General features: G+C 44.4%; 10 protein-coding genes, 1 long non-coding RNA gene and 1 pseudogene across 20 annotated transcripts; 7 read left to right on the plus strand and 5 right to left on the minus strand.

Moving 5' to 3' along the window:
• Positions 3,738-5,669, plus strand: LOC8067456 (60S ribosomal protein L13a-4). Its single transcript, XM_002439138.2, has 4 exons — positions 3,738-4,066; positions 4,143-4,259; positions 4,366-4,453; positions 5,256-5,669. The coding sequence occupies exons 1-4, from the start codon at positions 3,795-3,797 to the stop codon at positions 5,397-5,399; spliced, it is 621 nt and encodes a 206-aa protein (XP_002439183.1). The 5' UTR covers positions 3,738-3,794; the 3' UTR covers positions 5,400-5,669.
• LOC8071233 (ABC transporter G family member 16) lies at positions 5,817-8,800 on the plus strand. The gene has a single exon (XM_002439139.2). It carries the CDS (start codon positions 6,507-6,509, stop codon positions 8,637-8,639), a length of 2,133 nt encoding a protein of 710 aa, XP_002439184.1. The 5' UTR covers positions 5,817-6,506; the 3' UTR covers positions 8,640-8,800.
• On the minus strand, positions 11,213-15,641 carry LOC110430132. Its single transcript, XR_002447378.1, has 2 exons — positions 15,328-15,641; positions 11,213-11,621 (listed from the first exon to the last, which is right to left on the minus strand). It is a non-coding gene; the product is annotated as an uncharacterized LOC110430132 (long non-coding RNA).
• On the plus strand, positions 16,553-18,602 carry LOC8071234 (F-box/FBD/LRR-repeat protein At4g00160). 3 transcript variants are annotated; one of them, XM_021447116.1, is made up of 3 exons: positions 16,553-17,719; positions 17,824-17,958; positions 18,070-18,314. In XM_021447116.1, the coding sequence occupies exons 1-3, from the start codon at positions 16,625-16,627 to the stop codon at positions 18,184-18,186; spliced, it is 1,347 nt and encodes a 448-aa protein (XP_021302791.1). In that variant the 5' UTR covers positions 16,553-16,624; the 3' UTR covers positions 18,187-18,314. The 3 variants fall into 3 exon arrangements, with proteins under 3 accessions (XP_021302791.1, XP_021302790.1, XP_021302789.1); XM_021447115.1 differs by having other exon boundaries at positions 16,570-17,719; positions 17,827-17,958; positions 18,146-18,602; XM_021447114.1 differs by having other exon boundaries at positions 16,574-17,719; positions 18,146-18,602.
• LOC8071235 (protein NETWORKED 2A) lies at positions 21,153-26,420 on the plus strand. 3 transcript variants are annotated; one of them, XM_002439141.2, is made up of 3 exons: positions 21,153-21,774; positions 22,709-22,822; positions 22,955-26,420. In XM_002439141.2, exon 3 carries the CDS (start codon positions 22,957-22,959, stop codon positions 26,092-26,094), a length of 3,138 nt encoding a protein of 1,045 aa, XP_002439186.2. In that variant the 5' UTR covers positions 21,153-21,774; positions 22,709-22,822; positions 22,955-22,956; the 3' UTR covers positions 26,095-26,420. The 3 variants fall into 3 exon arrangements, with proteins under 3 accessions (XP_002439186.2, XP_021302699.1, XP_021302700.1); XM_021447024.1 differs by lacking the exon at positions 22,709-22,822 and having other exon boundaries at positions 21,154-21,526; positions 21,596-21,774; XM_021447025.1 differs by lacking the exon at positions 22,709-22,822 and having other exon boundaries at positions 21,154-21,526; positions 21,601-21,774.
• On the minus strand, positions 55,655-56,551 carry LOC110430241 (annotated as a pseudogene).
• On the plus strand, positions 57,805-60,554 carry LOC8071238 (glycine-rich protein A3). The gene is made up of 3 exons (XM_002439144.2): positions 57,805-58,154; positions 59,241-59,548; positions 60,045-60,554. Exons 2-3 carry the CDS (start codon positions 59,257-59,259, stop codon positions 60,344-60,346), a joined length of 594 nt encoding a protein of 197 aa, XP_002439189.1. The 5' UTR covers positions 57,805-58,154; positions 59,241-59,256; the 3' UTR covers positions 60,347-60,554.
• LOC8068144 (probable calcium-binding protein CML50) lies at positions 80,560-81,321 on the plus strand. Its single transcript, XM_021447549.1, has one exon. It carries the CDS (start codon positions 80,560-80,562, stop codon positions 81,319-81,321), a length of 762 nt encoding a protein of 253 aa, XP_021303224.1.
• On the plus strand, positions 102,406-104,278 carry LOC8071240 (translation initiation factor IF-2). The gene is made up of 3 exons (XM_002439146.2): positions 102,406-102,516; positions 102,669-103,376; positions 103,504-104,278. Exons 1-3 carry the CDS (start codon positions 102,513-102,515, stop codon positions 103,749-103,751), a joined length of 960 nt encoding a protein of 319 aa, XP_002439191.2. The 5' UTR covers positions 102,406-102,512; the 3' UTR covers positions 103,752-104,278.
• LOC8068145 (UPF0014 membrane protein STAR2) lies at positions 107,957-113,100 on the minus strand. Of its 6 annotated transcripts, none has more exons than XM_021447073.1 (5): positions 112,601-113,100; positions 112,170-112,415; positions 112,028-112,061; positions 111,603-111,878; positions 107,957-108,264 (listed from the first exon to the last, which is right to left on the minus strand). In XM_021447073.1, the coding sequence occupies exons 1-5, from the start codon at positions 112,877-112,879 to the stop codon at positions 108,248-108,250; spliced, it is 852 nt and encodes a 283-aa protein (XP_021302748.1). In that variant the 5' UTR covers positions 112,880-113,100; the 3' UTR covers positions 107,957-108,247. The 6 variants fall into 6 exon arrangements, with proteins under 6 accessions (XP_021302748.1, XP_021302750.1, XP_021302746.1 ...); XM_021447072.1 differs by lacking the exon at positions 107,957-108,264 and adding an exon at positions 111,195-111,484 and having other exon boundaries at positions 111,567-111,878; XM_021447075.1 differs by lacking the exon at positions 112,028-112,061 and having other exon boundaries at positions 112,601-113,096.
• On the minus strand, positions 114,460-117,045 carry LOC8068146. The gene is made up of 2 exons (XM_021447077.1): positions 116,906-117,045; positions 114,460-114,990 (listed from the first exon to the last, which is right to left on the minus strand). The coding sequence occupies exon 2, from the start codon at positions 114,978-114,980 to the stop codon at positions 114,801-114,803; it is 180 nt and encodes a 59-aa protein (XP_021302752.1). The 5' UTR covers positions 114,981-114,990; positions 116,906-117,045; the 3' UTR covers positions 114,460-114,800.
• On the minus strand, positions 121,418-123,371 carry LOC8068147 (putative WUSCHEL-related homeobox 2). Its single transcript, XM_021447076.1, has 2 exons — positions 122,432-123,371; positions 121,418-122,304 (listed from the first exon to the last, which is right to left on the minus strand). The coding sequence occupies exons 1-2, from the start codon at positions 122,993-122,995 to the stop codon at positions 122,050-122,052; spliced, it is 819 nt and encodes a 272-aa protein (XP_021302751.1). The 5' UTR covers positions 122,996-123,371; the 3' UTR covers positions 121,418-122,049.

Below are 143,229 nucleotides of genomic sequence, written 5' to 3' on the forward strand. Positions count from 1 at the left end.
GGCCCCAACACGAGCGGTGCGCTGGTGTAGCCTCTGAGAGTCTCGGTGCACACCAGCGCTGCCTCCATCCACGCCCCCGGCTGCGTCGCGCCGGCAACGTACGTCCAGCGGCTCGGCAGCGACACAAAACCAGGTAATTTCCGCGTCCTTTACATTTGAAGGTCCTAGTGCAGGGCTAGGTTGGTCCACCCTTGAGATGTTGCCCCAGATTTGTGACTTTTGCATTGGCTTCTTGTTGCAGATTAGATTTCCTTGATGAGTTGCTGACCAAACTATGTGTTGCGAGCTGCATACCATGTGTTTGATACAATGCCCGTGTGTGCTTACTGTCCTTTTGCGTTTAAAATGTGGTTTACCATCATGTACAGTACGATGATAACTGGCAACTGAAAGTGGTTTTCTCACATGTGTTCATCCATTTAGATTAGGCTAAAATCTTTACATTCTTATCAGCTAATGCACTCCTTTTCAAATTACTGAGAAGCTAAGAAAAAACTTTGCTTGCAACACTGATTTCTTTGCTTATGGGATTTCATATTTGTATCTTTAATAGTTCAGTAACTTCAGTTGATTACAGAACTGGTCCAGGATCTTGCATTTACTATTTTTGAACTTACAAAACCACGAATCATATTTTTTCGTGCATCCCTTATTCTGTTTGTGATTCTGCATATAAATTATGAATGTTAATTTGTGTCTAGAAGATAAACATCTTGTATATCCTAAGGGGCGTCAAATGACAAAAGTTGTATGTATTGATTTCTTTCAGCTGGAATAGAAGCATGGAACTACTGGCCTGTAGGTAAAAAATTGATTATTTTGCAATACTTTCTCAAAAATAATGTATGCTATGAGACTTAGATATCTTTCTTATATCTTGTGAGCTTTTGAATTTGGAGGACATGACTGCTGACTGTTGCAACGGTCATGCTTTGTTGTGTGGCCTATTGGTAGATATGCAGTCGCTGGAACAACTGCTAAGATAATAAGAAATAGTCATATGTGCTGCCAAGAATTCGTGTCAATCGTTTGCATCATCACAGTGAACACCCAGCTGTTTCATTCATGGGGATGCCCCTCGGCTACCTTGTTGTTTCTTGCAATCCTCATGGCAACAATGCAGGTAGGTTTATTCCCTACTCTGTTATTTCGTTTCTCCTGTTGCTTCTCTAATGGAGCACGCCTTGCTTCTTGTGGTTGGCATGTATGAGAATTCAGTCATAATATGTCTGCCATGGCGTCGCTGATACCCAGCGACAAGTGACCAGTTTGAGAAAGGATATTTGCCAGATTTGCTTTCTTGGTTCACCAGTATTTTGATTGACAGCCCATTTCCAGGTATGGTTGGCTGCTTCTTTATGTCTATGTTCACGATTTCTGTGGCTTTAGGTTGGATTCAATTAAATTGGCCGCATGTGTGCTTCCATGGGTCTGAAGAATACACTTAAATTTTTTTGGGGGGCTCATGTTTTTAAAAGGCGATGAGATTAGCGCTTTAGGCTTGCGCCTTACTGCTCCTATTTTACAAAAAAAATCATGTATTTCATTTCATTCGAACTCAAAGATTAATTGCACGTCTGTTTGTTTTTAACTAGAGCCATTTTGTTCAGTTAGTAAGTATCCATATGCATTTTTTTAGCTACAGGACTTCAAAGTTTTACATTTATTTCTATGTTAAACATGTTTTTGATTGCATCATCTTTGTACAGTGAAACTGACACATGAAGACTAAAACAACAATTTTTGCAAACAGATTTCTTTACAAACGTCACTTTTGTATATTACATACAGATCAAAAGTCTGATGATTCCCGACAGGAGCATAAAGGCAATTCCTTCAGAACAACGCCAGAAGTGATTCAGGTCGAACCAGATTTACATCCTCAATACCGATCGCTCTTAACTCTTACTTCAATACACTGAAATGGTGCCTTTTACTCTGTAATTTTTAAACTCAGTAAACCATCTCGCTGCTCATACACTCCTATACATAGTGCTGTTTGCCATGCCTTCAGCTTCTTGTTCTATGAATGACCTCTACACCTATGTCTTGTATTTATCGAGTTTCTAACTTTTTCACAAATTTTACAGATGCGAAGCAAGATACTTTAGCGCCATGGAATGGGTTAGGCTTTATATGTCAGAAACAATCATCATCCCCTAGCTATCTCAGAACGGCTCGTCAAGGTCTACGATCTTTTTTCCTATAATGCATGTAATATATACCTCTCTATAATCAGCTCCAAAGACATCAAGGTCTATGACCTTTCACCTATGTACTAAGCCATCAACATATGTAATATAATATACACGTACAAATATATACCTGTACATGTATATCTCCATCAATATAACCTTATCATGCATAATCTGCATGTAAACCCAAGTGTGCTTACACGCGCGCGATGGCGCGCGCTGTTGCACTAGTACTGCTATATACTCGGTGGTGAGCTTAACACCCTGTCCCCTCCTGCGGCCACCGAACGGTGCCAATTATACATCTGCTCGGGCGTACATCTCTAGGATTTGGAGACCCCTAAACGAAATACATGATGATGCCTTAAAATTTGAGAAAACTAAAGCATACTTTGACTTAATTATAAAACTTCAAATTTATATGGATCTTACACTATTAAGAATAAACCAAAATTTATCTATACCTCTATCCCTAGTACTAAAGAAGCAAAATTTCAACTTAAATTTTAGGGCAGTCTCGGTGCTCGTATGCTATGAAGCGGTGGCCATCTCACGCATAGCAGCTGGCGCAGAGGGGATAGGACAAGGACAGGCTCACATGCTTTAGATAAGATACAGTAATAGAATGACATGTTTTCTATTATTTTATTTTGTTATTAGATTATTATTAGAACATAATATAGGACTCACTAAAATATAGAACCCTGCTCACTGCCTAAACGAAGGATTTGACTTTAAAAACTTTAGTTCACTTTGGTCCATAAGAATTTTATTCCTTATTAAGAAGTACTTTCCCAAGACTCTTTTTATTAATTGTATACTTACATTGACTTAGGACCTGTTTGATCCCAGGAAGTTAAAAATTAGCACTATGTTTAGATGCTAATTAGAAAACTAAATATAAAAACTAATTACATAAGTATTGACTAATTGATAAAACAAATCTTTAATCCTAATTAGGCTAATGCCTACGGTACCTCCATATATATATAAGCTAATCATATACAGATTAGGACTAATAGATTTGTCTCACCAAATAATCATTGCATATGCAGTTAGTTTTGAAATTAGTTCACAATCTGATCCTTTTAATCAGCATCGTGCTAGCCCATAGTACATCTGCTATGCCAATTAATATTTGTTGGAGTTTGATGTTTGATGACTTTAGAGCATTGTCATATTATTATCAATATCAATTTACATAAAATAAATTATAAAATAGAAATTTATAAATATATATATCTTTTTATAGCTTATTTTTCCGTTGTATCGTACGAACATGTTTTGCTAGTTATACAAAAATAATAAACCAAAACTCAAAAAACTTTTTCGCGATTTCCACGCGTGGCCGCAGGGGTGACAGGGTTTTGTGGGAAATAGGAATAGGCCCGGCCGGGTAGCAGCCACGACTGGGCTAACTGAACATGCGTTTTTGCATGGGCCGGCGAGGTCATCTCCGTGGATCAGGCCACAAACCCGGCCCGGCCCATAAGGGCCCAACCGAACAAAGCCTCAATAAATAAGGAACCCTCTCCACCCGCCTCCACCAGCCGCTCCTAACCCTAGCGCCGCCACCGCCGCCGCCGCAGCCTCGGAGCGATGGTGTCAGGCTCCGGCTTGAGCGCAAAGCGCATCGTGGTGGACGCGCGCCACCACATGCTGGGCCGCCTCTCCTCGATCATCGCGAAGGAGCTGCTCAATGGGCAGAAGGTGGTCGTCGTCCGCTGCGAGGAGATCTGCATGTCCGGCGGCCTCGTCCGCCAGAAGATGAAGTACCTCCGTTTCCTCCGCAAGCGGATGAACACCAAGCCGTCGCACGGGCCCATCCACTTCCGCGCCCCCTCCAAGATCCTCTGGCGTACCATCCGCGGGTATGTGTTTCTCCTTTTTTTTTTCCTTCCCATTTTGCGATGTACGATTAAATTTATGTGTGCGGTTGTTTTGCAGGATGATTCCGCACAAGACCAAGAGGGGAGAGGCGGCGCTGGCGAGGCTCAAGACGTACGAGGGCGTCCCGCCGCCGTACGACAAGACGAAGCGCGTGGTCATCCCTGATGCTCTTAAGTATGTGTTCTTCATTCGTAATTCGAGATTTTTCTGATTTTATCATCATGTGATGTGATGTGATGTTCCTGTCTGATGTAATTCTGTTGTTGTGGTTTGTTTGTAGGGTTCTGAGGCTGCAGCCTGGGCACAAGTACTGCCTCCTCGGTGAGCTCTCTAAGGAGGTCGGATGGAACTACCATGACACCATCAGGGTAAGCGTTCCCCCATCTCATGTTCTTGTTTGTATTTATGTGTCATCGTTTTGGACCAACACTTTAGTAATAAAATGTTATGAATAGCTGTAATTCAGGCATTGCTACTAAAACTAGCTGTGCTGGTCATCTTCTATTATTGTGAATCCTTCACTTTTGTTGTTGAATTCTTATTGCTAGAATAGCCGTTTACATGTTGGGAGACACATTATGCTGAATTGTGCATGATTCTGGATGATGAAGAAAAATCAATTGGATTGATTTTATAATATGATTCAACAACCAGCTACTTCTGACAAAATCATGCACATCAGAACATACTTGCCTATTTGGTCTGAGACAATCGAATGCTTCTGCTGATGTTTGTGCCATTGTAGTTGATTATTTGATACATACTTTTGTTATGATGATATAACATTTTCAGATCATAATGTATACATGATTCTGTATGGAGTTAAATTGTCTCTTTGCTTCTAAAATTTTCAGATCATAATGAATTATTCGTTTATATTGTGATGTGCCTGTGATGTGATCAAAATATTTGCTACTCTTGATGGGTGTTCCCATTTGATGATCTTAACCACCAAGATCTCTGAGGCCCATATTGTGGCTGCTGCTGCTGCAAGCTGCTGTGGCTTCGTTTTACTCTCTGCAGTTTCTGTAGCAGCAGCCACAACAAGCTCTCCTACTGTCACTGAAGTGCTTGCATGAACTGAGTGTTTCTTCTGTTCTTTTTACATTTGAATTTATCGTACTGTGTGTCCTTGTATCTGACTGACTGCCCTTTGTTTTGCCCTTTCAGGAACTTGAGGAGAAGAGGAAAGAGAAGGCCAAGGTTGCCTATGAGAGGAGGAAGCAACTGGCTAAGCTGCGCGTCAAGGCTGAGAAGACAGCCGAGGAGAAGCTGGGATCTCAACTGGAGATTCTTGCCCCGATCAAGTATTGAGAAGCTGTGCTTTTGTGCGGTATCAGTTTTGTGGAACATCTGGCCCTTGTTTAAAGTAGTTTTGTAATAGTTTGTGACAGCTTCAGTGGTAAACTGTTATCCTTCTGTGACTTTTGGTTAATCAGATGTATCGGTTCACATTTGAGAGATTTCAGATCTCATGTCTTGACTGTTGATCTCTATATATGCTTAGGTTGAACTGTTATTCACAGTTCAAACTTATACAACATCTTACACGATTATTGAGAAGAATGGATTATGTAGTTTTTATTATGCACCTATGCTATGGCAAGATACTAATAATTTATATATAGAGTCAAGTCCACTAGTGGTTCTTGAATTTGTTCTATTGTGTCATCCTGCATGTCCCTAAACATGTAAAAATCACCATGTAAAAATCACCTTTTTTTTTTAGATAAGAAACATGTACATCACCTATCTAGGTCCTCGGGACTTGTTCATTTGTGATCCTAGACTAGATGTTGTAAACTTATAAATTCATTATATATTTATAGACTTGTTCAAAAAATATAAATTTAATTCTGTTAGACTTATAGGCATGTACTTTAAATTGGAATAAAAAAATTATCATGTATTTCCTATTTTTTAACTCTAATTTTATACGTTGCTCTTTACGGAACGTTGGTATTTTTGGAGGAGGCATTTTTTTTTTGCCAATAAAGCAAAAGACCCCCACCGGCCAATAAATGCAGCTCCTCCTTTCCCTCCTTGACGGCTCCCGTTTAAATGCGTAATTATAGTCCAGACATAATTCTTCGAGTGTTGGGAATTTTTGAATGCGTAATTAACAGCTACACGCTTTTTTTTTTTTCTCTCAATACAGATGGGTGGGGCGAATAAATGTCCGTGCTCTTTGGACGGCACGACGCGTCCAGGGCCCAACTCCATCGCACGCCCGCCGACTTCGAGCCTATCTCGTCCACACCCGCCCCGCACCACTCCCTATAAGAGAAGTCGGAAACGAGCCCAGCCCACGCTCCACGCGCACCTGCGGCTCGGCTGGCAACCAATCCAAACAACCAGCCCGCCCGCCCTCGCCGCTCGCTGCTCGCCGGCGCTTAGAGCCAAGTAGCCAACACAACACACATGGCAGCCACCGGCCACGCCGTGGTCGACATCGACTTCCCCGACGAGGCGGCCGACGCCGCAAAGCCGCCGGTCGCGCCAGTCCCCTACGTGCTCCACTTCGCCGACCTGTCCTACAGCGTGAGGACCCGCAGCAAGGGCGGCGGCGGCGGCCTGCTGCCGTCGTCGTCGTCGGGGCACCGCCGCCTTGTGGCCTCCGCGGCCACGCCCCCGCCCCCTGCGCCGACGTCGTCCGGATCGTCGTCCAGGCGCACCAAGACGCTGCTCGACGGCGTCTCCGGCGCGGCGCGCGCGGGCGAGCTGCTCGCCGTCATGGGCGCCAGCGGGTCGGGCAAGTCCACGCTCCTGGACGCGCTGGCCGGGCGGATCGCGCGGGACAGCCTCCGCGGCGCCGTCACGCTGAACGGCGAGCCGCTCCAGGGCCGGCGGCTCCGCGCCATCTCCGCGCACGTCATGCAGGACGACCTCCTGTACGCGATGCTCACCGTGCGCGAGACGCTGCGGTTCGCCGCCGAGTTCCGCCTCCCGCGCGCGCTGTCTGCCGAGCGGAAGCGCGCGCGCGTCGACGCGCTCGTCGACCAGCTGGGCCTGTCACGCGCCGCCGACACCATCATCGGCGACGAGGGACACCGCGGGGTGTCCGGTGGGGAGCGACGGCGCGTGTCGATTGGGACCGACATCATCCACGACCCTATCCTGCTCTTCCTCGACGAGCCCACCTCCGGGCTCGACTCCGCCAGCGCGTTCATGGTGGTCCAGGTGCTCCGCCGCGTCGCGCAGAGCGGCAGCGTCGTCGTCATGACCATCCACCAGCCCAGCACCCGCATCCTCGGCATCCTCGACAGCCTCCTCCTGCTCTCGCGCGGACGCACCGTGTACGCCGGCACTCCCGCCGGGCTCAAGCCCTTCTTCGCCGAGTTCGGCGCGCCCGTCCCGGACAACGAGAACCCGGCCGAGTTCGCGCTCGACACCATCCGCGAGTACGAGCACCAGCCCGACGGCGCCGCGCCGATCGCCGACTTCAACGTCAAGTGGCAGCACAGCAGCAGCGCATCGTTCGCCGCCGTGGACAACAACAACAACAACAAGCTGATGCCGCTGGAGCTGGCGATCGCCGAGAGCGTGTCTCGAGGGAAGCTGGTGGCCGGGAGCGGTGGGACGGGCGGCGGGAGCGCGGTGACGGTGCCGACGTTCGCCAACCCGCCATGGACGGAGGTGTGGGTGCTGATCAAGCGTTCCTTCACCAACACGGGGCGGATGCCGGAGCTCTTCGTGATGCGGCTCGGCACCATCATGGTCACCGGCTTCATCCTGGCCACCATCTTCTGGCGGCTGGACGACACACCCAAGGGCGTGCAGGAGCGGCTAGGGTTCTTCGCCATGGCCATGTCCACCATGTTCTACGTGTGCGCCGACGCGCTGCCGGTGTTCGTGCAGGAGCGTCACATCTACCTGCGCGAGACGGCGCACAACGCGTACCGCCGGATCTCGTACGTGCTGGCAAACGCCGTGGTCGCGTTCCCGCCGCTGGTGTTGCTGTCGCTGGCGTTCGCGGTCACCACGTTCTGGGCGGTGGGGCTGGCCGGCGGCGCGTCGTCGTTCCTCTTCTTCGTGCTCATCGTGCTGGCATCCTTGTGGGCGGGCAGCGGCTTCGTCACGTTCCTCTCGGCGGTGGTGCCGCACGTCATGCTGGGCTACACGGTGGTCGTCGCCATCCTCGCCTACTTCCTCCTCTTCTCCGGCTTCTTCATCACCAGGGATCGCATCCCGGACTACTGGATTTGGTTCCACTACCTGTCGCTGGTGAAGTACCCATACCAGGCCGTTCTTCAGAACGAGTTCGGCGCGGCGTCGCGCTGCTTCTCGCGCGGCGTGGAGATGTTCGACGGCACGCCGATCGGGCGCATGCCGGAGGCCATGAAGATGAAGGTGCTCGAGGCCATTAGCGCCACCCTGGGCACCAACGTCACGGCGGATACATGCGTGGTCACCGGCGCAGACGTGCTGGCGCAGCAGGCTGTCATGGACATCAGCAAGTGGAAGTGCCTGCTGGTGACTGTGGCATGGGGGTTCTTTTTCAGGGTTCTCTTTTATGTGGTCTTGCTAGTAGGGAGCAAGAACAAGAGAAAATAAGGTAGCACCCACAACAGAAACATGTAAAGTTATAGCTCGATTTGTGTAACTTGTTAGAACGTTTCCAATGGTTTTTAAATAGCTGGTCTAAAAATAATTCTATTGGCTATTTTCTGTGTTCTCAGTTTTAAATCAAATGGCGGGACATTATTCTTTTTAAACTGAAAGAGATTTTCGAAGGCAGGCGAATAAGAACTGGCTTTCTCCGTTAAAGTGTAACAGAGGCAGACGCCTCAGCGGTGCCACCTTAGTTAATGGATTAACGAGGTAGACAATTTAGGAGGCCCTCCTCCATTAATACACATTAACACAAACGGCCATTCTAATATAACCATTTGCGTTAATGGATTAATGGAGGTGCACGTCTTGCCCACCAAGCCTTTTTTTTTACCCGCCTCAGATAAGAAGTTTTTAGTAGTAACAACTGGTAAAATATCTCAAGCTCTAACCGCAGGTCGTATTTGGATAGCTCTTGATCAGATTTAGTTGGAAGCATGTATATTATGAGTATATGACTCATCAATCATCATGCTCAAGAATCAAGATCCAGATGGAAACATATCAAGATGGTCTTTGATGTAGGCCAATTCACCCATACCGAAAACTGTATCGAGCTATAGTTATGTGTGATGACGACTCTCCTGATGTTTTTGTTTCACAAAAAAAAAAAAGAGACTCTCCTGGTGTGGTGCCGAACAACCTCACGTGCCCTTCAGCCGTATGGAAATTGGGAAGAGGTTGGCTGGCACTGGCCGTGTGTGTGTGATGGCCCTGTTTAGTTTTTCACCCAAAATTTTTTTCATTCATCATATCGAATCTTTGGACACGTGTATGAAACATTAAATATAGATAAAAAATAAACTAATTATACAGTTTGGTTGGAAATCGTGGGACCAATCTTTTAAACCTAGTTAGTCCGTAATTAGGCTTAAGTACACGAAGACGGAGAAGGACTGTGATTTGAGAGGTAGGCAGGCGGGCCCGCAGGTCAGTCGTGACCAAGTCCAAGCTAGTACTTGTGTAGGCTACCTCCATCAGGCATCAGCCACACTTGGCGCCGCCCGGCCTGCCGTCCAAAGTAGCCCATCTCGTGTCTTGTAGCGGCGGACCAATGCCAGTTCCTAAAAATTTTCTAAATTTTTTTAAAGGTTTTCTATCACATCAAATATTTACATGTATATATAAAACATTAAATATAAATAAAAAATAACTAATTATATAGTTTATTTATAATTTATAAGATAAATCTTTTAAACATAGTTAGCTTATAATTAAATAAAAATAGTATAATAATTAAATCTATTTTTTTCACCAACTAAACAAAAGCCCAACTGAAAATATGATCTGAACACAACACTGGAGGAGAAAAGCTGCTGCCTGCCGCACATCAAGGAGGAACTAACGCAGACATTAGGATCCGATTGGCCGGCCGCGACCGTGACGATGATTTTGACATGGATCCGATGTGGCGTTCTTCCACCGCGATTCAATTCAATCACGTGTCATCCCGTTTTCCCCATCCGATTCTGCTCTTTGAGGCAACATCGACCAACAAGGGTGCCCAGTGCCTATATATATTCCCTAAGTCTCACAAAGAATGAAATTCTAGTTTTATTTGAGTTAATTAAATTATCTTAACAATTTGACTAAGAGGGTGTTTGAGACTGCTCTGCTCTACGTTTTTCAGCTTCGCTCCACGTTTTTTAGCCAAACAGTTTCAGCTCCACGCACTCAGTTCGAGAAAAAAAAGGGTGGAGTTGTGAGAGCACCTCAAGAGGTACTCTACGAACTCCAGATTTTTGTGGAGCTGTTTTATGGTGGAGTTTGTAGAGCAGAGTTCGTGGAGCAGTGCCAAACAGCCCTTAAGTTGCATAGGAAATAGCATCTATCACTCCGCTCCAAATGAACGAACATGTTACAACAATATATTCTACAACGAATCATACGTATTAGGCCACAGTCTCAAATCTCAATGGCAGTTTCATAGCTCGGTTTCCAAAACACTTTATTTTGAAAATAGTGCAGAAGAGTTTTATCCCCATGAAACTATCTCTACTCCCATAAAACTCTCATCATCTTTCTCTTCATCAATATAGTGCCACGTCAGCATATTTAATGTGTATAGAACTCTTATAAGCTTACGGAGTATATATTTGGGCTATAATAGTGTGCCAAACATGTGGATGCTATGGTCTGAGAATGCAGACAAAGAAGGAGGAGAAGAGAATTGGAGTACTAGGAAAAAGGAAATGGTGGATTTGGAGTGTGGAGTGGACCTACACGCACAGTTTGAATTGAATGTAAAGAACGAATTCAAGGTTTCACACAAACTCAATCACGTGGCTTTTTATTAATCAGTTTCTACATGACATCTATCTATCTATCTATCTATCTATCTATCTATCTATCTATCTATCTATCTATCTATCTATCTATCTCAACAATTTGGAAATGCTGTTAGTTCCGCTAATATAATATGCTCGCTTGCCACTCGCAAACGAGTGAAAGTAGCGGACCTAACAACATTTTGTAACTTCAAACTCATTTCGTCTTAACGAAACATGGGGTAGCCCTGTTCGCGAAATTTTTTTTGGAAATTAAGTACGCGCGGGAAATAAACGCACGCACGCACGAGCAGATATATATACATAGTACAGAACAGGGAGGAAAAAATTGGCAGTTTGTTGCCTCGAAGCTTTAGTTTGGGCACGTACACATCCGATGATCCGATACGGCAAACCGTGTGCAGTTCGTGTGCATGCATGCATGCCGTTTGCAGCAGCTAGCAGTCCTCCTTGGCTCCTTGGATGCTTCTTGCTTGCTACCTCCTCGGAGAAACGAAACAGCAACAGCATGTGTTTGTCATGCATGCTAGCTAGCTCCTAGATCAATTCATTCGTTCTTTGCTTTGCTTTGCTTCCGTTTTCCATCCTCCTCCTCTTCATCTCGAGCACGTATGTACATCAATCGGAGACCAAGTACCTGAACGAAACCAATCCGATGGTCAAACTGATAGAAGCGCTAGCTGCTACGAGACACACGGGGCCGAATTAAGCAGGAATATATAATTCAGCAGCTGCAAACATCCAATCCAATCCAACAGGAACAAAGGTGGCAAATAAAGACAGCAGCAGCTCCTGATGCCTGGGCCTTGTTTAGTTCCGAAAAGATTTCGGATTTCGCTACTGTAGCACTTTCGTTTTTATTTGATAAATATTGTCCAATCATGAACTAACTAGGATCAAAAGATTTGTCTCACAATTTACAGACAAACTGTGTAATTAGTTTTTATTTTCGTCTATATTTAACGCTTCATGCATGTGCCGCAAGATTCGATGTGACGAGAAATCTTGAAAACTTTTTGAATTTCGGGATGAACTAAACAAGGCCTTTTTTTTAGTAGCGTCACCCGGAAAATCGGAACGGGCGACCGATCGACCAATGTCCAATTCATGCTGATGCATTCAGACTTGACTCACCCCGTAAGAGCAACTCCAAGGGAGTTGGCATTTAGAGTTGGTATTTGTGGTTTTTTGCAAAGCCCCAAATACAAATGCAAAGTCTAAAAATAGGAGTACTTCAAGGGACTTTGCAAATCAAACTTGGCATTTGTCTAGGTGGAACGGCAAACAAATTTTTTTAGCGCGAACGAGTTCCTCGCGCCGCGCACGGTCTTCTTTTTTCCCGCGATCTTGTTTTCCTACGCGCCGATCTCCAGTCCTTCGCCGCCTCCAGTCCTTCGCCGCCGATCTCCAGTCCAGTCCTTCTCCGCCGAAGAACGTCATTGGGGGACCGAGGGCAGCTAGGTGCCGGAGGTGCCTGTTCGTCGTCCTCCCTGTACTTGGTGCCCACGATGCCGCCGACAACTTCGTCAAACAGGATTGTTGTGCGGATTGCCAAGGTTCGTCGTGGAAGGGAAGGAGGGAATGAGGCTGCTTGGTTGTCCATCTATGTAGAGGCCGATGAAGGAGGGAAGGAGGGTGGCCTTGAACAGACAAAGGCCGGCGTGGGAGGGACGGCGGGCTGCCTTGAGTTCATGGCGACGATCGAAGCGATCTGTTTGGCGGCGGCGGCGTGGGAGGGGACGATGCAAGGCGCCGGCGCGATCTGGAGAAGCGAAGGGACCGCGACAACCTATTTGTAGCGCGAAGAAAAGTCCCACCGCGCGGGAGTACGTCGCGGCCACGAGAAACCCGCGGATACGCCGTTTGCCAAGCCAAGGAAAGTTTGGCATTTTTGCCAATTCTCCTCCTCCAAATGCCAACTTGCCCAAAATGCCAAACTCAAATGCCAAACCATTGGACCCCTCTTTTTCAGTTTTTTGGCAAATTCTAAAATGCAAAAGCCATTTGCAAACTCCCTTGGAGCTGCTCTAACTCGTACAGTATTAGCAACGAATTCGGCAGATGCAAATGCACTGATGTTCGGCTGCCGTCCCTGTTTTGCTAGCAACTTTTCTTACATGATGTTGAGATGTTAATGATAATGCTACTCTAAAATCTTACCTACTACTAGCATGCATGCCTAATTAAGAGGATAGGAGGATCGAGTACTGTGCCAGCAAGTAGGACTGGCTACCGACCAGACAGTGTGCAAAAGCAGTCGTTTTTGGTGTGTACTGCTTGCAGATCGAGCATTATTATTGATAATTTGATCATATGGTGTGGCAGCTGCCGCTCAAGAGTCACAACTCAAAGTGCAGCAGATCGACGAACACAAGTACGTATGTAGTCCGGGTTGCACGGCGGCCTGCCCAATTAATTAATTAATTAATAATCACCCCGGCCGGCCGTTAAAACGCATGCATGAAAAGATCATTGCATCTATAGCAGTACCCAACTGCATGCTAACTAACGATCTGCTGCACTTCCACTAGCTAGGTCGTGTTTGGATGTCTCTTGCTCAGATCTAGTTTTGAAAGCATATGAGACATGAATGATGACTCATATACATGCTCAGGATGCATGTAGCCGGAAACATGCATGTCAGGATGATCTTTGATGTAGGCCTTTCACGGTTACGGATGCGCCCGGCAACCAAAATCCAGCTATCAATGAAAACTGTATCGAGCTATACTTATGTGTGTGATGACGACTCTCTGATGTGGTACCATTTTCATTTTGAGGTGCCGAACAACCTCACGGCCGTATGGAAATTGGAAATAGGTTGGCTGGCAGTACTGTGTGCGAGACTAGAGGGCAGGCCGAGTCAGCTAGTGGTGGTCGAGTTAGGCCTTATTTAGTTCCAAAAAATTTGGTAAAATGAACACTGTAATACTTTCATTTGTATTTGACAAATATTGTCCAATTAGACTAACTAGGCTCAAAAGATTCGTATCGTAAATTACAGTTAAACTGTGTAATTTGTTATTTTCTTTTATTTCTATTTAATACACCATGTATGTGTCGTAAAATTTGATGTGTCAGCTGAAAAATTTTGTAAAATTTTTTGAGAACTAAACAAGGCCTTACTTGTGTAGGCTACCTCCACGGACAGAAAATTAAAGTCTAATATGTGTGCTATCTGATTTGATAAATAGCAAGTTTAGTATCCATAAACTTTCGCTTGCTATAAATAGCACGCTGTCCTCACTGACTATCTCATACAAAGGCTGTCGTGGAACTCTACGTTTTGAATGATTTTTTTTATTTTAGATAATAGCTAAATTTAGAATATAATTTTACCTAGTTTCTTGGAGATGCTCTTAGCCTTCCCTAAGAATTGTCATAGATAGATGCCCCTTGAGGAGAGGTTGAAACTATCTAGAGGCTGAACAAGCCCCCCCTAAACAATTGTTTTGGATCCATCCGACCAGATGGCGGCTAAGGGAGAGCGGCGAGATGGTGGCAGTGCACTGTGATGGAAGGATTGGGGTCAGGACTCCTTCGCCATGAGCTTCGCGTGGCTTGCGATGTTCATTCACCGACACTACTCGGTGGTGGCAGGGAGGTCACCACGGTGGAGCCAACCAAAGGCAAGCAACCAGTCACTCAGACTCCATCATTAACCTTGACTAGGGAGTGATTCAGCCCATCTCTTGATATGTTACCTTCTATTTTTGTTTATTCATATTTGTATTGTTATCTCTCACTGCCTGTCTACCAATTGCCCGTATGCCCGGGTATCCATCGGCGTACAAAGCCACAGTCCAAAAGGACTAACAATGTTGTTGTTGTTAGGCCTTGTTTATTAGATCCAAAAAAGTTTTTAGATTTTGATCTTATAACACTTTCGTTTTTATTTAACAAACATTGTCTAATCATAGAGTAACTAGGCTTAAAAGATTCGTCTCGTGATTTACAGGCAAACTGTGTAATTAATTTTTGTTTTCATTTATATTTAATATTTCATACATTTGCCGCAAGATTCGATGTCATGGAGAATCTTGAAAAGTTTTTGGTTTTTTGGGTAAACTAAACAAGGCCTTGTATTTCAAAGCAACTGTTTGAACACTGGTTGACGACCAGTGACTTTGACATGCTAAAATTATACATATACTAGTGTCATACCATGTTTGTATTTTAGACTAGTGTCAAAGTCCATAGATCGTCTAAAATATGTGGCTTGGACATCGGTGGACGCCTGGGCATAAGGGCGATTGATGGACGAACAGTGGGAGATACCAATACGAATATGAATAAACAAAAACAGAAGGTAACGAGATCAAATGATGAATCGAATCACTCACTGATCGAGGTTGACAATAGAGTCTGGAGTGATCGGTGGCTTGCCTTTTGACGGCTCCACCATGGTGACCTCCCCACCACTGCTGTTGCGGCCATCGGATCGACTGCCGCGATGAAATAGCGCAGGAGGATGAACATCACGAGCCACACAAAAGGTTCAGGTGATGGAGGCCACGACCCTAATCCTTCCAACATAGCATTGCCGTCCCGCCGCTCTCCCAAGCCACCATCTTCTCTTCCCAAAGCTCACTGTCTTTTCCATATAAAGACAGAAACAATAGGCAAGGAATGCGAGGCAAGTGAGAGTGTTGTATCTATGTGTATCCCTCTGCAGGGGGACTTGTCGATTTTATAGCGGACATATATGGGTAGCCTGCACGACATCTTTCCACATCGGCCGGTGACATCTAGCGCCCCGCCAGCTCACCTTTCGGCGTGGCGCGATCGACTAGCAATGGCAACAAGAAAGAAAGCCAGGATCTCCGCATAACGCCAAGCGAGGACGTCTAGATGTGGATGTGTGTGGCGGAGGCCTCTAGGTTGTTATTAGATCACCAGTGTGGCGCGGTGCAGAATGATGTGGCCTGGAGCGTCATCTTGCCAAGTCGGCCAGTGGCATCTAGTGCCCGCCAACTCATCTTTTGGTGTGGCTTGTTCAACCTACAATGGTAGTGAGATGGAAAGATCCTGGCTTTCATATGACAAGATCATGACTTTCCATCTCACTGTCATTGCAGGTCAAGTGCGCCACGCCAAAAGATGAGCTGGCAAGTGCTAGAATTAGCACTAGCAAAATAATTATTTACTCATATATATTTGGTTAGAGTTAAAAGTGTTTAACTTCTCGGAAAATAAGAATAACATTTATTTTGGAACGAGAGGAGAGTTTGATGATCAACGTTATGCAACCACAAGCAACAAGTGATTTGCTAAATTTTAAGTGTATGAGAATTTTAGTTTTCTGTGCGACTGTTATCACATACATTTTATAGTAAAATTGTAGTCTTAGTTTGCTATAGTTTCTGTAGAGACACTACAATTTTTAGTTCTGACTATAAAAAACCCGTTAAACAAAATCATAGAGTTGACAAAATCTGATATGTTAACAATTTACAGTTATATTTCTATAAGAACAAAAAATTGATATACGTTATGACACAAAGATAAATAATAAATCATAAAAAAGACAATTTACTTGTATTAATTGGTAGTAAAGGGTGTTGTCTGAAATTATGTTAAAATTCAGGCACCTGAAATATAGAAGAAGTGTTTAATTAATGATAATATATTGTTTCAATCATGGACGTAAATTGCTCTTTCCAATTATGCAAGACCACCCTTTGGCTAGTGCGAACGAAGTCGACGGCGATCGGGAGTAGGGACGACGGGACGACGAGTCCAGCAAGAGTCCAGGAGAGTCGAGGTCCCACCATGGTGGCGGAGGCGAGGGTCAAGAGGATAAGGCTGGAGGAGGAATGCCGCCGACGACAAGAACCGCCGTTCGCAGTCGGACTTGGAATCGGCAAAGGAGAAGATGTCGTCGTCGTTCATCCCGATCTGATCAGCTGCCTCCCCGACGAGATCCTCCATGACATCATCACTCTCCTTCCCACCAGGGACGGCGCCCGCACGCAGGCCATCTCCCGGCGGTGGCGCCCGCTGTGGTGCGCCGCGCCTCTGAATCTTCAGGTGGACCACCGCGGGCTCTGCGGGCAGGACCGCAAGCGCGTGACCTTGGTCGCCAAGATCCTCGCCGACCACCCCGGCCCCGCGCGCCGCCTGGCGATCCCTTGGTTCCGCCTCCGCGACCGCTACGCCAAGATCGACGGCTGGCTCCGCTCGCCGGCGCTCGCCGGCCTCCAGGAGATCCAGATCAGCTACGCGCCCGACGGCGGGCCTCGCCCGCTGCCGCCCTCCGCGCTACGCTTCGCGCTCACCCTCCGCACCGCCGAGTTCTGCTGCTGCGACTTCCCGGCCGCCGACGAGGAGATGGCCGCGCCGCCATCGCTGCACCTGAACTTCCCCCAGCTCAAGAACCTCACCCTGCGCAGCGCCTCCGTATCGGAGGCCACCCTTCACCGCCTGCTGTCTGGTTGCCCGGCTCTGGAGAGCCTACGGCTGGAGACCAATGTCGGCGTTGGTAGCCTACGCGTCAGCTCGGCGACTCTCAAGAGCATAAGCATCAGAGTTTTGTGCTATCCGTACAGAGTGACAGATCCTGTCATGCTCCAAGAGCTCGTCGTCGAAGATGCTCCTCGCCTTGAAAGATTGCTGTTGGTTGATCCGAGAAACGGCCCTCGAACCATCCGTGTGATGAAGGCACCTGCACTCGAGACAATGGGCATGGTTTCAGATGGCATCTCTGAACTAGTGCTTGGGACAACAGTTTTTCGGGTAGCTGGAAGCCTGCAACAATGTTGCAATCTGCTCTCTCTACACCTCTATATATGCTGGTTAATCATTGTGCCTAACTGTCTCTCTTCTTCTTTTTTGGTCAGGAGATGGTTGCCTTAAGTTTGACAACCTTGATGTCCACTGTAAAGGTGTTGGCGCTTGACTCTTTGGGACCTAATCTGGACTCTGTTGTTGATTTCCTCAAGTGTTTCCCTTGTGTGGAGAAGCTATATATCACGGTGAGCATTTGTTTTAATTTGGATAATGCGTTAACATTTGAGACATATATAGTATAATCTAGGAAGCAAAAAGTATTATTACTTATTATTAGGGACTGCATTCACCTTCAGGTTGGGGATCCTCTCCCCCTCCGTGGACTTCTGAAAAAAAGAACTGCATTCATAGTGGTTTCACTTCCTTTTGCAGTCTCGCCTGCAAAAGAGTATGAAAAATGCACGGAGCTATGACCCACTGGATCCAATCGAATGTCTCGAGCTTCATCTCAAGAAAGTTGTCATCAATTATTATCATGGCATGAAGCCTGAGGTCGACTTTGCCAAGTTCTTTGTTTTGAATGCAAAAGTGTTACAGAAAATGAGCTTTGGACTCGCTAACCGCCGCCAGGATAAGTGGATGGCTAATCAACGCAGACGACTTCAGCTGGACAACAAAGCTTCACGAGGCGCTCAATTTGCATTCGAACGTGATGGTAGCAGTTCTATCCCTAATTCTCTGAAGGCTGATCCTTTTGAGTGTATGGAACCAGGAAAGTTTCCTTAGGTCTGTTATCTGCTAGGGGCCAATTAGCATGTACTCAATCCATCCCAAATTGTAAGTCGTTTGACTTTTTTAATATCAAGTTTGACCACTCGTCTTATTCAAAGTTTTGTACAAAATATCAATTTTTTTTGTTGTGTATTGGTTTATTAATAAAAGTTCTTCAAGAATGACTTAAATTTGACTATATTTGCACAAATTTTTTGAATAAAACGAGTGGTCAAACTTGAGGTAAAAAAAGTCAAACGACTTACAATTTGGGATGGAGGGAGTAATATTTTGTGATGAAATAGGGGTGTTCATGGGAGAGTAGAGACCCAACCCTCCACACCTCTTGCCAACATGAAATGTTTTTTCCCCTAAATTTAATACTGTGCTCATTTAGTTTAAGTTAACTTTTGATAGATGTTTTCTTCCAGTACCAACATGCGTACCTTTGTGTGGCAGTTCCTGTGGTGGTTGTGTCATTGTGAGAAGAGAGGTTATAGTGAGAAGAGAGGTGTGGGGGATAGACGGACGGCGGAGTCACGTACTAAAGTTGTATTTAATTTAGTAACGGGTGCATGACAACATTTTCGACTTGCAACAACCATTAGTGGAATAAATACTTTGACAGTTTTTTTTTGGTGTAATGACTTTATTATAGTTCACGTGAGGTGTATTTAACATACCTTTGTGTAATGACACGTTGATATATTATAAAAAGATGTACTCAATCCGTTTCAAATTTAAAACATTTTAGCTCTTCTAGATACATATCTTGTGCTATGTATTTAGGTATACTCTATGTATAGATACATAATAAAAGCAATATATCTAGAAAGACCGTCTTATAATTTGAAATGGAAGGTAATATATGATAGTAAGTTGAATTATACATATGTCACATTTTTTAATGACAAATGTTGTAAGTAAAATTTGTTTTTTTGAAGTACATAACAAACTTTAATAAATTTGATATTCTATTTTTTTCTTAGAAAACTGATAATTGCATTATTACGTGTACACTGACAGCGCCTGCAGACCTTTGTGCATGCCGAACAAGGGAGTTGGGGCTGGTGTAGGGACATGCCATGATTTCAATTTTGTTTTTCTGATTGTAATTATACTTATTTAAAAATATTTTCTTAATCATAAAAATTAATACAGATAGTCAGAGTATCTTAGCAGTGCCCCTATCTATAACTTACTCGTTAGCCTTTTTTAGGGCATGCTAGCTTATTCAAAGAATATCAGTCGAACAGGCAAACGAGACCAGACCTGGAGCAGAAAACAGAGGGTCCCTAGAGAACAAGAGAAGAGGAACCAAGCTGATGGGCAATGTTTTTTATTTCTGGATTGGTTTGGAACCTATTTGAGGAATGAATTGTTTGGTTTTGTAGGAAGAATTAAATTGTTTGACTTATCATATATGGTGTGGCGTTCATCCTAACCATGTTTAGGCCAGATGCCTCAGTCTCCTCGCTAGAGACAGTCACGCGAACTCACCAGCAAGTCACACTTAACTTGTTTGTTAGAGTCATCAGACGCACATTTTAATGCTAGCAATCATAGCAACTTCCTGAAATGATACAACAGCTCACGTATCTTGTACCACTACCATGAAATGGAAATGGCATGTAATACTCACTCAGTCTGTAGTATATATGCATTGTTAGGAGATAAAGAAAGTGGTCTTTTGACGTTACAATCTCATGCATCCGTGCTATTTGATAAATTAACAGTTGGAGCAGAGTATATATATTGTTATTAGTGTTTGTTGCGAGGAGTACCTTTGTAAGTTTAGAAATGAACCTAATCACATTTCTTATCTTAGTTATTTGTGAGATATTGGAGGTTACCAAACATGGAAATAGGCTGATTGACATAACAACCACCAAAAGATAGCCACTACTTTAGTCGGGGACACTCAAGGTCTGTTTGGATGCAACTATAAGAAAAATATGCCTAACCTGTAGACGGCTAGGGATCTGCCTCTACATTGTTTGGTTACGGTGCTAGTGAACTGCAAGTAAGTGTCATCATTCACTATGCTTAGACACAGAGAATGGATCATCTTCAGAATCCACCTGTTGTCCGACCTAAAATATCACCAATCCAATTATGATGTCTACTCTATCACCAATCCAACGCCATGAACCTTCTTGATCGGCCATAGACTCCGTCCATTGTCACGAATTCAATTATGGTTACAACATCTGTTTTATATTTTTTTTATTGCATGCATCACCTATAAAATTAAAAAAATGTTATCCTCTGGTATTGCTTGCTCATGCATTGCAATGGAAAACATCTGTCTAAAATGTGTTTTTATTTTTACTAGAATCATGCTCGTGCATTGCATCGAGAAACAAATAATGATAGAAAAGGGGTTTTCTGCATGAGCCATAAGCTCTCGGTTAAAGGAAGCCGACTATGCAACATTTAGCGCACAATTTAACTGCACTAGATATACCACGAAGCCATTGGCGACATTTATTTTACCGGACATGTGCCACATAGGCATCTACCATTAGATGCACATGGGGCATATACCCTGATTAAGGGCAAAATTTCCACGTCCTGAAGCCATTGGATTCAACGACCATATATATTCTACGGGGATAGCAGCGCTATCTCACGCCGATGCCTCCGCAGTTCAGAATAACCATACATTTGTCTTAATTTTATTAGCCAATCAACACGCCAACGTGCTGCCCAACACCAGCACTAATGACGACTGACGAGCTCACAATGCCAATGGGCCCACACTTCAGTGACTACTACCTCTGAGTCACGCCACCACTTCTCCGCCACTACCACCTACCAACGACTCTCGTGTGCTGACAACTAAGCACAGAATCTGCGTTCCTCCTCGTCTGGTTTAGAGGTGTATCATCATCAACAGCAGCAGATGCAATCACCGGACATTGACCATTATTGATGGCATTCTTTCTAGCCTCACTTTCTTCATGAGTTCTGATATCTCGCCATTTTTTCTTTGTCCTGCAAAGAAGGGCCTAATGATCAAGGACCACCAAGATCACAGAGGTATTCAGATCGATTAGCCTGTGCGCATTTCAGAAAAGTTCAGTGAGACATGCTTGTGCTGTTGTGCAGAGCAGGGTGAGCTTATATACACAGAAGAAGAGCGTGGGTTACCCAGCTGAGGAACTCTTGAGCTGAAGGAGGCAGGAAGAACAGCATGCTGCAGCGCGCGGCCAGCAATGCGTATTCATGGTGGTGGGCTAGCCATGTCCGCACCAAGCAGTCCAAATGGCTTGACAACAACCTCAGAGGTTCGTCTTTCTTGAGAACACATCCCATCCATGTTGATTCAGCCATAACACCTGGGTCCAGCCAGTCTCCCTTTTTGAGCAAGACAATGCTCAAGACCTTGCTTCATGTGCAGCTTTAGTTTCAGCATGTTATATGACATTTTGTTACAATGAGTGATAGGATGATTGCTCTGAACTATTTCTTTTCTTCCTCCAAGCTCTTTGATAATTTCCTGCAAAATTCGCTCAAAAAATAATTTCCTGCAAAAGATCCCAAATATATGAAAAATACATGGTATGTAATCTGTACAGGATTTTACCAGGAACATATGGTTTCTAGCAATAAAAACCTTAGTCGAGGTGATAATCAAAGTTATGTATGGATCATCTAAGCATAGAGATGTACTGTTCACTTTGGAAGTGTCTGGTTACTCAGAGCAAGAAGTACAATGCTTTCAATTCTAGTTCGACTGGTGTTGGCCTAGTAGTGAGACTGTGAGAGATATATACAATACAGTTTGCCATGATTGTAAATCATCTTTGTGCAAATGAATTTCCATAAGTTTCAAGGCACTCAAGTGCATAAAAAGAAAGAACAAACTGAAACCCCATAACCTTTACAGTTGCTTTGGAGTTTACACATTTTTACAGAGTATTGTGGTACACCCTTCAATATGTATTTCCTTCTCTGTTTCTTGATTGACCTCTTTGTTTACACCATCAGTTTTTTTATTATCACCACTCCTGTTTCCTAAAATATAATTTATTTTTCAATATTTCTCAATGCATCTAACTAATGATATTTTATCATTATTTTTCTGAACATCTAATGTCTCAAATTGGTTCGAAATTATGCCTGCTTTTTTAATTGCTCATCACTGGTTTTTAGACATAGTTTTCTACCACACCACACGTCCACACCACCCGCCTAATGCCTGTTACTTTTTAAACACAGTTTTTTCACAATCAAAACGATGCATATCATTCTGCGCAAAAAAAATGACCACGAAATTGAAGACAGTAAAGTAAAGAAACAACAAGCTGAAACCACCTATCAACCAATTAACAGGTAGAATTGCTTCTGAGCATTTTTTTTTTCTTTCTAGATACCCAGTGTCTCCAATTGTACTTGCTTTTTTCATTGTTCACCATTATTGTATTTTGGGTGTTAAAAGATTTCCATGCATGTGCACTTGTGCAGATATGGAAGATCGGGTCAAGTGTATTCTCTTCCTCCTCGGAGAGGAAGCTGATTCTTTCGCTAAGAGGGCGGAAATGTATTACAAGCGACGACCAGAGGTGATCAGTTCAGTGGAAGAAGCATACCGGGCATACAGGGCCCTTGCTGAACGCTACGACCATATGTCAGGGGAGTTACACAAAGCAAACCACACCATTGCAACTGCCTTCCCGGATCAGATTCAGTATTCACTGTTAGAAGAGGACGAAGATAATCCCCCAAAGGCTTTTACCACAGTTGATCGTCAGAAAATCCACAAGTCAACTGTGGAGGGACTCATGAAGAAGAAGCATGGTCAGAAATCAGGACTGAAGGCTTCAGGCAAGAAATCTGCAGCTCCAATCAGCAAGGATAATGTGCAAGCTGAGATTAGCAGGCTGCAGAAAGAGATACTAGTCCTGCAGACGGAGAAAGAATTTATTAAAAGCTCTTATGAGAGTGGAATTGCAAAGTACTGGGATCTTGAAAAGCAAATTAATGAAATGCAGGAAGAAGTTTGCTACTTCCAAGATGAGTTCAATGAAAGTGCAGCAATAGAGGATCATGAGGCCCAGGCTTTGATGACAGCCACAGCTCTTAAATCTTGTGAAGGTGCCATTATCAAAATGCAGGAGCAACAAAAGTCATTTTTCAGGCAAGCAATGATTGAGTCAGAAAGAGTTAAGGTTTCTAGGGATAAACTGAAGGGTATCTTCAGAGCACATGGTAAATCGCTATCCTATTCAGGAAATTCTGCAGATGAGAATGTTAATAATGATGCCAGTGCTAGGAAAGATGAATTGTTCTCTGTGAAGCAGGAGAAAACTGAACTCCAAGAACTGGTAGGTAGGATCAAGGGATACTTCGAGATGAACTCTGACCTTTCTGTGGCAGATATTGCAGAGAAAATTGATGAACTAGTTAACAAAGTTGTGGATTTGGAACTCATGATTTCAACACAGACTGCACAGATAAATAGGCTGTGTCTAGACAACAATGAGCTGGAGAAGTCATTGCAGAAATTGGAGGAAGAGAAGACAGAACAAACCAGTGACCCGGGTGAATTAAATGACAAGCTCAAGCAGGCAGAAGAGGAGCTTATGAGAGTGCATAACCTTGAGGCATCCTATCATGCAGAAGAAAGAATAGTCTATACAAATTTCACGGAAACAATAAATAGTTTCTGTGATATTTCACATATGCTGCAATCATCACTCATTGAGCACCAAGCAGTTTCTAGGTGCATGCTGACTGATGAAGCAACAGCATCCACTGACACTGAACCATCTAGTGTGCATGGCAAAACAAGCCCATCATCAGAAGATCCTGAGATGGATGAAACTGCAAGGAAGCCACATGTGGATGGATGTCCTAATCGTCCAGACACATCAGAGCCAAGTATCTTCCATGGCGATCGTCAGTCATCTAGTTGCCACTATGAGATTAAAGCAGAAAAGCATTCTCATCTAGATAAAACAGAGGATTTGTGGTCTTGTGAGTTTGAAGATAAGTTCAGTATATCTGCATCAGTGGATGTAGGAACAACAGAAAATGCATACCATAGTTTGTCTGCTGATAATAATAATGGAGGAGCAGAACATGTTGATGAAATCACTAGTAACCCTGAAAGCAGTGTGCAACCATATAATGTACACTCCCATGAGAGTGACCTATTAGAACAGCTGCATCACAGCCCAGGAGAAAATGTGAAACAAGAGGATAATGTGATAAATTACTCAACACAGTGTAACAACATGTCTGAGAGCAGGTCAGAACACAATATGGAGATGAACGAAGCAGAAGCTTCATATATCACTAAAAATCCTACTTGTACTAGTGGGGAAGTTGCAAATGTTGGAGATCAAGAGGATGGCATGATTAATCTGCAGCAATTGCTTATGACTGGACTCCAAGATAGGGAAAAGGTACTATTAGATGAGTACACTTCCATCCTCCGAAACTATAAGAATGTAAAGCAAAGGCTTGCAGAAGTGGAAACAAAGAACCAGGAATGCTTGAATGAGATGCGAGCTATGATAAGCGAACTAGAGTGTGCCAACGGAATGAAGGATGCTGAGATTCGGTCACTTCGTGAGTTCTTGGAATCTTTAGCTTACAAAGATGCATCACAAAGAGGTCATAAATTGAATTCAACCATGTCCCTAAGTGAGAAGAATGGAATGGTTAGGGGGCACCGAAGGACTACAAGTATTTTGCAACTTCATCAAAGAGCACAAAGTGTCTCCTCTATTCCTAGGAGAATAGAAAATAATTCTAGCCTGGAAAATAACCTGAGTACCAATTCTTCCATGGAACCTGATGCAGCACACGATGCTGTTACTAATCAAGAAAGCATTATTCTGGAGGATCTCACATCAAAAAATGTAGTTGAGATGGAGAAAGCATCACCACTTGAAGAGAAGTTCAGAAGAAACATTGACACATTTCTGGAGGAGAACCTAGCGTTCTTGATGAAGTTGAGCATGTCTTTCCAACAGATACAAGGATTTCAGACCAAGTATGATCAGCTACAATCTGAGATCAGTAAGCTAACAAATGGCAAGCTAAAGCCAAACAAGGATGACACAAATGATTGCCCTGAAGACTCGGAAATGGAAGCAACAAAAAAGGGGCTAAGAGAACTCAAGATTGAACTGCAAGTATGGTCGGAACAGAATATGATGTTTAAAGGTGAACTCCAGTGTAGGTTTGATTCCCTATGCAACCTACAGGAAGAAATTGAAGGAGCAACGGAAATGGATGAAGACACTGAGCGTGGAGCTAGATTCACTTCGTATCAAGTTGCAAAATTCCAGGGAGAGGTCCTGAACATGAAGCAAGAGAACAACAAAGTCGCTGATGGACTGCAGGCTAGTTTGGATCATGTCAAAGGGCTCCAAACAGAACTTGATAAGATTCTGGCAAAGACTGTCAATAGCACTAGCTTATCTGGGCCTAAAGCTAGCAGCACTTGGAGGAATGCACCCTCTAAATCAAAAGTACCGCTCCGGATGTTCCTCTTTCCAGCCAAGAAAAAGAAGACATCGCTGTTTGCATGTGTAAATCCAGCGTACCTTTCAAAGCAGCACAGTGACATGGCATTCTTCACTAAAATGAGCTAGGTATGCATGATGGTCAGGTTTTCAGGATCGAATCAAGTTCATCATTGAACAAGCAAACAAGCCTAAAGATTTGATGTCAGGTTGTGGCCTTAAGATTTGATGCTCGTGGTATGGGAGCTGTGGAGAGAAAGGAATGGAAGATTATTCCGGAACAAAGCGGCCACCAGCGCAGCAAATCGCCGACCTTTGGATAGAGGCAGGTGCGCGCCACCTAGGAGATTTAGTCCGCGAGTAATTACTATATGTAATCAGGCTAGAAAGACTGCGTCTTTTATATATTTGTTTCATCCCTAGTGTACGTTGTAAAAACATCTCTTCTTCTTAAATACAAAGATACACAAATCTTTTGTGTATTCGAGAAAAAAGAAATAGCATATTTTTACTAACCAGCTGGTTCAATTCAAAAGAGATATATAGTTCAGAAAACAGATCCTTTGAAACGATTATTACATGGTATAAAATTCAGCTTGTGGCGTTTAACATTGAGGCCATAACCAAACGATACATTCATTGCAGGGTTACTGTGTGGGTTACTGAGCTAACAACTCTGCTATCCTTGTGAAGGAAGCTCTTATCTCCTCCCGGTCCTTCGGATCCTCCCAAAGGTTGAAGTACTCCTCGGAGGGGATAGGAAAAGCATAAGGCTCCTCCGCAGCAGCTTCTGCCGCCGTCGCTGTAACACCCTAGGTGTTAAGCATGCACTTAGCCTCACCAAAGCCATGCATAAGCATTCCATCAGGCATAAGCATCATGAGCATGACACTCTTGAGCAAAGTATGATTTTATGTGCTTCATTTCATGTGTTTTAAATATGATAAAAATATGATACTTGCTTCTAAAATTTTGAAAAATTCAAATTAGGTAGATTTATGTGTGAGAAGAATTTAGAATATTTTTGTGCAATTTTTGGAGCTATGGAATTTGAGAAATGGAATTTATACAAAAATATCTAAAAAGAATTTAATTAAAACCTAGAACTGAGTTTTAACTTGTAATTCAAATTCTGTTTGGAATTTGGTTTTGCTTGTTAAAACAAAGTGGTAGAGTTTTTGTGTTGGAACAACTTTGCTTTTGGGTGAAAATGGTGAAAATGATTTGAAAATAGTCAAAATGCTTTTGGAAGGGGATTTGAGAAAAGAAAAATTTAAAAAAAAAATGGAAAAGGGGAAAAGGGGGCGCTAGCAGGCCGCGGCCTCGCTTCTGGCCCACTGGCCGAAGCCGGCTCGGCCCGCCCGCGCTCTCCCCTCCCCCTTCCCCGCGCTCGCGCTCGCGTCCGCGCGCGGACAGCGCTCGCCGCGGCGCCGTGGCACGCCGGCAGGGCTCGGCCGCCGCGTGGCGGGCATGCGACGGCGTGGAGACGCCCTGGTCGGCCACCAGGTGCCCCCGGTCGCGCTCGCCTCCGTCCCCTCTCCCATTTGCGCCCCTCAGCTCTCCCTCTCTCTCGCTCTCTCGCTCTCGCGCAGCGCTCGCCGCTCCGCCGCGCGCCATAGCCGCCGACGGCTCGGAGCTCCTCTCCCGGCCAGCTCCGGCCCTCTTCTTCCCCTTCGCGACCACCACCGGCTCCGCCTCGTCCTTCCGCGTCGCGTGCTCGCGCTCTTCCGCGCTTGGTAAGCCCTGCGTGTCCGCTAGAGCTCACCGGAGTCAGTCGGAGCTCCGGCGACCTCTCGGCTCGCGCGGTTCTCCCTCTCCTCTCTGTCTCTGCTTGCGCTCGTAGGTGCTTTGGGTCCGCCGTGACCTCGCGCACCTTTTCCCGTTAGTGGCTCGCGCTCTACCGCCGTGAAACGGCCGGACCACGGCGAGCAGCGCCGCCGCGTCCGCCATTCACGACGGCGAGGTAGTTCCGGTGCTCGTCCGGTGCCAAAGAGGGTACGGCTGGACTCGTCTCGTTCACGCGAAGCCATAGGTGCTCACGGTGTCGCCGGAAACCTCACCGGCGGCGAGATTCCGGCCAACCTTTGGCCGCGGGGTCCCGGGGTGGATGACAGGTGGGGTCCCCTGACTCGCGTGTCCCGCCTGTCAGTGACTCCGGGGGAACGGATCCGGGTGCGTTTAGCGTTTTAGGTGGTTTTCCGTTTTAAAAGTTTTTCCAGAAAATGATTTAAATGTTCAAAAATCCATATCTTGATGAATATAGCTCCAAAAATGGTGAAACAAATTTTGGTGTGTTCCTTGTTTCCAGATCTATGTCCTAGTATGATTGCATGTCATGTTTGAGTAACTTTTCTGTGTAAGTATAATTAATCCATGTTTTTGTTAAACTTGGAAAATGCATAGTAAATGGAATATGGCTCAGAAAAATGTGAAACTTGTTTTGCTGGCTCTGCATGTGTGTTTACTCACTGAGAAAATATTGTTACATATTATTTGGTGTATAAATGAAATTATGGTAATTTAAATGCTTGCATGGCAGTGGTTTATGATTTTTAATAATTAATTGAGTCATGCAATAAATCTGGAAAATTTTGTGGGTGTTTCTTATGATATTAGACAAATTGTAAAAATATGAAATCTGTTGTTTGACACTTATATCACAGTAGGGTGATTTTAATTGCCTTATTAATTAATCTTGTGAATTTTGTGGCTCAAGATAAGTAACCAAAAATTATGAAAAATTTTCAGTAAACTTTATGTTTAGCTGGAAGTCTCCTGTAATTTTTGTGGAATTTATTGAGGAACAGAATTGCATGTCACTTTTAATGGGCTTAGAAATGAATAAAGAAAACTATGAAGGGTTGTATATATAGGTTGAATGAAATAAGTTGGGTTTGGTGTATCTTTGAAGCATCATGTAGGTTGCTGATGGCAATTGAAAAATAATTATAGAAGAGAATGTAATAGATGTTTGATTCAATTGTTTATTCTTGGATGATGATTGACTACCTTGTAATAGGCATGATCAAGTGCATTACCTATGCATCATAACATGACTCTTTTGGTACTCTCTCATGTAAGCATCCACTCGGGCATCTCGCACTCCACTCATGAGCATATATGCATCATACAGGCTCGCAGGAGAACGGAGTGGGACCCAAGGAACCCGAGGAGCTTCAGGAGCAGGAACCTCCGGAAGCACCAGAGCCCGGAGAGGAACTGCAAGAGTGCCCGGATCACCGACCCAGCACGTTTGAGAAAGGCAAGCCCCGGAGCATTCTAAGTCTCCCTATTCTCGCTAACTTATATAAAGTGCTATACTTATTCTACTATATTGCATATTAAGTGATAGGAGTTGCCTGATACCGTTGCTGCATATGTACTCCTTGTTATCCCTACTCGTTATCTACCTTGTCCTATGTAGATAGGCGCGGAGTCTATGCTTAGCTTGCTTAGTCCGGTAGAAGTCGGGTGATGTCCTGTCACCTGCGAGATATAGGTGGATACCTGCTTGATTAAGCAGTGGTTGCTGGGAAAAGAAATAACCAAGGGTGGAAAGTAATTGGAGACCGGGCAGGGTCTTATGGTGGGTTGCCCATAGTGCCCCTGCCTGTGTCAATTAAGGACCGATCGTTGACGGCCCTCTTGTCATGTTGAACGCATGCCCCACACTTAGCTGGAAGGATAAGTCGTTCCGACCGCGAAGCCTGAACACTATCCGGGCCGGGAATCGAGCCGCCATGCGCTGTATTGGTGATGGATGAGGAGAACGACGAGGGCGCGGCGCGCAACCTTGGTATACCTTGGATACCTCGGTCGCCGGAACGGTCCTCGGGTACTGGCGGTGCCTGCCGAACCCGCGAATTGGTCCTGGATAGTGTAATATGGTGATCTGTAGCTCACTTGATCAGTGAGTGTGGTTTGTGTGGGGAATACCTCGCCAGCTGGTTAGAAATCGATTCGAATCGCCATCGCTCCTGGATAGTGAGCACTTGACATGAGCCCTGTCCTCGTAGTAAGGACTATGGAACACTTGGGTTATAATGAAACGGGTTTATGACTGCTGTGACGAGGTACTATCGTAGTCTCATACTTGCTTGTAATAGCACAGGAGCAAACCTAGATAATAGATAATGATACTTCCAACTTGAGCAGATTAAAAGAAGAAAATATTTATGTAGGTTCGGGTAATAAAATCTTGCGGTCTTTGCAAAATGGTTGTCAGCTACCCCACTAAATAGCCTTCATGATCCTTGATGAGTCTTTATTTTAAGTTTATGACGGGTAAGTCTAGCTGAGTACCTTCTTGTACTCAGGGTTCTATTCCCATGTTGTTTTGCAGATGGTCAAATGTACTATGGTTATTGCATCCTCTGTCTGTACCCAGCTATGGGTGATGACTAGACCAAGGGCGATGGTCACTCCGTCTCTTCTTTTGCTTTTATGGGAATGACCGAACTATGGCACTGTATCAGACTTATCGCGTGTGTTGTATTTTCGAACTATGAAGCTTCCGCTACTTGAAGGACTTGGTTTGTAATAACTTTAAGCACTCCGATGTATTTTATGAATGTTGTAATCTGGATGTGATTGTGGATGGCGACCGCTAAACTTATTACGATCTTGGCTGTTATGCGATGTGTGGTTTGAAATCCTTCGAGATTTCACGGACTACCGGGGTTATATGGGCTTAAGCGTGATGGTTCGACTATGCAAATGGTCACTATTAGGCTTAATCTCTTATAATTTGGTCGGTTCTGTTACAGCTGGCATCGGAGCAAAGTTTAGCGAGTTACTGTTCATAAGCACGTTCTAAACAAAAGTCTAAACCGGTTTAATGAAAGATTTTAGTAATTAATAAAGATCAAGGTGTTAAACTAAGTTTTGGAAAACTATCTAGTGTGCCATGGTCATATCCTTTATGCCCAGTTAAGGACTCTAAGGTGGCTAGCTAAGTACTGACTTGGGGGTTAATGCATCATATTTTTATTTCGTCGCTCATACGGCGTGCAATAGTATGAGTGCCATTCATTTGAATGGTAATGTATGGATCAATTCTTCCTCTACGCCATGGTAAGTGGGAGTTGTGAGAGCATGATCGGATACACTGCCGGTCTAGGGAAGTGTTGTCAGGTACTGTGTCAGGCACACATGTTGGTGTGTCTTGGGAACAGTACCGCATGCTGGGAATTCCGTCCTGAGAGGCGATGCCGTCAATAGGGCGATGATGTGGGTAGTGGCACGTCACCTGCATGGACGGGTGTCTGTGTATGTGAAGTGCATGGTTTTAAATTCTTGCTCTGTATGATCATACTGTGGGTGGGCTGAAATGAGTTTTCTGCAGGTATACTAACCACGTTCTCGCTTAGAACGCTAGTTACGTTATGAGAGAACGCTGTGTGCCACCGCATATACCGCTTAGTATTAACCTTTGTTTTCTAAGTTTGTGAGATCGTAAGTTCGTACATGCATCATGTTCATTTCATATCATTGCTTACTTCCCCCTTAAGTTAATCTGTCCCATTTTATAAATAAAATAATTAAAGGTAATCCTCACTCTTACCCACGGTATTCCATTTGCAGCAGATGGCACGCACTAGGCTCACAGCTCGCAAGTCCACTGGTGGGCGGGCCCCTCGCCGTCCGTTGGCAGCTAGGAGCTCGCGACATAAGAGCAAGTTCCTAGAGGAGTTTGGGATGCCCACTTTGCTTTGGAGGGTGCTCAGTTCGATGGGGTATCCCGAAGGAAGGGAGCCTCGCTACTATTGGGATAAGGAGCCGCTTGGTGACGAGACCCTGGTGGGGATCGAGGCAGTTGTCCCTACCAGTGGAGGAGACCCTGCTTGGGGCGGTTGGGTGTACGAGTCCCGAGGTGTCACGCCTTTCCACGGTGCCAGCAGGGCAGCTTTTGCAGTTTTGAGGGACCTCATGGAGAGGTTTCCACAGGAGCTGGCCCACGCCTTCGCTGGGGTGTTTCCCCGGAGTGACCCTTACACTTCGGTGTGGGATCAGTCCGAGGTGAATGCTCTAGAGAGGAGTGCGGATGAGGACCAGCACAGTGACAGTGCAGCTATGAGTGCCATGTACGCGTTGATGAAGACCTATGGAGGCCTGGAGCGTTGTTTGGGTCGCTTGTCCGGGTCTGTTCTCACCGTCCAGGATGAGAAGCGTCAGTTGCAGCGTGAGTTTGACTCTGAGGTTGAGAGGCTACAGGCAGAGTTGGCTCGTGTGACCAGAGAAAGGGACCAGGCAGTCCAGAAGAACAGTGAGCTGAGTCAGGACCTGCTTGCAGTACGTGAGCAGAAGGACAGGGTGACTACTGCTCACAGGAACTGCGAGCGCATGCTAGTCCATGTGCTTGGACAGAGGAATGAAGCCTGGCACGAGGAGGACACTTTGAGGGCCCGACAGCTGGAGCTAGAGCAGCAGCTAGCTAATGCCGAGGAGTACAATGAGAACTTGCATGAGGAAATCCACCAGCTGCATAACCAGCTTCACCCTCACCACCTGCCTGGAGCAGCTGAGCTGGACTCTGAGGACGAGATGGACGCGGATCCCGAGATAGGAGCAGCTGCTAGTGGTGACGAGGATGGAGATGGCTCTGGCATGGACAGTGACCACAGCGAGTAGATGCTAGGGCTCTAGAGCTAGTCTTCCCTCTTTTGTTGTTGTATGTTGCATGGCATGTCGTGTACTTTTGGATCTGGGCTGTGTAAGACTTTATGAGTTGATACGGAAAGTCCAGTGTATGTATGCTGGCAAGTTGGATGTACGCGAACCTCGTTGCGTAAATGTTAAGTAATCTGTTAGTGATGTTGTGCGTGGATAATGAGTTGTTGTGCCTTTGTTTATTGTGTGAATCTATCCCCTCAGTAAATTCAGTATGGCACGATTTTACACATTTTCTACCGGTCGATGGCAACTCCTAACGATTGCTTAACATTGGCGTATGCAGATGGTGCAAACACGTGGCGGGGGTAGCAGCAATCCAGGCCTTGGAACAGGAACATCCGGAGGTGGGTCTCAACGGATTGAGGACAGAGCACCAACACCGCCACCACCACCGCCTCCCCCGTACACTGCGGATGTGTTTTTCGCGCAGTTTCTGGGAAGCCAACGCAACATGGAACAAATGCAGCGCAACATGGAAGAAGCTTTGCGCAACATAGCTGACAACACCCGTCGTGGAGATAATCCGGGTGGTCGGGAGGTTAACCAGTACAGTTCGTTCAAGGACTTCATGGATACCAAGCCACCGATCTTTAAGGAGGCTTTGGAACCACTCGAAGCAGATGAGTGGATCAACACCATGGAGCAGAAGTTTCGTCTTCTCCGAATGACAGAAGAACTCAAGGCTGAGTATGCGGCACATCAGTTGCAAGGACCCGCTGGGATTTGGTGGTCCCACCACCGTACCACCTACCCAGAGGGGACACCAATCACCTGGAACCGCTTCACCACCGCTTTCCGGGGAAATTACATTCCTCCTGGTGTGGTTGAAATGAAGGTTGGGGAATTCATGAGGCTGTCCCAGGGGACGAAATCTGTGAAAGAATATCTGCATGCCTTCAATAATCTCGCTCGCTATGCCCCTGAGTTTGTAAACACGGAGGCCAAGAAGATTGCCAGTTTCCAGAGGGGCTTGAATCCAAAGATGCTGAAGACCATGGGTACAGGGGCCAGGGCTACCTTCAATGCTTACATCAGTGACTGTCTGACCCAAGAGAACAATAACAACAACTACAGTGCATCCAAGTCACGTAAAAGGGCTTTTGAAGCAGGATCATCCCAGTCCAGGGCACCCGTGACAGGGCGACAGCAGTATCGTCCCCCTGCCCCAGGTGCTAGGTTCCGACCGCCGCAGAGAAGGAACACCGGACATCCGACACAGCAGAAGCCGTACAAGGTGGCGATAGCTCCTGCCAAGCCAAAGGCAATTCAAGCTGCAGCACCTGCCGCCAACAATGCGCCCAAGGGTCCATGCTATAACTGCCACAAGATGGGGCACTTTGCTAAGGAATGTCCCTACCCCAAGAGGCAGCAGCCAACATATCCAGCTCGTGTGCATCATACCTCGATTGAGGAAATCCCGGAAGGAGAACCGGTAACAGCTGGTATGTTTTCTGTCAACCAACATCTTGCAGTTGTTTTGTTTGATTCTGGATCGTCGCATTCATTCATGAGCCAAGCATTTGCACAAAAGCATAATCAACCAGTTACAGATCTGGGCTATGGCTACCGCATCAGCTCAGCAGGGGCAGATGTGTTGACCAATAAAGTGGTCCGAGGGGCAACCCTGGATGTAAGGGGCCGAGTTTTTCGGGTAAATCTAGTGGTCATGCCTGGGTTAGTTTTGGATGTTATCATGGGCATGAACTGGATGAGAGAATGGGATGCGATCATAGATACTGGAAAGAGGATGTTATCCCTCAGAGAACCACAGGGCAGTGACTCTTTTCAAGTACCTCTGCCCCGTCGTCTTGACTTTGCTAACATCTCCTGTGCTACGCACGTGGTCCCTTTACCACAGATCCCAGTAGTCTGTGAGTTTCCCGATGTGTTTCCCGAGGAGTTACCAGGACTTCCCCCGGATAGGGAGGTAGAGTTTACAATCGAGTTGATGCCAGGTACAGCACCAATATCTAGAAGGCCGTACCGGATGCCACCAAACGAACTCGCAGAATTGAAGAAACAACTGAAGGAGTTACTAGAAAAAGGGTTCATCCGGCCCAGCTCGTCGGAATGGGGTTGTCCAGCGTTGTTTGTGAAAAAGAAGGATCAGTCGTTGCGCATGTGCGTGGACTATCGCCCACTCAATGCAGTGACAATCAAAAATAAGTATCCCTTGCCAAGGATTGATATCCTGTTTGATCAGTTGTCCAAGGCAAGAGTGTTCTCTAAGATAGATTTGAGATCCGGGTATCACCAAATCAAGATTCGTCCGCAAGATATCCCGAAGACTGCTTTCTCCACCAGATATGGGTTGTACGAGTATCTTGTCATGTCCTTTGGGTTGACAAATGCTCCTGCATACTTTATGTATCTGATGAATTCAGTCTTTATGCCAGAATTGGACAAGTTTGTTGTGGTGTTTATCGATGATATCCTGGTGTATTCAGAAAATGAGCAAGATCACGCCGAACATCTGAGAATCGTGCTGACACGATTACGAGAGCATCAGTTATATGCCAAGTTCAGCAAGTGTGAGTTCTGGTTGAAGAAAGTTCCGTTCCTAGGGCACATTTTGTCTGAAGAAGGGATTGCCGTGGATCCATCAAAAGTGCAGGAAGTCATGGACTGGAAGGCACCAACTTCAGTCTCGGAGGTTAGAAGTTTTCTTGGTCTAGCCGGGTATTATCGTCGTTTTATACCTGACTTCTCCAAGATTGCTAAGCCAATGACAAGTTTGCTACAAAAGGACCATAAGTTCGTCTGGACGAAGGGGTGTGAGTTAGCCTTCCGCACCTTGCGAAAGTTGCTAACCACTGCTCCCGTTCTGGCACAACCTAATATAGAGAAGCCTTTTGATGTGTTTTGTGACGCATCGAAGAGTGGCCTGGGGTGTGTGTTGATGCAAGATGGCAGGGTGATAGCTTATGCTTCCCGACAGTTAAGGAAACATGAAGTCAACTATCCAACGCACGACCTTGAGTTAGCAGCTGTGGTGCACGCTTTGAAGATCTGGAGACATTATCTGCTAGGAAATAAGTGTCACATTTACACTGATCACAAGAGTTTGAAATACATCTTCACGCAGTCTGAGCTGAATATGAGGCAACGACGGTGGTTAGAGCTAATCAAGGACTATGACCTGGAAGTTCACTATCATCCAGGCAAGGCTAATGTGGTCGCAGATGCTTTGAGTCGCAAACCGCACTATCAAATGGTTCAACCGTTGTTTGAAGATGGGTTCAATCTTATGCATCCTGAGGTCTTATGCCATATACAACTCAGTTGTTCCCTCGAGAGTCAAGTCATTGAAGGTCAGAAAACAGACAAGGGTATTTTCCACATTAAAGAGAAGATCAAAGATGACCCAAAGACTCAATTTCGGGTTGATGAGAAGGGGGTACTATGGTTTCAACAGAGGTTAGTGGTCCCGAAAGATCGGGAGTTGAAGAATCGCATCATGGATGAAGCCCATCTCTCTAAGCTGTCCATTCATCCTGGCAGCAGCAAAATGTATCAAGATCTAAGGCCCCACTTTTGGTGGACCAAGATGAAGAAAGAAATAGTAGCTTATGTGGCCCGTTGTGACACGTGTTGCAGAGTTAAGGCCATCCATATGAAACCTGCAGGTCTGTTGCAACCGTTATCAGTTCCGGAGTGGAAATGGGAAGAGGTCAGTATGGACTTTATCACAGGTTTACCAGCCACAAGGAAGGGGAATGACTCGATTTGGGTAATCATAGATCGATTGACCAAATCGGCCCATTTCATCCCTGTGAAGACTCGTTACCGACCTCCTGAGTATGCCGATATATATATGGCTGAGATCGTCAGATTGCATGGTATTCCCAAAACTATCATATCGGATAGAGGACCGCAGTTCACTGCTCACTTCTGGGAGCGCATGCATAAGAGCTTGGGGACCAGTCTGATAAGAAGTACGGCGTATCATCCCCAAACTTCAGGTCAAACCGAGAGGTTAAATCAAGTGTTAGAAGATATGTTGAGGGCCTGTGTGCTATCATCCAAGGGATCATGGGAATCGTGGTTACCTTTGGCTGAATTCTCCTACAATAATAGTTATCAAGAGAGCATCAAGATGGCCCCGTTTGAAGCTTTGTATGGTCGAAGATGTCGGACTCCGTTAAACTGGGTTGAACCTGGTGAAAGAAGATACTATGGTATCGACTTTGTGAATGATGCCGAGAAAAAGGTGCAGATCATACAACAACATATGCAAGCAGCACAGTCACGACAGAAAAGTTATGCTGATAAGAGAAGAAGGCCACTTGAATTCAACATAGGCAACTATGTGTACCTCAAGGTTACGCCGATGAAGAAAGTTCAACGTTTCCGAGTTCGAAGCAAGCTTGCACCCAGATATGTGGGACCATACCAAGTACTAGAGAGAAAAGGCCCGGTGGCCTATAAGATTCAGCTACCTGAGGAGATGAGCTCGATCTTTCCGGTCTTCCATGTGTCGCAACTACGGAAATGTTTGAAAGTGCCTGAGCAAAGAATTGAACCCCGAGGGATCAAAATAAAAGCAGACTTAGAGTATAAAGAGCAGCCAGTGGGAATCGTGGATACCAAGGAGCGAGTAACCCGAAACAGAATTGTCAGAACATACAAGGTGGTGTGGAGTCATCATGACGATAGGGATGCCACCTGGGAAACAGAGGATTACTTAAAAACAGTTTACCCAAAGTTTCATAAGAAATGGTTAGTAACCCAAAATCTCGGGACGAGATTTCCCTAAGGGGGGGAAGGGCTGTAACACCCTAGGTGTTAAGCATGCACTTAGCCTCACCAAAGCCATGCATAAGCATTCCATCAGGCATAAGCATCATGAGCATGACACTCTTGAGCAAAGTATGATTTTATGTGCTTCATTTCATGTGTTTTAAATATGATAAAAATATGATACTTGCTTCTAAAATTTTGAAAAATTCAAATTAGGTAGATTTATGTGTGAGAAGAATTTAGAATATTTTTGTGCAATTTTTGGAGCTATGGAATTTGAGAAATGGAATTTATACAAAAATATCTAAAAAGAATTTAATTAAAACCTAGAACTGAGTTTTAACTTGTAATTCAAATTCTGTTTGGAATTTGGTTTTGCTTGTTAAAACAAAGTGGTAGAGTTTTTGTGTTGGAACAACTTTGCTTTTGGGTGAAAATGGTGAAAATGATTTGAAAATAGTCAAAATGCTTTTGGAAGGGGATTTGAGAAAAGAAAAATTTAAAAAAAAAATGGAAAAGGGGAAAAGGGGGCGCTAGCAGGCCGCGGCCTCGCTTCTGGCCCACTGGCCGAAGCCGGCTCGGCCCGCCCGCGCTCTCCCCTCCCCCTTCCCCGCGCTCGCGCTCGCGTCCGCGCGCGGACAGCGCTCGCCGCGGCGCCGTGGCACGCCGGCAGGGCTCGGCCGCCGCGTGGCGGGCATGCGACGGCGTGGAGACGCCCTGGTCGGCCACCAGGTGCCCCCGGTCGCGCTCGCCTCCGTCCCCTCTCCCATTTGCGCCCCTCAGCTCTCCCTCTCTCTCGCTCTCTCGCTCTCGCGCAGCGCTCGCCGCTCCGCCGCGCGCCATAGCCGCCGACGGCTCGGAGCTCCTCTCCCGGCCAGCTCCGGCCCTCTTCTTCCCCTTCGCGACCACCACCGGCTCCGCCTCGTCCTTCCGCGTCGCGTGCTCGCGCTCTTCCGCGCTTGGTAAGCCCTGCGTGTCCGCTAGAGCTCACCGGAGTCAGTCGGAGCTCCGGCGACCTCTCGGCTCGCGCGGTTCTCCCTCTCCTCTCTGTCTCTGCTTGCGCTCGTAGGTGCTTTGGGTCCGCCGTGACCTCGCGCACCTTTTCCCGTTAGTGGCTCGCGCTCTACCGCCGTGAAACGGCCGGACCACGGCGAGCAGCGCCGCCGCGTCCGCCATTCACGACGGCGAGGTAGTTCCGGTGCTCGTCCGGTGCCAAAGAGGGTACGGCTGGACTCGTCTCGTTCACGCGAAGCCATAGGTGCTCACGGTGTCGCCGGAAACCTCACCGGCGGCGAGATTCCGGCCAACCTTTGGCCGCGGGGTCCCGGGGTGGATGACAGGTGGGGTCCCCTGACTCGCGTGTCCCGCCTGTCAGTGACTCCGGGGGAACGGATCCGGGTGCGTTTAGCGTTTTAGGTGGTTTTCCGTTTTAAAAGTTTTTCCAGAAAATGATTTAAATGTTCAAAAATCCATATCTTGATGAATATAGCTCCAAAAATGGTGAAACAAATTTTGGTGTGTTCCTTGTTTCTAGATCTATGTCCTAGTATGATTGCATGTCATGTTTGAGTAACTTTTCTGTGTAAGTATAATTAATCCATGTTTTTGTTAAACTTGGAAAATGCATAGTAAATGGAATATGGCTCAGAAAAATGTGAAACTTGTTTTGCTGGCTCTGCATGTGTGTTTACTCACTGAGAAAATATTGTTACATATTATTTGGTGTATAAATGAAATTATGGTAATTTAAATGCTTGCATGACAGTGGTTTATGATTTTTAATAATTAATTGAGTCATGCAATAAATCTGGAAAATTTTGTGGGTGTTTCTTATGATATTAGACAAATTGTAAAAATATGAAATCTGTTGTTTGACACTTATATCACAGTAGGGTGATTTTAATTGCCTTATTAATTAATCTTGTGAATTTTGTGGCTCAAGATAAGTAACCAAAAATTATGAAAAATTTTCAGTAAACTTTATGTTTAGCTGGAAGTCTCCTGTAATTTTTGTGGAATTTATTGAGGAACAGAATTGCATGTCACTTTTAATGGGCTTAGAAATGAATAAAGAAAACTATGAAGGGTTGTATATATAGGTTGAATGAAATAAGTTGGGTTTGGTGTATCTTTGAAGCATCATGTAGGTTGCTGATGGCAATTGAAAAATAATTATAGAAGAGAATGTAATAGATGTTTGATTCAATTGTTTATTCTTGGATGATGATTGACTACCTTGTAATAGGCATGATCAAGTGCATTACCTATGCATCATAACATGACTCTTTTGGTACTCTCTCATGTAAGCATCCACTCGGGCATCTCGCACTCCACTCATGAGCATATATGCATCATACAGGCTCGCAGGAGAACGGAGTGGGACCCGAGGAACCCGAGGAGCTTCAGGAGCAGGAACCTCCGGAAGCACCAGAGCCCGGAGAGGAACTGCAAGAGTGCCCGGATCACCGACCCAGCACGTTTGAGAAAGGCAAGCCCCGGAGCATTCTAAGTCTCCCTATTCTCGCTAACTTATATAAAGTGCTATACTTATTCTACTATATTGCATATTAAGTGATAGGAGTTGCCTGATACCGTTGCTGCATATGTACTCCTTGTTATCCCTACTCGTTATCTACCTTGTCCTATGTAGATAGGCGCGGAGTCTATGCTTAGCTTGCTTAGTCCGGTAGAAGTCGGGTGATGTCCTGTCACCTGCGAGATATAGGTGGATACCTGCTTGATTAAGCAGTGGTTGCTGGGAAAAGAAATAACCAAGGGTGGAAAGTAATTGGAGACCGGGCAGGGTCTTATGGTGGGTTGCCCATAGTGCCCCTGCCTGTGTCAATTAAGGACCGATCGTTGACGGCCCTCTTGTCATGTTGAACGCATGCCCCACACTTAGCTGGAAGGATAAGTCGTTCCGACCGCGAAGCCTGAACACTATCCGGGCCGGGAATCGAGCCGCCATGCGCTGTATTGGTGATGGATGAGGAGAACGACGAGGGCGCGGCGCGCAACCTTGGTATACCTTGGATACCTCGGTCGCCGGAACGGTCCTCGGGTACTGGCGGTGCCTGCCGAACCCGCGAATTGGTCCTGGATAGTGTAATATGGTGATCTGTAGCTCACTTGATCAGTGAGTGTGGTTTGTGTGGGGAATACCTCGCCAGCTGGTTAGAAATCGATTCGAATCGCCATCGCTCCTGGATAGTGAGCACTTGACATGAGCCCTGTCCTCGTAGTAAGGACTATGGAACACTTGGGTTATAATGAAACGGGTTTATGACTGCTGTGACGAGGTACTATCGTAGTCTCATACTTGCTTGTAATAGCACAGGAGCAAACCTAGATAATAGATAATGATACTTCCAACTTGAGCAGATTAAAAGAAGAAAATATTTATGTAGGTTCGGGTAATAAAATCTTGCGGTCTTTGCAAAATGGTTGTCAGCTACCCCACTAAATAGCCTTCATGATCCTTGATGAGTCTTTATTTTAAGTTTATGACGGGTAAGTCTAGCTGAGTACCTTCTTGTACTCAGGGTTCTATTCCCATGTTGTTTTGCAGATGGTCAAATGTACTATGGTTATTGCATCCTCTGTCTGTACCCAGCTATGGGTGATGACTAGACCAAGGGCGATGGTCACTCCGTCTCTTCTTTTGCTTTTATGGGAATGACCGAACTATGGCACTGTATCAGACTTATCGCGTGTGTTGTATTTTCGAACTATGAAGCTTCCGCTACTTGAAGGACTTGGTTTGTAATAACTTTAAGCACTCCGATGTATTTTATGAATGTTGTAATCTGGATGTGATTGTGGATGGCGACCGCTAAACTTATTACGATCTTGGCTGTTATGCGATGTGTGGTTTGAAATCCTTCGAGATTTCACGGACTACCGGGGTTATATGGGCTTAAGCGTGATGGTTCGACTATGCAAATGGTCACTATTAGGCTTAATCTCTTATAATTTGGTCGGTTCTGTTACAGTCGCCGCCGCCTTGTTGGCCTTCTTGGTCGCCTTCTTGTTCGCCCGAGCCTCCGCCGCCGACTTCTTGTTCACCCGAGCCTAAATATGAGCAACGGGCTGGTCCGGCTCGGCCCGACACGGGCCTGTGCTAGGCACAGCCCGATAAGGCACGGGCCCGTATGGCCCGCGTGTCACCAGGCCGTGCCTCCACAGGCCACCATGCCAGCCTGACGACCCAGGCACGGCCCGTGGGCTGATTTTCGGGCCGAGCCAGCCCGAAAAGCACGAGGCCCAATAGTCCTTCGGGCCGGCCCGTGGCCCGCTATATGAAAACACCAAATTTAATACAGAATTCAACAAAGCATAAGTACATTATATTCAAGTCACAGATATTAATACTTCACAATTCACATAACACAATATACTCTCAGATCATATTTCACTTGTCACAAGTCACAGAACCTGATACTTCAAGTTTCACAAATTTCCTGATACCAGGCCATTACCGTGCCTACTGTTAAAAGCGGGCCGTGCCGTGCCGCCCAGCGAGCCGAGGAGTCGGCCCAAGCACGGGCCGCTACGTGCTTTGGGCCGGCCCGGGCCTAGTTAAGATGGGGTCGTGCCGTGCTCGGGCCGGCCCAAATCACCGTGCTTTGGGCCGTGCCTTTGGCCCGCGGGCTCCATGCTCAACTCTACCCGAGCCTCTGTCATCACCGCCTTAGTATTGGCAGAAGCCTCCGCCGCCGATATGTTCCTCGCTCGAGAAGCTTCGGCCTCCGCCACCACCACCAGCTCTGTCGTCACCTTCTTGCTCGTCGCAGAAGCTCCGGCCTCCGACGCCGCCACCTTGCTCGCAGCAGATGAACCCAAGATCTAGTCCAGTCTAGATCGTGAAATCGCGGCGGCTTTGGCGGCTGTTGTTTTGGCGAGGAACCAACCGGGCGTCAAATATATAGGCCCTTGTACTGATGATATCGGGTTTTCCCTCTGACTCCGATCCACGAGCGCGGCGCCCCGATCCATGGATGCTGATGCGGACACAGATCCCATTGCCATCGATATAGATGGCAACGGGTACCCGAAATCCAATGGGTTTTTACCCTATTAGGGCATGGGTTTGGGTCAATTTTTCTACCCACAGGTTTGTTAATGGGTAAAAAGCTAGACCCAGTGGGTTTATGGGCATAGGTCTGGGAATGTAGTATCCAAACCCGTAAGCCCATGGGTTTTGTAAACCCGATCCATGATAGCAAAGTAGTTTATATCTACCCACCTACTCTATATCACATGCGCTTTGTATAAATAAATTTTAGATAATAAGGTATGGAAAACAATTTTGAGTTAGTATTAGAAAAGATAGAGAAAAGAACAAAACACAAGTATCCATACATGACACATTTGCTTGAGGTGTTGTTATCTACCTGGGTCTTAACAAGGAAAACGAGCCCACATGTGTTTGTTTTTAGTTATTACTCACAACATGATGTGTTTAGCCTTATATCACCAACTAGAGGAGAGAGTGGTGGAATCTATACTATTTAGTGATATTTAGATAAACAGTTAAAATCTATAATATTTTTCTCTTCTTAGATCAGAAAGACAAAAAAGTTAAACTATATGAGACATTTAGATCTAATAAATATCTATAAAATAAGTTTAAATTTTATTGATATCATGGGCGACCCGTGGGTACCTATGACCCGAATGGGCATGAGTTTGGACACAAAACTAAACTCATGATGGTTCATGGGTTATTTAACGGGCAGATTTTTTTTTTCGTGGGCATGGGTTTAGAAAGATCATAAAATAGAAATCTAAATTTTTAGACTCTATATAAATAGATCTACATAATCAATATATAATATGGTATGTTTTATTACAAAGTTTATTGTGTAAGATAAAAAAATTAATTATAATATAGTATGTTTTATTACAAAGTTCACGACGAACACTTGGTTATAAATCCAGGGCCATGAGAGCCTGTTAAGATAAAAAAAAAAAGAAGTGGCTGTGGAGTCCAGCCTAATTCAGGCTCCGTTTGGGTCCATTGGGCCAGCTAATACTCCATTCACAAAATGATATATATACGTACGTATATAGGATTTGAACAAGTGAAACTAGTAGAATGTCTCCAGTTAGTTTATATAGTGCATAGTCTTGAAATTTGTGCCCCCAATTAAACTATAACGAAAATATATTTATTAACTAATTTAATATAAAAGAGTACGCTTATGTTCAAGACTTTAATTAATGCCTTAATTAATTAATTAATTAATTAATTAATTAAAAGAGGGGAGAAAAGAAGGACAAGTCATTTTTTTCTACTTTAACAAATTTCCTAAGTTTCATGGGAAAATTATACTAAAGAATTTAGCCTCACATTCTAAAAATAAAATAACCCTTGAAACACTGTTTAGAATCGGTTGTCTCTATTCAATCGAAAGCAACACGTTGTGGCTCGCCAAAACACTGCTTCTTTTTTGAAGTCTATCTTAAAAAAAAACTCTGAGGTAAAACGTGGTTAGCCTAAAATAATTTCGGGATGGATGATCGATCGAAAAGCTCTTTCCAAGTGTGCACGAGTGAGGACAAAGTGTAAAATAACACTGATATTGGTCTATGAGGACGGTCTATGTCCTAGAAAATCTGCCAGATGTAGGTGAGCTCAGCCTTGAAAAGGCATGATGTTACAAAAAGGTTGCGCATAGGCTCTCTAATCGCTTATTGGCCAGAGAGACAGAAAAAATAATTATTAGACATGTTTATTTCTGTCCAAGCATGTTGGAGTTATGCCAAAATAAATGAGCCATAAAGTCCCTGCAGAGAAGCTCTGCCAAACATCTCCTAACAAGTTATGTCACCATTATTCACACCATGAATCTGTTTGTTAGTTCAATTTCATTCAATCCTAGCGTGATGGTGATCATCTCATTTATGCTGGGTAGGAGTCCAGCCGTAAGTATATATACCTTTATTTTTATATATGTTTAAGTTCTCAACTTATTACGAGTGCTCACATTTTCCTAGATTTATTTTGGAATCTAACGGTGCTATGGTTTCAGTGGTAGGCGACATCTGCATCAATAACGAGGCACCTGTGGTGACTTTGTGAGTCTCGAGATATACCGACTCAGTCCGTAGGAGGTACTCATAGAAGTAAATTTTGTGTACGTGTATTCATATAAGTGAGTGTGCATACGTGTAAGTGTCTATGTTGTACTGTATAATTTTCAAAGCAAAATTTCTAATTGTATTCCTCATAATTTCATCCGTCACTTTACCGTGAGTCCGTATATCTTTTCACACCCTTGAACATATGAGTCTTCTCCATTTTTACTACTATAAAAATAATGTATATGAGAGATAAGAGTTCTAATTGATCCAGTGTCCAATGTGTGACTTAAACTCCTGATCATGGTTATACATAGGAGTTAGAATAGTGTGCGTCCATTTATATAGTAGAGTAGACAACTTGTATATTCGGAGAAATAGGTAATTTCCTAACATGGACATTATAATTATATGAGCTAGTGGATTTTAATTGTGTATGATAGTAGATTGTCTAGTTGGATAGCTTGCATATTAAGAGAAATAGATAGTGGGGTGTGATAGTGGATTGTCTAGTTAGATAGCTTGCATGTTGAGAGAAAAATAGGTAGTACAGTTAAGGATGGCAACAGGACGGATTCGGATCGGGTGAAATCTATGTGCACCCGAACCCGAAGCCGCACCAAACAACGATTCGGGTGATAACACCTCCCTAAAATCAAACCTACGGATACCCGAAACCCGAATGGATACCCAAAACCCGCTTTCTATGTCAACATAATAGGCAATAAGGACATATATATATATATATATATATACATGTATAAACAAGAGGCAATAAAAAGATAAATATTTTCATGAGTTAGCTTAAAATAAATTTAATAATCTAAGTAAACAAGTTATTGTTATCATATTATAAAATATAAAAATTAATTCTAATAAATTATTTTGGATATCCTTGGATGGAAAACCAAACCTGAAACCGAACCCAAAAACGGTGGATGAAAAATCATCCCTAAACCGAAAACCGCGAGAACCGAAAAATGTGGATATCCGAACCCGAAACCGAACCCGTTAGTTTTCGAGACCCAAACCCTGAAACCGCCCCGCTACCATCCTTAAGTACAATTTTGTTTTATAAAAATATAAGATAAGATAAAGATGATATAATCCGTACATTTAACTAGCAATGATAAAAAAGAGAAAATTTTCCCCATAACTTTCTCATCAATCAGCCTTTTCCAACAGGGTGTGTGTCTAGCCATTTTTTTGCACCTCACTCCCCTTTTTGCATCTCACCATTTCCATTCATACGTTTGTAATTCAAATTCAATATGGGACCACATTTCTAATCCAAAGACCAAACCACTTTTCCAACAGGGTGTGTGTCTAGCCACACCGTGGAGTCAAACTCTAAGATGTATTAAAATAAATGACGCGATTGATTGATGCATAAATCCCTGAAGGTGTCGTGTGACTGCGCACCACGTTGGCAAGTTGTAACTTAGGGGTGTTGGTTTAGATGGTAAAATTTAACAGGTACTATAATAGTTTCGTCTTATTTGACAATTAGTATCCCATCATAGACTAATTAGGTTTAAACGATTCGTCTCTTAAATTATTCTCCAGCTGTATTTTTAGTTTTGTAAATATCCTATATTTAGTACTCCACACATATGTCCAAATATTCGATGTGATGAGCGGTAAAGTTTAACAGGGCAAACCAAACACCCCCTTAGAGCATCTCCAAGAGAAAGCTAATAATACCCCCAAAACTGAAATTTGCGTACTTGTGAGAAAAAACCACGGTCCAACAGCTCCCCAAACCTTCCCCCAAATTTGCTCGCTCTGAAAAATTCACCCCACGCCCCTCATATGTCAGAAGCAACGGCGCGGCCCCAATGCTCTCCCGCGCTTCCCTTCCCGCGCTCGTGCCCCGTTCTGGTAGTTTCCGCCCTCTGTTCTCGTCTGTATTCTGCTGCAGTTTTGACGCCCTCCATCCTAGCATCGGCATGCAGAGCTGTTGTGTGTCCTGCAATTTGGCCGGAAGCACCTCCAGATGCGGCCGCCACGACCTACTGTCGCGGCCCCGGGGCATGGTGCGCGTGGCAGCATACAGAAGCGGATTGTGGCTCCGTCGGCCGGTGGTCGCAACCGCCAGGCCGGTGGCGGTCGATTTTTGTCGGGATTTGGTTGCAACGTCGATCCGACCGATGGCACCTACGACTGGAGTGAACAGCAACGTCGAGGTCCAGCCCATGATGGCTATTGCGGCACATCCCGTCAGGGCAGCTGCGGTCTTCCTCGGCCTGCGACATATGCCGGCGATGCTTCAGATCCCCAGGCTCCAATGGTGTATTCCTTCCCTGACGACACCTCTGAGGCTATGGAAGATGTGGACGGTGTTGACATATTTTGCAGTGGTAAGAATCTAATCCATTCTGATTGAAATAATAGATGGCACGAGATGCTTGTTCAACTACATGCATTTTTTAACCAAACGCATTATACCTTAGTCTCAAAAAAAATGGAGCGACCAGGTGAGCGAGCGCCCTTCCACTCCCCACCGCCGGCGTCCGCCCGGGCGCCGTCGGCCACCCACCCAGCCCCCTCCACCCAAATCGCAAATCCACTACCCCAAGATGAACCAGCAGCGACTGAGCCAGTTCTGGTGGCCCTCCTCGACGGAAGTGACGAAGAGGTGGTGGACTGGGGCGACGACAGCCCTGACCACACCTTTGCCAAGATGCAAGGCGGAGAGGATGCAGAGCACCCGAGGAGGGGTGCCAGCCCGCCGACCCCCACTGCCCCACTACCAGAGCTTGCGGCCGTCGAAGCCCCTGGCGGATCCGTCGCCACAAATGGAGATTCCGGCGAATCTGCTGCCGGTGCGTCAGAAGAGCCTTCAAGCCGCAAGCTGCTACGCGTGCTCCTGGAGCAGCGCCGCCCAAGCTGAAGTCCATGCTCGTCCAGCTGGCTCCGGCGCCTGTGCCACCACGGCGAGCTCAGAGGAAGGTCTAGAAGCGGATCGACCTTAATGCTCTGTTTTCCGTGGAGGGATCTGGCAAGGAACCTGTGCCCGGTTCCAGGACTCTGGCCTCCCAATCTGGGCTGGACTACTCTGATTCAAGGTGGGAGATGGGCGACTCGGCCGACGTTAATGCTCGGCTGGCGGAGCCCGGCGTTAATGCACGGCAGGAGGAGCCAAAGGAACCACTTTCACCAATGTGGGAGAAGGCCAAGTCCGGACGGCGGAAGCGCCCGACGACCGTACCTCTTCTGGACAAGGGCGCGGCCATGCCGGCGTCCGGGAATGCACCTAGCGCGTCCCTGGCCACCTTTAAAAGCCGCTTCGCCGGAAGATGCTTCCGATGCCTGGCTTCCGACCACCAAGTTGCAAGCTGCCGTGATCCCGTTCGGTGCATCACCTGCAACCGAGTAGGGCACTTCTCTCGCGCCTGTCCATCCCGCCGCCCTCGAATCATCTCCGACAAGCTGCGCGCCCGCCTCATCTTCCCCCCCGACAACATCCACAGCCGCATACGCTTCCCCCCACTAACGTCACGCACCCACGCCATCCGCCGCACCCGAATCATCTCCGACAAGCTGCGCGCCCGCCTCACCTTCCCCCTGAGAACATCCACAGCCGCATACACTTCCCCCTACTACCGTCGCGCGCCCACGCCGTCGGCAATAAGGCCGCGATGGACCACCTCCCCGGCCGTGCCCACCAGCGCCCTGCGCGCCGCTGCATCAACATCATGTGCGACGCGGCCATGGACAGGGACGCAAACCGGCTACGTGCGCTCGCCGTCATCATTGCGCCGCCACCAGAAGATGTGCGCGCCAACGCGCATCAGGTGAAGGAGGCGCTCGTCAGCCAACTGCATCTGCCTAGACACACCATCCGCGTCACCAAATACAACGACTTGGAGCTTCTTGCAGAGTTCGGTTCGCCGCCGGACAAGTCGAGGGCTCTGGGCATGGGATGCCTGGACCTTGGCGGCTTCCTTTTCCCCATCCGCCCTTGGCTCTCTGCTGGCGGTGGGGAAGAGGTCAACTGGTGGTTCCATGTGAAGGTGGTGATGGAGAACGTCCCCTTGGAGGCCTGGAACGAAGAGGGGGTCAGGCTGATCCTTGGCGACTCCTGCGTGTTCGACAGGTTCGACAGCAAGACGGCGGCCAGGGAGAACTCCCAATTCCTGGGATGCTGGGTCTGGGTGCACGACACCTACATACCGTCGGGCAACAGATGTGGACCAGGCTTGGTTGGATCGGGGTCGTCTGGACTCCCGCTCACTGCGAACACTGGTGTGCGGGCGGGATGAACTCCGACACGCATCTGAAGGGTGGGAACGTCGTCGCTCACGCTCTCCAGTACCACGCCATCGGTCGGTAAGCCGTGACCCCCTGCTTGATTCAGTCAGGTACTCCAGCCATGGTGGGCCGGTGCGTGCCCACATGCTCTCTGCTGCTGATGACCCAATGGTGCATGAGCATGGGTGTTCGCAGTTTGGTGTGCCGCTCTGCTTCTCCCCCGACTGCAACGACAGTGTTACCTGTGCGTCGCCGGAGTACAAGCCGGTCAGCACCACCTTCCGCCCAGCCTGCCCAGACCCTCACGCCAACGACAACTTCAGCCAGTACCCCAAGCCTCTTGCGCAGCCTTCAGAGGTTGTGTTCGGGCCTGGGGCACAGCTTGATGGACCGGAACCGAGCGCGGCTGCGATGGACGACATCTTGGACCGCGTCACCAACATGGACATTGATGAGACAGCCCGTGACAGCACTGCTCAGGGCACTGGAGGTCCTGCGAACGACGGCAAGGTAGCCCAAGTCGAGAAGGACATGTATGAGGTGTTGTCTGTACCAGGGGAGCCAAATGATGCAGTGCTGCCTGTTCCAGGGGAGTCGAATGATGCACATCAGGCCGCGACAGATGCGTATGCCTCCTTCGCCGCTGGCATGTTCAGGGCGACCCCGACACCGCTACTCCAGCGGCCGGACCTGTCGGCACCGATCAACTCCCGCACCAAGAAGAAGCTCGTGGCCCCGACCCGCTCAAGTGCGCGTCAGGCAGCCCGCCCATCTGCGGTCCCAGTTGCTGAGCGCGCCAAGCTGAAGCTCATGCGCGAGCTGGAATTCGTCAGCGACAATAGGGCGCCGGCACCAGATGCAGCTGTCACGGCGTACGCTCAGCTGTATGGCCATGGCCTCCCTGATGCAGCAGTCAAGGTCCTCCGTGCGGCAACGAAGATGGGGAACAAGGAACTGACCAAGGTGTTGGAAGCCATTGCCGCAGAGGTAGGGACAGCAGAGCTCGAGGCAGCCTAGTGTACTTGTCCAGTGCATCAGTTTCAGTAGTCTGCAATGTCATCCATGTATCTTAGGTTAGCGCCAGCACCAGCCGGTCTCCAACCGGTCAAGTTAGGATTAATGTTTGATGTTTGTTTCAAGGGCGGAAGGGCTGTGTTTGTATGGTGTGAGCCCAGAATGTTATCCTGGGGCAGTGTGGTCTGTGGCTGCTTGGCAGGTGTTTTGTGCTACTTTTCACAATTAAATTTCAATGGTTTGCTGGTCAACTCCTCTGCCTATGTCTGTAATTTTGATTGTTGCCATTTCTGGTTCAAAAATGAGTGACATCAAGATACTGAACTGGAATGTTCGTGGCCTCAATTGTGGCGCACGGAGAGAAGGGGTCAAAACTCTGATCCAGCAGGCTGCCCCAACCATCATTTGCCTACAGGAGACGAAGCTGGACAGTGTTGACAGATTCCTAGCACTAGAATTTCTGGGTCAGCAATGTATGCAATTTGAGTACTTACCTGCTGAGCATACAAGGGGGGGAGTCCTGGTAGCATGGAACTGGGATCTGATATGTGCCGGGGTGACCTCAAAGAAGAGATTCAGTTTGTCAGTGAACTTGACAATGAGAATGACAAATGCTTCTTTCTTGCTTACATCAGTATATGGACCGAATGAGGACAATCTGAAACTTCAGTTCTTGGATGAGCTGATTGACTGTCAGCCAGTTCATAGGATGCCATGGGTGTGCATGGGTCTATTCCGCCGAAGAACGATGGGTCTATTCCGCCGAAGAACGATGGGTCTATTCCGCCGGGCCCTAGACGCAAGCGAGTTATTTGAGCTCAGATTGCAAAATAGAAGGTATACATGGAGTCGGTCGAGTATTGCCAACCCTCGTCCATCTTGATCGCATTTTCTGCAACAGCGATTGGGATGCGATTTTCCCAGGTGTCTCACTACAGGCAATGTCCAGCTCCCTCTCAGACCACTCACCGCTCCTCCTGTGCAAATACCAACAAGTACCAAGGCCGGCAATTTTCAGATTTGAGCAATTCTGGACCAGAGCGTTGGGTTTTCAGAAAGTTGTGGCCTCAGCATGGAGCATCCCTGCCAGCGGGACGTCACCAATGATGATCTTACATAATCGTTTATCTTGCACAGCAACATCATTACGGCAATGGAGCAGGTCACTTTTTAGTGAAGCCCGAGATAATCCTTAGACTGGACATTGCGCAGGAGTCAAGAACTCTAACCCAGCAGGAACAAGAGCTACATAAGGGACCGAAATCAAGGGTGTTGGGTTGGGCCGTCGTCGAACGATCTCGCCGGAGACAATGTTCACACCTTATACAGCTAAAAGAGGGTGATGCCTGTACGAAGTTCTTTCATCAGAAAGCCACCGGTCGACGGAAAAGAAATCTAATCTGCTACCTCAAATCTGAGACTAGGAGCATTGTCTGGAATCACTCAGAGAAGGAAGATATCCTCTATAGATATTTTAGAGGAATTTTAGGAAGTAAACCAGAAAGACCAGTCTCTTTAGATTGGGAAAGACTTGACCTCAGTCAGATCAATGATCCTTCAATGGACCTGCCTTTCACTGAGGAAGAGATTGCAAACACAATTAGAGAATTGCCTGCGGAAAAGGCCCCTGGACCAGATGGCTTCACGGGGACATTCTACAAGTCTTGCTGGCCAATTATCAAACATGATCTCATGGCTGCTGTGCAGTGCTTCTACCACCTCAGAGCTGGACCGCTTGAGCACCTGAATGGGGCGCTGATTGTCCTCATTCCCAAAACTGAAATCCCAGAGCAAGCAAGCGACTTCAGGCCGATCAGCCTTATTAACTCCTTCGCAAAACTGATCACCAAAACACTGTCCATCAGGCTGTCTGTACACATTGATGACCTCATATCCAACTCCCAGAGTGCATTTATCAAGGGACGTTACATCCAGGACAATTTTATGTATGTGAGGAATCTGGCAAGGGCTTATAATCGGACTAAGACGCCAGCTCTTCTTTTCAAGCTAGACATATCCAAAGCATTTGATACAGTATCATGGGAATACATGCTTGAACTCCTTGAGCACAGAGGGTTCAGCTGTAGATGGAGAAATTGGCTAAGCCTCTTGTTTTGCACCTCCCATTCCTCGGTCTTGCTCAACGGCGTTCAAGGTGAAAAAATTAAACATGCAAGAGGCTTACGCCAAGGTGACCCATTATCGCCATATCTATTCATCTTAGCCATTGATGCCTTGCAAAGGATCTTGGATGTTGCTATAGAGGATGGAGTTCTAAGCCCTCTGAGAGGAAGGTTTGCTAAACTCAGACTATCTCTTTATGCTGATGATGCGGTGATCTTCCTCAATCCTGTACAAAGCGAGGTTTGTGCACTGTTCAAAATTCTAGAGCAGTTCGGGAAGGCTAGCGGACTGAAACTCAATATTGCCAAGTGCCTGGTTGCTCCTATCAGATGTAGCGGACTGGACCTAGACCATGTTCTTGAGCCATTCCAGGGACAGCGGGTATCCTTTCCAATCAAGTATCTAGGACTATCCTTAACACTTGGCCGTTTGAAGCTGGTGCATGTTCAAAGCACCCTTGACAAGGTGAAATCGAAGCTAGAAGGTTGGCAGGGGCGGCTTTTGAATCTTGCTGGACGACGAGAACTAGTGCGTACTGTCCTCAGTGCAGTCCCAACTTACCTGCTCACTGCTCTAAAGGTCCCCAAAAAAACTAGCTCAAGAAATAGACAAGGCTCGGCGCCGCTTTCTTTGGGCTGGTGACAACGAAATCTCGGGCGGGAAATGCAAAGTAGCCCGATCTATGGTAACTAGGCCGACCGAATTTGGAGGATTTGGTATCATCGACCTGGAAAAATTCAGTCGTGCTCTGCGGATGAGATGGTTATGGTGCTCCTGGACAGAACCGCAACGGACATGGGCAGGAACTACTATCCCAGTGGACAGCGTCGACATGGCTCTCTTTGCAGCCGCAACAACAGTAACAGTCCACAATGGCCGTCGAGCGTTGTTCTGGCACTCCTCTTAGGTCCATGGCTGCAACCTGTCATCCTTGTTCCCATTACTCTACAATCACAGTAGGCGAAAGAACAGGACGGTGCAGGAGGCGCTGCACCAGGCGACCTGGGTAAAAGACATCGCCCATGATCTAAGTAATGACCTCATCGACTCTATCACCTGGAACCTGGAAAGCAGTGGCCGATACTCAGCTAAGTCAGCCTATAACATCCAATTTGCCGGCTCCATTCCATCCAATTTCCCGAGGCTAATATGGAGAATCTAGGCTCCTCCAAAATGCAAGTCCTTTCTTTGGCTTTTGCTACAAGACCGTCTGTGGACGGCGTCACGTCTACAAGTGCGCGGTTGGGAAAACAACTATTTTTGTGGCCTATGTATCAGGAACTTGGAAACTGCAGTGCACTTGTTCATCGAGTGCCCCGTTGCTAGAAAGGTAAGGGATCTGGTGGCCACCTGGAGTAACAGCATCAACCTAAAGCCGTCTCTGTGGTCTGAGCAAGGGGAGGTGGAAGATTGGTTCCTATCGATGGTGCAAGGAGGGAACAAAATGGCACATACTCTTGCAATCCTAACCACATGGTGCATCTGGAAGCAAAGAAATGCAGCAGTCTTTAGAAACTCCATATGCTCAGAGATGCAAATCTTCAGCACAATCAAAGATGAATGCTCCATGTGGGCAAATGCGGGCGACATTGCCCTCAGGCCACTCACAGTTGTTTCTAATTTAGGGAGTAATTAACCTTGAATTCTTATCCACCTGTAGCAGTCTCCTATAGGTGGAAGCGCCGCTCGCGCATATGTTGTAAACTCTAGTTCTCCTTATTAATATAATGCCGGGTAACCGGATCTTTCAAAAAAAAAAACTACATGCATTTTCTATGTGGTTTCTGAAATCATCTCAAATGTGGTTTACTTGATGCTAACATAATCTGCACACGTGGCTTCAGAAAGATCCTCTAATTACTCCAGGTGTCACCCATTGCAAACACACATTCAGTTTAGAAATTTTATCTTTGCCAGTCTTAGCGCCCGTGCTTCTATTCATTTTGGAGGAAAGTAGTTCACTGTTTCCTCATGGTCTGTCCCTGTCCCTATTCGTCTCCCTCTCTGACTGCTTGCTTGATGCCTACCCTATGTACGTGTGTGTGGTATTCTGTGAACCATTTGGCTTAAGTTGGCTTAAGTGTAGATTTAAAAGTAATATCTCTAATTCTCTATAAAAGGCTGGTGTTTTAAAATTTTTACTAGGATCTATGGCACTAAAGTTTCAGTTTCCTGTAATTGCTAGAGTGATAGCACAATTTGGCATACAATTTGAGCTCTTTCTTTGCTAGGATCTATGGCTGCAAATGGATATTATAGCAATTTGATGAGAGAAGGGACCAATCCGTTTGAGTTTGAAGATTTCAGCGGCCCATATGCTGAGCAACAATCACAGACAGTGGAAGTCGCTACTTGTAATGAGCAACAATCACAGGAAGTGCTAGTGACTCCATCAGCCTCCTCTGCAAGACCAAATCACAAGAGATCAAAGAATTTCAATGAGAAGGAAGATGAGATTTTGGTTTCTGCCTGGCTAAATGTGAGCTTAGATCCAGTCACTGGAGCAAATCAAACACATAAATCGTATTGGACTAGAATTTATGATTACTTCCATGAAAACTTGCCCTTCCCCTCTGACCGTACGCAAAATTCTCTTATGCACCGTTGGTCTACTATACAAGATAGTGTGAATAAGTTTACAGGATGTCTCTCCAAGATTGCAGGTAGACGACAAAGTGGTGCTACAATGCAAGATAAGGTTCTAGCCAGCTATGTATAAGCATATGTTTATTCTCTCTAACACATAAATTACAATTTAGTGACTTTCCAATACATGGGTGTTGCATGTGTGCAGATTGAGGATGCAAAGGCTCTGTACAAGTCTGAAGACGGGCAAAATAGATCATTTCAGTTTATGGATTGCTGGAAACAATTGAGAGGGCAAGCAAAATGGATGGCTAAACTAGACGAACTGGCTGGGAAGTCATCTAATAAGAAGCAAAAGAAAACCTCCAATTCGAGTATGCCCACACCTTCACTCACTACTGCAGATGGACATGAAGATGCTGCTGCAGAGGACAACACATTGTCAAGACCAAAGGGACACAAGAAGGCCAAAGCAACACTATATCAAAGTGGCAAAAAAGGTTGTACAGAAGCTTTAGAGAATTTGTGGGCAAAGAAGAAAGAATTTGATACTGAGAAGGAGCTAAAGAAAGATGAAAGGTTCAAACAAGCTTTTGCACTTGAACAAGAGCGGGTTGCGAATGAGAAATTAAATCTTGAGTTGAAGAAAAAGGAGTTAGAATTGAAGGCACAGGAGGTAGAATTGAAGAACAAGAAGGAGGAAGAGAGGATTATGACAATGGACCTTAGTGAGTTGCCTGATAATCAGAAGCACTACTACATGTGTTGCCGGTCTAAGATCATGAGCCGTCATCTTAGTACCGAAAAATCTTAAATTCAGTTCCCCTTCATGTTAGAATCAAACCTTGCATTGTATTTCATACATTTGTAGGAGTCAGAACTATGTTGTTTCTATTAGCATACATGTGCAAGTGTCAGAACTATGTGATTTCTATCATCATTCATGTGTAAGTGTCAGTACTATGTGGTTTCTATCAGTATACATGTGTAAGTGTCAGAACTATGTGCAAAAAAATATGATCCAAATATGATTTAGGCTTCTGTGAATCTTAAATATTCTCAATAATATATATGAAGCAAATATGACAAGAATAGATGAAGAAAAAAAAATGACAAAGCATAATTACAAAATTATGTCCATAATAATTTTGTAATTTAAATTATTCTATAAAACTGTAAACTAAAACCATATATAGAAAAACAATTATATTTGTCTCTATAGGTCCGGATGATTTTGCCAAAGGTGCTCAACTAGATCATCTTTTAGCTGCATATGAATTTGTTGATCCTTAATATTCTTGTAGTTTTGAATAAACTCCTCAAGTTCAGGTGTAGAGTCATGAGAAACTTTCACATTTTCTCCCACCACATCATAATTGAAATCATCTTCTTCATCTGGCTCATCCTAAATTATCATGTTGTGCATAATGACACAAGCCCTCATGATTAGGCTAAGCTTATCATCATCCCAAAAACGAGCTGGCCCTCGAACGATAGCAAAACGAGCTTGTAGAACTCCAAAAGCTCGTTCAACGTCCTTTCTACAAGCTTCTTGGGCTAGGGCAAAATATTTTTTCTTATTACCTTGGGGCTCAAGTATGGTCTTTACGAACGTGGCCCATGAAGGGTATATGCTATCTGCAAGATAATAACCCATTGTATAATCATGGCCATTAATGGTATAGTGGACCTCTGGAGCTTGACCTTCTGCTAGCCTTACAAATAGAGGTGATCGTTGCAAAACATTGATGTCATTGTGCGAACCAGACATCCCAAAGAAAGCATACCAAATCCACAGATCTTTTGAAGCAACAGCTTCTAATATAATTGTAGGCTCATGCACATGCCCTTTGTACATACCTTGCCATTCATAAGGACAAATTTTCCACCTCCAGTGCATACAATCTATGGACCCAAGCATACCAGGAAAACCTCTTCTTTCTCCAATTGCAAGTAATCTAGCGGTATCATCTTCATTAGGCGATCTCAAGTACTCGTCTCCAAAAACTTCGACAACAGCGGCAACAGACCTTCTGAGACTTTCAATTGCAGTACTCTCACCAATACGGACATAATCATCCATAGCATCAGCTGCTACTCCATAAGCTAACATCCGAAATGCTGCTGTAATCTTCTGCAAGCTAGATAGACCAAGTGTACCGGCAGCATTCCTTTTTTGCACAAAATATTCATCCCGTTGTTCTACAGCTTGCAGTATGCGTAGAAACAACGTACGACCCATTCGAAACCTGTAGTATAAAATAGTTAGACACATATATATATATAAATATATTTTTTTTAAAAAAAATGTGTTGCATCGCATACCTTCGTCTAAAATAATTTGGCGCATAGGTAGGATTATCGGCGAAATAATCCTGGTATAGCCTTTCATGTCCTGCCTGTCTATCACGCTGAAGCATTCAATGCCCATGAACAGAACCACCATGTTTTGGCTCTTCATCAGACTCGTCCTCAATTACCACATTTACGGCATCAAAAAAGAAATCATCATCATCACCTGACGACGATGAATCATCTAACACTTGGTTCATGAGAAAACTATGTTGATTCATGGCAGATCTTTTTACCTATCTCGAAATAGAATCAAACAATATTACAAAAGATCTTTGTGGTGTGGTAACAAGTCGACAAGAGGAGGAGCACTAGCAGAGAACAAGGTCACGGGTGATGGCGATGGAGAAGCCTGATGGCTGCACTAGCACAGCCTGGTCTCATAGACTTGTACTTGTATTGGACTTGGAGTCACGGACTACGGTACTAGCAGGATGGAATGAGCGGCTGCAAATTGTCAAAGTCCTAGAGCTACGGACAGAATGATGGCTGGCCGGATGAACAGGTCACACGGACGGATCCAACTAATTCTGTTTGTATGCTTATCCTCATCCAACTAACTGATGATGTGGCAATTCAAAATATTTTGGGTGCAAAATATTAGGGAGCTGCTGTGGAGGAAGCTAGTTTTTGGGAAACAATTATTTGAGAGAGCCCCCAATACAGAGTTTTTGGAGTTATATTTTTGGGGAACTCTTGGAGTTGCTCTTAAGTCCTTAACGCCTCTCCTGCTTAATTTTCAACAATACAGGCCCAGCCCAACTCGGCTCACCTGGGCCTGCCCATCAAGTCGGAGAACCCAACGAACGGGTCCAGCCGAGCCGATCCAGTCCGGCCGGCGCGTGGGGCCCCTCGACACGCGTCAGCACGCGTGGATACCACGCAAAATCACGGTCCGTTCGCCTCACCCATGTCACTGCGCGGTGGGGCCCTGCCGGCGGGTGTGGATTCGGTTCCTTCGTCACGTTACTTTTCTTCCTTTCCTTTTCCTCCCTCCCACGCGCTCGCGACGCGCATGTCGCAGGCGGCAACCGCCCCTGCCCCCGGGGCCCGCATGGCAGCGTGCGCGGCGCCTGCAGGTCAAAGCCTATCCACCCGCGACTCCCTCCTCCCCGGACCCACATGTCAGCCTGACTCGCCGCCACGCGTTTGCCTTGCCCCCACCCGAATCCTTCCCTGCCTTCTCTCTCGCCGCGTCGCGTTGCCGGCTCCGTCTCCTCCTCGGGTATATAGCCGCCAGCAGGGGGGAAGGGGATCGGCCAAACCAGCAGCCGTCGTCGTCGCTCTGCCCACAGGAACATCGCCGCCGGAGGATCGGCTACTTCTGCTGTTTCTGGGCGCGCCGGAGCTCGCGTCGTCGTTCGGTATGCCCCCAACTCTTCTCCCACCTTGTTGTCTCTCTAGTCTCTATATATATAATACCTGCGCGTAATTCGGTTAGATTTTTTTTGGTTCGGTTGCATAAGTTTAGGGATACATGTGGTGTGTGTAGATCGATGAATTTTGCTTGTTATCATCATCATCATCATCGTGCTTGAGTTCTGTGGATCAGTGGATAGTGTGTGATCTGCTGATCTGAAGTGCGTGGCGCTGTACTTGTAATAAGGATCCTCCAGATTGACCCTGCCCTGTTTGATCGAGCTGGAGGTGGAGGGGAATTTATTGTGCATAGGGGATTCATTTTATGGATCTAGCAGTGATTAGGGTGGAAGAGTTACTAATAAAATGAAATGTTCTAGGGCTGGAATTTGGGCAACTAGTAGATCCTACTTTTGGTGGCGAAGAAGGCAACGCTTAGGGTCTGTTCTGCGTACTTATTCAGTAGCATGCTGAAGTGATGTGCAGTAGGAAATTGGAATGATAATCGTTTGGCTTGCGTTAACTATTATGTCTTAGACGCATCGTTTTTTTTCCTTTAGCAAGTAAATATATACACAGCAGTCTTTTTTTTTTTTTGTAGCTGCTCTGTTTTAGTACTCTTCTGATACCCCAGTGGAACATCTTAGCTTGGATCACAAGTTGTGTAAGGAGAGGGGAGTAGAACTGTAAAAGCAGAATTTAGAACGAAGCAGCTTTTTTTCTCTCTATGTGTTTCTGTTCATTATATGCAGTGTATGGATCTCAAATGTTCTTATGGAGGGGAAAGGCCAGAACTTCATTAATAAAACTGACTTCATCTAGAAAAAATGTTCTTACAGTATTACTACATTCGTCCTGTTCCGATATACACCGTTCAATTTTATCAGTACACTGCTACATCCAAACCGAAGCTAGTCTACTTCTCTCCCTGCATCACCTGTTCCATTGCTCATTGCTGTGCATTCTGTTGCTGATATTTTGAATTTACTCACTGCATTCTTCCATCTTGTTTCAGTCTGCATTCATCTTGTTTCATAATACACTTCAGCTGGCTCACAATTTGATATATACTCTGCATGTTCTTTCGTCAGGTAACTTGGGGAGACCATGGGAGGAGGGAAGGACAAGCATGATGAGAGCGACAAGGGGCTCTTCTCAAACATGATGCACGGCGTTGCCGGTGGCCATGGGTACCCTCACCAGGGATACCCTCCGCAGGGCTACCCACCACCACAAGGAGCATACCCACCTCCCCCAGGGGCGTATCCTCCTCCTCCACCAGGGGCATACCCACCTCCACCTGGGGCATACCCACCACAACATGGGTACCCTCAGCCAGGTGGCTACCCACCGCAAGGTGGATATCCTCCTGCAGGCTACCCAGGCTCATCTCACCAGGGTATGATACTACAGTTAATATACTACAGAGGAGTTTAGAGATTGTTTTGGTTTGCTCTGTTGTATTGCTTTTTATTGTTCAGATTCAGAACTCGTACACCTTAACTAACATTTGTATCCTGATCATGTTGGAAATTGGTAGTAGTTCTATTTTGTTGATTCAGTCAAATGACAATAGATAGCTAAGCATTCCTTTCACAAAAGAAGTGGTCATGAGAATAGCTAATTCGTCCAACTCTAGCAAATACTCATTTTCTATTTACAAATTATTGAAACACTTTATATACTACACTCAGGTGTTGAGATTGTTTTGGATTGCTTTGTTGTATTGTTATATACATTTTATTTTTCAGATTTAAAACTGTACTACCTCATACAGCTGCACTAACATTTATATATACATTTTATTGTTGTAATGTTGGAAATTGGTATTTCTGTTCTGCTGATCCAGTCAAACGTTGAATCTCAGTTCATGCTAATGTCTCTTGTGATTTCAGGTTATGGGAGCAGCCATGGCGGGAGCCACATGGGGATGGGGACAGTTCTAGCTGGAGGTGCTGCCGCCGCCGCAGCTGCTTATGGAGCACACAAGCTTTCTCATGGCCATAGCGGACACGGTGGACATGGTGTCTTTGGAGGAGGCTATGGTCATGGTGGCTACGGCCACGGCTACGGCGGCCACGGCAAGTTCAAGCATGGTCACGGCGGCCACGGCAAGTTCAAGCACGGTCACGGCAAGTTCAAGCATGGCAAGCACGGGCACGGCATGTTCGGCGGCAAGTTCAAGAAGTGGAAGTGATGCGCTCTCCATGGTTGATCATAACTGAACTTGTATGCAAGCTTCCAGCACATCTGTTGCCTGGAACGCCTTTGCATTGTATCTAGTAGGGTGATCACTTACTCATCCTTGGTCTATATTGCCGTGAGCTTGTGGCGAGTGACATGACTGCTAATAAGTGACATAATAACCATTTACTGTCTTGCTGATACGCTGTGTTGATGCTGTGGATGAAGCGCTCTGAAGATTATTCATGTGCATTGATTCGGTCGTGCCCTGCGTTTACGGTGCTCATGCAGGCACTGAATGTTTCGACTGTATTATCTGACCAATCATTGAAGTTATTATTTTCTGACCAGTAGATTCCGGTACCTTGTTGCTGGTGTCCAAAAAGATGTGATGTCTGAATATTATGCTCTGATAGGGTCAACTGTTTCTTTGCTTGCCTGAAAGGCTGAAATAGTAGGTTGAGTTTTTGTCCCCAAATCTGACAATTCCGAAATCTTGCAGTGGGTAGAGAACTACTTCAGTAGTACTTTTCATTGAAGAAATATTTTTTTTTCTTGCAATAAATCAGTATTAGCATAAGTCAAGATAAATTTCAGCAAAATGAACAGGGACTGAAAGTAGCCATTTTCGACTTGGCACACGAATGGGTAGGCAGTTAGGCACAGCTACCAGGAATGTAGCCTTGGTCTGGTGGGTGTTGCGCGCAAGGTTGTAAAAGAATCTTGATCTGGTCGGATGCCATGCGATCTTACCAAGTCAAAACAATATTGATCCCATAATGTATTTATTCTAATCTAAACTTTTTATAATTTACAAAGCTCGTGCGTGTTAGTTGACGCAGAAACGTGCGACACATTTGTGTTGTTGCACCAAGTCAAAGCCATTATTCTTGCTCAGAGTCTGCATTTCTTCAGGATTCCACGCCCACGTATCGTCTGACTGCCAACAAGGTGAGCTGGATCATGAATCCGACGACGGCCGGAGATAGCTGCAGAAAGGCCGGCGGCTGGCCGGCGCGATGGCCGTAACCGTAACGGCGGTGGCGGTCACCGATGCGGCAATGCCTTTTTTTTTCCCCATTTATTTACAGAGATGGGCCGGATGGCGGCATGGACTTCAGCATGGCCCAAAGCGTCTCTCTCTTTGTTGCTTCTTTAACTGGTGCCATCTAGAACAGGGCACAAGTTCCTGCCGGGCCTAATAATGAAACGTAGGTCCGGCCCAATTCAAGTCTAGTGATATAGAAATTGCTTTTACAGGTTAGGACATCTAACAAGAAATTAACACAGTTTCATAAAAAAACAACGAATTTACACTAGATATAGAAATTGTACGAAACATAATTATGAAAAAATGTACGTTTCAAAATAAGTTGTGATGTGATCCGCAAAAAAAAAAACTTGTGATGTTCGATATCACTTCTCTAATTTCAAAATTAAAACTCGACTTGTGTATGGAGACAGAAACTTTCGCTAATGGGCAAACGGTATTGTGGACCAACTCTAAGAGGTTATTTGGACATTGGCCAAATTAGAGGGATTAATTTAGCCTTTTTCTTTTTGAGTAATGTACCGAAGGTTTTCACACGCAGCATTGCTTCGCCAGGCTTTCGTCCATTGTGAAAAATTCCCCACTACTACCTCTCATAGGAGTCTAGGCTATGTCTCAGTCCCATGTGGCTAATCATTCTCTCGAATCAACTATTAACCATCGTCTTGGTAAAGCTATTGCCTCACCAACTAGCTAATCAGACATAAGCCCCTCCTTGGATGGATTTCTCCTTATGCTCAGTGTGAAAATACACACACATATCGATCCAATCGCGCAAAAATATACACACACGTATCGATATGCCAATCTAAAATTGGAAGGGCGTGAAAGAAATACGGAGTAGGACATAATTCCTAGTGCAAATATACAAGAGAAAAAATATATAAAAAGTGGTCGGAGTGATTTAGTAATGGTTCGAGATTCTTGATGTAAAATTGTTTTCTATATTTTAGGAGTGAGATTTTAAGAATTATTGGAGAAACCCAACAAATATGCTCCTAAATTTTTTAGCTACTTGTAAAACTTATTCACTTACAATTAATTTTTTGGAAACTATTGGATATGCTCTTAGATGGTTAGGTGAGTGGTTATACATGCTATAAACATGGGTCTCTAAATAAATATATCAAGACCGAATTTTTTAGAGGCTTTTGGTGTAGCTTTTAGATGGTTAGCTACCCCTGGCCAGGACGTCATCATTGTTTTCCTGCGCAACATTCTCCCCATGTGTACTCCATATCGTATATTTTGGCATGAACCCCTGGTAATCAAGTGCATTCGTACATACTCAATTATCTCCCATTTCCTTTGATTAATCCAATCTTTGCATGGGTAGAGAAGACGGAGTTTCCATCCTTAACATCGGCTTTGGCATCGGCGATAAAGTTGCTGACGCCAAGTATGTACCGCTTGTCCATTCGGGACAGATGCATCCACTCTCGCTCCATCTCTACACACAAAAAAAAAAATTGAGACTTCATGCCACATAGTGATGCAGAGAGTAATTACAAAGGAATTATATATATATTCTACACTTATTTAATTTAGTCAACCCATTTTAGGAAAAAATAATCTGCACTAAATATTAGAAAATTGAAATTGGTAGCCCCTGCCATATAAATTAAAAATCATATCCTCATAAAAAATAATTGTTACACAATAATGAAGAACAATCATTCTACTCCGTGCCACATAGAAATAGAGATACTAATTTAAAAAATACTAAAATTGGAGACATGCTCATGAACAACAATGTAGCTCCAAACAATGTGTTGGTATCTGACACATGGATTAGCTTGCTCATCAGAATCTACTCTACTCCTAACCAGAACTAATTATAGCATTACATACTAACAGTCATCTTGATGACCATGTAATTAGCTAGGAATTTAAATGGGTTCATAGAAACCAACCTTTGGATGACGGATTCTCCACAATTTGCTTGGATGTCTTGCACAAAGTCCAATTGGAAAGTGCTCTCTAGAATGGAGAAAGAACTAGAATAAGAATCAAGCAATGTAGCCAAGCTAATTATGCAACAAAATCAAAGGAGTGGATGCTTGTTACTAATCTTAAAACAAAAAGATCAAGCCATTTTTCAAAATCCAAGAGCTAGCTTCATGGTGAAGAGCAGCCGCAACAGTGGAGAGAGGGGGCCAAACGCGTGTCTCTGTGCTCGGGATGGAAGAGAGGAGGGAGGAGAGGACAACGGCAACTTTTTTACTGCCATTTTATCACCGTTGGTTCTTGGCTAGAACCGACAATGATTGCACCAAATTACTATTGATTCTTAGCTAAAACCGGTAGTAATATGTGACCGTCCAATTGCTACCGGTTCTAGCCACAAGATCTACAGTGATATGGACCTTCCCCCCGTTTTTGTCACACCCCTAATTATTTTCTGATTTTAAAGCTCAGAACCGATAGTGAAGGGTCATCACTGTCGATTGATCGAAAGGTACAAATGAACATGGGTCAAGCCTAAAAAATTTGACACCATATGTCTCATTATTGTGGGTTATCTGCCCTCGTGATAGTGTGTGTAGTCGTGTCTAGAAAAAATAAGATCTTTATATATACAATTAATACTAATATATGTAAGTCTACACTATTCTAGGTCAAGGTCAAGCATAATAAGAAAACAACCACGGCGTTGCTGTCCCAGTTGCTGTGAGATTCGTTCTCGCATTCTTCTCCAGCGGCGGAGGATAAAAAGGAGATTTTATTTCACTGTGCTGAGATTTGTGTTCTTTAATTAGGGGCTATATTTTAGTTGTCCGATCGAGCTTATCTTTTCTGGCATCTAATGCCATTACCATAGTATGAGCACCAAATTAAATAAAAAAATGCAATAATTATAACTCCACCAGTGATAATCACAACCAACGGAACAGGCAAATTAAACTACCTCGGGTATTGATGCGGCCGATAAAAGTTGTTTCTCTGCTTGTGCATTGACTCTGACACTGAGTTTGATACCGCTGGATATGGTGTAGTATTGGATTGCTGACTAAGCTAAAATCGGCTTACTCTCTCCATATTCTTCAATTCCCCTCGTGCGAGCATTTCTTACCATCCACTACAAAGCTGGAGTGTATTGTTTAATGACAATAGGGAGAATCAAGCAAAGGACTTGGACTGGTCTAGTCTCGACATTCTGTGTCATAAAAATACAGCTGAGATCTTTTTTATGCATCAACGGTGCAGTGGTCACAGATAAGTCTGGACGAAAAACTCGAAGCTCGTTAGCTCACTCGGCTCACGGCTGGCTTGGCTCAGCTCGGCTCGGCTCGTTAGGATAACGAGCCGAGCCGAGCCGAGCGAAGATTTTAGCTCGTTAGCTATAACGAGCCAACTCGAGCCAACTCGCGAGCCGCTCGCGAGCCTAACGAGCTACAGTATTAGAGAAAAAATCATCAGAACTTATACTAGTTTTGTATTACTTCATGTCTTACACTTTATAAATACTTACAAATGAACATGAGTAATATGTTAGCTCATATAAATATTTTGTTGGACTTAAGATAATTGGATATATTATTATTTATTATTACTATTTTTAAGCTTTAGATAAATACAAATATTATATTTTATATACTTTTTATACCTGACTCGCGAGCTTAACGAGCCAGTTCGAGCTTTTAACAAGCCGAGTCGAGTTGGATTTCTAGCTCGTTAAGATAACGAGCCGAGCCGAGCTAGCTCGTTATCCTAATGTGCCAAAACGAGCCGAGCCGAGCCGAGCTGACTCGTTATCCAGCCTTAGTCACAGACAGTTGGAAATGGAGACATGGCAAAATTATGGTTACTGGCTTGGTTAGAAAATCAGCAAGAAATATTGCACCAAATCTATCTACTAAAGCTAATAAGAAAGAACATAACAGTTTAAGAAGCTCTCAATAGCAACAGATGGGTTAGACACGTGCTCTGCCTATAGCGTCGGACAATGAGATTAAAGAATATATAGAATTATGGAAAAGATATTGAACATCCCTTGGAATATTGAAAACGAAGATGAGATTCTTTGGAGTTGGACTTCAGATGGTGATTACACAACCAAGAGTGATTACACAACCAAGAGTGCTTACAAGATTCAATTGATGGGTGACTTATAATAAACTGAAGATCAACCTTATTTTGCCAAAGCTTAACCAAAATGTGTGTTCTTTGCTTGGACTTTGATGCATGGCAAAATTCTCATGGTGGATAATCTACAAAAGAAAGGTGAGGATGACCTAATTTGTAAGTTATGCAACAATGAACAAGAAAACCCAAGGCATCTATATATGCAAAGATTTGCTCCTACACAAAAAGAGTTTGGACAATCCTCAGCGGGTAGTGGAACTCATCATCATAGATTAGTGCGAACTTACAGGATCCAGTCTACATATGTTGGAGAAGACGGAGGAGAAAAATTAAAAAAGCCAAAAGAAAAAAGTTCGACAGTCTAATTTATTTCTTGTTGAACATATGGAAGGAAAAAATCGGAGAACGTTTCAGCAGGAAGATCGGCTATTGGAAGAGGACATTCACTGCCAGACCAAGTCAAGAATAGTCACAAAACCGTGAGGAATATATTTTCTTACGGGCAGTCGTCAGGAATACGCCGTCGGGAACAACGCGATAGGGAAAACAATGAGTTCCTAACGGCTGACCGACATGAAATAATTCCTAACAGCAGTTTCTGACGGCTTCTGACTCCCTAGCGATTCCAATGTACCGATAGCCTGATCGATAGGAATTCTCATCAGGACTTGTAAACCGACATGAATGTCGCAGCGGCCGTCAGGAGAAAACCCGGTAACAGTGCAACTGCTAGGATTCAGGTCCGAATGCGATGCTCTTGGGGCACTCTTGGGGCGGTGGAGTCCGTGTCGACGTGCGGGGCTTGGACGGAGGTGAATGCCACAGCAGCGGCAAGGCACGAGCGGAGCTTGGGCGGATCTTCAACCTGGCCGGCCATAGGGTGCTGCTGCGGGTGCTGCGACGCGGGCGGCGGAGGCGGCTGCGGAGGTCGCGACACGTGTGGAGGAGGGGGACCACAGAGCCCGTGGCGTGTGCGGAGTCTGCAGCGCGTGCGGAGGAGGCCGCTGCAGAGGCCGCGACATGTGCGGAGGAGGGGGTCGCAGCGCATGCGCTCGGAGGCGGCCGTGCGCGGGGGATGCCGTGCGCTCGGAGGCGGGGGGGGGGGGGGGAGGGGTGCCGTGTGGCCAGGCGTACTTGTGAGGGGAAGCGGCGGCCGCACATGGGGAGTGGGAGGCGGCGGATTGGGAGATTTTGTTAGGGTTTAGGTTTCATTTTTATATGTGTCTCAATTTGGTAGTGAGCCCTCGAAAATGAGCGCGAGATATCTCCACACCAGCTCATTTTCTCCCGCGTCTGTTCCAATTTGCAGCGTTGACACAATTCGTATCGCTACGGAAGCCGACGGGAATTAAGTTCCCGTCGGTTTAGAGAGCCCGACAGAAATCCGCATCAGTTCTTGACGGTCATATTATTTTTCTAATGGTTCTTTGAAGCCGACACAAAATATTTGCATGATTCCCGTCGATTTTCGAAGGGCGACAAGAATGATGTCGGATTCCCATCGGTTTTTACAAAACCGTCGGGATTTAATGTGGCCGAGGAATCAGCAACATCGTATAGCGTTTGACAAAGACAGTGACGGATAGAGAAGCTTTGGTTTTAGTCTTAAGGTTTTTTCTTTGTTTTTACCGGTCCACTATTGTTGAGGTGTTGTTCCAGAGCTCTTTTTTCACGCGAAGTCCAGACTTGCGGATTTGTGCAAGGTTTATTGCGAATTGCCTACACTAGGGGAAGGCAGTAGGTTGCTTGAGGCCTTGATAGTGGAATGTTGCAGAAAGTTTGGGTTAATTATGAACTTTGGTCTCGTTCCTTTGTATGTCTTAGCTTTGTCTCACCGTAATGGTGAAGCGTGGTCTAAGGGCAATGAATCTGTTCTAAATCTCTACACTCATTCATATGTGAATGTAGGAGGCCGGTATGTGTAATTCATTTATCTAAAAATATCTGCTTCTGTTCCTCTTTGTGAACAAGCTGATAGCTAGGTAGGTTTTTTTTTTGACAAGTTTTTTTTTTGACAAGTAATAGCTAGGTAGTTGGCACCGAGCAGCCGGTCGGGAGTTCGACTCCCCACCTCGCATGCCCATGTATTGCACGTTGTAAAAAAAAAAATCTATTCATCTATCTCACGCCAAAGCACAGGTTTAAGAACCGGCAATTATACCACTGTATGGGTAGAACCGGGTCAAATCTCTCACATGGACAATGATACCACCATGGGTAGGCTTTCTAAGCACAGGTTTAAGAACCGATTCAAGTCTTATGGGTAGACTTCCTTCTATTTAAGTAGTATATGTCTGGGAGCGCTCGTATATATGCCCCGCGGGGCGAGTTTTTTTTTTTTCTTTTTTTTAGTTTTTTAGATAAAGGATATATAAATATCCGGCCTCTACATCCGAGGATGTACACAGCCAATTATTACAACGTTTGGGATAAAAGAAAGAGAAAGAGCAAGCCATGGTCATTGACCAGGAAATTAAAGCAAACAGTAAACATGTTTCCATCCTTTATTAGAAATCTCCAAAGCAATTGTCTCCAATCTCTTGCTTGTCGATGTGAGGATGTCCTTGGCTTGCTCATCACGCTCTTGCTTGTCGATGTGAGGATGTCCTTGGCTTGCTCATCACGCTGCAGTGGGGCCCAGAAGCGGAGCCAATACGCTCCTCTGAAAATAACCTGCATAATGGAGTTAGTTTTGAGTTTGTTAAATATAACATCATTCCGGCATCGCCAGATGGCCCAACACATGGCAGCCACCCCAACCAAGATCACACCTCTAAGCCTCTTATACTGATTATGAAGCCAAGTGCCAAACATATGGCTGATAGATCTTGGTTGAGTTAAATTTGTAGCAAAGGAGATAATTCTCCAAATTATTTTGGTAAAGGGGCAATCTATGAATAATTGTTGGATAGTCTCATTCATATTACAACAGATACATTTCTGGCTCTCTTTCCAATTCTTCTTAGCGAGGTTGTCTTTGGTTAGGACAACACCCTTTTGTAGGAACCAAAGAAAGATTTTAATCTTGAGGGGAATTTTTATTTTCCAGAGAGTTCTATGACGAAAAGGTGGTTGTGTATCAATGAGATGGAGATACAGCGAACGGACAGAAAATAATCCAGATGAACCACCCACCAATTGAGCATTAGAAATCTGTGCTACTAAATTTAGCCATTGTAAAAGTTTATTGTCCACCAGAGCCCTATGAAAAGAGATGTTTAGGGGACTAGAAGCCAACACCTTCGATACAGTTGCGTGGCGATCACGCACTATATTATAAAGAGAAGGGTATTTAACTTTTAGAGGCTTGTCTCCTACCCATGTATCATCCCAGAACCTCGTCTTGGTCCCATCTTTAATTTCAAAAGAACCTTTAGATAAGACCTCATCTTTGATGCGCATGAGGCCTCTCCAAAAATGTGAATCACTAGGTTTAGCTGTCACTTGGGTGAGGGTTTTCGATGTTAGATATTTATTCGTTAGAAGGGACTGCCACATGCCCTCTGTGTTAAGTAGATTTACCAGCCACTTTGCCAATAAGCATTTATTCTGCAGCTGTAAATCTAGGATTCCTAAACCCCCTTGGTCCTTAGGACGACATAAGATGTCCCATCTGGCAAGTCTATATTTATGTTTGTCACTAGATCCTTGCCAGAAGAATCTTGATCGGACATGATCAAGCTTTTTGAGTACTCCCTTAGGAATCTTGAAGAAGGACATCATAAACATAGGTAGACTGCTTAAGACAGAGTCGAGTAGAACTAATCTTCCCCCATAAGATAAGTATTTTGCTTTCCAGCAAGAGAGTTTCTGTTGGAATCGTTCATCAACCTTTCTCCATTCAGAATTCAGGAGTTGTCTATGGTGCATTGGAATTCCTAGATATCTGAAAGGATATTCCCCTGCATTACATCCAAAGAGAGTAGTATAATAAGGTTCCATCTCTTTGGCTGCCCCATAGCAGAAAATTTCACTCTTGTGGAAATTGATTTTAAACCCAGATAATTGTTCAAAGGCACATAGCAAGAGTTTTAAATTCTTTGCTTGTTCTGGATCGTGGTCCATAAAGATAATGGTGTCATCTGCATATTGTAGGATCGACAGACCATCATCAATAAGGTGGGGGATGACTCCTCTTATTTGACCATCGGCTTTTGCTCTATTGATAAGAAGAGCTAGCATATCAGCGACGATGTTAAATAAGATTGGCGACATAGGATCTCCCTGCCTAAGTCCTCGTTTGGTTTGGAAGTAGGGGCCAATATCGTCATTGACTTTGATCCCCACACTTCCCCCAGTTACCAAACTCTCAACCCACCTACACCACTTGGGGGAGAAGCCTTTCATGCGTAAAGTCTGTTGTAGGAAAGACCATTTCACTTTAACATATGCCTTTTCGAAGTCAATTTTGAAAATGACCCAATCTCTTTTTTTGGTGAGTAACTCATGGACGGTTTCGTGTAAAATAACTACTCCTTCCATGATATTTCTGCCAGGCATGAAGGCAGTCTGTGTTGGGCTTACCACTGTTTTTGCAACCATATTCAGTCTGTTTGTACCCACTTTAGTAAAGATTTTGAAGCTCACATTGAGGACACAAATTGGTCTATATTGCTGAATTTTTGTAGCATTTTGAATTTTTGGGATTAAGGTAATGATTCCAAAATTTAGGCTGAAGAGATCAAGTGCCTCCCTATGGAGATCTGCAAAGAGGCTTAAAAGATCCTCTTTAATAATTCCCCAAAACACCTGATAGAATTCCGCAGAAAATCCATCCGGTCCTAGAGCTTTATTATGTTCCATTTGGAAGATTGCATCTCTCACCTCAGATTCGGTGAACGGACTAATTAGAATATCATTTTGTTCCGGAGAAACTTGGGGAATATCGAGATTATGATCTTCCACAAGTGTGATCTCAGAGCTTTCAGGTGGCCCAAAGAGGTTCTTGTAATATCTTGTAATATGGCTTTTAAGGGACTCATCTCCAACTACAGTCCCTTGATTATTTTCAAGTTTGTAGATATGTTGTCTACGGTGTTTTCCATTAGCCACGAGATGGAAGAACCGAGTGTTAGCATCCCCCTCCAAGAGAGTTTTAACTTTGGCACGCTCATACCATTTCAGTTCCTCCTCTCTCAGAAGACTAACTAATCGCTCTTTTAGATAGTGTTTAAAATTGATTTCTTGATCAGATAGTTGAGTACACTCAGCTTTCTTATCAAGAGCCTCTAAACGAGCTAGCAGTGTCTTTTTTTCTTTCTTGTAGGACCCTGTAGTGTGTTTAGCCCAGCCTCTAAGATGTTGCCTGAGCCTGCGGATTTTGAACTGCCAACGTTCAAGCGATGTCGACCCCAAGCATGGAGATTGCCAGATATTTGTAACCATGTCATAAAATCCATCCCACAACAACCATCCCCTTTCAAATTTAAAAGGACGAGTATTGGTCTGGTGAGTCGAAGCTCCAGTGTTAAGCACAAGGGGAGTATGGTCGGAAATATTTCTATCTCTAGGTTCGACTGTCGACAACGGGAACTGATTTTCCCATTCAGTGCTGACAAGGACTCTATCTAACTTTTCGAAAGTTGGATTATCCCCTGGCGCCGCCCAAGTATACTGGCGGCCTGACATCACGATCTCTTTTATATCTAGAGATTCGATGACAGCATTGAAAAGATTAGACCATTTTGAGTCGAAATCCCCTGAACTCTTGTCCTCTGGAGCTCGCATTATATTGAAATCCCCCCTATTATATACAGAAGAGTTTGTTTAGAGCAAGTGTTGGCGAGTTCGACCAGAAAGGCATCTTTGTTTTGGAGTTGAGCAGGCCCATATATTGTGTATAATATAAACTTGAAGTCATTTGATTTGTATCTTAGGGTGAATTTTATATAAAAATCACCCTCATCAATGGCTCTAATGTCGAAAATATTAAGGTCCACACCTAGAAGCATGCCTCCTGATCTACCATGGGGCGCCATGGTGTGCCAAAGAAAATCATGTCCACCACAAAGATTTTTGAGGATATGATCTGGAAAAGAATCCCTCCCCGTCTCGGAGAGAGCAATAAAATTAATTTGCTCTTCCTTAACTAACTCCGCCAAGAACCTATGTTTAGCCAAGTCTGCAAGACCTCTGCTATTCCAGAAGACACCCTTCATTTTAGAATAATTTTAGAAGGGGTCTTTGGCTTTTTAGGCAGTTTGCCCTTGCCAATTTTTTTGGCATTATTATATTTTTTCTTCCGACGGAGAGGAGAAAGATCTATGATTTGATCGTTCTCCGTGTCTAGCATATTCTCATTTAGATTACCACAAGCGTGGCTGAGAACTGCCTCAAGTCTATCTTCCCTCTCAACATCACTGTCTATGCTGGAGCACCTAGGTTTAGGACAACTCTTCTTTTGATTAGCACAAAGAACTAACCTGTCTACCTCAAGATTTTTAATGACTACAACATCTGAGGAGCCTAGGTTGATGCCTACCCTACCAAGGTTTGAAATAATTTTTGAAGCTGGGAAGGTAGTAAAAGAATTACCTGGGTATTCGAGGTTCTTCTTCGCCGTCAACCCTTCTGCCTTGTGTAGGGTGTGGATGTCCGCCAGCGCTGCGATCCTGGCACTTCGACGTAGCTCTTTGATAGGAGCTACAGCAAGTGCAGGCTTAAATAGCCCCGCATTCAGCGGTGAGGTAGCGCCAATGTCCAGCGGCGAGGTAGTCCCGTTAGCAGGCTGAGCTGCACCACTAGCGGCCTGTGACTTGGGCGTTGGTCCGGTACCTTCCCCCTCTGGCTGCGCGTTAGAGAGCTCAGCGTCCCTAGCCGCAGGGTATGGTTCCCCTTCGGCCATGTACATCGCCACTGCCCGTGGCGAGGCCGAGTGTCCTTCCTGTGCAACAGGAGGGTCATGTGGCACAATACACCCTTCGCTGCTCCCGGTGGACGACGTGATGAAGACCTCCTCCATGAGGTCGTGCGCCGTGTGGTGGGGGGCGAGGGGTGAGGTGGATCCCCCCACCATCGGCGAAGTCTCGGACGGGGCAATGCCTCCCGTGGGCAAGACCAGTGCCGAAGCACTGTCCATGTCCGCCAGAGGATCAGCCAGCGTCGGGAGGGGGGGCGAAGGCGGTGTAGAGCCCCCCATGTCTTTGTCCACCGCGCCGAAAAAAGTGCCAGTGCCGGGGGAAGCCTCCCTGGCCAAGATCTCCACCGTTGGTGCCATCAACAAAGAAGAAGAGTGAATTTTGTTAGGAGAATCCACTAATATATTATAGGTTGCCAGTTCTTCTTCTGTCAGTGGAGAATAAGGCCTCCTTTGAGATCCAACATCTGACTCAAGCATTACTTTAATACTAAGCTCAGTGAGAAGTTGTTCACAGGCCAGGTCTACACTTTTGTTCACCAAGGAGCGAGGCTTGCTTGTGAGGGGGGCAATTCTGAGAAGTTTCAGGAGCCTTATTAGAAGTGCCATTATTATCTTGAGAAGGGTTAGGATCCTCCGCATCCTTCATTGCACGGTCTCCATCAGCCTGTTTATCATCGTCCCCTAATAAGTCATCATCCTCTGGATCAGAAACATCAACCTGTGGAGCTTCATCAGGCTTAAAATAAAGGCGGTAGATACCACAACCGGCACAAACATCGGCCATCTTAGGAATTTTCTTAGCATCCATTACCGCCACTAGGATCCGTACCTGACCAGTTGCCCGAAGATGTATCATATCCACCTTTTGAGTGGCCCCGACGATGGAACCAACTGCCCACAGAGGAAGAAAAGCTCGGAGTACCCTGGGCACTCTTGTGACTGTCACCCAGATTTGTTCCAGTATCCTAATGGGCTGCACATCATCTACAAATTTATCAAAAACAATTGTACCTTCTTTGTTCTTCGTGGTGATAGTACGGATAGCAACCATGCGTTCCAGCTCCTCCATGCTAGGGAACGGTACAACAAAAGAATTATCCCCTTGTCATTGGACGTCCCACTCCCAGCGTACTGGAATAATCCTTGCTAGCTCCGCCTGCAATAACTGAGCAGAAACCTCACCCGCTTCCACTGTGATGAGAGCTGTGACTGTCGACTGAATATTGTGCACTATCTGATTGTTTCTTGCGGTCTGAATCTGAAAGAAACCCAGCCCATCCTCAGCGGCGCCACAGTAAGCGACCGTTGGTTTGGGACCTCGCAGCAGTGGGCATTGGTTGGTGTAGTGCTCTTCTGTGCATATAGAGCACTCCAACTTCACAGGCAGGTCTTTACGCTTCCTCTTATTGACTTGCATGTCTTCTGCATCGGCCTTGTTGCCGCCGCGGACACGGCCCGCTCCCATGGGGTCGGCAGCAGGATAGATGTGTGTGTCCTCGACAACCTCAATATCGCCCGTGCCAGCCTGTTGATCGGTTCCCGAGGACGGCCAAAGGTAACCCCGACCGCGACCCCGGGCTCCTGCGCCGGCACCGACTGGTGGAGGACCATGACTCCCAGCTGGCGGCAGCCCTCCACGTCCACCGCGTCCGCGATCCCGATCACGATCACGATCGCGGCCATGATCCTCGCGACCCCGTCCAATGGCGTCGTTGGCATGGCCCCGTCCGCGACCACGGCGGCGATCCGACGGAGCACTGCGGCTTGGAGCACCTCGGTTTCCTTTCCTCCCCACTTCACCCCCCGCCATGAGAACGTCTCGGTAGGAGGGTCTTTGTGCGGCGGCTGCGATCGCGAGTGTAGGGTTGACCAGGCGTCGAGTAGGTCCTCGCAGACGCTTGGCCGATGATTTGGTCGAAACCGTGATAGGGCCTGATGTTGGTAAATTGGTCCCGGTCCGGTCTAGCCCAGTTCGGTCGCGCCGATCCGATCCGGTCCGGTTGGCCACGGTGACACTCGGTCGACAATTCAAATTTTCGAACCCCGTCCGATGCGGATCGCGGTAGCGCCGATGTTAGAGTCCATGATGCATCGCCGGTCGGAGGTAATCTCCGAGGGTGGTGGACGGTGTGATACGTGGAGGAGGCAGCGGGGCCTTCCAGATGTTTTTCCATGGCGGCTTGAAACTCCGAGGAGCGGGAGGCGGTTCTGTGATGGTCTTGCCGCTGTCGACGCCGGCGTCGGTGTCCATCGCTGCTCGGAGCCTGTCGACGACGTCCTGGTGGCCCTGGCGCGCGCGGTCCGCGGCCGACGCGGCGTGCCTGTCGAACTCCGCATCCACCCCCATGGTTCGGCCAGTGCCGCGGCCTGGCGGCCGGCGGCTGAAGGTCTGGAACCTATTTCAGTGGCGTGGAACACCGAGCTCCTCACCAGCTTGCGTTCGTGGCGGGGAGACGGTGGCCGGCGGCCGGCTAACTGCACGCTACAAATTTCTGATATGATATGATGTTGTTTCTTGAGGAGATCACCGAGAGGGAGAAGTCACGACAGACAGAATCACAGTGCATACAGGATAAATCTTTAGTCAGTTGGAGATTAATTATTATATATGTATATATTAACTAATAATTGCAAGCTCGACGACGTGATTCAGTTTGCTGGTCGGTCTTGATGCCCGGCCCATATATTCGCATTCGGTCTTCGTCATCGTCGTCGCGGCGATGACAAACAGATTCTATCCTATCGACACATCATTGCAAGGTGAAATCTTTGCATACACTTGTCTGAGGCCCGTGAGGCGTCGTTGGGTGCACGCGAACTCCAGTAGCTGATGAGACCATTCCCAAGTGTGTATATATATATATATATATATATATATACAAGTGCTATTCTACACCCTAGGTGTAGAATACTATTCTACACCAAACTGTTATACTGAACAAAATTCAGTATCGTTCAGTACTCGTGTTTAAGTATTGTTCAGTATTTCGTGGTCCTGTTAGACAAGATGATACTGAATGTTGTTTACTGAGCAATACTGGAGAACCTTCAGTATCATCCCGTCCAACACTCAGGACCACGAAATACTGAACAATACTGAATCACGAATACTGAACGATACTAAATTTTGCTCAGTATAACAGTCCGGTGTAGAATAGTATTCTACACCTAGGGTGTAGAATAGTATTCTACACCTAGGGTGTAGAATATATATATATATATATATTGTGTGTGTGTGTGTGTGTGTGTGACATGTGACATTTTGCTGACTTATTGGCATATAGTATGGAAAGAAAGAGAAGTAGAGAGCACAACTTAGGCTCCATATCAAGACTAAAAACCATCCTGACATTTTAGGTTTAGTCTTAGTGTTTTTTTAAAATGAATTCATTTTTTTTGACGCAAACACAAATAAATTATTTGCTCCAAGTGACAAAAAGGAAACAATAAAAAGGATGCAATGAATGTATTCTTCTACGTAGTAGTATACTCCCTCCGTACATGAAAGAATCAATCTCTAGAGTTGTCCTAAGTCAAACTTTTTAAACTTTGAGCACATTTCTAGAAAAAGATGCTAAAATTTATGATATCAAATTAGTACCATTAGATTCATCATAGAATATATTTTCATATGATGTGCATTTTATGTTATAAATGTTGTTACTTTTTTTATAAAGTTAGTCAAACTTAAAAAAAAAGTTTAACTGGCACAGATTCTAGGAATTGATTCTTCCGTGGACGGAGGGAGTATATAAAACATAACAGAATACGTGTGTTCGCCAGTCACCACGCTGAATACTCCACAAACATAATTGGAGGGGCTCGCAGAATTACATACATCAAGTAGTACATACTTAATGCACACAAGCGCCAATAGCAATGTAAATGTAAACATTACAAAACACTAGTACTAAATCTAGAGCAAGTGATAAAGTGGCCTATAACTTATTTAAGAAATAATTCTAGTACTATTACTAATCTCCTAATCTTCTCTTAAGTGCATATGGTGGCTACAAGAGAATGGGATGAGCCTCAACTCAGGTATAGTTTCAGCAAGCTCTAACACCCTTCAAATGGTACATATAACCCCATACCAACGAACTTGTTGTTGGGATCTACAATGAGCATCAGATAGCTCTGGTGACCATACTAGAGAACAATGCTCTGCCACATGGACTAGCTGTTGCTGACTATTGGAAGTGCATCACTTTGGTGGTTTTCGGTGTGCCATCTAAGAATCCTGATGCACTATCAAGAGGACTGGATCTTCTCTAGAATACCGCACCTCAAAACTCTAATAAGCTTCTCCACCGTGCTTCTATATGCCTTTGGAGTATAACTCCAGTGTCCACTCTGGTGACCACACTAGAAGGATGCCTCTGGGCTTCTTCAACTCAGCCTCGAACTGAGTCCACTTGGAATCTTTGGTACTCGATATAGCTTCGATGACATAGGAAAGTTCATGTGCACCTCCCTCAGTGATATTATTATTTCTTCGTGTCCATTTTGTCCAGGCTTTACTTTGATGTCGTGAGCTTCCTGCTTGTCTTCTAGGCTCTTCATGGTTGCTCATCAGTCTTATTTTAAGGTGTACATTGCTTGACCTCCATCTTATCTCAAGTTCATCCTTGCATTCCTAGGATGAAAATATCTTGTATACTAGCAAACATTGTTACTCTTAATTATTGTAACATTGTATACTAGTAAACATTGTTAGTCTTAATGGCTATGTTGTTTTTTTGGAATCATTGGTTATGCTCTTATTTAACCAGAAAAATCACTAAGCCTTTGCTAGAGCAAACATTGTTAGTCTTAATGGCTATGTTGTTTTTTGGAATCATTAGTTATGTTGTTATTTAACCAGAAAAATCACTAAGCCTTTGCTAGAGCACATGGATGTTTCTTACACATTGCCAGTTATTAGCTTGATGCCTTGTTCTTTCCTATTTTGACATTTCCTGCTTAATTTTAGCGGTGACATGGTTTTCAAAATTGGGGGTCTTGATTTAAGCTTAATTAAATCAAGAGATCTCTCTCCATTTCAAATTTACCATTTAGTTTTGTTACTATTATCTTTTGTATTTGATGTTTGACTTGCCTCTACATATTTCAAGTATGTTGTTTCGATAACTCAGTCAAGTTCTCACTTACCCGGATGCAGAGGTGGGTAGAGAAGTCACGCTATATATGTTAATCTTTTCTTACTGGGAGATGTGTGGTTTGTTCTCATGGTCACTAGCTATTTCAATAAGCTCGAGTTGATAGATTCTTCTAGTTGCCAGTGCAGCCTCTTGATGCCCTATTGTTCGTATTAAGTCATAGCATAGCCCAAAAAGTTTGACCTGAACAAATCAAACTAAATTGAGTGTATATTACAAAAATTATATTTCCAGCCTTAATAATATCATTAAAATTATATTGTGCATTGACCAATGAGCACGAACAGTCAGCTGAGTGGCTATACGTGAATTCTCCTCTATAGTCATCGTCGTCGTTAGTATTATATTTTAAGCCTATCCATCCACCAAGGTAGATTCTTTGTACTTATAGTTTATCTATCCATTCCAAGGTGGATTCCTTATACTTCTACCCTATCCATCCATTCCAAGGTGATTCTTTACACTTGTCTAATTGAGGCTCTCAATCCCATTTAAATACTAAGAACCTGTTTGGCAGAGCTCTACTTCTAGCTTCGAGCGGATCATTAGGATTCCTACCAAACTATTAAAGCACAACTACATAGATTTTGATGGAAAGATTGGCAAGAATCACTTCTTCATTTATACTATGAGCGTGGGGCTAAAAAATCACACCCCCACTACTCTACATTCGATCCCTATCAAAATCACTTCAGAATCACTTCTCAACTACTCCCCTACTAGAACCACTCCACTATAGAATCAAGAAGTGGACCTCAAGAATCAAGGAGTGCAACTCACTAGCATAGAAACCTTTTATAGAGGTGGGCATAAATCCTTTCAAGGGGAATCTTGAGCCCCACCTCTATCATATGGCCTGTGTAATTTAAAGAGTGACAAATAAAGGTATCTCAAAAATAGATTTAAAAAGTTCAAAACAAAAGTGCATTAGCTCCATGGGCAGCCGCTTCTACCCCTAGTCGTAGCCGCTTCTACTCTTAGCTCTTGCAACCAACAACATCAACTGCCTCGACTTGAACCTAGCATGTAGACCTCACTGGAGTCATGGTCATGAATCGACACACTTTTGGTGCCAAGTCCATTCTCAAAGCCAGAACAAGGGTAGAGCACGCTTGTGGATCTCATCGAAGTTGCCATAAACCTAGCATTGTGATGTCCTGTCCTTGTCATGGATCCCACATGTCCTGGCATTTGAAGATGACATGATGCGTGGGTTGACAAAGTTGGGGACAAGCTTGCCAAAATCTGTGGCGGCGTGGCTCAGAGCTATAGATCAGCGCAGGGTCAAAAGGGAGACGAGGAAGGGGCTTGGATGGAAAGGGAGATGAACCTAAGAGGGGAGAGGAGGGGGCTAATGGATAGATTGGGTGGAGGGGAGGGAAGGGGAGCAGAGAGAGAAAACTGCAAAGGATGAGGAGTTGAGATGCAAGAGATTAGGGTTCAAATTATGTGTGCCTCTATTTTTAACTAGGCTTGGTGGACCTTTGGTTGTGTGGGGGCCAACCATTTTTAAAGAGGCAGTCGTTGCAATGGACCACCTTTGAAAATTTATTTTTGAGAGGCAGGGATATCATTTGAACGTCTTAGTTCTAAAATATCTTGTCTCCTAAAATCACTTTAAAGAGGCGGTCATACATAAGTGTCACCTCTTAAAATAAAAGTCTATATCTTGATCTACAATCATTTTTTAGTAGTGACTCTACCAAACTGGTCCCAAAGCTAGCTTAAATGCACTTGGATCATAAGTTGTAAGGAAAAAAAGTCATTAAGAAACCAATGTACTTAAAATTGCTTGCTTTTGCGGTAAATAACTGGCAATAACTGAAGCTTCTCAAAATGTCTTCTTTTATTCATTAATCATCTGTTTTAAAATTAAATTAGCACAAAAGCCAGTAGAAGCCAAAACAAAAAGGAGCCTAAACTCTAGTGCCATAAGTAAATTAATCAAACCCGTCCATCCACGTCTGGCATTAAACTAAACGTAGCACAGTTAGTTTGATTAATTCTTTATGATAAAATCTATGCACCCATGATTAAGTTCCTAAACTCAGCATCAGTGGCTATATTGTTTGTATATTTATTACATGATTAAAAGTTTACTTCCTGTGGTTGGTGATGCGGCCGTCCTATGACAGCACAATCTGAAGATTTGTGGATCAAATCTGTCACATATGTGCTCACAGTAGCGGAGTATCGTGCTTGCATTATTCATGTGTGTATATGCGAGCGTACCTGTCTATATATATATACCATGTTTAAAAAAAAAGTGATGATCTATATGCCGGTGAGTCGCTGCATGTGATGGGCCATGCCCAAAAGTCAGTAAGATTACACGTGTGTGGATATAGAGGCTCGATTTCTATCCATTATCTATATATATATATAAAAGTTAGATTACCCTGCTGCCCTCCTCGCCTATATATAGCTCGCCAGTCCGTCTTCCATGGCACACAACAATTAGTATCTGCAGCTCCATCTTCTTCCTGGAAGGTAAGAAAACACCTGTCATCTCTCTCAACCCATCGGTATGCCTCAATCGTCTCTGGCTCACTGGTCTATGGGACTATGGATCAATTTATCTCTCAACGACTCAACATGTAGCAAATATACTATAAATAAAACCATGCATGCACAATAATCCTTAGCTTTCAATATCTTCATCCTCTCGTTCCATGCATGCATGGTTTTATTTATCTATTTTTTTCCTTCTTATTAGATATTTTACTCCTATTATATATCCTATATAATATGATGATCCATATGCATGCATGAAAAGGTGACAGAAGAAATTGAAGCTAAGGATTATAAGGATGGAAATGGTGCTCCAAATGGGAACTCGCAATTCTTCTCTAGTCTAATTTAATGAACTAAACAGATAATTCTTTCTCTTATTTTTTTCATTTAATTTATTTAGCTAAACTAAAGAAGAACCACGGGTATCTATTTGGAGGATCATCACCACGCATGCACATTGATTTAGTTATCATCATTTAATTATCATCATATGCTTTAGTGGTTGGTTGCATCTCTAACTTGGCCAGATAGAGATCCAGATCAGCGGAGAGAGGGAGATGGCTTCGCACAATAACAATAAGGATGCCAACATCTACCACGCACCAGTCGGTGGCAATGGCTATGGTGGCACTGTCAACATGGGCCCTACGGCACCAGCACCGGCCAAGCCGGAATCACCAGTGGTGACGCAGCATGCCGAACAATACACCTCGTCATACACCGCTTACCCTGCACCTCACCGCCGTCCTCCGGCGCCATACATGCGCCCTCAAAAGCCGCCGCCGCCGCCGCCGGCGTACTATGGTGGTGGTTGGTACTGGGGCGAAGCTGTTGGGGAATACGGCGGCGGTGGATACTACGGGTACCGACCTCCACAACCGCTGCCGTACGGTGGTGGTGGGTATGGGTATTGCCCTCCGTCTGAGTTCGGTTGGGGAGCCGGCGGTGGTGGCTACAGCTACTACGATGGCGGTTATGGAGGCGGCGGCGGCTACGGAGGTGGTGGTGGCGGTGGCTATGGAAGGCCACCACCACACATGAGCACGGGGTGGCTAGCGGCCGCCGGAGCTGCTGCTTATGGAGTCTACCAGCACCACATGCGCAAACACCACCAGGGACATGGACATGGACATGGACATGGTGGAGATGGCTGCAGCTGTGGTGCCATGCGCGGGGAGTTCGAGCACGAACACCACACCAAGTTTAAGCATTCTTCCACTGCTGCTCACCACGATGGCAAGTGCTGCAGTGAGAATGATGGGCCGCACGTCACGGTACTGGCGGAGACGAAGCGAGCTACCGAGGTCGTCCAAGCTTAATTAGTGTACTCTCATGTCTCGTCGTCAATGCAAGATCAGATGATGGATGCCCTACTAGCTTGTACGTACGTACGTACTGAATAAACTCTCTCCCATGTTTCAGTTATATGATGATATATGAAATATATTGTATCCGCTGCTTTGCTCTGGTGGTGTATGTAGGCGCCGGCTTCCCTTTCAGGACTAATAACTACACTGGTCCATATCCTAGCTTGTTAATTATGGAATAAAGTTAAAGCTTGTGCCTTCGCCATGTATATGTTTTTTTTTTGTATTCTGATGTACCTCTATATATCTTGCATATTGCATTATATATATATATATATATATATATATATATACAAGTGCTATTCTACACCCTAGGTGTAGAATACTATTCTACACCAAACTGTTATACTGAGTAGAATTCAGCATCATTCAGTATCCGTGTTTCGGTATTGTTCGGTATTTTGTGGTCTTGAGTGTAGTATTAGATGATACTGAACACGTTTCAGTACCGCTCAGTATTTTTTGTACTCAGATTTGGCCTGCGGTGTAGAATAATATTCTACACCTCTCTCTCTCTCTCTCTCTATATATATATATATATATATATATATATAGCTGAAAAAGCAAAAATTGTCTCTGTGTCTGAAAATACATAATGAATTTCGTAGATGGTCGGTCTTTTTAAAGGGATATATGATCCAAGAAAACAATTATATGTGTAATAGATTTACACAGGGGCAAACCTCTTAAAAGACCCACCTTTGGAAATAAGACTAGAAGTCGTCCAACCCATTTCTAAACCATACAAACTCATTGCTATAGATCGAGCGTTGGTGTAACGGATCCATAGGTCGGTGGCTCAAGATGGCAATAGTGGTAGCATAATGGCGGTGTGGCAAGATGGGGAAGTCCCCGTTCTCGCAGGTGAAAGTACCTACATGTGATGTGTGGGCTCTATTTTCCAGATGTCAAGTGATATCAATGTTGTCCTTAATTAGTAACGACACCCGAACGATAAGCTCATCGCCCTTCTGACCCTAGAGCCGGCGAGCTATACGGTGAGGTCAGCTGGGTCCAAAGTGATAAACTTGGCCCCCTTCTCCTAGAAAAGTGAAAACTTTTCGTAGCACTTTCGTTTGTTTGTGACAAATATTATCCAATTATGGACTAACTAGAATTAAAAGATTTATCTCATGATTTACAGCTAAACTGTGTAATTAGTTTTTGTTTTTATCTATATTTAATGTTTCATGCATGTGCCACAAGATTCGATGTGACGAAGAATCTTTTGAAAACTTTTTGGTTTTCGGAGTAAACTAAACAAGGCCCAGAACAACCCACTGTTGCCAAGGCTTGTCTTGGAGCAGAGCAGATCCAGTGTGGACTGAGGCACTGTACCCCAAGCAACTCCACGAATCAATACTCTCCCATCAATAACCCTACCCTCTGCAGCATCTCGAGACGAGGACTTGACGGTGTTCCTAGAGTAGATGTGGCACGTGTACCGTACAATGGTGCCAATGTGGGGAGAGAAGGCCCTGGAGGGACTTGCGGCTAGCACAATTTTTATGGGCTTTAATTTGAAAAGGTATTTGCAGAGGTGGCGAGTGAATCTATCTCTATTAATATTCGATTAATTAATAATAGTGGCCCTAGGTCAGATGATCCGCACCTCATCCTTTTGTGGTTCATTTTTTACTACCTTTATGACCTTCTTTTAATTTGTAGTAGGGTGAGGCCATTTGCTCTTGATTCTCTCCTCCTCTCTGCTTGCCCTCACTCACTCTCTTCCCTTTGTTGGAGATAACACAATGGATTTCCTTCGAGATTGGAGGCATGGGTTAGCTAGGATGGAGGACTGACTAGAGACTTGGATCCCCGAGGACAAAGGGCTGGAGGCGTAGGGTCTGTGAGCATGGATGTGGGCCTTGGCAATAGGCACAACAGGCACGGTGGCAAGCCTCAACAATAGGCATGAATGTTGGCCTCAACAGCAGGCTGGGTGCCGACACTACATGAAAAACTTACTAAGAGAGCGTCCTCCCACAGTGTAGGGGCGGTTAACATTTGAACCGCCTCTCTGTAGGGGCGGCTGGTGCCCCTACAGTGGTCTGTAGCATAAGTGGTCAGCCCACTCTTCTTCTCCCCAAGCCACTCACTTCCACTCGCAAAAAAAAAAGTTTGGGAGGCCTTGGGCACCTCCCTAAAATCACTCTAGTAAGGGGGGAGGTTTTGAACTTAAATCCTTTGGTGGTGAGCTTGTTTAAGGTAAGAAACTGCTATTCCCACCCTCTAATCCAAATTTTATTGGTTGGTTAGTGAGCAATTTATATTTTGGTTTTCTCTCTCTTCCATGGAGCTTTGTGTTGACCAAATTAGAGCTTATCTATGATGCTATTAGTGTAGAATAGGTAGAGACACCACCTTGCACCATCAATCAGGTGATATAGCTTGTAGTTTCATGTATGGAGAGAAAAGGCATTCTAGATTAATTACGATGATGACTGTTTTTTAATCTATTTTTAAATACAGAGTATTATAACGCACATGTGACCTATCGATGTAGATGTGATTTCTACATACGGGTAGGATGACGTTACGGATTGACCTATGTTGGTCTGATTTTCAGAGGTTGCCTTTTTCTGCTGTCTCTACAAGGCATCTCTACAAATTTCTTTTGCTTGTCTGGGGAAAGTGAAAACATAGTAGTGGGACTATATATATATATATTTTTGTTGGTGTATCCAATGCGGCTACTATATACTATGATATGAGCACCAAAAACTTAAATAAAGAACGCAATAATTAGCTCAAGAAACAATCATACGGGTACTGATGCGGCCGTTAAAAAAATCCCTTGTGCATTATTAACGCTGACATTCAGTACGTATTGATTATTTCTTTTCCTATTTTTTACTACTCTCTCGGTCCTCAAATACAATATATTCAAACAATTTTAAGACAAGTTTGGCAAAAGTCTAATTTTTCCTCATTGATTAGTTAATTTGGTTGTCAAGTTGTTTGATTTTCTAGTAACACATAATTTAAAAAAGACGTGTAGGCATATCATTGATTTCTATTACCAATTATAAGACTCGTTTTGTGTAAGATGACACTTAAAAGGAATGGAGGGATGGGGTTTAAAAGGTCGATAACATTTATCTTGGACAGCATGAGGAGCGAGGGTGAGATGGGAGAGTTTTTTTTTTTGGCTCTTTGATTGATGTTAAGTACACAGTACTCCCCCTCTATCCCAAATTATAAGATATTTCAAGAATCTTGGAAAGTCAAAGCCTCTTATGTTTGACCAAAATTATAGAAAAAATTACAAAAATTTATGACATCAAATAGATATACTATGGAAATATAATTAATGAAGAACCTAATAATACTTAATTGGTATCATAAATGTTGTTATCTTATCATATAAATTTGGTCAAACTTAAGATACTTTGACTCTCCAAGATTCTTGGAATGATTTATAATTTAGAGGAAGTAGATCATAAAAAGGGGCACATCACCAAGTTACAAACAAGTCCGTGGAAGAGAAGAAATGACAAGAAAAATATATTCAGACATAGAGAGCAGCATCGATGTGCTCTCAGGCCAGTCTCAATGCATAGTTCTATGGTACAGTTACCAAGACTATAAACTAGGTAACCGAGCCATATGAGTTTGATAGGGATGAAACTTCTCTCTCATTTGATGAAACTCCTTCATTTAATGAACATATCAAGTCAGCAATTTTGCTTATGTGGCACTCTATTTAATGTGCATGACATTCTCATAAAACACACTACTACAAATAAACTTTACCGTGGCGGGCAAAAACGATTTCCGAGGCAGGCAACTAAAACGCCTCGGATGGAAGGTCACGGTTAATGAGACCTTTTTCGAGGCGGTTTGGTGCCCGCCTCGGTAAATCGAATAAAAAACAAAAAAGCGAAAAAGCCCATAGCCCAACTGGGCCTGGATTTGGGCCTCGCCGCCGATGCTTCTACCCACTGTCGCCGCCAGGGGGAGCTGCTGCCACTGTGGATCCATGCGTCCACCGTGGATCCATGCGTCCACCGTGGATCCGGCCACCGTGGCCATGGATCCGACCACCGCGCCGAGGTGCGGATCCGACCACCACGAGCAGATCTAGTGACCTCCCCCATGGATCCGGCCACCATGGATGCTGATACGCTTGGAGAAGCCGTTGAAGGAGCTCAGATCCGTGACGTTGGAGACGATGGGGCGCTGCATCGTTGCCTGAACGGGGAGAGGGAGAGGCCACGCCGCTGCTGGCCATGGGGTAGAGGGAGGAGCGCCGCTCCGCTGCCTACTCACTGGGAGAGGGAGGGTCTGAGAGGAAGATAGGGGAGGGGGAGGGGGAGGGGAGGGGAGGGGAGGGCGATGGGAAGGGGAGAGGGTGACGAGCTGGGAAGAGAGCGTTGGGCCTGGTGAGAGGGCGTCGAGCCTGGGGAGCGACGGGGGATGGAGACAGGGGCGTCGGGCGAGTGACGGCTGAGTGAGGGAGAGATATATGAATCCAACTCTAATTCCTCGTGCATATATATATATACCCGATAGCATATTTAATATGGGCTTTTGTCTAGGCCTAGATAGTATTAACCAAGACGGGTCTTATAAAAGGGCCCGCCTCCAAAAATAGAGTATTTTTGAAGACGGGCCTTTTATAATGTCCACCTCGGTTAATAGATTTTGCGAGACGTTTATTTTTTAACCGCCACCGTAAATCCATTTTGCGAGGCGGTTTTTGTAACCGTCTCGGTTTATAAAAAATGACCACCTCGATTAATCGCAATTATTAACCGAGGTGGTTAAAGTTTCTGTCCGCCTCGGAGGCCTATCCAAAAGGTCTTGTAAAATCTTTTTTTTAGTAGTGACATGTATTGAGACTAGCCTCAAAAACCACCAGAAGCAACAAGAACCAACGCCACGAAGACCAACGCCACGACACATCTACATACGACTACAGGTGGCCAGGTGGGCCATATAGCCGGCGTAGACGAAACCGGCCGGTGACCTGAAAGCAGGAAGCAGAAAGGGCCGCCGGCGACCAATGCAAGAAACTCACCTCCTAATTAAACGCACATATATATAAAATAATCTCCAAGCAAGACCCGCTGAAGACGATAGAGCTAGGTGAGGTGCAAAGAGCGTCGTCGTCGTCGCCCAAGATGCTGAGGATCGGAGCATGCAAAAGAGCCGGCTCCGGCACTGGCTAAAATCAGTCTTGAAAGTTTTATTTCATAGAGTTATTTTAAACTTCGATCGAATTTCTAAAAAAAATATTAAGGTTTATAGTACCAAATTAGTATTATTACATAAAATATATTTTTATAAGATACTTATTTTATGTTGTAGATACTGATGTTTTTTTCTATAAAGTTGATCAAATTTAAAAAAGTTTGACTGACACGGATTTTAGGAATTAAAGTTTTAGAGAGAGAGTATATAGATTCCTCGCATATCGCAGTCACTATATATATATATATATATATATATGGAACTGTTGTCGTCAATGCAAGTCTAGCTAGGTCATCGATCGGTTATATACTTTAATTTCGTCCCCCCCACCGTCGTTGCAAGATTCGATTCTCGACTTCTAGTTACGTGAAACTAACGTACATGTGTAGTGACGTATCGGAACAAGAGTATGCATGGTCTTATACGCAAAGTCTTGAGCAGTCTGAACATGGACGTGTTGCGCGGTTACTTGTTCGGACGGAACCTTCATCAGATAATCTCTATAGTCAGATGTTCCCATACAGGACCGAGAAACACATTGGCATCGTAAAATCGCTTATTTTGACTGATGGGAGGCAGCACTACTGGCAGGGGGACTTCGAGTTGACGGTGAAAATGTCATTTTGACCAAGACGATTTCTGTAGTAGTGAATGGTTCCTCAGCTCTAAGGAGAAATCCCTAAGTCTAGCCGCCTTAACTGGTTGTACCTAACAATAATGGTGGCAATGTTGTTGCTCAATTTCTTGTTGAAAGGTTATCATACTATCCTATGGAGTTCCAAGAACCTCTGTACAGGGTGAACCCTTGGTCACATCTTTATTGGTTGGATGCATGGTAGCAAGTAGCAATATGAGAGAGCATATATGCATATTATTTCTTTCCTAGAGACATTTTTTTTTGGAGGGCCCTTAATTCCTCTCGTGGTTCAAGTGTTAGAACTGAAGATTATGTTACGTGTTGTAACTCATTGTAACATGATACAAGATATCATATCGTTAGTGTTTAATATATATATATATATAATCATAGGGTATGTGCGTGATCGAGAAACAGATAAAACTATTTTTTTTCGAATCGTGGGATATATCATAGTAAGTTTCTTGCTAAGATGCAACTTTAACTTCCGCTTGAAAAATATGATTATATAGTGACAACTATATATGTATGATCACTAACTTCATATACTCACGTCCAATTAGTTTCTCAAGACTAGTAGTGCCTCGTTCAGGTGGATTCAGGTCACACAGGTCTAACAGCGAGGCTAATCAGGCACTATAGGAAACGCGAGCTTTGCCTAGGGCCTGGCTTTGCCGAGAGCCAGGACACCCTCTCGGCAAAGATCCTTTGCCGACGGCCAGGCTCTCGGCAAAGATGGGCTCTAGGCAAAGGTCAGCTTTGCCTCTCGGCAAAGAAAAGCTCTCGCCAAAGGTACCACGCTACGAACGGCTGCCGTAGTCGTCACCTTTGCCGAAAGTCGCGCCGTTAGGCTCTCGGCAAAGAAGTGGACCTGTCGGAGGGGACTCGGAGCACTTTGGCACAGCGCCACCTCGCCACTGCACCGTCTCGCCACTGCACCGTCTCGCCACTGCGCCAGTAGCCTGTCTTCACCGCCACCTTAGGTATAATTAACCTCCCTCCCTTATCGTTGTCATACGTAGGTCGCGTAACCCAGTTAGGTGTCTCCCGTCCGAAAGAGATACTACCGTTGGTATGCGTGTCTGTGTATATTCGTCGGCCGTATCTGTTTTGGATTGTCCATGTTTTTTGGACAGCCTGTGGATGCGTAGATGGTTAGCTTCCATGTTTCGCTCCCGTCCGAGTCGGAGTTTCGGCAGCACCTCCCCGTTGTTCTCCGGATACACACTCTCCTTGCCAGGACGTGTATCTGGAGGACAGCGGGGAGGTGCTGCTGAAATTCTGACTCGGACGGGAGTAGAACATGGAAGCTAACCCGTCTACACATCCACGGGTGGGATTAGGACATATCTTTCACCTATTAGAAGGGAGGAACGTCATGTAGATGCAATTATTGGTTTTATTACTCGCTTACACATGTATATGACAGAGGATGGCTAACCGTGACTGGATGTACACGGGCTTTGAAAGTAAGAGTGCTGAATGGAAAAGGGGGGTGGAACATTTCGTGAATGAAGCATTTGACCCGGCTGTTGCTAAAGGGTCGAAACGGATATTTTGTCCCTGTAGTGCCTGTAAGAACTCAAAAAGAAAACTGCCTAGAGAGATGTGGAAAGATATTCACAAGAATGGATTTATGTCAAACTATACCCGCTGGACCTTGCATGGTGAGCGTGATCGTATGGCAGCGAAGGATGTGAGAGCACGCCTCGAGTATTTTGATGAAGATGCCGGGGTGACCGACATGATGGTAGACCTCAACGAGGCATGTGACAATGAAGGATCGGTGGAGGAGGATCCAGAGGAAACTGCAAAGGCGTTCTACTTGATGATGGATTCGGCACAAAAGCCCCTTCACGAGAATACAACAATGTCGCAACTCGATGGCATTGGACGCCTTTTAGCGTTGAAGTCACAGTTGCATACACCAACACTGCCGCCTACGAGAAGATGTCCGCGTACGCCACTGTAGCTCGCACGCGCCATGGGGATGACTTCGACCTGACCACCGAGCCACTGGACACGGACCTGCTCATGAGGACGGGAGGAGGGAAGCAGCATGGCCGGTACATGATTGCCCACAGCGCAATCAACCCGGCCACCGTACCCACGCTCCGCGAGGTTCGGCAGGGGAGCAGCTCGACCTCCGACGTCCCCATACGGCCTCGTCAGCCGAGCTCCGTGCAGCAGATGGCTGCGATGCAGACGGCGTTTCAGGTAACTACAGCTTAATCCATCGTCCATTAGTTTTACATATATACATCTTCTTTTGCATTGCTTAACCATTGCGGGTGTAATATTGCAGTCGCAGCTAGAGGAGTTGCGGGCCAGGCAGGTTGAGCTGCAGGAGGCTCATCAGCGAGAGCTGTCGGCCAGAGACGAGGCCCATCGGCGCCACATGGAGGCACAACAGCAGCACACGCAGCGTCAGATCTCGGACCTAGTCGGCTACTTCCAGTCTATCCAGAGCTCTACAGCGCCTCCGCTTCCTGCCTCGCTCTTCGCTCCACCCCCTGTTCCACCCCCTATTCCTGCCCCTGCAGGCAGTCCGGTGAGTATATATATGTTTGTCTATTGCTTTGGCTTGTGCGGCCGTCCTGCAGATACTAATGAGTTCGCTTCTATATTATGCAGCATCTGTCGTGGGGTTCGAACCCGACCCCCTTCTCCAGGCAGTGGGTGGCAGGTTACTCCTTATGGCCACCCAAGTACGCAGCACACGTGGCCTGGTGCCCATCCACAGCACGGCCACCTCGGGTTGTCCGGCATCCCTCCTCCGCGCCCCGGGTACTCGTACCCGTATCAGTCGGTGCCAGGACAGGCCATGTGGGCGCCGTGGGCAGGTGCGAGCTCTCCACACCCTGGGGGGCACTCACCCTGGTCGGCTTGGCCAGATGGGGGTTCAGGACACGACGGAGGCCACGACGACGACGGGTCGGAGTCACAGCACTAGGGGTGAGGCGCTAGCGACTTCGAGCAGTGATATTCATGTGGACTTGTGGTTTATGTTATGAACTTGTGGCTTATGTTATGAACTTATGGTTTATGTTGGACGTAATGTTAGATTTGTCATATCTATGTAGATTTGTGATATCGGTGGACTTCGATATGTTTCATGTGTGATATATATGTGGATTGTGATATAGACATGTGGATTTATGATATATATATATATGCATATGTGGTCGTGCATGTAAAAAACAGAGAAAAAACAAAAAACAAAACAAAATTCCCAGCTTTGCCGAGAGCCTGGATGGCTGGCACTCGGCAAAGATAGAAAGCTAGGGTTCAAAAGAACTACAACTTTGCCGAGAGCCTGGCTGACTGGCTCTCGGCCAAGGGGGTCTTTGCCGAGAGCCGTACAGGCAGGCTGTCGGCAAAGATTTTTAAAAAAAAATAAAAAATATCTTTGTCGAGAGCCTTCCTGCACGGCTCTCGACAAAGACCCCCTTTGCCGAGAGCCAGACAGCCAGGCTCTCGGCAAAAACTTTTTTTAAAAAAAATAAAAAATCTTTGCCGAGAGTCTGCCAGCAGGGCTCTCGGCAAAAACGACGTCAACATTGACGTTCCTCGACGGCGCCGTGGGTTTTGCCGAGGACATTTATGGCCTTCGGCAAAGTTTTTGCCGAGAGTCTACCACCTGGCTCTCGGCAAAAAATTTCTTTGCCGAGAGCTCCTTTGCCGAGAGCCACGTGGCAGGCTCTCGGCAAAGACTTTGCCGAAGGCTTTTAGGCCTTTGCCGAAAGCTGCCGGCTCTCGGCAAAGAAGGTGGGGATAGGCGAGACCGATTTGACGCTCGTTATTCACCTGAAACCCCCACAAACATCTCCTAGCTAGGAAGACCCGTGACCCGTCAGGATGGAGCATAACCATAATGTTCTAGAATCGGCAAAGGCCACATAAAATGTTGGTAAATTAGGGTTTATGGTTTTGGAGAGAATTTAATTACTACACTACTACATCTACCCCAACTTTGCTGTATCAACAGAGACACTCATATGATATCTACACGCTCTAGTGAGCATCTAACCTAATTTCCGCAACAAGCAAGCTGAGTTAGTGGTTATTATATATTCCTGTGTCTAAAATCAAGTCAATACAGCCTCTACTTGTATCATCAATTACTTCTTTAACGCGTTCTCTACGTTGCAAAAAGTTAATGGCAGCTTACATTCTCCCTCTGTCTTTACCCGGAGGTCACCGCACGAGATGCATGCTGCGCTAAAGATATGAAATCCCATTAATTTCGAGGTTGCTTCTTAAGCATGGAATAATTATGCTTGGTTTGTTGTTCACACATGCATATGGTTATGCTCCATCCTAAAGGTCGATCGATCGAGGTGTGTAGCAGTGTAGGTATACGTCTTCCGTTTACCCGTGGTCAGTGTAGGTCTTGATGCTGTATTAATATTTCGTCGTGGTCGGCGTCCTTCGTCGTCGCCGTATCATATTCTATACAGTCCATCCCTCACTTTGTCTACGGTTTGCCGCGTCGTGTCGATACACGCAAAACACAAATAGGGTGTTTGGTTCTACTAGTTCGTTGTCCTTTTCACTCCAGCTTCTTTTGTTTGTCTTAGGGAGTCAATCAACGCATAGGGACCCACAAGGCAGTTGCATTCAGACTAACTTGTCAATGCAATGACTCACCTACACCTGACTTAAAGTTAGAGAGAACAGGATTGTAGTTGCCAGACTCCCCTCGCCTATAAATAGCTAGCTAATTAATCTCCCTCCGCCATTACACTGCATAGTGGTTAATCGATCCCTCTCCTGGCTCGATCGGTATGTGTCTTAATTAATCCCTGTTTAAATAACTAGTAGATATATTTATATCTCTTTGTGCACATAGACTTTGTTCATTCCCTCGTATTTATAAATAGGAGTCATCGGTCTTTTTTTCCTTGTAATGCAATACATTGTATTTAAGCATGAAAAGCAAGTATATTTTTAGTTAATTTTCTTAGTAGTGCATAAAAGTAACTCCAAGAGCTTCTTTAAATCCTTCCTTTTTAATCGGAATAGAGATTTTGGTTCAAAAAATACTCTCCAATGATCTTTCAAGTTTCAGTTATATCTTTAGATATTGCTACTCCCTAGCTATTCCGGATCTCTCGTTGGTTAAAGATGGAGACCGGGTTTGCATTGGATCTCTAGGATGTATGTAAGATATAGAGAAGCTGTTGAGTGAAAATATATAGAGAGAGATGCAGGGGCAAACACTAAATGTTCACTATTTAGCCCCCCTTTTGTCCCCATCCTGGATCCGCCACTAGAGAGATGTGTCCCCATCTTGGATCCGCCACTGGAGAGATGTTTATTCAATTGTCCCTTCAAATAATGATTAAGAGAGTGAATTTAAGAAAAAATCTTGAAGATGCTCTAAGTCATTGTAATTAGGTATAACAATTATGAGTTAATAATGTAATGATAATAATGATGGTTATGATTTATAATTAAATACATATAGGCCTGGGGTATTCTCCTAATGGCAGCCGTGGCACTACTACACAAACAATTTGACATACGATTTTCGAGTATATGATGGTTCAATTAGCAAACCATTTCCTAGGAGCACTATAGCTAAGAACACTCCCAATGCTAGAAACTACATGTAGTTTCTATACATATTAATTTTTATAAACACTATATAGAAACTATGGTCCCAATGGATAGTTTCTATATAGAATATTTTTTTATCCAATCACATTCATATTCTCTCTCCATTCTTAGCCAATCATATCACTTCATGTCTTGAATTTTGTGTAGACATGGTTTCTAACTTAGACCCAGTTTCTATAATTTTTGCTCTCTCTCTTCAATAACTCTCTTGCCACGTCAGCAAAATGCTTAGGTGGCACTGTAATTAATATCTATAGAAATCATAATGATTTCTGCATTGGGAGTGCTCTAACAAATCGCTCCTAGAAGAAACATTCAGCAACATTCCTAGGAGCACTAAAAATAGGTGATTTTCTAGGGATAGTTGACTTAGTCAATTATCTCTAAAAATTGATTTTTATGGACAGTTGACTAAGCCAAATGTTTTAAAAATAGCTTCAGAACTAATGAATTCGTAACTTTTCCAAATAAAGTCGGATGAAGATAATTTTTTTTCTAAAAACATAGAGAATGACAAGGTTTAAAACTTTGTATTTGGAGACATTTTGATTTGAGATGGTTTCAGATTTGATATATTAAATTCTAAAATTCAGATTTTTGAAATTTTCAAATGATCATGGATAAAGCAACACCACTTGTAAAAGTTATTGTGATCATTGAGATCTAAAACTTTATAGTTAAAACTTTGTCTGTTTAATAAGGTTCTTTTGAAGATGAAATATTCAATATAAAATTCATACTGCGAATAGGAAAGGATAGCACCTATATACTTGGCTACATGCATGTGACTCTACGGCCGGCGTGGTGATAGGAGAAGATATGTACGAGGCAAAGGTCCTAGGTTCGGTTTGAATCTCCCATGATGCACTTGTTCAAAATTTGCAATAGATGCATGGCAGCCCTCGGATTCAATAAAATACTTTTGTAACTCTAAAAGATATTTTAGTGGTGGTTGACTAAGTCAACTATGGCTGAAAATCATTTCTAGAGGATGGTTGACTTACAAAACCATCCGGTGAAAATCGACTGTTAGGGGTGGTTTTAAAAATGTCCCTGAAATAAAATACCTAAGTTCTATAATCAATGGCGTACTAATGTTTTGAATATCGGTCCTGAATATCGATTCTTTTTTTTTCTAGAACACGACTTCACGTATATTTTATCAAGGAGCTGAATATTGCTTTGAACCGCTTCTAAAAGTATTTTTTTTGTGGTAGTGTGGGTTCACTGTCACTGTCAAAGTTCTAGTCGATCATTGAGAGAGGGAACATAGAGGCCCCTTTTAATTTGTTGGCCACATACCTTGCATTGCATGGACCCTGACAGTTTATTAAATTCACATTATTAGCTAGCGTAAATTGTTGTTTCTTCTTTATATAATTTGGGCAGATGGCGACAGAGGAGAAGGATACAAACATTGGGCAACTGATAGTCAACATTTATCCCCGTCCCGGCCAGACGACTGAACCACCACAGCTGACTTACGGCGCCGGGTACCCTTACCCTCAGCTGCAGCCGCCAAGCTACGGATACCCTCAGCAGCAGCAGACAAATGAACTACCACATGCAGGTGGGGGATACGGATACGGATACCCTACACCTCAACAGCAGCAGTATGAAGGATTCGAATACGGATACGGATACCCTCCTCATGGGTCTGCATACTATGGCCACGACGGTGGAGGGCACAAGGCTACGGCGTGGATCAGAAATGCTGCCCGTGGATTGTTCCATTGCTTCAGCTGCAGGCGCCGTCGCAGACATGGTCATGGTTACGGCTATGGTGATGGTCACGCACCACGGCAAGTTGAAGAATAATGAAGCATGCATGATGGGCAAGGCAAGTTCGATCGGTGCCAACTAAGTCCCCTGTGTAACAGTATTTGTGGCACCATGATGATTGATGATCGAGGGGCGGCTTTCCAAGATCATCATATATATCCATCCTGGTATGGATACCTTAGTACTAATTTATATTATGTAATACTATATAGGATTATCATCGATCATCGTGCGTTGCAATGGAATAATGTAATAAAGAAAGATGTGTTCAATACTTGAATTCTGATATTGTATTGTGTAGTAAATTATCCCTATTACATGAAGCAATCGCAATCCACGTTGAAAATGGATGGGCTGTACTGTATAGAATATGATACGGCGACGACGAGGACGAGGATGAGGACGACGCCGACCACCACCGGATACGAATACAGCGCATCAAGACCTGCACTGGCCACCGGTAAACGGAAGAAGTGTACGTATCTACACGCCTCGACCTTGGAACAAAGACCATGTGTGCGTGAACAACTAGTTCCTTGCGCACTTTTGTCTAGGTTTGCCGCGTCCTGTTGATTGCACCTGACGTTTTCCAGCAGGATTGCATGGGAATGGGGGACCCGGTTGTCGGACTTGTCGCTATAGTTTTCCAAACAGACCACCGGCACGGGCACGGCGAGGCACGACACTATGCGGCACGGCGGCACGCCGTGCTGTGCCTGATAGTGCCGTCGTGCCGAGTTCTCAGCCCAGGCACGATCCTATGGCCGGTTTAGCTGTGTCATGCCGTGTCGATGGGCACGGCAGCCCGCGTGCCTCCCCGTGTCACTGTGCCAGCTTGAAGTCGTACGCCGCGCTGTCGTCGTCGCGTCGGAGCTCGGTGATGCACCACTGCTGCCGCCAACACCGCACCGTCGTTGCGTAGGAGCTCGGGGACGCCGCCCACGTCGCGCCCCCAGCTGCGCGCCTCGGACGAGCGTCGCGGTCACCCACATCGCGTTGCCGTCGTCACGCGACCAGAGCAACTTGTCGTGCCGTCGTCGTCACTTGTAAGCTCGGGGGGCCGGAGCTGCTCATCACGCTGCTGCCAGGTCGTGCCACCAGCCGCGCGTCGCCGCCGCAAGGATGCCGAATGCAGGGAACACCAAACAGCTAGAGATGGAGAATAGAGGTGGAGTGGCTGGTGATAGTCGGCTGGGGAAGAAGAGGGCGGAGACGGTGAGGGACGGGTGTTGAGAGGCAAGCTGCGGCTGCACACAGGGATTGGGAATTTTGGATACGACCATACGGGAGTTAGGGTAGGAAGTTATATATATGCTTGATCCAACGGTTACAGCGCATCACAGATTATCCAACGGTGGGGAATTATCGTGTCGATGACGGACTAGGCCAAATTTCGTGTCGTGCCCGTGTTGACCCATGGGCCAAATGTACAGCCTAGGCACGAGCACGAGGCCGAGCCATATGCCAGGCATGGGCATGGAGGCAACCAAACCGGGCTGTTTTTGGGCCGTGCTTTTTCGGGCCATGCCCATATCGGCCCAACGGGCCTAACCCGTTTGGAAAACTTTACTCGTCTCCTATAAATAGGTATCTAATCTCCCTCGTCCATGGCACAGCTCTACAGCACAGTGGTTAATCGATCTCTCCTCGCTCTATCGGTATGCCTTAATCCTCTCTAAATCTATTTATATCTCTTGGTGTACGACCTACATTGAGTCTATTTGCTTGTCTAAAAAATCATGGCTAAAAGTAATGTTTGCTGATTTGTTATGAACTGAAGCGAACAGATTCATTCTTCGATTCATTCCATTGTTGAGCTAGGTCTAGGGTATGCCTGACCATACCTGTGCAGCACACTGGATCTGCAGCACTACTACAGATCTAATTTTTATAGCACGGTTTTCATCACCAGTTTGTTCAAAACCGGTGGTGATAGGTTTTCGCAACTGATTCAAAGATTGTCGAGCGTAGCCTGACAAAAAAACGGCAATCAAAACTGTTTTTGATTGCTAGATTGATCAGTGAATGATCAGAAGATTTAAACCGTGATGGTCATCGATGAATCATATGCCAAGCCGATGACGAAAACAGTTTTCACTTCCAGTTTTTCGATCACTATGTCACCCACTAACAAACTGGCGGAGGCAAAAAAAAAATTCACTGCCAGTTTAAAGGTACAGCAGGAGTGGTGGCATTTTGAGACGACGGTGAAAACTGTTATCACTACAAGCTTGGCGAACAATACGGCTTTAAAGGTCATCACATTTTCCATCGCCGATTTGTTTGGCAACTATACTGCAGCTAGCCAGCTACTATGATCTAGCAGTGAATATACCCCTTTGAACAAAACCCCCTTTTCCATCCTCTTCTTCATCACCGATGGATTGGACGTCAGACCGGCGATGATGAACGCTTCGTTACCGATGGATTGTATGCCAGACTTATAATCGTCGCCGTCGGATCGTGTGCCAGGTTAGTGGTATTTGATGTTTATCACCACCAATTACGAACCGACGATGATAACCTTACACTACTGTAGACAGGAATTTTGCCGAGTGTTTTTACACTTGGCAAAGAGCTTAAAAACACTCGGCAAAGGCTTTGCCGAGTGTTTTTCAGCAAGGCACTCGACAAAGTTTGCTCGACAACATAATTCATGGCAAAGAGACTTTGCCGAGTGTTTTTTTCGGGCACTCAGCAAAATAATAATATATTTTGCCAAGTGTTTTTGCTATCGGCACTCGGCAAAGATTATTTTAAAAAAAATAAAAAAATACTTTACCGAGTGTTTTTGTTCAAGGCACTCGGCAAAGATTATTTTTTTGAAAAATAAAAGACATACTTTCCTAGTGTTGTTCATCAAGGAACTCAGCAAAGACTATTTTTTCAAAAATAAAAAATATGCTTTGCCGAGTGTTTTCCCTAAGACACTCGGCAAAGATCATTTTGAAATTTTTTTTGAAAACTTTGCCGAGTGCTTATGCGCAAGGCACTCAACAGAGTATTTTAAAAAAATAGAAAAACTTTTCTGGGTGCTTATGCTTAAGGCACTCGGCACAGATTATTTTAAAAAAACACAGAAAAATTTTACCGAGTGTCTAAACTAAAACACTCACCAAAGTAACCGAGATTTGTAGTTTTTATTTATTTTTTCAATCCATTATACAGTTATTATATATATATATATACACACACATAATTAAACCAATCATCACAGCTATATCACCAGCATGCATTATCACAAGCACAAGCATATTTCCGTTCGCAAAAAAAAGCACAAGCATATTTCATAAATCCATTACAAATCCATCAAAGTTCACCATCACAAGTTCATTATTACAAGTTCAACACCACAAAGTTCAACATCACTACTACGACGACGAAGGATGCACCCGTGACGGACCGGAATGCAGTGAAGGATTGACAGGATCAGCCCTCGGTGACACGATATGACGATTGTTTGAACCCGCCAACGGGGGCTGCACAAAAGAGAAGAGGTTGCATATGTTAGACTCAAAATTGAAAATTTCGGCAGCACCTCCCCTACACGGGGAGGTTTCCAACCTGCAAGAAACAACGACACGAAGACCGACAATAACAATGGCATGAAGGCCGACAATCACAACAGCACGAAGGCCAACAATCACAACGGCACGAAGGCATTAAACTTTTATACTCACAGGAGTGAAGAGTCAAACCAGAGTTGGAGCTGGCAAACTGCACTACTACACCCGATGCTTGCACGAGGGTTTGTAACACCTGATACATGTCCGCCATCTGCTTCTGCGTGGCCTCCAACTGAGCGGACAAGTGTGCGGTCGTCTCCTTTGTTTCTGCTAGCTCGGCGTGCAATGTTTCAATCACATATTTAGTATTGCAAATCTGATCGATGTGTGTAAAGTTTAATGTACGACGAGTGAAACCAGAATTACCTGAAGTTCGTCAACCCGCGATAGTGCTGGAGTAGGCCGTGCACATATGGGAAGGCTTCTGACCATGCTTTGTGCCCTCACGTCAGAGAGAGAGGGTGCAGAGCTCGAGGAGTCGCCGCCATCTGCAATCCATAACCGCTCGTTCTTCGTGCCTTGCCCCAGCCTCACGATCACCTATGTATCAAGGGGCTCAGTGCTCAGATTGTAATCTGGGCCATGGAGTGACCTAACCGCTTCCACATAGTCCGTGACTTTAGAGTGGACGGTTGGGTCAGAGTAAGCCTACGCCGAGGCATTCGGGTTGAAGACAACACCAAATTTCACCGAGCCCATGCCCCTAACTTTGACATCGGCGCGTCCGGGTGTGCGATCTCCTATGAGAAAGATGATAAGAGACGCAAAATTGAGCGTTACAATAGATAAATGACATCACGCATAAGTGCTCGCTTGAAGTTGGGAGGTTGCGGCTGCCCTGGTGGTGAGTGCCCGCTTCCGCTTGTCAAGCTAGTGCTTTTTGAAGTATGCCGGGTCAAGGTACCTGTCCACGATCATCGCCCATGCCGGTCTATGCGCCATGCACCACGAGGCTAGCACCGACACATCATCAAATGAATCATGTCGCCGGCACATAAATCTCAAAACAAATCAATATTATTCACCTACCTGAAGGTACTGCTCCAGTGCTCCTTGATCAGCGCCACTATTCTTGAGTCGGCCTTTTTGAGGGATTGTTTCTTAATGGACCTGTAGTAGTCGACGTGGGCCTGGAGACGCGCCTCATGAATCATGTTGCCGACGTACTTCTAACAGGCTCTTTGTGCCGCCTGATCCACCACGTTCTCTAGACCATCTTTAGCCTTGAAAAACTCTGCATACAAACACGATGTATCCGTTCATTAGTTCAATAAAAGAGAACCAATTGAGTAAAACACTCAGCAAAAGGTCATTTTCAGAAAATAAAAAAACATTTGCCCAGTGTTGTGGCTAGAAAACACTTGGCAAAGTTGTTTTTCAGAAAAATAAAAAAGCTTTGTTGAGTGCCCATGGACGGCACTCGGCAAAGTTTGCTCAAAAAATCAGAAAAATTTTGCCGAGTGCTTACGATAGAAAACACTCGGCAAAGTTGTTTTTCAGAAAAATAAAAAACTTTACCGAGTGCCCAAAGATAACACTCGGCAAAGTTTATTAAAAAATTATTAAAAAATTGCCAAGTGTTTGATGATTACCACTCGGCAAAAGTTAACGGTAGGTGGCCGCTATCACAGTCCGCCAAAATTTTGCCGAGCGCTTAGCTTTGCCGAGTGCCCTGCCAAGTGTAAAATTTTGTCGAGTGCTACACTCGGCAAAATATTGCTTTGCCGAGTGCCACGAAATTTTGCACTCGGCAAAGTCTGAGACACACGGCAAAATACAGTTTTCCAGTAGTGTTAATTATTATCATGGCTAGTGATGACAATCTTGTAGTTGTATTTTCGATTAATTTTCATAATATCAAAGGCAGATAATTTTGATATAGACTAAAGGGTTATCTTTTATATATAATGGTAGACGTGTATAATTTAGGTAAGATTTCAGGGGCTACTTTAGAGAATCTTTATATGCTAGAGATGTGTAATTTTTTTAGAAAATAAAATATATCCAATAGCTACTATTATTGATGACAGTCAGTGTATATTAGATCGATGGCTAGATGCCTTTGGTTTTTGTGAGAAATTTTAGAATTTAACTTTTCGGTATCACGTACGTTCTCTTGAAAACGATTGTGGAGAAGAATCCTGGATCAGTAACCCATAGACTGTTAACTTTTTCGAAGTAAAATACGACTTACTCTTAGTGTTGTATCTTTTAGAGCATGTATAATAATGGATTTATAGTCAAGCTAATGTTGATATGAGAAGAGAAGATAGAAGAGAGATGATAGCTTGACTCTCATGTAAGCACCAAGCTGGACACAGATGCATAGGTAGTGGTGGGTCTAAATAGCAAGTGAGATGGTGTTATGAGACAACTCACTGTATAACTTAGCTCTAATCATTTAGCTTATAGTCAAATACTTGACTCTATTATTGATCTTGCTCTTAGAATTGCTGGTTGATATATATATAGGCACGGTAGGCCACTAGATATTTGTTGTACGTGTAACTTTAACGTTGTTTCCGTCACCATGACTCAATCACACAAGTTCTCACTTAGCCGGAGGTCACCTTTCATCGATGGAGAAGTGGCGGAGGATATGAATCTCAGGTGGCTTTGTCTCTTTGGGACCCGAATGATGCTCGCTCGTGTGGTTTGTTTTCACGGTGGCGCTCGCTATTCCCTGCTCGAGGTGGTTCTTACGTTTCCCAGGCCAGGCCTCTTGATGCTCTATTCGTATTATTGGTCGTCGTCGTCGATATTATATTCTAGTCTATCCATTCATAGCGAGGTGGAATGTTTTACACTTGTCTAAAGCTGTGAGGCTCCGTCCATTGCACGCAAATTACACTTTGTTTTCTAGGGCGGCACAGCTTTACATGACACGATCACATAAATTGCACTTTGATCATTTATTTATTTTATATTATATTGTTTGTGTTTATAAACTCGTGTTGGATAGTCCATATATTTAATCACAAATCTAATGGTATAAAGCTTGTATAATAGTTCAAACAACTAGCCAAATTAGAATATATATATATATATATATATATATATATATATTGAAGTAAGGCCTTGCTTAGTTTACAATTTTTTGGAAAAATGACACTATAGTACTTTCGTTTTTATTTGACAAACATTGTCCAATTATGGAGTAACTAGGCTTAAAAGATTCGTCTCGTGATTTACAGACAAACTGTGTAATTAGTTTTTATTTTTATCTATATTTAATGCTCCATGCATGTGCCGCAAGATTTCGATGTGACGGAGAATCTTGAAATTTTTTTTTGTTTTTTGGTGAACTAAACAAGGCCTAAGATGTACAATTTGTTGTTATGCAATACTCGTACCAATAATTAGCTACTCCCTCCGTCCCTAAATAATGTTATTTCTAGGAGAAAATTTTATCCACAAATACTGCTATTTCTATTAGCATACTCAGTCCACCAGCCTATTTAATTCTCATTGGAACTTCCGTGGTCCACCAACCCATTTAATTTCTTCTAAGGAGTAGTACTTTGACGCATGGTAATTGTTTGAGTCTGTTTAGTTGGCATTAAATGCAGCTCGTTGGAACCAGAGAACCATGGCTTAACGTGCATGATTAAATGGTGGAACCCAAATTAATTGAGGGTACAATGGTTTTTTGTTTGCCACACTGATCTGTCTGTAATCTGCTAGAAATAGCAATATTTGAGGACGGAGGGAGTAACTATTTTGTTACATTTAATTAACCTTGGTCTAACTTTAAATCAAATAAGTTCCAAGGACCATAATAAATGCTGGTGTATGTAATAAAGATAGATCTTATATAGAATAATTCACTTAAATAGATAGCTATTGTGCGCATCTATTGTGAGTTTAAGAAAGGTGGAAGACTAGCAATACGCCTGCATGTGCGGTGCGCTACGCCATGAACGAGCTCAGGTGACGTGGACATGACATGAGCGGTGTGGTGGCAACAAAGATTTTGCAGCTCGGTAGAAGAAAGAATTTTCACTCTTTATTTTTTGCAGATTCCTGATACATATTAGCTTCACAAAAGCTTTATTAGATAGTAATGAGTCAAGAGATAAATTATATATCCTCCACCCAAAGAAAAAGAAAAAGCTTATCCTCCACCCAAATTAAACAAAGAACCAGCCTGGCCAGTCACTCCATATACGAGGTCCACAAGTCAGTTGGGTTGTACGAGTCCGTTGCCGGCCTCCTCGCCTATATATATGGCTAGCTAGTCCGTCCTTCATGCACAACACAACATCCCCAAGACCAAGACATACCGGTCTCAGCTCGACTAGCTCGGCACTAGCTTCATCTAGTAGCTTCTTCGATCCACGATGGGTAATATTATACTATGTCCCTTACTAATCATCCCCTATAAATCTATTGTTATTCGTTGTAGAACGTAGCTTAAGTTTTCTAAGTAAGATATCTCTATATATATTAGCGCCACCAACAACTTTTTTTTTTTTTGTCTTCTATAATTTGGCTAGGTATGCAATGGGAGCCCAAGTTTAATTTTGGGGACATTGGCCAACAACATATGAACAACGGTAACACCTTCAACGTGGGTGGTAATCGTGAGTACAAGCGTCAGCAAGCGGCGGCGGGGCAGGGGCACTATGGTGGTGGCGGCGGTGGAGGAGGAGGAGGAGGAGGAGGAGGATATGGATACACATACGGTTATGGATACGGTGGTCCTCCAGCACATCCTCATCAAAAGCCATCGACTTATGGTGGTGGTGGTGGCGGCGGCGGGTGGTGGGATAGCGGGGCATATGACGAGTACTCTGCTCCTCCCCCTCCCCCTCCTCGCCGTCGTGTCGTGGATTGGGACGATGGAGCACACGAATACCCGCCGCCGTCACAGCAGAGGCCACCTTCAGTGAACAAGAAGCCACCGCCAGAGTGCAAGCCTCTGCCATGTCCGGAGCATGAACCACCACCACCACCTCCAGATGAAAATAAAGAGGTGGAGGACATGCCGCCAAAAGTGAGTCCCAAGCGTGAGGGTAGCAGGCCTCCTCCATCTGCAGTCGACCCTCCTCAGAAACAGCCGCCGTCGTATGGCTATGGCCACCCTCACCCAGGTTGGGGTACTGAGGGTGGTGGTGGTGGTGCCTACTATGGCGGTGGCGGTGGCGGTGGTGGCGGCTATTATCCTCCGACACAGGGGCGGGGCTACCCACCACCATACCAAGGTACCGTTATTTTGCGGGTGCTAGCTAGCTATTCTATCAATTGCATATGCTCATGGTGAACCATGTATGTATATATATAAGCTACACCTGAGCTAACGAACATACACGAATGAATGCATGCTACCAGGAGGTCATCATGGGGGCGGCGGCTATGGCGGAGGGGCGCAAATGGGGTTGCCAGTGCCAGCACCTCCCGGTGGAGCTTATGCTACTTATGGAGCATACCACAAGCATCACGGCGGATATGGTGACGGTGGCTATGGCGTATACGGTGGCGGCGGCTATGGCGGCGGCGGAGGTTACGGCCATGGCAAGTACAAGCACGGACACCAGGGCAAGTTTAAGCAGTATTCTCACCACCAGGGCAAATACTAACAAGCATATGCAGCATGATGATGATGGGTGAGCTAGTAGGTAGCAAAAGTTCGGTGCCGGCCGGTCCGGGGACCCAGTCACGGCATGATATGTCAGAGTTCACCATAGTACGTACGTACGTACGTGTGCATCCTGATGCGCATGGATGCTAATATGACTACTAAATAAAGCTTGTTATGGTGTAGGCTTCCCTTTAAGGATTGCCACATCGATCTGCTTGGCAGGAGATTGAATTAGCCTAATGCCTTAGGCGATGGATAAGTGTATGTATTTAACTAGCTACTATATATACTACCTTAGCAGTGTGATACTTGATCAATGTCCTACCTCTATATCTTGCCATATGAAGCTTTACTTTGCTTTCTAGAATATGCAGCACAGCAGGACTGCATACCTGTGTATATGTAATATATGTATGTAAACCAATCTAGCGGTTTGCTTGTAAGACCCATGCATCACATCACATGCATGGTTTGCTGAATAAGCACGGAGACTGAAATACAAACTGTGTGTGTGTGTTTTTTTAATTTTGCGAATGCATATGCCCACTCACCCCTATAAATGTAACACGCAAACTCTAGCCCTATTAAGCATATTGATGTAGAAGGGAACATTGCCTACCACTAAAAGCACAACGCCATTAAATGCTGGAAAAATTCAATTCCATAGGGAGCCAAACCCATGCTTATCCACTGAATTGTCTCAAGTTTTTTAAAAAAAAATATATTGTTGAGGTTGATGTGTACCGGCACTGTCGACTTGTCAAGTGCTTACTACGACATTATTATATGCTGGCATACATATATACAAACATCTCCAAATGTATGTATTTGTTCTCTGGTCCAAACGATAGATGGTATATATCCACTGAGTTATCTCAATAATGTATCCTTTTCTCAACGGAATTGATGCTGACCGAGACCGTCGAATGCTTACCAGTTATTATGCTGCCTATGTTGGATTGATGATAAGCCAACTGGCCGGGGAAAGCACTTGGGGAATTACTGTGTGCTAAAGATAACCAAATTTGCTTTACCTTGATCAAGGGCACAAGCTAGAACCAACCTAGGAGCTTGCAGCATCCCTTGGCCCCAACGGCAGTGATACCAACATGCATGTCTCGCGGGCTCCCTCAGCCAGATCTCAAGTGACAGCGGCGTTGCCCTAAAGTAGCAGTGTCCATGACGAGCTCACCGCCTTCTTCAGCTTCCCTGACCTAGGATTCGGCATGCAATGGCCCCAGGACAAAGGCAGTTGGTACCACTTCATCCTCTATAGTTAGCACTACTCAGTGGTGGATCCAGAAACGATGCAAGAGGGAGGGCTAAATAGTAAGAGAAGACTAGAAATTCTACGGCAGAAGGCTGAGTATCCACGAGTAGTTTTCTTCCAACCCCAAATTCTTCCACTGTATGGAATCTATCTGAAATTCATCTATTTGATGAATATGTAAGAACTTGTTTCAAACTAGGCCATTGAGGGCCAATACGAAATACATAATCAGGTGGGGAACGACTCCCCCCGTTGACAGTCAAAAAAAACTAGAAATTCTACGGCAGATCAGTGTCGAGTAAGGCTGAACACCTAAACTTTGAACCATTTTGGACTCGAGATGAAGATGTGTTCTTAGTAATTTTGGGTCATGCCACGGGCTGCAGCCCCCTAGCCCAGGGTGCAAATCTGCCTCTAGCACTACTTTTCAACTATAACCGTGTTTTTCTCTCATAACAAATCAGCAGAAGTTTTTTTCAACCAGCTGAACAGGGTTGTCATGCTTGTCCATATACTTTTGTACATGTGTGCATGAGCATGTGTGTTTAGCTATTTACATCGTGTCTAGCTGTTTAGAGCAATACAAGCTTTATAAATACTCTCTCCATTCTTTTTTAATGTCATATTAGCTTTGTCAAACATTTTCATCTTATTAGACCATCAATTTTAAGAAATCTATGTAGTTTCACAACATATAAATTATATATTATTAAAGTATTTGTTACAGTGGATCTAACTAAAAACATAACGTATACTTTTAAAATATTAAGACAAAGTTACGGCATGTAATGTAGTAATATTACTACGTTTACACTGTTCTAAGTCAAGGTCAAGCTAGCTGTCCTAAATCCTAATTATTTTTTTGCAACTGCTGTCCTAAATCCTAATTATTGCTGCTGGATTCTCATATTCTTCTGCAGCGGAGAAGAGGAGAGGAGAAATTAAAGCGGGGATATTGTTTCACTGTGCTGAGATTTGTGTTTTGTACGGGCTACATTTTTTTCGCCGACCTTATCTTTACTGGTATCTAATGCCGTTATCCCGTTACCATAGTATGCGCACCAAATTAAAAAAATGCAATAATTAGCTCCACCAGTGAGAATCGGAACAAACCAAACATGGCACATAACAACCTCAGGGATCACTGTCACTGCCACACATGCACATACTCTCTTTGCATCAATATCTCATTCCTGACAGTGACCGACAGAGGCCGGCCAGCTCCACCATCGCCGTCTGCGGCAGGAGAGGAAGAGGATTCAGAGGAGATGGCCGGCGTCGACGGCGAGAGGTGGGTGGGGCTGGCGGCGACGGACTTGTCCGAGGGGAGCCGGGCGGCGCTGCGGTGGACGGCGCTGTTCTCCATGCTCGGCTGATCGTTTCTGCGACTGATGTTAATACTAATACTAATTTTTTCTAAAAGAAAAATACGGTTTTGTGACTGAAAAAGTAATGGCTGGTAAGCTCAAGTAATACTAGGACTAGCTAGGCGCGGTAAAATTTGCTGCTAGTAAACATTGCAAACTACTGATGGGACGTTCAGGCCTTGTTTAGTTCACCTCAAAATTAAAAAACTTTTTAAGATTTTTTGTCACATCAAATCTTGTGGCACATATATGGAGTACTAAATATAGACGAAAACAAAAACTAATTGTACAGTTTGTCTATAATTTACGAGACGAATCTTTTGAGCTTAGTTAGTCTATATAATTAAACAATAATTATCAATACAAATGAAAGTATTACAGCGTCAAAATCTAAAAAAAATTTACAACTAAACAAGGCCTCAGTTTATATTATCTAAAGCCTAGCCTGTGACATCGATCACAATTTCTTTAGAGATGGTGCTAGGGTAAGGAACATGACCTGGTATTCTTACACAAACTGACACACAGACACAGTATAACTGTCGTATACAAACATATAGTGAAATTCAGATATACACCAATATACTACGTCTGTGCAAGAATATGAGGAAAAGATATGCAGCAGTACGGTCTTGATTTTCTTTTGACAAACAGTTTACGGTGGTTGTGAGACTTCTGTGGGGAGCTGATATCATCCTGCAGGGTTGTGTTCTAGGTTAGTGCTGCGGAGGCGGGCTAAGGAGGCCCGGTTGCTGAAGCTGGGCTGCGGAGGTAGGCAAAGGGAGCGGGCCGCATCATGGGCCAAAAGCTGGGGCGGGCTGAAAAAACAAATGAGAAAAACAGGAGGGCAATCAAAAGCTTTTTCTTTTTATTTACGACAGGGTTTTAACAACTTTTCCAACTGATTTTCTGAAACTATTTTATATGTTATAAAAACTCTCAGACTTTTTATAAATAATTTTTGAAAGTGGACATTTAAAATAATGTGTTTTATCTGTTTTTTCAAACATATTTAGGAAACTCTATTTAACCTCTGTTTTTAGTTGATCATTTTTAAAATATTTTCAATCAGATTTTGAAAGACAATAAAAATATTTTTTTGAAACCCATTTGAAAAGAAATTTCGAACATACTTTGAGCTTGTTTATGGAATATATCTTAAGCTATTTTTAAAATTTATACCCGTCACATTTTAAATAATTTTCAGACTTAAAGCTTAGTCTTAGAAATAGTTTGCTAAAAACATATTTTTTAAGTTTAATTTTATTTTTTAAATATATATAGAGTAAAAACATCAAAACAACACGAATTGTGATCAGACCAAACCCACATCACTAGCCGCAGGATGTCGGAGGCCCAAGTGGCCGGACTCCGCGCCCATGATGCAAGGTGTTTTTGGTGGAGGTTGAACTTCTGATTTGCAGAGGCTCAATCCTAAGACGTTTGAGTTTTGGAGGTTTCATGCAGACATTCGGACTGATCGGAACTTCAAATACTTGCATTAGATTAGAACTTCCTATTACCCTCTGTCTGAAAGTTTTGGAGATTCAGCCATTGCGAAAATCGGAGCTTCCAACTGAATCCTCTTGAGAACCACAACGATTGACAATGTGACATTTCCTCTTGAGCATGTTGTCAGGAAAGACAGGGACGCTTGCAATCTCTAAACAGCATCAATAATAATGGTCACAGTTCAGTAATTCACCATCCAAAATTGACGCTGAAAGTAAATACAGTCCTGTTCCCACCTCATATCACTGAACAAACTCAGAAATTCAGCATCACCCAAAGCCAAAAGTTACAGTTTTTCGTTTCCCTGCAACGCAAAAGCATCCTCCCTAGTCTGCAAATACCTTGTCATCGAGCTGGAAGGCCTTGGTGAAGAATGCCGGCCAGCAGAGGTAGGTGGAGAGGATGCTGCTGACAGTGGAGGCGCTCAAGAGCATGTACGTGACGACGATCTGCAGCTGGATGGCCTCCAGCGGCGACGCGCCGCCCATGATCAGCCCCGTCATGGTGCCCGGCAGCGTGATCAGCCCCACCGTCTTGGCGCTGTCGATGTCCGGCGACAGCGCGATCACCAGCGACCGCTTCACCTGCTGCCGCGTCGCCTGCCGCGGCGTCGCGCCCAGAGCCAGCGCCGTCTCCACCTGATTGATCAATGCAGACAACTATGAGCAGCTTCGAACTATGATCAAGTCAGAACTTTATAAAGAAAATTCGATAAGCAAGAACTGAAAAGTTATGAGCAGCTAGCTCTGTTTCTGATGTAACAACTTCTGACGTTCGTGCCATGTCCTTGCAGAATCGAGAATTATTGGAGAAGCAAGGATGAGTATAAACAATTGAGCAGCAATGCAAACGGAAAGGTCAGCGGTGAAGAGGTGACTGACTGACTGACCAGGTCCCTCTGGATCTTGATGTCCTCCCGGAGCTTCTTCATGGTGACGCCGGTGACGGTCATGGCGTTCCCGATTATCATGCCGGCGAGGGGGATGATGTAGCGCGGGGTGAAAGGGAAGACGCCGAGCAGGACTGGCAGGAGCACGGTGACGGCGGTGCCGACGAGGATGGAGACGAAGGCGATGTACTTCCCACGGGGCACCTGCTTGGCGCGCTGGCCCGCCGTGTAGCCGGCGACCGTCACCTGCAAGAGAGCCATGCCACCCAGAGCACGGGCACGCGTCCATGGAAATTGAATTCAGCTCTGATCGATCAGGAAGAGACGGAAGTGGAGGAAGCAGGGAGAAGGTGGATCAGAGACGGTGGACACCGTACCATGAAGAGGTAGGCGAGGAGGATCCAGAGCGCGTTCTTCTGGGTGAAGATGAACTGGAGCACGAAGCCGATGACGGAGAGCTGGAGGAAGGCGCGCGCGGTGGCGTAGAGCATCTCGCCCTCCAGCCCCAGGCGCTGCGAGAAGCTGAGCGCGACGGCCATGGCCACCACGGCCGTCGCCGCCACCGGCTTCAGCATGCCCAGCAGGAAGTCGCGCCAGAACCCCGGCGCGCCCGGGTCAACCTGCTTCGCCACCAGGTCCAGGAACGCCATGCCCGCGTGCCGCTCCATCACCGACCGGCCCGTACAGAGCAGCTGCTCTGTTGAGCAGAGCTTGCTGCCACGAGCTGTCGCAGGAGGAGGAGGACAGAAGGGGGAAGTGCCCAAGTGAGGCAGGCCGCAGGGGGCGGCTGAGGCTGGTGAGGTGCGGCGTCACAGGGTGATGATTGGTGGGGTTTGGAGCCGGAGAAACATGACGATTAATCAGTGATGAAGTCAGCTTACCGAAAAGTTGGGCGCAACGCGTATTTGTGGTGATGAGTTGACGCCGGGAGGATAGGAGATGATTCATGAGAATTTGGAAACTTAGGGTCCCTTTCACAACGCTTCTCCTGCTCCGCCCCACGGAAGATTTCGGCGAACACGGCTAAAGGCCTCCGAGCCGTGCCCTTCCCCCAAGGAAGCGCTCCTCGCACTACGGGTGGGGAGACCCACTCACTCCCTCGTCTCCGCACCTCTCTCACTTTGCCTCCCTCGTTTTCGAGCCCTCGTCTTCCTCTGCCTCCCACACTACCCCCAATGAGCAAGCCTAGATCTACCAGCACTAATCCCTTCCCCCTCTTGCCACCCGTTGGAGCACGCTCCGTGTCCCACGGCCACCCACACACCCAACTCTCCTATTCAATGGTGCCCCATAGCGGCAGATCGAGAGTAAAGTTTATTTTTTCTTTAAGGGCACACGTCTTCACTCTTTCATCTATTAGATTCACTTTAAAAAGTGTGTAAACACACATTTCAATGCGAAACTGCATTGAAATGTGTGTTTGTACACTTCTCAAAGCGAATCCAATGAGTGAGAGAGTCAGAGCATATTTGTCCTTAAGGGTAAAAAACCGCCTTTTAGATCGAGCCCATTCTCCACTGTGCAAGCCCAGTGACAAACACGACGTCGCCCTGACACCCCGACCTCAAATCCATCATCGTGGGTCCACATTTACTCCTCGGAGCATGCATTGCTGCTCCCTGCAATACGGACCAGGCGAATGGTAGGCCATGTAAGCGACTGAGTTTCTCCTTCCCCTCAACGCTCATGCAAAGAGTTACTACCCCCAACTGAAATCCCTCCACCCTACCCCACACCCCCCCACACACACACACACATTGGAAGTACCATGATGACAAGGCCTGGGAACCCCTCCGAGCGCCCCTAAGACACTACAGCGGTGGCCTTCTCCACCGAAAACATGGACCATGAGCTGGACTGCCTCTCCAAGCATGGCATGGTGGCCTAGCTCGCGAAGAACCACACAAAGGTAGATAGAGCCGACAGTCATCAAGAAGGCCATCTGCACCGATTTGAATCCACCTAGAGGATGTCACCATCGTCAAGCACTTTCTTGACGACTTCTACGTCGACTTCAAGCACCACCACCACTGTGATGAAGTTACAGCTTTGGAAAGGTTCCCCTACGGCAACCTCAACATCCACACCCGACCTTAGCAATTGATCGCACACAGCAACATCTACGACCTAAAAAATTAGTACCTTAAATAGTACTAGTGGATCCAAACAGACCTACTAATTATTAGCTGGAGGGTTACTAACTATTAGTTCCATTAGTAGATTTAAAATTTCTAATAAGTGCTAATAGTTCGTACACGTCTTCGACTCACTATCTAACCATCTATTAGCAGGTTATTCCAAAACAACTCTTTTCTAAAAAATTAGCACCTATTAGCTACTAGCTAGCTAATTTTCAATGCTAATAGATCCAAACAATGTCCTCAGCTCTCCATCAAGACCTCCTTTAGATCCACAACAATTTGCAATGTGGCATTTCCTCCTAAGCATGTTGTAAGGAAAAGAGGTCACAATTTGTGGCATTTCCTCCTGAGCATGTTGTAAGGAAAAGAGGTCACAATTTGTGGCATTTCCTCGAGCATGTTGTAAGGAAAAAGAGGCCATGTGTAGTACTCATCAGAAATAACAGAAGCTAAAATTTCCACACACGATCGCTTTCGCAGTCCCTGAAGTGCTAGTATTGCAGTTCAGTAATTCACCATCAACATCGACGCAGAAAGTCACCATCAACATGACTGCAAACTCAGTAAATTCAGCATCACCCAAAAGCCCAAAGTTACAGTTTCTGCTTCCCTGCAGAACATGCTACCTTATTACCTAGTCCGCAAAGACCTTGTCCTCGAGCTGGAACGCCTTGGTGAAGAATGCCGGCCAGCAGAGGTAGGTGGAGAGGATGCTGCTGACGGTGGCGGCACCCATAAGCATGTTCATGACGACGATCTGCAGCTGGATGGCCTCCAGCGGCGACGCGCCGCCCATGATGAGCCCCGTCATGGCGCCCGGCAGCGCGATCAGCCCCACCGTCTTGGCGCTGTCGATCACCGGCGACAGCGCGATCACCAGCGACCGCTTCACCTGCTGCAGCGTCGCCTGCCGCGGCGTCGCGCCCAGAGCAAGCGCCGTCTCCACCTGATTGATGATTCATCGATGCAGAAAACTATGAGCAGCTTCGTCTAACTTCCATTCAGCACTTGTTGTATGTATACCATTCTTGGTGGTCTCAGTCAGAAATTTATAAAGAATTCGACAAGCAAGAACTAAAAAATTATGAGACCTACGTGTGCTCTGTTTCTGATGTAACGCAGCTTCTGACTTTGGTGTTCGTGTCAGAAGAATTGGACAAGCAGGGATGAGTATAAACAATTGAGCAGCAACGCAAGCGAAAGTCAGAAGAGCTGAAGAGGTGGCTGACTGACTGACCAGGTTTCTCTGGATCTTGACGTCCTCACGGAGCTTCTTCATGGTGACGCCGGTGACGGTCATGGCGTTGCCGACCATCATGCCAGCGACGGGGATGATGTAGCGCGGCGTGAAGGGGAAGACGTTGAGCACGACGAGGAGGAACATGGTGATGGCGGTGCCGACGAGGATGGAGACGCAGGCGATGTACTTCCCGCGGGGAACCTGCTTGGCGCGCTGCCCCGCCGTGTAGCCGGCGACCGTCACCTGCGAGATCGAGACGACGACGAGAGAGAGAGAGAGAGAGAGAGAGAGAGAGAGAGAGAGAGAGAGAGAGTAACACATCAAAAACCGTCGTCGGCCATGGCAAGGCATGGCACGAATCGGAGAGGTCGTAGAGGAGGAGGTGGGGATCATCGGAGACGGTGAGTGACGGTGGATACCAACCATACCATGAAGAGGTAGGCGAGGAGGATCCAGAGCACGTTCTTCTGGGTGAAGATGAACTGGAGGACGAAACCGATGACGGAGAGCTGGAGGAAGGCGCGCGCGATGGCGTAGAGCATCTCGCCTTCCAGCCCCAGGCGCTGCGAGAAGCTCAGCGCGACGGCCATGGCCACCACGGCCGTCGCCGCCACCGGCTTCAGCATGCCGATCAGGAAGTCGCGCCAGAACCCCGGCGCCCCCGGGTCCACCTGCCCCGCCACCAGCTGGTCCAGGAACGCCGCCATGCCCGCAGCAAGCAGCTGCTTTGTTGATCGAGTAGAGCTTGTTGCTGCCCCCTCGTCGTCTGCTCTGTGGAGGCGGAGCTAGCGCCACGAGCCGCCGCAGGAGGTGGGGGAGGAGCGCGGCGACGTCGGACGGCCTTGAGCTTGAGGAGGAGGATCGGAGGGGAGGGAGGGTCCAAGTGAGGCAGGCGGCGGCTGAGGCTGGTGAGGTGCGGGGGCCGTACGCCTGCTTTGTACCTGTCCTACGCGGGGATCCCGAGGAGGGATAGGTACGTACGGCGGTGGAGACTGCGGCGGGCCCACATGACGGTGACTTAGGGCACTCACGATGAAGACTCTATCGTAGAGTCTAAAGTTATTTATTACTTCGAACAATGTGGATTTAGAATCTAAATAAGACTTGGAGTCTTATTTTTTCTACCTCTTTCTTCAATAAATATGCTGCCACATCAGCAAAATACCATAAATAATATATAATAAATTGTCTTGAACTCTGTGATAGAGTCTTGTATTTTGAGTGCCCTTAGGGCACTCACAATGCAAGACTCTATCACAAAGTCCAAGACACTTAATTACATATTATTTATAGTACTTTGCTGATGTGGCAGTATATTTATTGAAGAAAGAGGTAGAAAAATAAGACTCCAAGTCTTATTTAGGCTCCAAGTCCACATTGTTCGAGGTAATAAATAATTTTAGACTCTATGATAGAGTCTGCATTGTGAGTGCCCTTAGGGTACTCCCAATGCAAGACTCTATTACAGAGTCCAAGACAATTAATTACATATTATTTATGGTATTTTGCCGATGTGGTAGCATATTTATTGAAGAAAGAGGTGGAAAAAATAAGACTCAAAGTTTTATTTAGACTCCAAGTCCACATTGTTCGAGGTAATAAATAACTTTAGACTCTATGATAGAGTCTGCATTGTGAGTGCCTACAGTGTCCAGGCGTCCAGCGACGGCCGGGAACAGATCGACACGTGCCACCACGTGTCCCGTTCGTGCGCCGCCCGCTCGGCTGGTGGTGGTGGTGCCTCCGCTTTCATTTCATGGAGGTTATTATTAATGAAAAAAAAAAGAAAAAAAGCACTCCCACTCAGGCAGGCCAAAAGGAGGCTGGAGAGAAAGAAGAGGAATGTTGACACGACGAGCCACGACGTGTGTTGTGGGCTGTCCAGCTTTAATTTCCTAGCACCAACATGACTAATTATTAGTCACTCAAGTTTTACTATCAGGATATGTCAATTATTTAGTAATGTTTTTTCCCTCATAATAATTTAATGAATAATACTTTTAACTATAATTGTTCAGACTCTTAGCATAAGGGAGACACGCATGGTCCCACCCTTAACTGATGAAATAAAGTTTTTTTTTTGACAAAAGATAGCTAAGTGAAGTAATAGCTACTATAATCCATGTACCTAAACAGAATAGGCCTGAACTTTATAATCAGCTATAAACATTAACCCACCTAACAATTAGTTGTAACATCTAGTAAACTAACAGTGTTTTCATTAAGGGAGGAAACTTAGGTTCCATCTAGTTGCCATCATATATATTTTTCAATGCCCAATGACAGATTGCACATGCCGCCACAAATCCAGGCTCATGGACTCCTTTTGTCAATCACTAAAAATAAATAACAATATACCCATGATCAGTCACCATCAGACTCGTTCACGAAAAGGACCTCCCCAGTTGAGCCAAACTCAATCATGGCACTTTCATATTCCAAAATCCAGGTCGTAGCTTTCACCTCAAAAATTGTATTGCCATCTAGACAGATTCAATCCGAGGCAAAGAGTACGCCACAGTTGCAGTATACCTCAAACAATCCGAATGCTGTTCCAACTATTAGCTTCCTACTAAACCGGTGGTTTTCTACACATAAAGATGGTGGAGCGCGGACTGCAGGTCAATGCTATTCGTTATCCTTGTTCTTGCCGTTGCCCTTCTTCTTGTACGATTCTTCGAACTCCTTGGCCTTGCCCATCACAGTCCACATGAGCTTCTTTATGTTTGGGACTTCATAGTTCTGGGCAATGTAGATGCCGCAGCCGGTGCCGATCAACAACGAGAAAGTGCTTTTCAGGAACCCCATCGGAACCAAGCTGCAGGGGAAACAAGAAAACCAATACAATGAGCAACATTGACATGATGAACCCACTAACTTGATTAATCAATACATGTCTTTTTTTAACAAAAACATAATCAATACAGCATGTAGCTCTCAGATTCGGGGATCAAATGCTGTGTGCACGTAATCAATTAGCAAACTTAAATATTGCACATGTGCTGACATTGTGAACTTCATCATCAGTATAATAATTTCAGAACAAACAGCATGGCAAGTCGAACCACTGATACAAGTCATAAACTTTGTAGCAACCCAATCTTTCTTAGTCTGTGGTTCTTATTATTGAAGATTTGCAAGCAGTTAAGAGTTGGAAATTAGCAAAGTCCCCCACTGACCATAGTTATGCACACGTTAACATAAACCATCTTGCAAGTTGCAAACAACAGTGAAACAAATCAAACATGAGTTAAATTGTCAGAAACTGATCGCTCTTTTTATATCATATTAAATTACTGAGTCAACTAAACTTCTCATCCTAACTATAAAGGCTTGATACATAAAAGGATAGCCTTAGCCACAAATATATTGAACTGACAGCAAGGACAGAACAGCGGGCCATACATGCTCAAATGGTAAGCAGCCATAATGTTTCAAGCATATATACATGAGAAATCGCAAAAATGTCCATCCAAATTGCTCATACATATCGGATTGATCGTCATATTCAGTATCACATCTCAACTTCTGCCTTATAACTGACCAGGGACAAATCTATGCAAAAAGAGTGACAGGAGGCAACCAAACTAAATCAATGCCCCAGCCCCACCCTGCCTTTGGCATGCTAAAAACTCGATGAGAAACAGGGTAAATTACCCCTTCTCCAGTGATATATAGCTTTCCATTTGCATTACAACAATGGAAAATTAACATGCAGATAAACTGCACAAGGCTCAAATAAACACAAAAAAATTGACTTCATTAACCTCTGAGGCCTGGATGTGTCACAAACTACTGCTAGTGGCGTAAATTTTCAATGTTGGCTCCAGCTCCAGGCCTACACATCTATTCCTTACACTGAAGCATGAGCAGAAATAGCAGAAACATTCAGGCATCCATGAACACCAGTTTAAAGTTTAACTAGGCTCAATTTGTCCCAGCTGTCAAACCAGATGTACACCCAACAGAGGACAAAGCAGGCACAAAACAGTGGGCCATACATGCTCAAATACTAGCAGCCACATGTTTCAAGCATACGCATGAGAATTCACAAAAAAATGCCCACTCAAATTGCTCATGCATATCGGATCGATCGGCACATTCAGTATCACATCTCAACTTTTGCCTTATAGGCTTATAACAAACCAGGGACAGAACAATGCAAAACAGGGTTATAGGAGGCAACCAAACTAAACTAAATCAATACCCCACCCTGCCTTCCACAAGTTAAAAAATCCATGAGAAACAGGATAAATTACACCTTCTTCAGCGATATATAGCTTTCTATCTGCAGTAAGACAATTGAAAAACTGACACGCAAATAAACCACACGAGGTTCACAGATACACAAACACAAACGAATCGACTTCATTAACCTGAGCACTGAATGTGCCACAGACTATCGCTAGTGCCTCCAATTTTCAATGTTGGATCCAGTTCCAGGCCTACAACATCTGCTCCTCACAGTGAAGCGTGAGCAGAAATAAGAGAAACATTCAGGCATCCACGAACACCAGTTCAACTAGGCTCAAGCTGACCCCCATGATTCTGAACTAGGAACATATGTGAACCAAACAGAAATCTAGCAAATCCCGACCTGCGTCAAGCGATAAGCTGTTCCCAATTCCCATCCCCGACCGAGCAAGCAAAGCCCCTCTCAGAACAACTAAACCTCGCCCGGATTCAATTCAAGGAGGGCAGCGCCACGAGGAGAGCGGAGCGGCGAGAGTTACCTGAGGTGAGCGGAGCGGAGGAAGAAGCCGTGCGGCGGAAGCGAGGCGGAGGGAGGGATCCGGCGATCGGCGAGGGGGCTAGAGCGGATTTGCGAGCAGTTTTTTTTAGAGCCTCCTCCCCACGGCAATTTCCTTGTTGTTACCATGATACCATCGGAGGTCGGAGGACGCCACCATTACGACTCGCTTCCATGGGCTGGGCTGAAACTTGATTTGGGCTGGATTTGATCGCCGCGGATGGGCCACTAGTTGCACTGAGTGGGCCGATTCGACTCGTGGGCTTACACTACTGCATCGTATTTTTCCTCTGTGTTTTCCTTTGCTTATATGAAAATAAATAACAATTCTAGTTTCCATGTGTGTAAAGAGAAGAAGACAAATTATCAAAAAATAATAAAAGAAGACAAAACTGTAATTTTATTTAGAGTTTACTTTTTGGCTATTCCTTGTAAAAAAATATTTGTAATATATTTATTTACTCTGTAGTATGCACTATGCACTACTACACGATTGAGCTTGCGCGACGTTTTGAAATAGGCCTCCAAAACAGACATTATTTTCAACCGCTTTGATTAGGCGATCATTTTTTATTAACCAAGGTGGTTAGAACAACTGCTTTATAAAATCGATTAACCGAGGCGGACATTCTAACTTAACTTCCTCGGTAAATTATTAACCGAGACGGGCATTCTAATTCAACCGCCACGGTAAATCAGACCCATCCCGCTAGCCCATACCAGCCCACTATCATCTATAATATATAAATGCAGGGTTTGGGTTTCAGTCACAACTCTTCCCACTCCCACGACGCAACTCTCTATCTCCCTTCCCGTGAGCCCGCCTTTCATCTCCTTCCTGAGCACACCTCTGGCGCCCCTCTCCCTCCTCCCTCTCCATTACAACCGATGACCATGGTGGCGCACGCGCGAGTGGCCTAGGTGGCGCGGGCATGAGTGACTAGGGCGACCATGGTCACGTGCGCGGGCAGTCTAGGCGGCGCGGGCGCAAGCGGCCGACCAACCAGGGCGGGCGGATCTCACGCTCAGCGGCAACGGCATGGATCCCTTTGTCCTTGGCAACCCTCTCTTCTTCCTCTCCAGATCCATCGTGGCTACGCGAATCCGGTTGGGGACGATGGCGCTCCTCCCTCCCCTGCTAGATTAGATTGGGAGCAATAGTGCTCCCTCCCCCCCATGGTGCAGCAACACTCCTCCCTTCCCTTGGCACGGTGGCACCCCTCTCTCCCCTTAGCGCAATAAGGAGCGCCAGATGCGGGTGGCGATTGGGTCGGTGACGGCAAATCCAGCGGTGGAGCAGCCAGATCGTACGACATTGGCTTCAGGAGACTAGATCTGACGGCGGGCTCTCCCCCAACAGCGGTTCTGCGCCCTCTCGGCAGTCCGGTTCTCTCCCCTGAGCTCTCCACCAACAGTCCAAAGCGAGCAGCTCCGGCAAAGCCCAGATCCAAGCCCGGTTAGGGCTGGGTATGGTTTTTTGTTTTTTGTTTGACTTACCATGGCAGGCATTTAACCGCCTCTGAAAGTTATGATTTACCGTGACCTTTTACCCGTGGCAGTTAAGAGAACCTCCTCGGTAAATCAAAACATCCGCCATGGTTAAGATTTGTGTCGTAGTGGGACTATACTAACAAGTAACAACCCATGAAAATAGACATGTCAGAGACCCAAGTATTCATCGTATTAGAATATTTTTCAAAAGATGACGTGGCAAATTCACTATTACAATCCTACTAATAAGATGTACAGTTTCTAAGTACTACATTATCAAGAACCAACGAGCTGTGTGCGGGATGAACATAGATATAGACAGGCTACAGTACATCACTGTGCCAGACACTGGAACATGAAACAACCGTGCTCCCGTGCATATATATGTACCTAGAGTACATGAGAACATGCAATGCGCACGCAGGCACGCACGTCGTATATATGCCATGGTATTACGTACATATCCCGGAGATCCATGCTTGCTCTCAATACTTCTACTAGGCTTTGATGACTATATCTCGTGATAGACAAATCTCCCGTAACAACAACAAAAATACAAAGAAACAACACGTACACCGTCGTACACGTACGTCAAAGGAATGCATGTGCAGCAGCTCCTCGATCTGATCTACTACTACATGTGTGTAGGTAGCTACAAAATATTCGTGTGTGTGCGTGTGGAACCAGTACGCGTACATCGTGTGCACACACACGTATATATGACGTACCAATATATATGTATGTGCGTACATATATATGTGATCGATCTGCTAATTACCAGTGCTAGGACGGCGACAGGGAAATGACAAAAGCGTAAGTAGACTGACGCGCGCCTAAAAGCTTATAATTGTGTCACTAATTGCAGGGAATATATGCGCAGCACGTACGTACACGATCCCGCGGCTAATAATGCATGTACTTGATCTTCTAATAAGGTCAATTCATCGTCGTGTACGTACCACGCATGTCAATTAAGTCAATCCTTCCCTGATTTCAAATGTCAACAGAAATTGCCCCTTTGGTTCGTCTCCTTCCATCCGTTCCCTTCTTTTGTCTGTCACTCTCCTAGCTAGTTCATCCTCCAGCACGACGTTGGTAACAATTTGGAGCTGTAATAACTGGCATCCATCATGTTGTTTCTTTTGGACATGTGGCTCGCTTTTCAACTTCTTAACCTCACAACATATCCAAAAATAGCCATCTATATATTTAAGGTGAGTTGATCTCCGGTCAATTTTCCATAAGCGATTATCCTCCAATGCTAGTAGCATTTTCTATGGATCTTAGAATTTATTTGATTTAGTTAAAAAGAAGGTTGGACCAAGTCCAATTAAATTCAATGAAGATATAGCATTACTACAATACACATTTCTAAAGACGGTCACATTAGATTTCCTTCCCACCTCTGCCATAATGTCACTGCTAATGAAAAGCTACATAGACGGGCTCAGTATCCACCTATAGAAATGAGGAAAAATATCAACTCTGTCTTGGTCGTTGTCATCATGCCATATCCACAAGGGTCACCATCGCGACACTTATCCATAGGGGGCACCGCTGGTGAGGATGAAGTTGTTGCTGGTGGTGAACTTGAGAACGATGGCCCCATCCTCTAGCCATGGCACATCCCCTTTCCTGACATCCCCATGTCCTCCTTCGAAAAGGTCATCATCATATCTCGCATCGGACACCATCGCACCTCTTACCGAACCCTTGCCCCACCCTTGACCTAGCATTGGACCTTCACTTGACAAATAGTGTAGATCGATTAGGACACAAGAGACCGAGAGGATTGGAGAGATACATAGAGAGAGAGAGAGAGAGAGATCGAGGGAGCGCATCTGTTGTCATGGGAAGAGAAGATGTGGGCGATTGGCAGCCACCGGCATAGGCCCAGCTATTTGCGATGAAGAGGCACATGGTTAGATTTCGCTTGCCATGGAGAGAGGAGAGGTGGGAGCGAGGCGTACATGAGGGTGATGAGTTGGGTGGTGGCGATGGCGGGATGAGGATTAAGGGGAAGAAAGAAGAATAGAGAACAAGGAGGTGTTAGTTGTGGGTGGGTTAGGGTTTATTATATGGACTATGCTTTGGTTGGGCTTTTTTTAGAGGTGACCTCTTAAGAGGTTAGCCTCAGGCTTGATTTGCAGAGGCAGATCTCTTATAAGGCATGTCTCTATATCAATCATATGTCCACTTCTGAAAATCACCTGTTATTTTAGAAGACCATTATAATTTCTTTCTGCCTCTATGAATCAAAATGCTTGTCTCCTAAAATGTTTTTTACTAGTGTAGCTAGCTCTTTTTTAGCCTGCACAATGCTTGGTGCTTGTTTTTCTGGGATCGTGGACTTCGTAGTCGATGACTTGGGGCACTTATGGCCGACTTTGACGCTCCGTGAGGCACTAATGCTTGAATCGGCACCTCTTGTGTGATCGCTGTAGCCACATGCTCAAAAATCTATCCGCATGCGACCCAATGGTCGCAATACGCTTTCAACTAATTTTTGCTGTGTAAATTAAACTCGTAGAGAGACGCTTGTTTACGTAGTTTTTTTCTTTCCATCTAAGCACCTTTACAGGAGTCTTTACATTGTACCTGCCCTTATAGACTTGCTCGGCGGTAGGTAAAAGTCGTTGGCAACCGGCTGATAAGTTCAGCCGAACAGGCCTTAGCAAAAACTATGTACCTAGAATACTAAAATGTCTTAGAATTTAGACCAGATGGAATGATAGACTTTAATATCTCTAGGTGAAGCTTGACTTATCATATTATATGGGGACTACCTAAGCACATCTCTAAAAAGACCACAAGTACCATTTTAGTTCGAGGCTGATTATTTGGTGGGAAAACAAAACAGAAGGCAGAGAAAAAAAATAAGTGTCCACACACACAGGGTGTGCAGTGGGGATCTAGATGCTAGAGATGAGAGAGAGAGAGAGAGAGAGAGAGTTGTTGGAGGTTGGGAGTTGGGGAACCGGCATGCAATGCAAGGAACATTCCATTTCATCATATCCATGAACCACCTCCTCCCAGTCTCCCACCAGTTAAATGAGGTCTGCAAATCAGGCCTAGCTAGTAGGTACCTTATTACCCAGCTAAAAAGCTTCACAACAAGCAGCTGCAACATCTCATCTCACACTGCATGCCTGTTAGCTACACTACTAATAAACACGCACTGTACGCACGGTCACATTCCATAATAACTCAATCACTGCACTCCACTGCGCGCCACTCCGGCTGGCCGGCCGGCCCTCTTCTACTCTGGAGTACTGTACGTAGCTTGCTCCTGCTCCTCAGTGCTCACTCCCTCTAGGCAAGCTAATGTAGACGTACAGTACGTGCACTAATCTCTAGAAACTAAGTACAACCCTCTAATCAACACACATCAGAAAAGAACAAGACGACGACGACGACGACGACATATATAGCTCTCGTAGCCATGGAGACTGGAGAGAGTGACAGAAGCTAGCTCTAGTTCTAGCTCTAGCTCTAGCTCTAGCTAAAATTGATTGGGAGGGACGAGATTGATCATGTCAGTACGTGTGTGTACTACTGCATGACATGCATCAAATTAACAACTGATGGCGACGACTAGCTAAGTACGTAATGGCATGGCATGCATGTATTGGTCGATCAGGCCACGTCGTGCTGCTCTTCTTTGAGCCCGCCGGGGAAGAGGTCCAGCGTCTTGAGCGGCCGGCAGAAGGCAGCCGGCGGCGGCGCCACCTCGAACCCAGGAGGCGCCATCATGTCGACGGCCGTGGAGGTGGAGCTCACGACGACGTCGTCAAGCGCCGCCACGCCGAAGTTGTCCAGCTTCCCCAGCGACGAGTACTCCGGCCGGCCGAGCGCCTCAGCCGCCGGCACAAGCCCTCCTCCACCGCCACCCTGTGCGTCGTTGCATGGACGGATTATACATTAGATATATATATATATAGCGAGATAAAGATATGGAAACTTTAATTTTATTTCAACTCCGGCGATGTGACGTGTGTAGATAGACGATACTACGTACCTGATGCTGATAGTGGAAGAGCTGGGTCGTCGGCGACGGAGGGGTGGCGTTTCCGGCGCACCTGCTCGCCGTCGGCGCCGGTGGTGCAGCGAAGGCGGCGGCGGCCGTGGTGGGGTAGTAGTAGCCGTACGCCGCAGCGGCAGCAGCAGCAGCAGCCGGGGTGGGCGACGTCGACGGGGAGAGCATATACGGCGCGACGACCGGCGGCGGCGCGGCGGCGAGGAAGCCGCCGTGGCCGTGGCCGTGGTGCGCCTGCGCGGCGGCGTAGTACTGGGCGCAGGAGAGGAGGTGGTGGCTCATGCAGAGCCTGCGGCGGAGCTTCTGGCGGTCGCGGGCCTTGTGGTTCTGGAACCAGTAGAAGACGTTCTTGCCCTCGATGCGGCCGTAGCAGGCGAGGTGCGCCGTGATCTGCTGGATCTGCGACGCGTTGGGCGTGCGCAGGCCGCCACGGTACATCTCCTCCAGGATCATCAGCTGCTCCGGCGTCGGGCACCACCGCGTCGACCCCGCCACCACCTGCGGCTCACCTCGCTGGCCCTGCTGCTGCTGCTGCTGCGACGGCATGTCGGTCGTCGTCGTCGTCTACCTCGATCTCCCAACTACGTACTACTACCAGCTAGCAGTAGCTAGGATTTGATGATGACTAGCTAGCTATATATTTGTGTACGTACGTGCTCGATGGATCGATCAATCAGTTTGTTTGTTTGTTTGCTTGCTTGCAAGAAGCTGTCTGTGAATAAGCAAGCAAACAAAGCTTGTTGTTTGTGGTTGGTTGGTTGGTTGGTTGGGTGTGTTGAGGGAGAGAAGGAGAGACAAAATGGGTACTAGGAGGAGGGAGGAGGAACAGATAGTTGGGTGGATGGAGGTCTGATGAGGAAGATGAGGATGAGACGAAGAAGAAGCATATAATGGAGACACACACAGAGAGAGAGAGAGAGAGGCCGGGCCACTACTGCACTGCTTCCCTTCTTCCTGTCTGCAGTATATATAATGGATGCAGACACTATCCATTACACACGCACATGCCCACCACCATAGACTTTAGAGAGAGAGAGAGAGGACATGTGTACTGCAGCGACTGTTTATTTAGAGAGAGAGAGAGAGGGATGAGAGAGATGAGAGATGTGGCAAGCAATTGGCAATGGCATATATGCAAGAGACCTGTGTACTGTTCATAGGTAAGGTACTGTGGGTTTAGTAGGCAGCAGCAGTCATCTTTTCTCACTGATGAGCAGCATGCAGCAGCCAGACAGCTAGGTTGGAGCTACTACTGTAGCGACGTAATCAAAAGAATGAATGTGATAATCAATTAAGAACGAGTGTGTACTGTTGTATGGTGGATTTTCCTGACCGATTAACATCGCATATCCAACATGTTTCGTACCGATCGACCGCCCGGCCGGCCTCCGATTATCCTAGCTATTATCATATGTACAGTATGGATGCTGCTTGATCCATGAACCGTTACTTGTAATGGCCATCAGCTAAGCTAGCCTTGAGTTGTCTTTATTTCAAACTTGTTTGTGATGAAGATCTTAAATTTGAAATCCATACGCATGTGCATGCATGCATGCATGACAGGTGAACAAGTGAGAGAGAGGAAGGATACGGTACAGACAAGAGAGGCAACACAGTTTTTGCTTGCCGTATTTATTGCGAGGCTACACGTACGTACGTTGTGTCGTTGTTGATTTCCTGCTTGAACGCGGCGAGCGTGGTACGTACTTGTGCGTGCACAGTTATTTGGTCACTCGTGCTAATAGCTACACGCTCGCCAAACACAAACGTCAAGCGTCAGTAAGTGGCTATTGTAGGGTACTACGTGTAGCTAGACGATACTAGCTACTCCTACGCACAGCTTGCTCGATCAATCTGCTAGCTAGCTTGTTCTAGCAAACGACATAGATGGTGATTCGATTAGGTTTAGGTACACGTACACACGAGGCCAGCTAGCACGCATTAGCTGAGTAGCTACTAATAATACAGTAACAAGCATTAGCTGAGTAGCTACTAATAAACCAGAGAGATGATCGATCGATGATGGACGTTGGTACTGTGCTTCTTCCTGCTCGCCGATCGCATTCATGCATGCATGGACGACCACAGTAGCTAGTGGAGTACGTTATTCCTCTTTAGATAAATGGCTGCTTCCTCTATGGCCTTGTTTAGTTCCGAAATCTAGAAATTTTTCGGAACTGTAGCACTTTCGTTTTTATTTGACAAATATTATCTAATCATAAAGTAACTAGGTTTAAAAGATTCATCTCGTGATTTACAGCTAAACTATATAATTAGTTTTTATTTTCGTCTATATTTAATATTCCATGCATCTGCCGTAAGATTCGATGTGACGCGGAATCTTGAAAAGATTTTGATTTTTGGGGTGAACTAAACAAGGCCTATCTATATATCTAAGGACTTGTTTAGTTGAGAAATTTTTTTGGCTGTGACTACTGTAGCACTTTTGTTTGTATTTGATAATTATTATCAAATTATAGATTAACTAGGTTTAAAAGATTTGTCTCTCAAATTATAGTCAAACTATATAATTTATTATTTTTTCTATTTAGATTATGTCAAAGATTCGATTTGATGAAAAATTTTGAAATTTTTTGGAACTATAAATAAGACCTAACATGCCTGCATGCAAGCTGCCTTGAATGGCTACTGGTGCCGATCGAGTTATTTAGCACGTCGTGTCGTGGCTTCATTCTGATTCCCGGCCTCTCGCTGCTGCCGGCCTCTGCATTGCATGCGTCTGCCTGCCGCAGTGCCTGCCTGCAGCTCATCCTTCAGAGAAAAAAAAAAAAGAAGCCGATCAGTATTCATCAGTGGTGACTCTTCAGACAGAGATAGATCGGCCGGGCATGCACTGCATGCGTGCATTTAAGGGGGAGAATTACACGTCGGATTCTGGAAATCTGCCTAGGATTTCGGTCGACGACCACGCCAGGCCAGAGCTTGCATTGCTCTTTGCACAGTTGCATGCAATGGGAAACTGGGAAATTATGAGGTGATGATGATGGCCCCGCCACTGCATGCTCTTTACACAGTTGCTTGCAATGCATCGTGATGCGTGCTCTCCTCTCTCCGCTATTGTTCAGGCCTTGTTTAGGCCATGAATTTTTCTTTTGTCACATCGAATATGTCGGGAGAGATTTTTAGAAACTAATAAAAAAACAAATTACATACCTCGTCAGGAAACTGCAAGACAAATCTATTAAGCATAATTAATCTGTCATTAGCACCTGTGGGTTACTGTAGCACTTAAGGCTAATCATGGAGTAACTAGGCTTAAAAGATTCGCCTCGCGATTTTCAACCAAATTGTGTAATTAGTTTATTTTTTATGTACATTTAATGTTCCATGCATGTGTCCAAAGATTCGATAGGATGGATGAAAAAATTTTGGGTGAGAAACTAAACAGGCCTTTAGTTTCAAAAAATTTTGCAATTTTTTTTAGATTTTCTATCACATCAAATCTTGATATGGAGTATTAAATATAAATAAAAATAATAACTAACATGGACCATTAAATATAGATAAAAAAATAACTAATTGCACATTTTGTTTGTAATTTGCGAGACGAATCTTTTGAGCCTAATTAGTCTATGATTAGACAATATTTATCAAATAAAAACGAAAGTGCTACAATGTCTATTTTGCAAAAAAAATTTGGAACTAAACAAGGCCTGCAATTTTTTAAAATGAATACGGTGGTATTTTCGTTTGTATTTGATAAATATTATGTAATTATGAACTAACTAGGCTTAAAAGATTAGTCTCGTATAATTAGTTATTTTTTTATCCATGTTTAATGCTCTATTCTTGTCACAGATTTGAGGTGATGGAAAATCTTAAAAAATTTTGAAGAAATTTTGGGAAGTAAACAAGGGCGAGTAGTGGCCTAGCTAGCTGGACTAGGCGCTTTTGGGGCTGCGAAAACTGCAGCGGATCAGCAGAATTCAGTGAGTAAGGCCAGTCTCAATACATAGTTTCATAACACAGTTACCGAGACTATAAACTAGGTAACCGAGCCATAAGAGTTTCATGGGGATGAAACTCCTCTATCATCTGATGAAACTCCTTCATTAAATGACTCTGCCAAGTCAGCAATTTTGCTTATGTGACACCTTATTTAATGTGCATGACACTCTCATAAAACATACATTGAGACTGGCCTAGTAAGCTAGATTCGGGCTTACCTTACCTTATTAATTCGACCAAATAAAGTTAAGTACGCAATGAATGAAATGGTTAATCACGCACACGCGCATACTAGCTTTCAATTGTTTTTGTGTTGGTCCTTAGGCCAGTCTCAATGCATGTTTTATGAGAGTGTCATGCACATTAAATAGGGTGCTACATAAGCAAAGTTGCTGACTTGGCAGGTTCATTAAATTAAAGAGTTAATAAATAACTTTAGACTCTATGGTAGAGTTTGCATTATGAGTGCCCTTATACTGCCACTATTCTATAGTTACCCCGTCAAAAAAAACAATTCTAGCATATAAAACTTTATCCTTAAATAATATGTTTATTTAGTGTTATATAAATGTTAATACTCTATTTTAGACTTAGGGCCTCTTTGAATCCACGAACTAAACTTTAACTGGCTAAATTGGCTAAATTTAGCAGTTAGGGATCCAAACACCTAGCTAAACACATCAGCTAAAGTTTAGCCGAGTTTAGCTACTTTAACACAGCTAAATCTAGCTAGCTAAAATTTAGCTAAAGCTATTATCTATAGGATTTAGCTAGGAGAACTTTTAGCTAGCTGGCTAAAGTTTACCTTTAAATTTTAGTTAGCTAAATTTTAGTTGGATAGATCCAAACATACACTTAGTAAAATATTAGATAGTTTAATTAAAGACGAAACTAATTGTTCATTCGGTCCTAAACCGCGTGTGATCCACATCCTTAATTGTTTGCCGCATTCTCCGGCAGTGTGCCGCTACGGCATGCTACACGCTACACTGTGCGGTCAGTGTACGATTTGTACACATATACTATGAGGTAGTGAATGCATGCAAACGAAGAAGATCTGGGGCTAAGCAACTAATTAACTTCCCTAACGCAAATACTCCTATGGTCTTGTGATATTGTAATAGTACAAAATTGTACCACACACACGTATATATTATGTCGTTAAATGTGGCGGACATCAACAAAATATATGTCTTTTAATACAGATATTCAGTAAAAGTATACAAATCCAACAATAATTATGATGTATTGATCCATCAATCTGTGACGTTTCATAGGTTAGAATTGTTTGACACTCATTTTGAGAATCTAAGAAGTTTTTTCCAATTATATGTCCTCAAATAATTGTCAGATACCTACTTTTGTATTTTTATTAATGTGTCACATACCATACAATGTTCTTTATATTTGGATGGCCTAATAACATGTTAGCCAAAGTTAGCCTAAATTAGCTTCCTTTGACTAGCTAATTAGCCAAAGCTCCCTTAATGATTACTCAAGAAACGAGCCAAGTCCTAATGCATGTACTCCTAATAGGTCAGTCTCAATGCATAGTTTTATAATATAAACTAGGCAACCGAGCCACATGAGTTTCATGGGGATGAAATTTCTCTCTCATGTGATGAAACTCCTTCATTTAATGAACCTGCCAAGTCAGCAACTTTGCTTATGTGGCACCCTATTTAATGTGCATGACACTCGTGAAACATGGCTAGTGTGCGCGTATGCACGATTAACCATTTCATTCATTGCATACTTAACTTTATTTGGTCGAATTAATAAGGTAAGCTAAGCCCGAATCTAGCTTATTATTGACGGAGGAGGCCTGCGTGCTGGTGTGCAACAGGGTACAAGGTGTGTCTGTGTACTTGCAACAAAGCACAGTTGATTGCAGGCTACGACACGACGAAATTTAATTCAACCGATGAGTTAATGTGTGTGTAAACTGCACCAATCCAAGCTAGATACGTATTTGATAGGAATAAATCAAGCATGGACCAAACAAAATTGTGTGCTGGTCTAGCTCAATTCTTCGATTTTTTTTATAAAGCAGACTTTTTTTCGAATACGTAAAAGGTTTGTGTGTTATTGTATTAAGTAGAGAATGCTTGATACAACATGCCTTAGCTGCATCGTCGAGGGGTCTCAAGGTCTTACAAGTGCGCACGGCCTTAATTATAAGCTAGATTTGTGCAAGCAAACAGCGCAAATCACAGCACTTAGCCAATTACTCGGTCCTTTAATTTTGTGACATACTCCAAAGTCCAAAATATGTAAGGCATTTTAGATTTATTCAAGGTCAAACTTTTCTAATTTAGATCAAATGAATAGAAAAAAAATACATAAGCATCTAACAATTTTGGCCCTGATGACTAAGGCCCTGTTTACTTTTCCATCTAAAATTTTTTGATCCATCCCATCGAATCTTTGGACACATGCATGGAACACTAAATGTACATAAAAAAATAAACTAATTACACAGTTTGGTTGAAAATCACGAGACGAATTTTTAAGCCTAGTTACTCCATGATTAGCCTTAAGTGCTACAGTAACCCACATGTGCTAATGATAGACTAATTATACTTAATAGATTTGTCTTGCAGTTTCCTAACGAGCTATGTAATTTGTTTTTTTATTAGTTTCTAAAAACCCCTCCCGACATCCTTCCGACGTATTCGATGTGACACCTAAAAAATTTTTCATCTCCAATCTAAACAGGGCCTAGATTTTTGGCAAGAATAGAAACAACCCATCTCCAAGAGTTTCCAATTCCACCTCTCAATCTTTTGTCACTTAGAAAAAAATCATCAAAATTGTGCATCTTTGCGCGCATGCAAGACACGCATATGGGTCTCCCAATCTAAGGTGACAAAAATTACAACTTTGCCGAGTGTCAGGACCAGCGGCACTTGGCAAAGATTTTTTTTTTTAAAAAATAAAGATTTGCCAAGTGGTAGGACCGTTGGAGCAAAGAATATTATTAAAATAAAATAAAGCTTTGCCGAGTGTTAAGGCCTAGGGCATTCGGCAAAGAATATTATTAAAAATTTAAAGCTTTGCCAAGTGCACAGATGACACTCGGCAAAGATTTTTTTTAAAAGAAAACATTAAGCAAATCTTTGCCAAGTGCCGTCAAGTATGGCACTCAACAAAGTCAATGTTAAGAGCGCCCCCCCTATGACGACAAGTTTTTTGCCAAGTGCTGACGTGGCGACAAAAGATACTCGATAAAGAGGTCTTTGCCGATTTTTTGACCGAGTGTTGTTTGCCGAGTGCGGCATTCGGCAAAGCCTTTTGTCGAGTGCAAAGAGGCCAAGCACTTAACAAAGAAGTTGTGTTCAGTGTTGAAGGGCATGGAAAAGAATAAAGAGCAACTAATAGTTCCTGGTACAAGAGAAAAATAATATATAAAAGTGGTTAGAATAATTTAGAAATAGTATAGGATTCCTAATGTAAAATTGTCTTCTATATTTTAGGAGTGAATTACTAGAAGCTTTTGGAGATGATTTTGTTCATTTCTTCCAATAATTTTTGGCAAGTTGGAAAACTCTATGGAAAAATTTGTTAGGAACTTTTGAAGATGCTCTATGGTGTGGAGGATAGGAATGGACCGGCCGTTCGTCCGGCCGCAAGAAATGGAAGGCACGGAATCCAATTACTCAGAAGGTTCAGAATGCTGTGACCATGGCTGCACGAGCTCGAGGTAAATACTGTACATACCTAGGCCTGCGGTACGCCCCTGCTAAGGTCACACGTACTACTGACGTGCTTACTCGTACGTTAATATTCATATAACTACTTTCTTCCGTAGAAAGAAGAGATGCAATAACGATTTGAGATTGGAGTTTAACTAGAGTGTTGTTTAGTTCCTTAAAAATTTTGTAAAGTTTTTAAATTTCTCGTCACATCAAATCTTGCGACATATACATGGAGCATTGAATATAGATAAAAAAATAACTTATTGCATAGTTCGTTTGTACTTTACGAGACGAATCTTTTAAGCCTAATTAGTCCATAATTGAACAACAATTATCAAATACAAATGAAAATGCTATAGTAGCCAAAACTAAAAATTTTCACCAACTAAACAGCCCCTAGGTCTAGAGGTGCAAAAGGGGTAACCTTTAGGTGCACCTCCAAACCTCTTTAGTTCAAATATTTGTACTACTTCTTAATTTTTTTAAGAAGTAATATAAATATTTGAACTAAAGAGGTTTAGAGGTGCACCTAATCATCACTCATTTGCACCCCTACCTAGGTCTACGCTATGTTTGCTTGAATTTAGGGGTGTTACTTTTTAGCTATGGAATAATATTTTTTCTCTCATAACAAATCAGCATCAACAACAGTTTTTTAGCTAGCCGAACATAACATTATTCTCCTCTATCTCTCCTTTCTAGAAAACTTGATGTTTTAGAACTCAAAATTTATGGTAAAAAACTTGATGTTTTTTAAGAACAAGAATTGCATTCGTTTGAGAACAAAGAGACTACTTTAGGCCCGATTTAGTTCTTTTTTTCAAGATTTCACATAATCTTTGAACGCATGTATGAAACATTAAATATAAATAAAATAAATATTTAGTTGCATGATTTACCTGTAATTTATGAGATGAATCATTTAAACCTATTAGTCTATGATTAAACAATAATTACTAAATAGAAACAAAAATGGTAAAGCAGCCAAACCTAAATATTTTCATCAACTAAGGCCTTGTTTAGTTACCCCAAAAACCAAAATTTTTTTAAGATTCCTCATTATATCGAATTTTGCGGCACATACATGAAGTATTAAACATAGATTAAAATAAAAACTAATTGTACAGTTACCTGTAAATCGTGAGACGAATCTTCTAAATCTAGTTTACTCCATGATTGGATCATATTTGTTAATTAAAAACAAAAATGCTATAATATCATAATCTAAAAATATTTTGGATCTAATAAAGGCCTAAACAAGACCTTGCTATGCATACTGCTGGCTAGCTACGGTTACGTCCATGTCCATCATCCATCCATCGAAGTGTGACGCGTCGCCGACTAGTCTTGTACAAGTCAGCTCAGTGTCGTCACACGTCACACACGATACTCCTACACAAACTGGCCGCAGCTCCGGGCTGCGTGTGTTTGTGTATGACATCGAGTACCTACGATGTGATGCTCCTGACTCCTGTGAAAACCTAGCTGAATGCCTTGTCCTCGTCTGATCTCTCGATGCGTATGTATATGTACATCCATCTCTCGACGGGCCGGGCAGCAGGTACGTACGTACTGCATGGCATCCATGCAGATTTTCAGATAGCAGAAATTCATTATTGCTATATGATGATGCCGGTTCCTCTTTTTCGGTCGCCTCCACATTCCTTTGCTCGCAGCTAGTAACGGCTAGCTACTCATTGCTACATCATTGTTCCATGGCCTTATTTAGGCCTTCTTTAGTTCACTCAAAAAAAAATCCAAAATTCTCTATCACATCGTATCTTAAGGCACATGCATAAAGTATTAAATATAAACAAAAACAAAAACTAATTACACAGTTTGTCTATAAATCGCAAGATGAATCTTTTGAGCCTATTTAGTTTACGATTGGACAATATTTGTCAAATTAAAACGAAAATGCTACAATACCCAAAACCAAAAAAAATAAAAACTAAACAACGCAGTTCCAAAAAAAATTTACAAAAAATTTTAGATTTCTCGTCACATCGAATCTTGCGGTGCATGCATGGAGCATTAAATATAGATAAAAAATAAATAATTGCATAGTTTGTCTGTAATTTGTGAGACAAATCTTTTGAGCCTAGTTAGTTCATGATTGGACATTATTTGTCAAATACAAACGAAAGCGCTACGTTGTTTATTTTGCAAATTTTTTTGGAACTAAGAACAACTTCAAGAGTTTGGCTAAAATTAGTAGCCAAATTTTATTGTTTAGCCATTTTATAAAATAGAAAAACTTCTTAAGAAAGTAGAAGTCCATAATAGTCTTGCTATTTTATAAAATCATATAGTCAATGTCAGTAGTTGGCTATATATGACCATCGAAAATCAAGTGATAGCTAACTTTTTATTTTACAAAACCAGATGATGCTCTGTTAGAGCCATTTTTTGCTATGCAAATTCTAAAATAGTCTCCACGACTAAAGTAGCCTCCATAACAGGAATAGCTAAGTTCTTAGAGTTCCTCTAAACAAGGCCATGATATATCCTTTTGGCCTGCCTTGGCTTAATTTGAGATTGTCGTACGCGCTATTATTCGGGAGATTTATTTATTTATATTTTCATTGTGCACTTTTACCTCTCCATCCTTTTCCTAAGTACTTATTCTTTTTCTTTTCCGAGTAAATATTCCCATGTGTTATAGTAACTCAACTATAGAATTTTTGGACATATTTTCAAACACTAAATTGGTCGTCTCTTGACAATTACTCGTCACATATGTGCACGCAAATTTTAGGGGTAGGGTGTGTTTAGTGTTTGAGACTAATCATAGCATGAGTGTGGTGTTGTACGTGCAATATGTCTCATATATTGTGATGTGGAGGTGTTGAGCACTAACACTACATTCAACGATAATGGAGAAGGTTATTCGTGCCGATGAACTAGAAGCGATGAAGTACGAACATAGAGGCTTGGACCCGGAGACCGAGGGTAGAAAACGGAGCCCGAGGGTAGAAAACGGAGCGTGATGACTGACATTTGGTAACATCAACTATGTAACTTTTGCTACTCATGTAATTGAGCTGCAGTGTTCCACTGCTCCAGTGCAATGAAAGGCGGATAACTCCTCCCCCTCCAGTACACGGCTGATGCACCACCGGACTCCACAACGGACAACTCCAACAGTTATTACAACGGTTGAAAAAAAATAGTCGTTACCCAGGCACAAGTCTGCCAGTCCAATGCACACAAGACAGCTTCGGTGCACTCTTAGGCCTTGTTTTTAAGGAAGAGCTATTTTACTACCCTCCCTTTATATTCTTTTATTCTTCTTTTTAATAAAATGATCCCAGCTTTCCTGTGTAATTCGAGAAAAAAAATAGTGGAGGCCCAATGTTGTTGGGCACCAAACAAAAACTTTTCACTCATCACATCGAATGTTTGGACATATGCAATGGAGCATTAAATGTAGACGAAAACAAAAACTAATTTTACAATTGCCTATAAATCACGCGACGAATCTTTTAAGCCTATGATTAGTCCTTGATTAGACACTAATCTTCAAATAAAATGAAAACGCTACAGTAGCTAAATCCAAAAAAATTTTGAAACTAAACAAGACCTAAGCCTCCAAACCGCACCAAAAACATATACTCTCATAGAATAGTTTGGTGCACCGCTCTAGTGCACACAGGATAGGTCTAGTGCACACAACATCCCCCAAAAACACCTCGAAACCACTCTCTAGTAGAATAGTACAGTGCCACATTTGATGCCATGTATAGTGCACACGTAATGGAGAAGGGGCTAGGCCGGTTTTCATCTCAGGCTGTGCAAGGAACCAAGGACCAAGAGCTTCGGTGGGCACTCTAGTGCCACACCGGATAGCTCCGGTGAGTGCTAAACAACGCAACGACAACTCCCTTATCCCTCTTCATAAGCATGCCAACTCTCAAATGTTTTTCCAAACATTGTCGTCTCCCTCAAAGGCGACTCGAGGGCGACCCACCTATGCCGCCACAAGTCCGTCATTACAGGCAAGCCCTAGGCCGCTGCCCGTCGGCGAGTGGCGGCGGTAGCGGCCCACGGAGGCGCTCAACAAGCCTGCCTTCCTGAGTCCTACCCCCTCTTGTTTCCTCTCTCTAAGCTCCAATATGCCCCTAATGGCGGCTAGTGGTTGTTTTGGCCATTGCTGGGTCGGATCCACGTCCTCCAAGGCCAGATTTGGCTTCCTGCTCTCCTCCCCTCCCCATCCAAAGCTCGGTCTTCTCGGTGACTTTTGTGGTCGGCGAGTCCCTGAACTCCACCGAGGCGTTGGATCCGGGATTTAGCGCCGCTAGGGCTGGCAAATGCAGATGCGGCCGTGGGGCAAGGCCGCCCATGGCTGGCTCTCCTCCGGGTCCGCCAGTGCACGGCAGGTGTCGAATGCAGGTTTCGTGTGCTTGAGCGGCCCACAGAGCTCCATGGCTACTGCTACGACATCTGTTGCCCTGCGCACAACGGTCTTCTTCATGTGGTCTGGGTCTGCCTACTTTGCAGTCAACCTCCCGGGCCACAACCACATTGCGGCATTCTTTGCTCGTGTGGTGTTAGCCGTCGCTCTAGCGAACCTCATCGCGATGATGGCGAGGCCCAGCACGTCGGCGGTGGCGGCGCCCTCTTACATCCAGATACGCGGCTTCTTCACCACAGCTAGCCGCTCCAGTTGCTGTCCATGGTAGCAAGTCTGGGTTGCTTAGGGCCTCTTTCGAAAGCATTTGAAGTTTGGGTGAAAACCCTGCATGGTTAGTGGTGATGGCGCTGAATGGCGTTATTTCCTTCTTGGGGGTGTCGCTATAGCTTCTACTTCTTTCACGAATGCCATTTCGAGCTTGACACATTCTCCTGGTATGTCTCGGGGCAAAAGCCCATATGAGCATGGTGCTTTGATCATTGATGATGGTGTTCATGGACGTCATTTCCCTTCTTGAAGGCATCGACATAAGCATGCCTGTCCTACTACTGCACCCGACACATCCTTGCTCTCTCTGGTTGCTCTTCCACCTATCTTGTTGTTGGTATGACTACCATCCTACTTCTTAGTGTTTGCAATCACTACTTTTTATCAGGTGCTCGCTATCAGCGACTTGCTCTGTCTTCCCCTAGATCACTTTAGTGCTTTGCCTCATCTTATGTCGGGTTGTGGGGACCTTGATCTCTTCTCTGGATCTCCTCATTCTCCTCCTGGCAATCCTCCCCCTTTGAGGCTTCCTTCCCTCAAATGGCATTGGTGGTCGTCGATTGGAGCCCAGTTGAGCTACTAGGCAAATGCTACTCACGGCTACCACCTATTGGCTTTGACTCAATGCCTCACAACCTCCTGGTTGTCGTTTGTTGGATCCAACTCACCTTACAGCCAAATGTGGGCTAGGGTTCTTCGGAATATGTCATTGGTGGTGGCACATGTTAGCAAGTTGTGATTACACTCGCTTTGGTCGATAGACAAAGCTAGTAGCTGAACCATGTTGTTAGTGTTGTTGTTGTTAGTGTTGTTGTTTTGTTGTTGTTATCTCCATCCCCTCCCTATTTGTACCCTGTTGGACCTCATGGGTCACCCTTGTACTAGGTGCCATGCACCATTTTATCCGTGCACCGGCTTGCGGCATCAATGGAATTTATTCAAGTGGGGTGCTCACCCCTCTAGTGATGTCTTCAAAAGAATGTTTCTAAAAAACATTTTTGCTTACTACTCACCATGTCACTAAGCGTAATACATATGCAAGTGAAGCTCAAACTTAGTGACACTAGCAAATCACCACTTCAATGCAAGTTTTTTTTCATGTTTATAATACAACTATCTACCCAATTGTGCACTCTATTGCTAATCATACTCAATGAAAGGCATTAGTCCATATGGTTGTCACTTGATTACTAAAACAAACTATGCTTTTCAAACGAGCAACTAAACACACCTTTTAACTCTTTGTGAAGAGCTACCTAGGCCCTTTTTCAGATTAAAGCTGCTAAAAGTTTAGTCGGCTAAACCAGACGCTAAACGTTAGTCACCCCTATTTAGTTTGGTGGACTAAAGAGGCCTTCTAGTCCCTTTTAGTCAAGGTGTTTAGGTAAAAAGTGACTAAAAGGTGAGGCAGTATGGGCTTTAGTTCCATTTATCAACCCCAAATGCCTATTTAGAGTCTTATTTACTCATAGCGTTTAGGTAAAAAGTGATTAAACGGAACTAAAATTAATCGGCTAAACTTTAGTGTCCCAAACTAAACCCTTTCTATATATCATTCTCTTACTTTCTATAACGAATAAATATGCTACGATCGAGTTAGGCCTTGTTTAGTTCACCTCAAAAACCAAAAAGTTTTCAAGATTTCTCGTCACATCGAATCTTTCAGCACATGCATGAAGTATTAAATATAGACAAAAATAAAAAACTAATTGTACAGTTTACCTGTAAATCACGAGACGAATCTTTTGATCCTAGTTAGTCTATGATTGGACAATATTTGCTACAAACAAACGAAAGTGCTATAGTAGTGAAATCCAAAATCTTTTCGCATCTAAGGCCGTGTTTAGTTCCCGAGCGAAATAATTCCGCGACACTGTAGCATTTTCGTTTGTTTGTGGTAATTATTGTCCAATCATGAATTAACTAGGCTCAAAAGATTCGTCTCGTAAATTCCGACCAAGTTGTGTAATTAGTTTTTATTTTTGTCTATATTTAATACTTCATGCATACGTGTAAAGAGATGTGATATGGAATTTTGAAAAATTTTGGATTTTTAGGTGGAAGTAAACAAGGCCTAAAGAAGGCCTTTGCTATTTTAACACTGTCCGAACTACCTTATACTCCCTCCGTCCACGAAAAAGTCAATTTCTAGAGTTGTCCTAAGTCAAACTTTTTAAACTTTGACCAAATTTCTAGAAAAAATGCTAAGATTTATAGTATCAAATTAGTATTATTAGATTCATCATATAATATATTTTCATATAATGTGTATTTTATATTATAGTTGTTGTTACTCTTTTCTATAAAGTTAGTTAAACTTTAAAAAGTTTGACTGGTACGGATTCTAGTAATTGAATTTTTCGTAGACGCAGGGAGCATTTATATAATCAGCTGATTTGATAGATCAGAAGCCAATGAGTTGACTGGTATTGTTCCGTCGTATATGATGATAGGCCGTATAGATGTAGGCCTTGTTTAGTTCCAAAAAATTTGTAAAATTTTTCAGATTTCCCGTCACATCGAATCTTTAGACACATACATAAAGCACTAAATATAGACAAAAAAACTAATTACACCGTTTGGTCGGAATTGACGAGATAAATCTTTTGAGCCTAGTTAGTCTATGATTGGATAATATTTGTCAAATACAAACGAAAAAGCTACAGTGTCTATTTTGCAAAATATTTTAGAACTAAACAAGGCCGTAGAGCGTATAGCTGCTGGCCCCTGCTGCATTGCAAAGGTATTTATTGTTGGCTGGTGCAGCTAGCAGTGGTAGAAGTAGAAGCATCTGTCTCTACAATACGGCCGGTCCTCCTCTCTCCTCTGTCTGTGGGTCTCGGGAATACGATCATGTGTACAGCAGCAACAGTACTGGCTGCTGCGCATGCAGCAAGTGTACAGTAGTACGTAGCAAGAGGCCGGAGCTAGAAGCAACGACGACGTCATGCTCAGCTGCTGCAAATAGCTCTCGCGATCTTTTACATATGCAGCCAATAATTCTTTTCTTCCCTGCTGGCTCGATCGACAAAGTTGACAAAGTTAATGTATGTCAGAAACTGTTTTCGTCCACGCCTTGTTTAGTTCAAAAAAAATTTACAAAATTTTTTAATTTCTCTTTACATCAAATCTTTAGACGCATGTATGAAGTATTAAATATAGACGAAAATAAAAACTAATTGCACAGTTTAGTCGGATTTAATGAGACGAATCTTTTGAGTCTAGTTAGTACATGATTAGATAATATTTGTCAAATACAAACGAAATTGGTACTATTCCTATTTTGCAAAAAAATTTGGAACTAAACAAGGCTAGTTCTAAAAAATTTTAGAAAATCGACACTGTAGCACTTTCGTTTGTATTTGACAAATACTATCCTCATAGACAAATTAGGCTCAAAAGATTCGTCTCGTCAATTCCGACCAAACTGTGCAATTAGTTTTTATTTTCATCTATATTTAATACTCCATGCATACGTCTAAAGATTATATGAGACGGGGAAACTGAAAAATTTTGTAAAATTTTTTAAAACTAAAGAAGGCCCTTTTTCCATGCATCCGTCTTTCATATTTCCGGCCGTTTGTCTAGCTCGTGTACTAGCTATTACGTTCGTGGATGCTAGATCTTGCATATAAAAAGCAGCATCTTTACAACAAATGTATATCTGAAACATGCACATGAGTGAAATTACATGCCACTTGTAATCGTATATATACATGAATTGAAAATATATGAGAATTTCTAATGGAGCATATATTTGAATATACATACAACATAACAAAAAAAACACAGGAATTATTCGAAGAGAGCGAAAGACACAAATTGAAGTTTAGTTTTGCAAGATATTATAGATCTCGTGTTAGACTTCTTCCAAAATTTCTGTAGATTGAGCCATTCTATATAGAAATCCGGGATGATGGCTAATCCTTTGTTCCAAAAGGCCACGTAGGGGGGATTCCTATATATAGATTTACAACTCTATAAAGTCCTTCATGTTTTGCGTTTGATCTCATCATATTTATATACCAAGCAAGCATTTCATGCAACTCTATGAATCATATATGTATATATATAAGCCAGCAGCCATCTGATGATATATATACTACTAATGAATCTGAACCAGCATGTGCCATTAACTGTAGTACTAGTAAATGTTTATTAAGGAGTTGAGGTTGAGAGAGATGAAGATGCACACAGAGACAATTACAGAGGTTTCAGAAAGGAAGGAGAGCGAGCAGCAGCAGCAGGGACGAAGATGGAGTTAAGCCTTTCATGCAGATCTTCACGTGATCACAGTATTTTATATATGTTGCTGCACTCGCTCCTGTACTAAGATTTCATCCCTGATCTTAATAAAAGGGCCATTTCATCCCCTGCCTGATCCCTGATCTGATGGATCATTCCGAAAACATTATGATGTACTAGCTACACACTGCTGCGTACTGTACACTGTGCACACAGCTCCGAGCAGCAAGAAGCATTGCATTGCAGCATGCATCAATTCCTGCCCAGAGCGAAGTGAATTGGCACCAAGGACGACGACAGACGGCACTCACCACACCCTCGCTCGCTCGAGCACAGTGCTGCGGTGGTACTGCTGCTAAAAAGGTTTGAAATGCTGTGAGAGAGTACATGCATGCACCATGCATCTTTCATGGAGTAGCATCTCTCTCTAGCTACTTGCTAGAGCTTCCTCTTTTCTATCTCAAAACGAAAGCTGGTTGCTGGCTGGCTACACTGCATTGCATGCGTGCAGTAACTCCACACAACACAACACCTCTCCTACAAAAGACATATACTACAGTACCACCGCTAGCAAGCTAGTACTAGGTACACAGTGTAGCTACTAGCTACTAGTGCTGTGGTAGTGCATGCAATAAACTTGCATTGACACAAACCAAAAAACATGCATCATGCTAGGCCTTGTTTAGTTCCAAAATATTTTGCAAAATCGACACTGTAGCTCTTTCGTTTGTATTTGACAAATATTGTCCAATTATGGACTAACTAGGCTCAAAAGATTCATCTCGTCAATTTCGACCAAACTGTGCAATTAGTTTTTATTTTTGTCTATATTTAATACTTTATGTATGTGTGTAAAGATTCGATGTGACGGGGAATCTGAAAAATTTTGCAAAATTTTTTGTGAACTAAACAAGGCAGTGTGGATCTGATCAGAATTCAGTAGTAGTCGCTCGTAGCTACTGGCTGCTAGTGTTTCTTCTTGAATATACAATCCTCTTGCACTACTGCATGCTCTTCCTGCACTCCCTAATAACTAGGCAGGCATTGAAGATCTCTCTCTCTCTCTCTGCCACGCCATGCCCATGCAAATGCAAGCTGTCGTCTTCCTTCCAGAATTCACCAGTACTCTCCACTGATCTTGATCAGAGAGATCAGTATGTCTAGCTGGAGTGTGTGATGATCGAGTACTCCGGCCTACAGAGTACTAGCGTATTCAAAACAGATTCCCCATGCCAGAATGCATCACCTTCTCTTCTTTTTATGGCCTGCTGAGCTGACGCGCGCGACTGTGAATTGTGATGAACGCGTGCAGTAGTGCAGCTGCTAGATGTAGAGATCGAGCAGCTACCTGTGCTGTGCGTTTGCATGTATATTCAAGTCATCTGCATGTGGAAATAAACATCTTGTCCCTCCTCGATCCATCTCTATCATAGTCGTGCATATGCATGCATCCATTCAATTCATTGTGCTTTATATATACATATATATACTCCATCCAAAAAAGAATACAATTATAGAAAACATACCGATCAAACTAGCTTGACTCTGACTAAATTTATAGTAAAAGTAATAGTATTTCTATCTTTAAATAAATTTATTATCAAACTATATATATAATTAATTATTTTTATTTTTATTTATTACTTTATGTATGCGTTCAAAAATTTGATGTAACATGAAATCTTATAAACATTTAGAATTCTCTAGCCTTTGTTTTGTATTTATATAAAGTACATATATATACACGAGAGAGAGGCACCAGTTGCCTGTTTCTCAGAAAGAGGTCCGCAGCTACTGTCTGCTACTATAGATCCTGCATAAAAGTTTCTGAAAGAAAACAGGAACTGTCGAATGCTTCTCTGTGCTGGCTACTGATGACTTGAATGCATATGTAGCTATAGGCCGGTCGTGACATGCGTGTACACACTGTACTGCTGAAAGCTTTGCATGCGGTTCGCGATTTTTTTTAAGGTTTAGGAGCTGTTTAGATTCTTTCAAAATTCTAAAAGTTTATAAGTTTTCTTTATCACATCGAATCTTATGGCATATATATATATAGAGCACGAAATATAAATAAAATAATAACTATTTGCACAATTTGTCTGTAAAACCATGAGATGAATCTTTTAAGCCTAGTTAGTCCATGATTAAACACTATTTGTCAAATACAAATGAAAGTGCTACAGTGCCAAAATCCAAAAAGATTTTGGATCTAAAAACACCCTTAGCTACCGTAGAACTTTCATTTTATTTGGTATTATTGTCTAATCATGAACTAATTAGGCTTAAAAGATTTATCTTATAAATTATAGATAAATTATACAATTAGTTATTTTTTTATCTATATTTAATATTTTATGTATACGTCTAGATTTGATGTGACGGAAAATCTTGAAAAAGGCCTAAGATGATGAACTGGTGGTGCAGGGGCAACCATGCATCAATGCATGCTTTTTACCAATCCAAAAGGCAGTCATTCAGGTTATATAATGACACCCTAATAAGCAGTTATTTAAGTCATTAATTAAGCCAAAAAGGCAGTCATTCAGGTTATATAATTATATATGGCTTGCGATTGGACAACACACGCATGCGAGAGAAGCTAGCCAGACAACACTAGCGACTCTGACAGGCTGACTTTGAGCAGTTGACTTCCTTTACATACAGCAGTTGCTTTTCTTGTTGCCGGCCTATCGTACGCTCTTTTCTTTTTTCTTTTTATTTTTTTTCAATTATTATATATATAATTATAACCCAAAAAACACGCATGCACATTGACTTTACGAACACACGTATATAAGGTTAACCCTATGTGCATGTACATCTTTAAAAGATTGAGCTAAATCTCACTCAAAATTGATGAAGTCATCATAATATCTCGCTATCTTTGTTGGAACGCAGTTCTTGCTCTCAGGTCAGGTCTTGTTTAGTTTCTAGGTGAAAAGTTTTAGGTTAGTGTAGTACTTTCGTTTGTATTTAACAATTATTATCCAAACATAAACTAAATAGACTTAAAAAATTTGTCTCATAAATTACAGACAAACTGTATAATTATTTTTTTTAATTTATATTTAATGCTTCATACATGTGTCATAAGATTCGATGTAAAAAAACTTAAAAGTTTTTGGATTTTGGGTATAATACCGGCACACACCCTCTCGTGTCGTGCACCATGATGGGATGTGCACTGTTGTGCACCGTTGGATGTGCATTAAGCTTAGAGATACACTATGATGCTATATCGAGAGAACACTAGCTATCCTCTTCCTCTGTCATGCATCAAAACAATAATGATGTTAAATTTTAGGATAAATCTAGAAAAAGACAAGCAACTAAATTAAATGAGGACTTGAAATCGAATAGCAAGTTGGAAAGTGCCGAGTATTATGAAAGATACTCCTAGCTAGCCCCTTGATGGATGGCGTATGAAGTACTTCCACGGTATATATACAAGGGACGATCCCTATATGAAAACACAATACGGAGTAGGTACCGCGCGGCGGCACCGTGCACAGTCGTCGTCATATATACCGTACACAGAGCAGCAGGGATCGGAGCTTTTGCATGCCTGGCATTCGCGTGACTGGTCGATCACTGGTACGTACGTATATATATATATATATATATATATATATATATATATATATATATATATATACCCATGGCGAATTAGAAAATGTTTAGTTCACCCAAAAACCAAAAACTTTTTAAGATTTTTTATCACATCTAATCTTGTGATATATGCATAGAGCATTAAATATAAATATAAATATAAACTAATTAATATACAGTTTACCTATAACTTACTAGACAAATCTTTTAAACCTAGAGTTACTCTATAATTGGACAATGTTTGTCAATTAAAAATAAAATTGTTACGGTATCAAAATAAAAAGGAAGAAGATGTAAACAAGGCCTTAGTATGGCATGCATGTGCGAGGCTGCCCCAGCCGGCCGGCCGGCCTCGATCGGGCTGACCCCCAATCCCCCTTGTCGTCGCATGCGCCATGGCATTGCCATTGCCATGCGCGCGCACTGCAGCAGCGTGCATGCATGCATGCAGAGACGTAGCTATAGGCGCGCGGGGAGAGAGGAAGAGGATACTATAGCAGCAGGTAGGAGTACTCCTCCAAGCTGCTGCTGCGCGCGGCAGCAGCATCGATCGGTCATCGAGATCGTCGATGGAT

Source organism: Sorghum bicolor, chromosome 9 (assembly GCF_000003195.3).
Source record: "Sorghum bicolor cultivar BTx623 chromosome 9, Sorghum_bicolor_NCBIv3, whole genome shotgun sequence".
Lineage (NCBI taxonomy): Eukaryota > Viridiplantae > Streptophyta > Magnoliopsida > Poales > Poaceae > Sorghum > Sorghum bicolor.

Bases quoted from the DNA above. Each gene is read 5' to 3' on its own strand.
- LOC8067456 (XM_002439138.2), top strand. From the start codon at position 3,795: ATGGTGTCAGGCTCCGGCTTGAGCGCAAAGCGCATCGTGGTGGACGCG. The intron at 4,067-4,142 runs GTATGTGTTTCT...GTTGTTTTGCAG, and splicing joins CTCTGGCGTACCATCCGCGG to GATGATTCCGCACAAGACCA. The intron at 4,454-5,255 runs GTAAGCGTTCCC...TTGCCCTTTCAG, and splicing joins ACTACCATGACACCATCAGG to GAACTTGAGGAGAAGAGGAA.
- LOC8071233 (XM_002439139.2), top strand. From the start codon at position 6,507: ATGGCAGCCACCGGCCACGCCGTGGTCGACATCGACTTCCCCGACGAG.
- LOC8071234 (XM_021447114.1), top strand. From the start codon at position 16,625: ATGGACGTAAATTGCTCTTTCCAATTATGCAAGACCACCCTTTGGCTA. The intron at 17,720-17,823 runs GTAGCTGGAAGC...TTTTTTGGTCAG, and splicing joins TTGGGACAACAGTTTTTCGG to GAGATGGTTGCCTTAAGTTT. The intron at 17,959-18,145 runs GTGAGCATTTGT...TTCCTTTTGCAG, and splicing joins TGGAGAAGCTATATATCACG to TCTCGCCTGCAAAAGAGTAT.
- LOC8071235 (XM_021447024.1), top strand. From the start codon at position 21,681: ATGCTGCAGCGCGCGGCCAGCAATGCGTATTCATGGTGGTGGGCTAGC. The intron at 21,775-22,954 runs GTTCGTCTTTCT...GCACTTGTGCAG, and splicing joins GCTTGACAACAACCTCAGAG to ATATGGAAGATCGGGTCAAG.
- LOC8071238 (XM_002439144.2), top strand. From the start codon at position 59,257: ATGGGAGGAGGGAAGGACAAGCATGATGAGAGCGACAAGGGGCTCTTC. The intron at 59,549-60,044 runs GTATGATACTAC...TTGTGATTTCAG, and splicing joins CCCAGGCTCATCTCACCAGG to GTTATGGGAGCAGCCATGGC.
- LOC8068144 (XM_021447549.1), top strand. From the start codon at position 80,560: ATGGCTTCGCACAATAACAATAAGGATGCCAACATCTACCACGCACCA.
- LOC8071240 (XM_002439146.2), top strand. The intron at 103,377-103,503 runs GTACCGTTATTT...GCATGCTACCAG, and splicing joins CTACCCACCACCATACCAAG to GAGGTCATCATGGGGGCGGC.
- LOC8068145 (XM_021447071.1), bottom strand. From the start codon at position 109,739: ATGAATCATCTCCTATCCTCCCGGCGTCAACTCATCACCACAAATACG. The intron at 109,038-109,168 runs GTACGGTGTCCA...GCTCTCTTGCAG, and splicing joins TCCTCGCCTACCTCTTCATG to GTGACGGTCGCCGGCTACAC. The intron at 108,541-108,791 runs GTCAGTCAGTCA...TTGATCAATCAG, and splicing joins TCAAGATCCAGAGGGACCTG to GTGGAGACGGCGCTGGCTCT.
- LOC8068146 (XM_021447077.1), bottom strand. From the start codon at position 114,980: ATGGGGTTCCTGAAAAGCACTTTCTCGTTGTTGATCGGCACCGGCTGC.
- LOC8068147 (XM_021447076.1), bottom strand. From the start codon at position 122,995: ATGCCGTCGCAGCAGCAGCAGCAGCAGGGCCAGCGAGGTGAGCCGCAG. The intron at 122,305-122,431 runs GTACGTAGTATC...AACGACGCACAG, and splicing joins TCTTCCACTATCAGCATCAG to GGTGGCGGTGGAGGAGGGCT.